Source organism: Medicago truncatula, chromosome 5 (genome assembly GCF_003473485.1).
Source record: "Medicago truncatula cultivar Jemalong A17 chromosome 5, MtrunA17r5.0-ANR, whole genome shotgun sequence".
NCBI lineage: Eukaryota > Viridiplantae > Streptophyta > Magnoliopsida > Fabales > Fabaceae > Medicago > Medicago truncatula.
The window spans coordinates 14,227,808-14,371,986 of NC_053046.1; the positions used below are offsets into that span (position 1 = coordinate 14,227,808).

The 144,179-nt window shown below is 32.9% G+C and overlaps 14 protein-coding genes and 1 long non-coding RNA gene across 17 annotated transcripts in view; 7 read left to right on the forward strand and 8 right to left on the reverse strand.

Moving 5' to 3' along the window:
• Positions 1–9,932: 9,932 nt before the first annotated feature.
• On the reverse strand, positions 9,933–10,280 carry LOC11411968 (cyclin-dependent protein kinase inhibitor SMR6). Its single transcript, XM_024784752.1, has one exon. It carries the CDS (start codon positions 10,278–10,280, stop codon positions 9,933–9,935), a length of 348 nt encoding a protein of 115 aa, XP_024640520.1.
• A 1,938-nt stretch (positions 10,281–12,218) lies between these two features.
• LOC112421970 (uncharacterized) lies at positions 12,219–13,162 on the forward strand. The gene is made up of 2 exons (XR_003012375.2): positions 12,219–12,367; positions 12,640–13,162. It is a non-coding gene; the product is annotated as an uncharacterized lncRNA (long non-coding RNA).
• On the reverse strand, positions 13,005–21,069 carry LOC11409437 (glutamate--glyoxylate aminotransferase 2). 2 transcript variants are annotated; one of them, XM_003613091.3, is made up of 14 exons: positions 20,708–21,069; positions 19,470–19,616; positions 18,832–18,897; positions 18,541–18,658; positions 17,140–17,221; positions 16,870–16,957; positions 16,623–16,781; positions 16,334–16,507; positions 16,121–16,252; positions 15,272–15,337; positions 15,104–15,168; positions 14,622–14,713; positions 14,351–14,507; positions 13,005–13,352 (listed from the first exon to the last, which is right to left on the reverse strand). In XM_003613091.3, exons 2-14 carry the CDS (start codon positions 19,584–19,586, stop codon positions 13,223–13,225), a joined length of 1,446 nt encoding a protein of 481 aa, XP_003613139.1. In that variant the 5' UTR covers positions 19,587–19,616; positions 20,708–21,069; the 3' UTR covers positions 13,005–13,222. The 2 variants fall into 2 exon arrangements, with proteins under 2 accessions (XP_003613139.1, XP_039690130.1); XM_039834196.1 differs by lacking the exon at positions 16,121–16,252.
• A 14,023-nt stretch (positions 21,070–35,092) lies between these two features.
• Positions 35,093–37,175, forward strand: LOC11406318 (probable indole-3-pyruvate monooxygenase YUCCA10). The gene is made up of 4 exons (XM_003613095.1): positions 35,093–35,704; positions 36,375–36,608; positions 36,694–36,819; positions 36,999–37,175. Exons 1-4 carry the CDS (start codon positions 35,093–35,095, stop codon positions 37,173–37,175), a joined length of 1,149 nt encoding a protein of 382 aa, XP_003613143.1.
• An 8,652-nt stretch (positions 37,176–45,827) lies between these two features.
• LOC11407878 (ribose-phosphate pyrophosphokinase 4) lies at positions 45,828–50,327 on the forward strand. The gene is made up of 7 exons (XM_003613099.4): positions 45,828–46,311; positions 47,315–47,630; positions 47,977–48,072; positions 49,092–49,160; positions 49,309–49,437; positions 49,572–49,671; positions 50,030–50,327. Exons 1-7 carry the CDS (start codon positions 45,950–45,952, stop codon positions 50,161–50,163), a joined length of 1,206 nt encoding a protein of 401 aa, XP_003613147.1. The 5' UTR covers positions 45,828–45,949; the 3' UTR covers positions 50,164–50,327.
• A 1,361-nt stretch (positions 50,328–51,688) lies between these two features.
• LOC112422037 (uncharacterized) lies at positions 51,689–52,361 on the forward strand. Its single transcript, XM_024784753.1, has 3 exons — positions 51,689–51,749; positions 51,794–51,969; positions 52,059–52,361. The coding sequence occupies exons 1-3, from the start codon at positions 51,689–51,691 to the stop codon at positions 52,359–52,361; spliced, it is 540 nt and encodes a 179-aa protein (XP_024640521.1).
• A 772-nt stretch (positions 52,362–53,133) lies between these two features.
• LOC11408628 (ABC transporter C family member 3) lies at positions 53,134–62,110 on the forward strand. The gene is made up of 13 exons (XM_024783849.2): positions 53,134–54,812; positions 54,844–55,537; positions 56,097–56,183; positions 56,266–56,816; positions 57,647–57,734; positions 57,833–57,997; positions 58,128–58,422; positions 59,667–59,884; positions 60,103–60,408; positions 60,526–60,589; positions 60,784–61,023; positions 61,113–61,406; positions 61,703–62,110. The coding sequence occupies exons 1-12, from the start codon at positions 53,167–53,169 to the stop codon at positions 61,217–61,219; spliced, it is 4,461 nt and encodes a 1,486-aa protein (XP_024639617.1). The 5' UTR covers positions 53,134–53,166; the 3' UTR covers positions 61,220–61,406; positions 61,703–62,110.
• Positions 62,111–63,845: 1,735 nt separating this feature from the next.
• Positions 63,846–65,229, reverse strand: LOC120580625 (polygalacturonase-1 non-catalytic subunit beta). Its single transcript, XM_039834647.1, has 3 exons — positions 64,999–65,229; positions 64,771–64,858; positions 63,846–64,534 (listed from the first exon to the last, which is right to left on the reverse strand). Exons 1-3 carry the CDS (start codon positions 65,227–65,229, stop codon positions 63,846–63,848), a joined length of 1,008 nt encoding a protein of 335 aa, XP_039690581.1.
• A 4,598-nt stretch (positions 65,230–69,827) lies between these two features.
• Positions 69,828–70,217, reverse strand: LOC11415572 (BURP domain-containing protein 16). Its single transcript, XM_024784754.1, has one exon. The coding sequence runs from the start codon at positions 70,215–70,217 to the stop codon at positions 69,828–69,830; it is 390 nt and encodes a 129-aa protein (XP_024640522.1).
• A 27,134-nt stretch (positions 70,218–97,351) lies between these two features.
• On the reverse strand, positions 97,352–99,448 carry LOC11407880 (peroxidase 28). Its single transcript, XM_003613115.3, has 2 exons — positions 98,903–99,448; positions 97,352–98,248 (listed from the first exon to the last, which is right to left on the reverse strand). Exons 1-2 carry the CDS (start codon positions 99,254–99,256, stop codon positions 97,469–97,471), a joined length of 1,134 nt encoding a protein of 377 aa, XP_003613163.1. The 5' UTR covers positions 99,257–99,448; the 3' UTR covers positions 97,352–97,468.
• Positions 99,449–102,718: 3,270 nt separating this feature from the next.
• On the forward strand, positions 102,719–106,899 carry LOC11407078 (lysM domain receptor-like kinase 3). 2 transcript variants are annotated; one of them, XM_003613117.4, is made up of 10 exons: positions 102,719–103,417; positions 103,711–103,914; positions 104,190–104,329; positions 104,426–104,515; positions 104,815–104,920; positions 105,042–105,193; positions 105,279–105,376; positions 105,458–105,596; positions 105,726–105,824; positions 106,584–106,899. In XM_003613117.4, the coding sequence occupies exons 1-10, from the start codon at positions 102,769–102,771 to the stop codon at positions 106,746–106,748; spliced, it is 1,842 nt and encodes a 613-aa protein (XP_003613165.2). In that variant the 5' UTR covers positions 102,719–102,768; the 3' UTR covers positions 106,749–106,899. The 2 variants fall into 2 exon arrangements, with proteins under 2 accessions (XP_003613165.2, XP_024639233.1); XM_024783465.2 differs by lacking the exon at positions 103,711–103,914 and having other exon boundaries at positions 102,721–103,417.
• Positions 106,900–109,050: 2,151 nt separating this feature from the next.
• Positions 109,051–115,439, forward strand: LOC11410629 (AP-1 complex subunit mu-2). The gene is made up of 11 exons (XM_003613118.4): positions 109,051–109,459; positions 109,564–109,710; positions 109,815–109,877; positions 110,114–110,290; positions 110,382–110,485; positions 112,729–112,836; positions 112,964–113,060; positions 113,180–113,277; positions 113,444–113,585; positions 113,687–113,809; positions 114,937–115,439. The coding sequence occupies exons 1-11, from the start codon at positions 109,331–109,333 to the stop codon at positions 115,033–115,035; spliced, it is 1,287 nt and encodes a 428-aa protein (XP_003613166.1). The 5' UTR covers positions 109,051–109,330; the 3' UTR covers positions 115,036–115,439.
• A 507-nt stretch (positions 115,440–115,946) lies between these two features.
• LOC11410630 (L-tryptophan--pyruvate aminotransferase 1) lies at positions 115,947–119,099 on the reverse strand. Its single transcript, XM_003613119.4, has 6 exons — positions 118,804–119,099; positions 117,595–117,786; positions 117,175–117,481; positions 116,736–117,019; positions 116,350–116,651; positions 115,947–116,233 (listed from the first exon to the last, which is right to left on the reverse strand). Exons 2-6 carry the CDS (start codon positions 117,714–117,716, stop codon positions 116,043–116,045), a joined length of 1,206 nt encoding a protein of 401 aa, XP_003613167.1. The 5' UTR covers positions 117,717–117,786; positions 118,804–119,099; the 3' UTR covers positions 115,947–116,042.
• Positions 119,100–123,845: 4,746 nt separating this feature from the next.
• Positions 123,846–127,152, reverse strand: LOC11415573 (L-tryptophan--pyruvate aminotransferase 1). The gene is made up of 5 exons (XM_003613120.4): positions 127,026–127,152; positions 126,592–126,898; positions 125,067–125,350; positions 124,437–124,741; positions 123,846–124,196 (listed from the first exon to the last, which is right to left on the reverse strand). The coding sequence occupies exons 1-5, from the start codon at positions 127,124–127,126 to the stop codon at positions 124,009–124,011; spliced, it is 1,185 nt and encodes a 394-aa protein (XP_003613168.2). The 5' UTR covers positions 127,127–127,152; the 3' UTR covers positions 123,846–124,008.
• Positions 127,153–143,877: 16,725 nt separating this feature from the next.
• LOC112422039 (uncharacterized) overlaps positions 143,878–144,179 on the reverse strand; it is a 4,191-nt gene continuing 3,889 nt past the window's right edge. The window contains exon 2 of the mRNA XM_024784755.1: positions 143,878–144,179. This exon is cut by the window's right edge and continues 299 nt beyond it. Coding sequence (XP_024640523.1) covers positions 143,878–144,179 — 302 coding nt within the window.

Genomic DNA, 144,179 nt, shown 5'->3' on the forward strand with positions numbered 1-144,179 from the left:
TTCTTGTCCAGAATTCGAACCCCGGAACTTGCTGTCATTGTTAGCTGAAGTTAGCTCACAGAGACATTATATTGTTGGTTTAAATGTATTCTTTGTGCCCCTGTTTTATAAAATTAAATTTTGGTTCCATTATTTCAAAATAGCGGGAAAAAACTTTGTATTTTAAGGGGGATAAAACAATATTATTTAACAGAACCGATAAATTCGAACTCGAAACCATGCAATATTTTTCACAAAAAAGAAAAAAGAAAAATAATACTGATATCACTTTCAACAACTTGATTAGTCTTTTTCAAACAATTGTTTTTATAGAATCTTTCAAACTATTCTTAATTGATTGATGAACCGACGATCTTTCTATACTACAAGTGGTTTATATTTCGATCTTTCAAAAAAAAAAAAGTGGTTTATATTTCGAGTCAAAAAAAAGTCTTCTTTATTATTTAGTTTTTAATAATGTGATCAAGTGGTTTAAGTTTTGGAAGGATATGTTACGAGTCTTCGGTAAAAAAACACTTTGCAAAAAAGAAAGTTGCAAATATTAAAGAAAAGGACATATAAGAGTCACACTCGCAGCTAACCCAATAAAAATAGCTCTAAAGTAACCCAATAAAATATAGATTCATTTTCATGCAACCGACGATTATATAACAGATTAATTAGATTAATTGTAATTAGATTAATATTTATGAAACCGACATCCAGGGCCGTTCTTACGAATTCGGAGGCTCGGTTCTATAAGTGAAAATATACCCGTATTAAAATAAAAACATTTTTTTTTAGGCTAAAATATGGTTTTAGTCCTTGCAAATATGTCTCGTTTTGGTTTTAGTCCTTGTAAAAAAAAATTGTTTTTGGTCCTTGCAAAATTTTTTGTTTTTGAAAATAGTCCCTGGACTATTTTCAAAAACAAAAAATTTTGCAAGGACCTTTTTAAAAAACAAAATATTTTGCAGGGATCAAAAACTACAAAATGGGTTCAGTCATCATGTGTCACGTATGCAAATCATCACAAAAATAGGGTCAGGGACTATTTTCAAAAACAAAAAATTTTGTAAGGACCAAAAACAATTTTTTTTTTTACAGGGACTAAAATCACATTTTAGCCTTTTTTTTTTTAAAGAACAATGTTCTATTTAAATTTTTTAAAAGATAAATACAAGGTGTCGTATATATGTGATACATCCAAAAATGAAAATCACTACCGTATACATGAGGAACCTCAAACCACCCTCCAAAAAAACACCCACCTAAGACCAAAAGCAAGAGGACCCAGTTTTAATAGGCCTAAAACAAAACTACAAAAGAGGAAAAGGAAATCAAATCGGAGAAGAAGAAAACGAAAGTCTGATGGAGTGATGGAACGCGTAGTATCAGATAGAAAGAGAATAAGGAATTTTTGTTTTTAGTGGGGTAGTACTCATTAGTAATACTTAGACTATAATTTTTTTTTTTGAGGTCCCTACTTAAGGGAGACCCAATTCCATTGAGCTCCTTACACACCCGAAAGTTATGTCTTCCACGACCGATGACTAATTTAGCAAGTACATCAAACTGACTTTAAATAATAAATATTGAAATCATCTACACATGGATATTGTCGTTTCGGCTAAACAATCGGCTAAACTTATTAAAATTGTAAATAAAAGCAATAAAATGGAAGAGTTTGCAAATTTGATTTGATTGCACAAAACAATTGAGTTGATTGCAGAAAATTTAAAGTTTTGATTGCAAAGTTTAGTGGATATTATGATTCCTCGTAGGTTACACTAATACATTAGGCCATCCATTTATATATAAGAAAAACAAGACATTATTACTTACATCAAGAAGAACTCCGATTTACCAATACATCTTGTCCTGAAAGCCAAAGGGTTAAGATAAAAAAGGACATTAATATTTCTTCATCCTATAAATTAGAACAATGACTTTGTAAGCACAATAACTAATAAGCATTCTCAGGAAAATCAAAATTGGAGATTCAACAAAGAAAACCTTCATAATTGGCATTCAGAACATGGATATATAATAATGGTGCAATATTTGAACACATTAAACATTGGTATATTGTATGGTAAGTGCTTAATCTTTTCACTTACAAGTCTTGTAGGCTCGCCATATTTTATTAATTGACGTTGTAAATACATAATCAATAATAAGTAGAAAGACTACAAGTTGGAATAATGTATTTAGTGATCCAAACTAAACTTTACCTGTTTACGGTCCTTGCCTCGTTAACCTTCATTGCACTCTTTGATCCGTAAAAAGGATGGTAATGGTTAATAGTTATCCCTCGTTCTTATTTATAAATAAAATACGAAAGAAAGTTGGAATAAGAATGAATGAAGTAGAAATTATACACATACATATAGTATGACTAATATTCAAAACATAGTTATTGTACTTTTGAAATGGAGTTGTCACAATTACACACTACAATACGTTTTTTTTTTTTGGCTGTCTAAGAACCAAACAAGTTGAAATGGTGAGGGAAAATGTTTAAAGCATATAACAATTGTTTATTTTTATAATTTTGTTTATTTAAATTTATTTGTATATGAAAAGTTACACCCATAATATGTGAAATTATATAAGAAGTAAAAAAAAAATATGAAATTTAAAAGTTACAACCTTTGTGTATATGAAAATTTATTTAAATTACATACATGCATATATTATGAGTTATGACTGGTATTTTTTTTTGAAAGAATTATGACTGGTATTTAAAACATATTTTACTCCACTAAACTAAGTTACATTTTTTTATTCAAATAATAGCATATCTTTCCTAATTACACCTCAAATTAGCATATTTGATCAAACACTTCCATGCTAAAGATTTGTTGAAAAAGTGCTAGCTTTAACGAAAAAACTTATTGATATAATAATTATACGGAGCCTATAAAAACATATAGCTATATGTTCCTTTAGAGCTCTTTTTTATTTCTTCGTAAAACTCGTTGAATCCTCATTCTATGTTCCTTTAGAGTTCCACAATGGAACTACTTATTAAGTATTGGATTTTTGAAAGGAAGACATTCTCATTGTGGTTGATCTTAGTTGTTCCATACATGAGTTTTAAGATAATTGTTTTTTTCCTATGTTTTTGCTTATTTCCATCAAATAGGCGAACATGAGTTAATTCACGCATGTTCATTTTTTAACACGAGGTAACTCACGTAAAACATAAACGAGCAAAAACGGATAGGAGAAGAGCAATTCTCGAGTTTTATTTGGGATTGTTGTGTCGTTGTTTTTTTTTTCTTCTCTGTTTTGGTTTGTATCTAGACGTAGGAATGGGCCGAGCAACCTAGATTTATTAAGGCCTAGATTGTGTGATAAAAACAAATGTGAAATCCTTTTCCCACCCTCACATGTCTTGTGCACCCCAAACCTTTTTTTTTGTTGCCAAAATTTACTCTATGGATTTTAAATTTTGGACGGCAAATTCACATTTATCGATGAAATCCAAATCCATTCATATCCTTTTTATTTTATTTTATTTTATAAACTAACATCATAACGACATCAAAGAGAATATAACTTATCTTAACTACACTCTCATCATTTATCAAATGCTCATATATATTATTTAAAAAGGAGGAAAATAGATTTAAAAAACTGGGGGTTATACACCTAACCGAGTAAATTCACACAAAAGTGTAGGTCGACCCAAACGAGTTATACAAAAATTTAAAACAACACACATTGATTTGCGGATCTGCCTCTATTTAAAGAGAGGTCTACAACGCGGTGAATGAATTGGCCATCAACACGGAAGCGGACCCACATACCATCAACTCCCTGGAACAAATGTCAACAAGCTAAACGGCTCTTTCTAACCCACAATCCAAGCCAAACATAGAGAACGACGAGATATCATATTAGTCAAAATCGATCATGAGATACATATATTAAGGGGGCAAACAATTGAAAGACGATGCTCATCATAGTCCGCCGGTGGCACCTTAAACAACCGCGACGAATATCAAAAACACCAACCCACCGGCACGGAGGTGGTAGATCTTAAAACAAATTGTCACCAACCATCCAGAAACTAGATACAACACCGCATCGCGACCCTTGACAAACCTTTAAGTCGACGACATCTAAGAGGACAACCGAAGAAGGTTGGGAAGTAGCCGATGCTTGTACCACCGGTAGAAAGGCGACACACAATGTCCATTCATTTTCTCATAAATGAGATCTATTCATGTCCTTCTTACGGGACATCTTTTATCTTGTATGAAATTTAGTTAATATCTCCTTTCCTAATTGCTGCCATGCATAATTGTCTCCCCCATTGAAAATTTATTGCTAGATAAAATTACAGTTTAGAATTGGTATATATTGACTACAATTACAATATGATTACATCATTAGTTATTGTACATTTGTATATATTTGTCTCCCCCTTTTCTATCTCCTTTCCTAGGTTGTTGCTTCTTCATTCGGTTTTACAATGTGGTGCTTCTTCGAAGCAGTACGTATACGTGCATTAGTTGATACAATGGTATTTACAGTGATGAGTATCAACAAACTAAAACCAATTACAACAAGGTTCAGATAGATTTAATAAGAGCAATTTTATTTGAACATCAATTTAATTGACAACCATATGGACAACCATACTTTTACAAAGAAAATTATGTATTGATATGAAAACCAAAGCAATAGAGAGAGAAAATAAATATACAATATGAATATGAGAGAGAAAGTTGTCACAAAAGTTGTTAGAAAATGGTTGTACAAATATCATTTCCCATTTAATAACTCATAAACATACATATATAAAACTTCATGGTATGTAAGGACTAAGATATAAAAACTTCATGTTCATGGTATGTAAGGACCGAGGAGTCATATGAACTAATTTCAGTTGAAAAGTGCAATTTTTTTTGTATAGAAGAGTTGAGACGCAGTTTATACATCTTGATTTTAAAATTCAGATTTCTAAAAAGGAAAATGATATTTCAAGCGAAAAATATCATCCCGAGCATTTTTCAGCACAGCTGGCATTTATTGATTGCATGGTCAATTAACAACATCATGTGTTTTCCACCACTCCTCCATGTATTCTGCAAATAACAAAATTTAATTGGAGTAATTTTTTTTTCTCTTTTGAATGGCAAAATATATTATATAAATAAAGGGATTAATCCCAAATATTACACCAAAGAGAGAAAATAAAATCACCAAAAATCCCCAAAGAAAAATCACCAACACCCTAAAAATGTCGAGATTATGTTTAATTGGAGTATGTTTAATTCGCGAGACCTTCATTATAAAGGTTTTCTCTTTATATAGCAATACTCTTATAAAAATCATGAAAATGCATTTAACTACGGTTGAATCATAATTAAATGAGTTAAATATGTTTTTTATCCCTATAAATATACCAATTTTTCGTTTTAGTCCCTCTAAAATTTTCCTTCAACTTTTAGTCCCTATAAAATTTTCAATCACTACTTTCGGTCCCTATTTTTATGTTAATTTTAGTATTCTTTTATTGAAATTGTGCAGAAATGTGTAGAATATTGTAAAAATCTTTCCCAAAAAAATTTAGAATTTTTTAACAAAACATAAATTTAATATGAATTTTTAACCATAAAAAATATAAAAATTCATATTAAATTCATGTTTTGTTAAAAAATTCTAAATTTTTTTGGGAGAGATTCTTATAATATTATGAATTTTTCTGCAAAATTTTATTCAAAAATATGTATTCTACATATGAGTTTATTTTAAAGGAGGGAGCAAAAATGAAGATGGAAAATTTTAGAGGGACTAAAAGTTGAAGGAAAATTTTAGAGGGACTAAAACGAAAAGTTGATATATTTATATGGACTAAAATCATATTTAACCCTAATTAAATTAACCGTGGCTAATTTTTTTTTTATAATCGTCTTAATATTATGATTCTGAAGGGAAAAAAAAAAATCCAGATTTTGAAATATTGATATTTAGTAAAGAGTTATTTTTGGATTTTCAGCGGACGCACGAGAGGCAAAGGTGCGGAAGAATTTCACAGAATTTAAAACCTATGTCTGAGTTTCACTTTCTCAAAAGTCAAGTATGATCCATTAGGTTATTTAAAGACAAAAAAGTTGCAACATAGGCTCATTAGTATATTTATTCGTTAATCTATTTAAATGAGATATGTTATTTGAACAACTATTTTTTGGACAACTTATAGGACAACTTAAGATCACAAAGAAATATAGGTATTGACCTGAAAAATAAAACTATATATAGTTGTCACAAAATTACTATATAAATATTATTTTTCTTTTAAATATATGTCAATAATGACTTCAAAACAATAGTTTTTGAATTTACAGGGGACTCACCCTAAACAAACAGAACTTGCAAGGATTAAAACAAAAAAGTTATAATTACAAAATAAATAAATTATATTAACGTCTTTAAATAAATAATATGACATATATGTAAATAAACTAACGAGTTAATAGACTAATGTAATTATGCTTCAATTTTTTTATTTTTTTTAGTTTGTGGAGTATCATTCAATCTCATATTTACAATTTGATACAGTTTTATATGCTATCATATGTCAATTTTGGTTAATGTATAGAGTAGTGATATTTAAACAACCTTTTGAGATAACTTTTGGTACAACTTCTTTTTTCTCACTTTTTATTGGTCAAAAACAATGGAGAGAGAAAAAGGAAGAGAGAAAATAAAAATATAATGTGAGCATGAGAGAGAAAGTTGTCAAGAAGTTGTCACAAAATGGATGTGCAAATATCATTTCTCTAATGTATATATGCAACTTTAACTTCAGTAAAAAGTACACTAAAATTATCTAATTACCATGCATGCATGCATACATTCATACTTCTTTTTGATTTTACTCTATTTCTTATCCGTCCTAGCATGTAATTGCTTACTACTTTTTATAAATTCCACTTTCAACTGTCGGTAGTCTAAGATCAGGGCATTGGCAGTGTGCAGTATACACAGAAAGCAATAACACATGCTATGTAGAGACTGTACAGACAATGGAAGTTATGCTCAGAACGATACCTTTGCCCTAAACAGTGATTTAACTGATTCAGAAGTCAATACTGCGTCACAATGCTTCCAATGTATAATTTGTACCCTTCTTCCAATTCACTTACAGTTAATTGAAAATTGTTAAGTTGGGGAAGTGTCGAATTTGGTATAGGTAGACCGATGCTTAAATTTCGCTTAAACTTTAACGATAACTATTGTCGCCACTTTAAAGTCAAATTCGTAGTCTCTATATTTTTACGGTTGAAACAATGATTTGATCGGTGTTGATTTAAAAAAAAAAAAAAAAAAAACATATGTTTGTATTCTAAGACACTAATATTTACTCTTGTTTATTTTTTGATTGTTCCAACAAGAGATGAATTCTAAGACACTAATATTTACTTTTCTTTATTTTTTGGTTGATTCAACACATTACAATTTAAGCTCAAAAATAGTTTAACCCAAAGACTAGCCCATCAAGTGGTAGAACCGCATAACTTAAATACTATATTGATCATTTTTATTCAATGTGGGATGAGAGCCGCGTCCGTGACAAATTTCACATCGACACTGATTTAGTAGTAGTCATTTCCTCTTGGACAGCTTCACCCATCTTTCATCAACATTTGATGGTGAGCTATGATCCAATATAAAGATAACCCTCGTTATGCCCATGACACATGTATGTAACACACCGAACATTTTTATATATTCAATATAAAAATCCTAACACATGATTGATTAGTCATCATCTTAGTCCTATGGAGAACAACATCATGAGAATTTCAAACATTTTATATCTGAGTACCCTCACTAGTAATTAGCAGGAATATTGCTTATCTTAGCATACATTTCCCAATCAATAATTTAATATATCGTGTGTGTTTACTACCAAACAACTTTGCTAATCTCCATGTGGTCTCTAATAATGAAACTCAAATTAAGGATCAATAAAAAAAAATTAATCTAATCCACTAATCACTGCAAGCCAAAGCAAACACTACAGTATCATCCTCTTTTCTTTATAGTACAAAATCATTATTCTTTTAGACGTGTTAGAATGTCATTCCTCAATCACTGGCTCCAATCCCTAGAATCATACATTGTTTATATGATTCCCAAACACCAGATGAATTCCCCCTGACCAGTGACCACTATACTATTGATAACATTTGTTTTGCCTTTTCTTGCTACATTCTCAATCAAATGAAATATATTTGTAGTTTTGTTATGTCTAGTAGTACTATAAAGTATATTAATATATTTATTTAATTATGATATTGATGATAGTACCTTCACAAGATAAGATAACGACGACTTCAATTTAGTAAGCTAGCTAATGTTAAAATGTGTCAATTCAATTATTGAGCTTCAAAGTTAGAAGAAGTGCAAAAATTAGAGCCATTCAACTAACATAGGATTCTAAACTTCATCACATGGGTTGTCTCTTTACCACATGACTCTTTGAGCAACTACGTCACAAAAGAATTTAGAGGGAACCTTCTCGCTCTAAGCATGAGTATTAGGCAAGTGGAGGGGTCACTTATATTAAATATATACATATTTATTCATGTTCTTTTTTAATACTCTTCCGATTCTATTTATAAGAAAAAATTTGATCAACAAAAATTAATGTATTTGATTCAAAATTTAGTCTAGATATATCAAATTTTGTTAACTCAATTTTCTCTTATATATAAATAGGATCGGATAAAATAATATCTTAAGCATCAGAATTCCTTTTTCTTTAAATTTGTGTACTCTTCTCTACTAGTGAAAATAACTTGCATACAACAATTAAGAAAATTAGAATTTCCTAAAAACTTACATATATTTTTTGTTTGTGTATATTACTCCATTATATTAGTAAGAAAAAAATTGTGTAGACTCTTAGACTAGATAGGTTATTGGTGGTGCACTAAATGCTGATGAAAAAGGCTATTTAATTTAGATGTGGGGTACCATGTAGGAAGACCCTGAACTCTAAAAATAGAAGATGACAATAGACTTTGAATTGTGTTAATTGGGTCTGTGGAAACATGACTGTCCAATTGGTCTTTGGTCTCAACCAATCAAAGATAAGAAGCATATCCATGCAAGCATCTACCTACCCCATTTGCAAACAAAATAGTTTCTCCGCTACTTTTTCATTTTTGAAATTCATTCACAATGCTTAGTTGCTTTGATTTATTTTTTTATTTGAATCGTTAAATAATTTTTGATAAGATTTTATTTACTTCTCGATCAAACTTTAAATTATTAGAACCTCTTCGTATTGAAAACGAGAATGTGAAGACCAAAAAAATTGCTTTGATATTTTTGCCTAGGATTTCAGATTCCTGCCTCTATGATCATGGATAGGGACACACATGCATAGATTATAGGCACAGCAAGCTACTATAGTACTATTTCATTTTCGTACATTTGAATAAATCAACAATAAGGAGTACAAGATTCAATTACCATATCAAATGAAGCAGATAATAAACATGCACTAGACAACTTCAGCAGAAAGAATCTCTTCATGTTTAGAGACACAAAATCAAAAGAAATACAACCCAAAACTAAAAGAAGATCAAACATGCATAGTAAAGATGTCATGTTTATTTCTTTATACAAAAACAACATAATCTCTTGACTACCCGATTAAGCTCTAGCTAGATTAACAAAGGAAACAACTAAAACATAGAAAACACTAAAAAAAATAAGAAAAAGTTACATAACATAACCAAATATTCTAGCTAGCTAGCACTATTTTTTTGGACGAGTTGTGTCTGAATCTTAGCGGATCGTGACAACAAGACCACTCTGCACTTACGATACTTCGTGACTAGCTAATTAACACTAAGAAATACAAAAGAAAAATTTAACTAACTAAAGTTGAGATACATAGTTATATTTTTCCATCTCTATGATCAATTAGCTATAGCCCTTTCAACATGGCGTATGAACACAGTTTCTAACTCAGGTGGAGTGAAAAACTCTCTTGCTTTTCCGCGATAATTCCATTTCAAAGAAGCTTTTCGTTTCCTCGGAGCCGGTGGACATATCAAAGTTGTTGGAATCCTTGATCCTTCCCCTCTTGGTGTTGTTGAACACTCTTCCTCCATGCCACTTTCCTCTTGTTTACTTTTCTCCAAAGGGATTGTATGTATTGGCTTCAAATTCAATGGTGTTCTTAAATTGATCACCCATTTTCTATTTTTCTCTGAATTTTCTACTAACCCTCCTTCCACTTGTGAATTGTCAGATAATAACCCCATATTTAACCACAAAAAAAAAGTGTTATGTATGAGGGAATAAAGATTATGGTTTTGCTTTTTTCTTGAGGAATAAAATGAAACTAGTGGGAAAGTGAAAAGTACTGAGGAGAAGAAAGAATAAAGAGAGGAATTGGAAAAGTTTTTTGCACTTAGAAAGAATTTAAGGAAAAAAGAAGTTTGGTTTAGGTTAAGTGGAAAAGAGCTTGTTTGAGAAGTTTGTAGAAAAGTGAGGGGACAGAAGGAAAGTAGGTTGAAAGAGTTTGAGGACTTTTAAATATATAGGGAATTTTGATGAGCGTGTAAAAATGATTGTAGTGTTTTTTTAGATATAGAAATGGAAATTACTTTCAAGAATAATTGCACATGCAGTTGCTACAATTGTAATGAAAAGTGTGATGATAACAAAATGATCTATAAACCAAACTAGTATATATGTCCATGCTGTAATTTAATGACTTGTGTTGTATAAATTAGTATAAACCAAACTAAAATATAAGAATAGATTCATGACTTGCTTGCTTGCTTGCTCCATAAGAAACTTGGGGTTTTGTTTACTTTCTAGAAAGATTTTCTGTTTTTAGTTTCTAAAATTTGTAGTCATTTTAAATTGTTAACAAAGACTCAATTAGCAAACACTTATGATAGAGAGAATATGAAAAGCAAGCTAGTGTTTTGACATTTTAATTTTATTTTTTTTGAAAATGCTAGATCTCTTTCCAAAAATTGTAAAAGAAAATGGTGAGATAAATATTTGATCTATACTATTTTATGTTTATTAGTTGAATTGAAAATAAAAATAGAAAATTTGAAAAGTATTGTGTCGTAACTATTGAATGGTCATGTAATAAAAAAAAACAAGAGAAATGTTAATGAGTGATTTAAGGGCATTCTTTAAAAAATTTACATATAAAAAGTTTTTATAAAAATTTATGCATTCAATGAATCGAAAATTGAATTATTGAACATTTAGAGTATTGGTAGAAGTGTAGAACAATTGGAGAGAGAGAAAGCTGAAGAAGGTTAGGTTGTGACGTAAGGGTGGTGGAGAGTATTGAATAGAGTAGTGAGAGACAAAAGAAGCAGCAGATGAACGAAGAAAGAGTGCAATGTTGGTGCCGTGACAGTAGCTGACCATAGACCAGGACATAAGACCACCAAATCTAGACTACATGTCTCATTTCAAATAGTATTGTCCCATAACTATGTTTCATAGGGTAAAAAATCCTCAGACATTAATTTCATATCTTCAGGTACAAAAATTTGAAACTACATTTAGTGTGTGTGAGTTCTAATATTAGACTATTAGAAAAACCACTTGACATTTTTTTCACTAAATTTTATCTAAAATATTTAGGTGCACCACTACACCATTTTAAAACAATTCCATGGTAAAAATATACTATTCTACCTTAGGCATTCCCAATATTTTCTTTCTTTTGCAAAAGGATAAACAAACTAATAAATTTTATGTAAATACTGTAAAAACAGAAAGGATAAGAATATATATATGCATATGGTGTAAAAACAAACATCAACATCTGTAGGGTTTCAAAAAAAGTAACTTTTTTTGTACATACTTTAAAATGTTCTATATTCCATATTCCATTTTAATAACTTTACCATATTGGGTTCCCTAGCTTTACAACTTGGAAAAGGTCTTTTTATCCCAAACTTTATCTGGTTTTAAATGTGAATAATAAATAACCTCACAAAATTGAAATAAGAAAAATGAAAGTATCATAGAAATTTTAAAAGAAACAAAAAGTAAATTACAATGTACCTTTGCAACTTCTGGAAGCAATTATGGGTCATTTGTTTATTGCTTGAAGTTATCAGTGGCCAAATATAGTGCAGAGAAGCAAAAGGACAAAACTTACCTACATTACTATATTTGTTGTGTTCTCTCCTAAAAAATATTATATGTGATCACATAAAGCTTTGAAGAAATTATGAGTTTTAAACTAATTTGTATTATGTGTTTCACTAGCCATATGTTTTTTTAAATAGTGGTTACAACATCTATGACACTAGCTAAACCATGTATATAGAAAGAAAAGGATGAAAACAATTAAGATGATTATTTACAGGTATTATTTTGTTTAGTTCTCTATGATATCACTTTTATCTTTTTAGCTACATGTTTCATCCCGTTCAAATTTTAATTGGTTAGAAATTAAAAAAAAAAGTATGTGAAAACAGGAAATGTATTTTGATTTTTGACATTAGAAAAGTTGTTTGACACCATATTTTATACTGTCTTCGAATTAGACTGACACTCATTTTTTTGGGAAAAGATATTGGAACACATATTTTTACTTCAACACCGTATAAAATACGGCCGGTTACAATTTTTTTACAGAGATTGAGTTGATTGCTGGGGACTGCGGGAGATGTACGGTTTCGTCGGGGGAGATGTCAGAAACTCTGTTCTCACAGCACAACTCTTTTTTTGGTGTATTTTTGTACGGTGTCCATACACAATATTGGTTTCTAATGTCAAAATATCAATGCTCATGTGAAAAATAGTCCTAAAAAGATATTCTATTTAAAAAAAAAAAACTTCATCATCTCTCAAATAATAAGGTTGAAGCTTTTCATAGGACTTATAAAACCCAGGAGGAGAACGACAACATCAAAGCTTTATCCCACTATGTGGGGTCGGCTACATGAATCAAATTACACAATAATGTTTGGTCATAAACCATATTTGTAAAACACATGACATAGAGATAAATTTATTTTTGGACAGGAAAAGAAGAGATGATTATTATATTCAAGATGATTGTTTGCCATCATGGCACAACATATAATAATACAGGCGCAATAGAGATTAAATATACATAGAAGATTGTCAGTGATATATAGAGAAGGAAAAAAAAAAACTAAGGTTTAAGGAGGGTATGTTTTTCGATGGGATCGATTGAACTTTTAGGACGGTTTCATTACAACCTTGAATAACCTCTGTGGTCATCATATTGTTCCATGAAATCATCATTGAACTTTTTGAAACTATCCATAATAGCAGGCATTTCTTCCTCAGCTGGTAATATAGTTGTCCTCAAATGGAACACCCTATACAAAGTTTAGCACAAAGAAGCGTAAGAAACTCGAAAAAGAAAACCAATAGAACGTACGGTCTGATTGGTCTGAGAAGACGTTTTCTGTTTACATTTCTTATTTGCTTTTAATTGCAAAGCTATACATTGCTTTCACTGTTTTCAGTATAAATCTTTTAAAAAGAGAACAAAGTGAAAACAATGAGTAGTTTTACAGTTAAAAATGTAGGAAAAGCAGAAAACTTTCAGTACAAATCTTTTAGAACAGAGAACAAAGTGAAAATAATGAGCAGTTTTACAATTAAAAGCAAAGATCGTTTTCCGAAAGGTTTACTTGTGAGATATATTAAGGCTCCATTTGGTCTGACATATTTTTTGCTTACCTTCTCCTTAAAAGAAGTTAGGCCAAACAGTATTTTTTTTTAAAAGATCTTGGTTGGTTTCAGAAGACGTTTTCGGTATGCATTTCTTGCTACCTTTACCTTTAATTGCAAAGTTGTTCATAGTTTTCAGTACAAGTCTTTTAAAACAGAAGCAAGGTGAAAGTAATGAGCAGTTTTGCAATTAAAAGGAAAAATAGGAAATAAAAGGAAAAATAGTTTTCCGAAAGGTTTACTTGTGAAGTATTAGGTCATATTTGGATAAACAACTTGAGTAAGTGCTTATAGCATAACCAATTATGATATAAGTGCTAATGTATAAGCCTATTTCTATAGCAAAAGATAAATAAAGTCAGATTATTTTTATATAAGTTATAAGTTATTTTCATATGCTAGCTTATGGAACTCTCCTGGAGAGCTTATGAAAATAAGCTGAAATCAGCTTATGGACATGTCATAAGCTGTTTTGTAAGTTTTTCCAAACAATCTCAAGAGTGCTTATGACAGTAGATAAGCTCAAATAAGTCAATCCAAACAGACCCTTAGAATGGTGGAAAAATAATTCTGATTTAGCCTAAAAATGGCATAGAAAAAGGGATAAAAGAAGAAAACAAAGTAATGATTGTGTACGTACCCTTCTTTCTGTCCAAATCCTGAACCAGGGACAGTGGATATGCCAGTGGCTTCCAAAAGCTTGAGACAGTAGTAAACATCTGCAGCTTTTCCAGCCTGTTTAGCAGTCTCTAAAGCTTTTGGTGGCAATTTTATTTGAGGGAATGAATACATGGCACCTGAACAAAACTCAGTGGATCAATAATGGTTTACCAGGCACAAAACAATCCAATAATGATGTTTTAACATGAGAATACATGGAATGTGTTTCGAACACTGTCATTTATTTATACCTTCTGTGAAATTACAAACCACATTCCTGCAGCTGTTGAATCCATCAGTCATGATCCTTGCTCTTCTTCTTAGCGATTCAAGTACTCCTTTGCTGCATATTATTATAGAGAATTGTCAATTTACTACTACTTAAAGAGCCGTCTTTTTATGACTTCAGATCAGACATTTGGAAAGGTGTATGAGAGAAATGTTGTTTTCTAACTGTGTAGCACCAACACTTCAAATCAAATGGGTGTCTGGTGTCTGACATGTGTCAATATCCGAGACTGAGACAATACTCACACATGTGGTTACATTCAATCACTTTTATTTTCTTAAAAAATTACAAGTTAAACATGTGTCAGTCTTAGTATTGTGCCCGGCGTCCGTGTCAGTGTTTCATAGATTTCTAAGGTTTGAATACAACCCTACAGACGATGGAAGTTAACAGATCGGATATTTTGATTTTGACATTTAGCAAATTAGTCTTTAGGATGATTACCTCTCCCTAACAAATCGGTCATAAGAAATATCTCCAGGTTTGGGTGGATTGATCATTAGTCCCATCTGTAGAACACAGGTAACGGGAAAGGGTAAGGAAAAGGAGAGAGGGAAAAGAGAATAAGTCGCAATAAACTATCTAACAGAAAAACACTTAGTGTCAACTCACAAATATTTGTGCTGGAACATTTGGACTAAGTGATATTGATGCAACTTTATAGATCTCATCAACTGTCTGCAAAATAAAATGAGGATAAAAGGAAAACATCAGCAGGGTAGCTACAGCAAAAATTGAAGGTCAGGCAATGTGCTTAAACACATTTTAGTTCGTTAAATTAATCAGTTCGTTAAAATTACATGCAGCGCCATGTACTGTTTCATGACTCTCAGCTCAGTGGAAAGAGTTTGACTTTATAACCTCAAGGGATGGAGTTCAATTTCCGACGGTTGTAAAATGGTCATTGGTGTCACTTTAATTAATATTTAATAATAATTTCTGTTTCCCAATATAAAAAAAGGGGGGCATTGCATGAAATTGTGTCTTCCTATTGATTATATCTTGGATTATTTCGTTTATGTTCAACAGTTTATCTACCACTTCGTGCCGTGACTTGAGCTTCTCAGTGATATAAGAAAAACTCAACAGGAATCAGCCACAATAAAGCTTGTTAAACATAAAACCATTCACATGTTTTCAACATTTCACGCAACAGCATAAACACGTGAGATGGTATTACCATATAGTCTAGAGTTTGATCATTGCTTGCTCTCATTTTTCTAAAATCATATTAAATTTCAGTACTAGGGTGTACTTGTGCATTGTCCACGCTTCAAGCTCTGTAGGGATTTTGCATGAGAGAACATGTTATATATAAAATCGTTCATGTGCTTTCACACCACAGCTTACGCTTTATGAATTAGTTCATGAAAAATTTATACTTTCCAAATGTTACAAGAAATACCAGCTTGATACTCAGAGCAAGAAAATTTCAGTAACACGAATTATGAAGAGACAAACCTCTGGAGGAATGTTGGTCATTTCAAAATATCCACCACGTTGTCCACATTCACCAAAATACCCTTTTGACACTGAGTGAAAAGAAACAAGCTGGACTTCCTTGCTTAAAGGTGGCCCTATATCCATCAAAACCTTTTTGTGCAAAGAAAATTACAGTATTATCTCAAGTTAATAACTGAGTCAGAACGTCAGAAAAGAAAAAGCAAACTATACCTTTTTGGCACTAATGAAGGGTCGCTCATCCTGATATATATTTGTCTGATAAACCTCATCTCCAAGCAAGACTAAATTTTCTTCATAACAAAATTGCAAAACCTCTCTTAAATTCTCTTCACTAAGGCATTGACCAGTAGGGTTTCCAGGATTTATGATCACCATTGCTTTAACCTGGTCAAAATTTAATTTATAAAAAATAATGTCACTTTCTTCAAAGGCATTAGTTTTTGTAAGTTCTATGTAGAAATAGAGTGGAATATAACATATGTAAAGAAAAAACGCATACATGTAATCCTTTATAGCGAGCCTCTCTAACTGATCTTCGAAGTTCATTAGTATCAAGACCCCAATTTGCTGTCTCTTCAAGGTAGTATGGAACAAGAGTACCACCAAGAAGAGCAATTGTTGCAGAGTAAAGTGGGTATTGTGGGACTGGAACCATAATCTGGCAATAAAAAGTGTTGGAAAATTATTTGAAAGAGCAATGTGATGACTACAGAAAATTAAGTGCCGGAAGAAACAGACTATATTACCCCATCTACTTCGCCTCTGATGATAGTATTTAATATCTGCATCACAGCCTTGCTCGCACCATCAGTAAGATAGATGAACTCTGGATCACTACAAATAGAGGAAGAAGTGATTAATCACCTTTCCTAACAAATTGGAAACTAAACTTGTGACCGTTTATAAGATGTTTTTGCAAGTGACCGTTTATAAGATGTTTTTGCAAGTGACCGTTTATAAGATGTTTTTGCAAGGCAGAGTAGAAAAAATTGTGAGTATGGAGCATAAATGAATACCTTGGATAACCATCACGCCTCTGTATAAACTCTGCCACTTCTTTCCTCACTGCAGGAGTGCCTCGAGAATCACTATAAGCACCTACAAATATAGCAATTGTTGCTGCACATTAATAGAGATTCTCATATCATAGAAAAGTCTTAAATCTGTTATAACGAGAAGAATTGGAAAAATGCTACAGGGTGCAATGGTAATAGTAAATGTAAAATTCAGATGGTAATGGCAAAAAATATTTGCAAGCTAGAACAATCTTGCTAGGAACTAAAAACGTTCCGAGTTCTTGGTGTAAAGTAATTAATATGGTTTTTTAGACTTAGAGGCAAAAGAAATCCTAGATCTGTAAGGTCCTTGAGAGGCAATGGAAGAGATTTTCTTCTGCTTGTGCTGTTGCTCTATCAGAAATTAAGTATTCAATTCCATGTAGATTTCTATGTGATAGATTGCAAGTGGACTACAACTAATTATATACATGAAAACATGCTCGACTAAACTGTTACATATAAAAATCATTCATGATTCTATTACTAATTGAACCAGCTTTTGGAATAGTTGGATTATAACATAAAACCCTCTATGACCAAAAGGTCAACCTTTTCGCCGCCATTCTAATAAAAATGTGACTTTGAACACAATATGGAATTGACCTATGTATTTTCTCATGCTCCAAAGCCAAAGGGCCCTTATGAACCACTCGCGATCCTTCAGCTAACAACTTAGGAACCGTTTACTTTCTAACAGTATGTTCAATTTTTACTTTGTATGTGTTTGGCTAGTAAGACATTTGGTTATGGATGTTCCTTTTTAATTGTAATAGAGAGAAAATGTAAGACAATTAGAGAGTATGCATTCTTGATAAAATTGCAAACAATGTTATGACATTTTTTATAATTTTAACAAAATACTCAATCTATTTTTAAAATGTATGGTCAAAAACTTCCATAATGTCTTCTCTAATGTTTATTTTATCTGGGAAAATGGAAACATAAAACACGAGAAGAAAACAAGTCCTTATGATTTTGGTATAGTTGGTTCTCGTGACATAAACTGTTCCCAAATATCTTTTGTTAGTATGGTACAACCATCTTCATGAAACAAGTTCTTTTGGGTTAACTTACAATAGATTAAAAATTCTTAGGAAAGAAAAACAAAAGATAATTAAATGGAAAACTCAGCAGATATAAAAGGCACCTCAAAATATATGGTCATAGTCTGCATTTGCATCGATAATCTAAAATTCAAACTAAAAGTAACAACCTTGACCGGTGTACTCAATTAATGAAAATTGTCCAAATTTTTCAGAAACTTTTTTAGCAAGTGAATATACACAGAACTTGTATTCAGTACACATAATTTCTAACTTTACCACATTATATAACAGAATTGACATATGATATGAATACCTAAACCACCCGATGTGAATGAGAGATACTGCTTAGCTCTTGCAATTGCATCAGCAGGGAATAGCAGTCCGACATTAGGATCATCAAGTAGGAATGGAGCCTGGCACAAAGCAACAACCTGTCCAGGAAAAAAATCTATAGGTTAGCTTTATGGACCACATAGAATAATCAACAAATAAAATACTTTGAACTCTAACAATTTAATTAGATGTGGAGTATGTTTAGCATATCATATTACGAAAATTACAAGGGGCAATTAGTAAAAGTAGAAATATGGTAGTTGTGCCGAACCTGGCGAGGGAAGGTCAGTGGTTTCTGTCCCAAAGCATGTGGGTTTCCAACATTAGTGAATATAATCTGCCAATATTTGAAAACAAGTTATTTTAACAGAAAATGGACATGAATATAAGTATAACTCTTTTGAGCAACTTAACTATGAGAAGAGGTAAACTAATAGCATACACAATAAGACCTATAGTTACATAAACATATATTCAGCCTTTTAAGCAATCAAATCTTGGGATATACAACTCGACAAGAATATAAATATAAACTCGTTAAATTTCAAGCAGCTGGAAATTATGGCAAAAACTGATATGTGCATTGATGAAGATTTTTCCATGTAAAAATTAGCTATACAACTTACCCAAAGTGTAACATACTACTATTACCATGATGGCAATGCTAAAGTCTATAACTTGTTCAACAGGGTCACACTTGTGGATCAAACAAAAAATGCATGAGAATCTATGAATAGTTGGCAATAACAGTCTTCCAAGTTACATTATAGATTGTATAGCAAATATAATACACATTCAGTGAAAGGATTTCAATGATCAGGTCAGATTTAATACTTCAACCAACCTATAAGTGCAAGTCAAGCAGATATAACTTTCTCTATATAATCCAGAAAAGAAATTTGACTATACCTTTTTGCCCTCCTTCTGAAGCTCAGTAGCTCGAAGGTATAATTCACCTCTGACAGCATACTGAGCCTTCTTCACGTTTTCATTAATCGACTCATAGTCTAAGGGCTTTGGTGGCATCGTGAAGCAAAAGATTTCTTGCAGATGTCACTAAAAGAAAACAAAACAAATTACTAACAAATTAAATGCCAACCAAAATAATTCAGAGGAAAAAGACTAAATGAAAACCGTCTAGTAAGATCTAACACTGCAATAAAGCATCATAAAATCACCTTACACCACTACATGTTAAATATTTTACATTAACTTAGGAATACCACTGCAATCTTACTGCTTTTTCAATAACAGAATTCAAGCTAACTATTGAAGTTAAGACTGACACATGCTTTAAATTACGCCTGTTGCGGAGACCTCTAAAACCATTATATTGCGGTTGCAGACCGCAGTTTAAAACTATGGACTAACATGCTAGACACAAAGGAGCCATAGTCTCACAATCATACGCAATTGGATCCTCTTCTACTCCTTATGCCTCTCCAGAAAAATCCCAAATGCAAGATTAAGCCAACGGCTAAGATTTGGCAAGAGAGGATAGAGAGCTAACTTTATCATAGATCATCATATACCATAGACTCTTGGTACTTTAAGCAACACAGCATATTCCACATGATGGTACAAATGCAACAACAAAAAAATTAAACTTTTTTGACAAGAGATGGCAAAATTAAAGAAGACCAGTATAAATGCAAAAGTATGTGACCACACGAATATGTGCTCCCCCAACTCAAAACCTATGCACAGCCGACACAGATTGAAGCTTTGTTTGTTGTTCGACAGTTATCAGACATCGACATGACACTGACACACGTGATTATATTCAATTATTTCCATTTTCTCAACTTACTTAGTGTCGATGTCGTGTCTATGTATGAATTTCATAGCTCAATACTAATGAAAATGACAACACAAAAGTATAGAAAAATCAAACTTTTGCAAAGAAACTGAAAAGGCCAGTGAACAAACGATACACAAACACAGTACATCATAAAACTGAGAAAACCACAATCAAATCATGACATAGATTCCAAATTCATGAAGAAAACACATCATAGAAAACCAAAATTTAATTTGCAAAGCAAAATAACACAAACCCAATTGAAACAAAAGTCAAAAGATTCAATTTTTAGCTTTAAATTTCATCATGTTATGTGGATCAATCACAGTTAAGAAAAGTTAGTTACCTGCAGAATAGTTCAGTGTGTTGTTATTACAACCTTAGATTGATAGAAGAAGCACCGAGTAAGAAACAATAAGTGTAGTTTCACAATGTTAAGTTATACAAGTGTGACAACATAAGTGTGAGTGTTATTTTTGTCTGTAGCAAAAAGTATAATTTATTTATGTGGCAGTGGCAGTTGATGAATACAATAGCAGAATCATAGCCACTGAAAAAAAGGGTTCAAAAGGATTATTGAATTTTTGCAAGGGATAATGCTTGTGATTGATTTTGTGGCCTAGCTTTAGGCTTAAAGGGTATTGTCAATAGATAACAAGGCATTGGTGTTGAGTCTTTCTTTCATTGTGTTTTGACACATTGGAGATGTGTCATTTTCTTTTGGTGGAGTGGTTCATGTTTGTTTGTTTTGTTGTATGTTTTAGATATGGTATTAGGAGAATTTTCTTTGAGTCTTCTCTTCTTTGTTCTTGCTTTATTTTTGTAAAAAGTAGAACTTTATGTGTCACATTATTTCCTTGTAAAATTAATGTAATAATCATTAACAATTGAATTTAAATGATTAATAAGTTTTGTTAAAAAAAAAAATTGTTTGAAAGAATCTGAGTTTAATTTCCGAGTTTAATAATTATTGACATTTGTTTTTGGTTGTGTGTTTTAGATATGTCACATTCCTTCCTTGTAAAATATGTGTTAATGGAAAACAAATTTAAAAGATAATGTCAAAAAATTGTTTAGTTTTGAATGTAGGTGTTATGAGTCTTATGTAATAAAATATGACTCTCTCACTTAATTTAATGGATTAGTATTTTGGATTAGATTCTTCTCGTGTGTTTAAGTCATATTAAATACTCCCCCGGGTCTTATTTACAAGAGACAATTAATTTTTTAGATAAATTAAATAATTTATGTATTTGGTTTAAATTCTTGAATAGATACATAAATTATTCAATGTATCTAAAAAGTTAAATTTCTCTTGTAAAAAGAACCGGAGGAAATAGTACTCTTATTGAATTTTGGCTACGAAAAAGAACTATATATATGTTGGATTAAGAAACATCATTGTATATTATCATGTGAATTATGTATCAACTCTTAGAAGGGTGATAATGTTATAAGTATCACATTGACTAGATAATAAAGGTCAATATGGTACATTTAAGGTATGAGACTCGTTCATCTAACCTAGTACACTAGTTTTTAGTCTTTTAGGTTATGCTCTTATAATGAACGTTAGTCTTATTTTAATTGTCACTTTAACATTTTTTTTTCTGTCTCAAAATGATTATCGTTTTAGAATGCTAATACAAAATTTACTATTTTTCCATTGATATACCACATTTATTAAATTTCCCTCTACCTAATTACACTGCTAACTACAATTAATAAAAATATTTTAGTAAATAAAATTAATTTTAACATAGAAATTAACTCAACTAATCATTTATTTAAGTACTTGGAACACCTTTATTAAAAAAAAAAAAAAAAAAAAAAACTTCGAACAACCTTACAAAAACAATTAAGACGTCGCAATTATGAATATAGATTTTCTGGAACCTACTCATAAAATGAAGAAAAGAATTCAACTTAACATCAACAATTGACTATCTCGATGGATAAATGATTATTGCATAATTTTTTTTAGAAAAAAATAAAAATCACCCCGAAGTTTTTGATAATTGATTTTCTTGAACCTACTCATAAAATAAAATAAAATAAAATAAAAAACATTTTAATGTAATCAATTGATTATCTCAATAGATCGATACCTCACAAAACAACACTATCTCAATATACATTTAAGGCATACGACTCGTCCATCTAACTTAGTATACTAGACTTTTGGATTATGTTCTTATAATGAACGTTAGTTTCATTTTAATTGTCACTTTAACATTTTGGGATAACATTAGTTTATGATAGCTAATCATTAAGCTAGGCTAGGTTGGTTGATAGTTAAGGTATCTTCTTCACTATTATCATGTAATAATAGGATTTTTAACAAGGTAAAGGAGGTTGTCGAAATGGTGGAGGAAATTAAGGTAGTCTTGTGGTATTGGAGTTTGAATAGGTTAAAAATCTTGTCCTGTTTATTTTAAGAATGGTGTTGGAACCTTAGAGAATACTTGCGTCGGTGGTTTTGGAGGGTGTTGATGCTGAGGGTTTTGGATACAATGTTTGTCTTTGTTTGCTATATATGTCTATGCTTTGGCCTCTGTTTTAGTGGGTTGTTAGCTTTTTTAGGTGGCTTTTTTTGCTCTCCCTGTTTGTGTTTGGCGGCTATTAATTAGTTGTACAAAAAATCTTAACCATGGTACTATTCTTCAAGCTCGTAGCTTCATGTTGATTGATTATGCAATGATGTTCGCTTTGATGGGTTGAATTCTTTTAGACCGATTAATTCAGCTTAACAAAGTTCAGTATTAATAATAGATTTAATTACATTTTTGGTCCTACCATTTTGATCAACTCACGAAAATGGTCCTATCTTTTTTAAATCGAACAAAATCGTCTGCAGTTTTAATCCTATCTCTCTATTTCCAACTCTAGAAACCTACAGAAATGACAGTTTTAGTCCAACCACTTATGTTCAACCATGAAATAAACAAAGAATAAAACATGTGGGTACAAAGAATCTACTTTATACAACACACTAACTAATTTCCGAGACATGTTAGATACCATTATGGTACACAAGTGTTATCTCTTACCTGAAACATGTCTTAGAAATTATGGTTTTTCTTGGTTTGTGTGCTGAACAAAGTAGATTCCTTCTACCACATGATTTATTCCTTGTTTATTTCATGGTTGAGCATAAATGGTTTGACTAAAACTGTCATTTCTCTACGTTTTTGGAGTTGGAAATAAGGAGATAGGACTAAAACTACAAAAAAAAATATATAGTTTATGGACGATTTTGTTCGATTTAAAAGATGTATGACCAATTTCGTGAGTTGGTCAAAATGCAAGTACCAAAAATGTAATTAAATCTTAATAATATAATATTAGTGTTGAATTCATTTCATTAATTAATGATATTAGTGTTGAATTTAATCAGTGTGCACCGTGTGTAAGTAACATATTGTCACTCAATTATAATTGTCAAATAATTATATAAGATAGTATTATTTCTTTTTTGAAAAAATTTGTTAGTATTATTTGTGTCTATAGTAACATGTATTAAGTAAGAAAAAAAGTTTTTTTCGATACCTATTTAAAATTCCTGTGTACTTTGCGATACCTATTTAAAATTCGTGTGTACTTTAATTGATTGGCACTTGACATTTACTTGAATTTTAGGCAGTTAAAATAATTTAATGTAACATTTTTTTTATAAGGTCAAGAGAAAGGTTAGACATCGGGGGAAGTCTTGAAGCATTCCAATTAGGTTGGCACGCATCATAAATCTCATTCCTCTACCGCCTTTTCAATATGTAATATTATTAAAAAAAGAAAAAAAATATTTACAAGAGGTGGGACTAGACCAAAACCCTCGAAAGTAATAGAGGAAAAACTACAATATAAAGGATCAGAAATGTCTAAGAAAAATGGAAGTTAGGAAAACCATGTTTGTCCCTAGTAAAATCCGCTACCAAAGAAGGCAAAATGGTATACCAAGTAGTGTCTGCTAACGCATACCCTAAAGTAGCTAGAATGACATTTTAGCACCCTTGCAAACAATCTGCAACACCAAACATTGCGAGGAGGCATACTCTCTTTTATTACACCAAAAGTTAGTAACATTAATATTTCTCCAGAACAATTCCCCAAAAATTCCAAAAAATAATACTCCCTTTGTCCTAAATTGTATATCATTTTAGGAAAAAATTTGTCTCAAATTATATGTCGCTTTACAATATCAATGAAACACTAATGTTATTTTTCCTATTATATCCTTAACTATTTATTACTCTTTCTTCTTTCATTTATATTTCCCATATTATTTATTAAGGACAATTTTGTAAAACAACTCATAATATTTATGTCCCACACAACATTAATTATATTTCTTAATACGTGTGAAATGCCCAAAACGTCATACAATTTGGGATAGAGGGAGTATTCATTTAGAAATGAATATTTCTCCAAAACCAACTGGGTATAGAATCATGTGCCGCCCATGGCTCCGCAGTAAAAACCAATAATGACGTATGCAACCGACACATATCACTAAAGCGACACGAGAATCATTATTACCAATCCCCCAAATATTTCAAAAATAATATTCATTGAGATGGCGGAGGGGGACCTCGTGAGCGGGTTTGATAGTCAGCCTTATGCATTTTCTTTTTCTGAGACTTTGATATTACCTGCTTAAAAGGTGCATCATTCACAGCGGCCTTAGCCATCCAAGTTTGCATAAAATCCATTTCCTTTTGAAGCACCGGATTCACCGTGGTTGAATTATGGTTGAATTCATGTCTAAATGAAGTAATTATGATACAAATCTTGCAAAACTTTGAAATTTAAGTGAGTTGGCCTATGAGACGTTGATGTATACACTACTGCACTCATATGTGATTTGTGTATACACTTAGTTGAGGTTTCCAAATGTGTTTGCCTTGTTTTGTTGGATAACTTGGAAAATGGTAAAGTGATACGAACTTGTCATAACTTTGTGATTTTGATGATTTTGTCGTAGTCGGCCGGTGAAACGCACATGTATATTCAATTACACTCATATGTGATATAAGTGTATCCATAGTCGAGGCCCTAGAGTTTATTTACTTGGTTTTGGTTCAATTGTCTCAATTATTTTAAAGTTGTAATATGAGATACGAACTTTGTCGAAAATAATCTTTAAGACCAAATATTTGGCAAATCTTGTGTGGATAGTTTGATGTGATTAAATGAAGATATGTGGGTAATTGTTAAGTGTTGAATATGATGTTTATCATAATGTGTTGTATTTTCTCCATTAATTGAATTGTGAGAAATGGTATGGAGTTGTTGAACAATATGATATAGTTGATGTTGAATAATGCATATATGTTAATTGATGAGGATATTGTTGGTGAATACATATATGTTGATTGATTGTGATATTGTTGGTGAACGCGTATACGTTGATTGTTGTGATAATGGTGGTGAATACATATATGTTAATTGATTGTGATATTTTGGTGATAACTCTTAATTGAATAATGACATGTTGATTGTGTTGACATAAATACTTGATAATGCAATTGTTGTTGAAGTTGATCAATGTAAAAGGAGATGTACTTTTACATTGTTGTTCGTGAATGAGTATATGTCAGTGAATGCATATATGATATTGGTCTGGTGAATTGTTTGTGCGAACATATGCATTGTATTTGAGACATATGTTTATGCATACATGACTGATGGTGATGAATTTTATATATCTGAAATGTAGTGAATTGTTTGTGTGAACATATACATTGTTGTTGAGTCATATGTTCATGCATTCATGACTGATGGTGACGGATTTTATATATCCAAATTGTAAGAGGAGGTGTATTCTTACATATGATGTTCAGTTGGCATCATGGGGTGATGGCCTAGACGTTGTTGGTGACGGTACCACATGCATCTAGAAGAGTCTGGAACATTGCATGCATTTGAATAGTTGATGATTCGTGTCATAATTGAATATGTGACTTGTTTAATTGTGCATTGGTGAAATTTGGTGAATGTTGTGATTATGTGGATTGGTGTATATGTACATTGGTGGATTTTGTTGATGGTTGTGAATGATTAAACTATGCTCTAATTGCATGTCTCACTTGCTTGTGCTTATACACTTGGTGAATCTAATTGATGATAATTATTTTGGTAATAACAATGAGGTGAGAATTGTATATGTATATACATATGATGTGGTGATTCCTTTGATGATGATCGCTTGCTTATAACTTTGAAATGATGAATTACATTTGGTTGAGTTAAGTATGTGATAAGTGCTCAAAAGTAACATATTTCATGTGTTAACTTAGGCAAATTAGTGACTTGTTTTGCAAGTTATCTAAGGAAAAGCTACCATTTGAGTGCAATTTTACCATTTATGCTTTACATGCCTGATTCTACCCAATTTATGCAGGAAATGACAAGCAAGGACCAAAAGAAGGAAGCTCCTGAACCAAGGTTCGTTCGCTTAAGCGAACTCCTGTTCGCTTAAGCGAACCAATTACAGAGAGCAACCGTTCTGTTCGCTTACAAGCACGCTTCCAGTTCGCTCATGAAGAAAGGTCAGTTCCCTTAAGCGACCTATGGTTCGCTTAAGCGACCAAGTTCCAGTGAGCTCCAGGAAAGTTCGCTCACATGTTCACTTGTGCTTCGCTTAAGCGAAGTTCATCCAACTTCAGAAGATAGGGACCACGTGGCAGCACCTCAATGGTCAACTGGAGATTTCTTGGATGTTCGCTTAAGCGAACTGGCACGCAGTCAGCCCATATAAATAGTTTTCTCTTCTCTTCCCAAATATATTATTACATTTTTATTCATATTTTTCTGGTTTTAGAGAGACTAGGGCTTTTCTAGAGAGAGAAACTCAAAGCAAGGTAGTTAGGAGTAGATTCAAGCCAAGATTTGTTGAGACATCATGGATCTTGTCATGGAATCTTCACCCTTTCTTCATCCTTTGCAAAGCTATCATAGACATATGTAGCTACATCTACTCTTGTAGTTTTGAGGTATTCAAACAAGCTATTATGTAATCTTTTAATATATGGTTCTAACTTATTTATTCAATATTGTTGTTATTCTTGTTTTTATTGTTTTATTGAGATTCAAAATGATATGGACACATACTTTTGAATCTAGAAATAGAATAACAATCTATCTTAAGTTATCACTCTAGACATGGATGTTAATATTTGATAATCACTTTTAATCTAGAACTTAATGCTTTTGGGTAATTTAATCGGTTGGGAAATCGTCGATTAAACTACCCAAACGACTTTGTGATCGTTTAAATGTTTGGGAAATCGATGTTTAAACGATCCCTTAGAAATAAAGATATCATTTGAACACGAATGATATTGTCGAGTGATTGTGATAATATAGTTTAAAAAGCTAGAATCCATTAATCGATCGAGAGATTGCAGCTGTTACGCTTGGTTGATGTCTCTGACCGCAAGCGGAATAGCTCTATCTTTTCTCGTTTTACTTTTATGTCGATTAGGAAAATAGTTTACACAGACAAACAATTTATACCCAAACACTTAACGTGACAAACATTGTGAAAATGCTTATGAAATACGCAACTCCCTGTGGACACGATCCTATTATACTTACGTGTAAATAGTTTTATGAGAGGTAAAAATTCTTCATCAGTATGCTAAATGAATAATAAGGTGAGTAATCCTTTCTTGATTGTTGTTGATGGATGATGAGCTTATGTCAATGATTTGAATAGTGATTGAATATGTTGTTATGCTATGTTAGTAATTTGATAACTTGAAATGTATATGATGGGTCTCAATAATCATGTGATGCTAGTATTCTAGGAGGGATGATTATGTATATGTGTTATGCATGAATCCTTTAATGTCTATGTTTGTTTATGTTGATTATGATTAATGTGAAGCTTACCCCAAATGGATCTGTGATGGACCGCCTACTTGTTTGTATGAATGGGTAGACAGCGTGCAAGATTAGTTTGCTTTCGGTGAGTTGTTTGGTGATTGCGTGGATAGCGGGAGCTATCTCCGTTATCGTTTCTTGGAGTCTTAGATGTAGGCTTTGATCTAGGATGTCTGTCTTTATGATTATTCTAGATTGGTTTTGCTGGATTTATTTATTATTGAGATTTTACCCATATGTCGGGACTTGAAGAATTTATATGATGATGTATTTTGATCTCATGACATGTATACTTTGGAGATGTATGATTTATATCTGCTGTGACTGTTGAGAATATTTATATATGTCTATTGGTTGGATTTTGTTGAAGACGTAGCGTCTATTTCTTGAATATTTATATTATTCGTGTGTTTTATCTCTTTAATAGAAATAGGGCGTTACATTCATCACCGTGAGTTACTGCACCATTGTCAATTAGCGTAGCCACCGATGATTGATGTTGTTGCTCCTCTGTGTTCTTGGTTTGGTGTTGCGGTTGGGGGAGGCAGTGTGTGTCTCCACTATTGAAGGTGCCAGATCACCATGTTTTGGTGCGCCAAAAGCTAGAGATGAGCCGATACCGGAGGGGTTGTCTTAATAGGTACCCAATTAAGCTTTTTTTGCCATAACTTGCTTCTTTCCCTGTACTATCTCTTCCTTATTAGCAATAGTTTCCTTACGGCGATACAGCCGCCTACAAGCGGTAACATCATGTCCGATATTATGGCAATGAGTGCAAAAGTCCGAAAGCCATTCATAGGCTACCTCCACGGTAAAAGTGTAATCTTCCCTTTCTACAACAATTTCATGAAAGAGTTTGCGTGAAAAATCCATGTCCACAAGAATGCGGGCATAATGACCAAATATACGCTTGGAAGTCACATTGTCAATGAGAAGCGGCGTGCCAACTTCACTAGCGATTTCTCAGAGTGTTCGCTCCATCTAATAATCCTGAGGTAGTTCAAGCAACCTAATCCACACCTGACCATGGGTGTTGCGCTGAGTGTGCAAATTAAAATCGTTGGCCCATTCAAACAGATGTAGTACACCCGATTTTAGATTCGCAGTCCATCCTGCCCAAACAGTACGAAGATCTGTTTCCAAGGCAAAGTAGAATTCATAGTAGCCCTTTCCTAACGACAACATGCTCCGTGTTCATGTCGTAGTTTTTGGAGTTTCAATTGAATGTCTTTAGTTGCATAAGGCTTGTCACCCTTATTCAAAACCAGTCGTCCGCGCAAATTACGCTTGCACACCACCATTCCTTTTTCATATATGTCATATGAAATTTTAATACTAACAGTCTCCCCTCTAATTAAAGGCTGAGGCAAGTTGTCATTAGGAGAGACCTTATGTGATGCCGTCAATGCTTGGGCAAAAGAAACCACTGTCTTTGCAACCGGTTCAGGAGAAATTGGCACCCTCATGGCTGAAGGAGGGGCCGTGTGAGAAGATATATCAGCCTGCCAATCAAACACAATTATTTTTTGGGTTAATTAAGTTTTTAATCCCTATAAATATTCACAGTTTTGTTTTTAGTCCCTACAAAATAAAATCACATTTTTTAGTCCCTGTGACATTTTCCTTAAGCATTTTAAGGACCAAAATTGTTGATGGAAATTTTTGACTGGGACTAAAAGTGCTGATGGAAAATTTTATAGGGACTAAAAATGCTGATGAAAAATTTTATAGGGACTAAAAATCATGATTTTATTTTAAAGGGACTAAAAACAAAACTGTGAATATTTATAGGGACTAAAAACTTAATTAACCCTTATTTTTTAACAATAATTGATATCATTTTTTTAGTAGATTATTGTAATTAGTGGTTATAAATATCATTTGACTTTTGGCTTAAATGCTCTTTTGGTCCCTTAAGTATTTATTTGGTATCGCTTTGGTCCCTTAACTAAAAAAAATTGTTTGAGTACTTTATCTTTATCTCCGTTACCTGTTTTGGCCCCTTCCGTTAAAAAAAATCAAAAAAACGTTAGGGTTTGCACTATTCCTCTTCTTCCTTCTCCTTTCATCCTCTTCTTCATGATCTTCATCATCAACAACACACCAACCCAGAAAAAAAATCTTTTTCAATCTTTACCAATTTAGAACCCAAAATCCACCATTTCTTCAATCTTATTCTTCATAGTTTCCTAAAACCATTTCCATTTTTCTCTCTCACCAAAACCTTGAATCTAGAAACACGACAGTGAATAGTAGATCCTCCCAGAAACGGCGACGATGACTGTTGATGATGAGTTATTGAACTCGAAAATGAATCAATGTCCTGCAAGATGAATTTGGGCATGGTTAAATAAAAGAGGGGTTATGGATTTGGGTTGAAGATGAATCAATGTCTTGCAAGATGAATGAGTGGATATTTATTTTTTTTTAGTTTTTTTCGATTATTTCCTTTTTTTTCTGGATTTAATTGATGAATATGATGAAGGTTTTGATGAAGATGATAAAAAAAAAAGCTTAAATGCTATTTTGGTCCCTTAAGTATTTATTTGGTATCATTTTGGTCCCTAATGTTTCCAGAGTCAATGTCAAAACGACACGTGTACTACACTTAACGTTTTTTTATCAAACCTAACAGAAACCTAACGGAAGGACCAAAAAATGTAACGAAAATTAAATTAAAGTACCCAAACAATCTTTTTTTTAGTTAAGGGACCAAAACGATACCAAATAAAATATTTAAGGGACCAAAAGAGTATTTAAGCCTTGATTTTTTGTGTGTAACCGTTTGAGCTTGATAAAAAATTTTAGCGTGAATCCTGTAATTTCTTTTTTTTTTTTTTTTTTTGACAAACGAATCTTGTGATTTTTAGAGGAGGAGACTTCTAGTAATTCGGTCTGATGGTAAATAAAGCTTTATCATTAGTTGTATTATTCAAGAATTGAATTCAGATTCCCATAAATAATTATTCCTATGATAAAACTTATTAATCGCTTCAAATGAATCATTTGATTAGGTTGATTAAACTTTTATTGATTTGATATTATTTCCAATCTTAACAGACTTTAAAAATGAATCAAGAGCCTTAACTCATTTTAACTACCAATGAATAATTTGAATTCATATCCTTTCACTCCTTTTGTATGTGAAATCAACTTAATTTGCTTGGAAGAAACAATGAAACGGCTCACAATACATTAAGTACGAAGATCACAATTTAATTTGATTAGGAGGAGACGGTATACAAACATACACAACCCAGCAAACAACCACACACAGCAACTGTAAATATTATTCAGATTAAAGAGGATAGTTATTGTAAGAAGTAATTTGATCACTATACAAAAAAAATACAAAAATTAATAATAAGCATGATTATTTTAAAAGAAGAGAATTATGTGTGATATCCTTTTTTTTTTTTTTTTTTGGTTTAAATGCTCTTTTGGTTTCTTAACTATTTAATTGGTATCGCTTTGGTCCCTTAACTAAAAAAAAATTGTTTGATGATTTTAAGTTTTTTTTTAGTCTCGTTTTGGTCCTTCCATTAGGTTTAATAAAAAACGTTAAGTGTGGACACGTGTCACCTTGTCATTGGCTCTGAGATTTTTTTTTTATAAATATATATATTTAATTTTTTTGTAAAAAATTCTCAGAACCAATGACAAGGTGACACGTATTAACTTTGGGACACGTGTCATTTTTTCATTGGCTTTGAGATTTTTTTTAAAAAATAATATATTTTTTTTGTAAAAAAAAAACTCAGAGCCAATGACAAGGTGATACTTGTCCAGGAGTTAACTTTTTTTTAAAACCCTAACGTAAACCTAACAGAAGGGACCAAAACGAGACTAAAAAAAAAACTTAAAATCCTCAAACAATTTTTTTTTAGTTAAGGAACCAAAGCGATACCAATTAAATAGTTAAGGGACCTCTTTTTTTCTTCTAAAAGTTATACCAAAATTAATAATAAAAGAAGACAATCATGTACGATATGCATTTTGAAATTAATTTAAAATAGTATTTCTGTAACAGTATTATTTTAAAGACAATATATATTTAAGATATGATCAATTCAATTTGCTTAAGGATAATAAAAAGATAAATTATATGTTAATTATTGCATTGAAAATTGTTTAATTAATCCATAAATAAGTCAACAAAATTTCTTTTTATGGTAATTTTATTTTTTTGTAAGCTTAACTATTGCCCCGGGTTAAGATCTTCTCCATTTATGTGTTTCTCCATTTCTTTAATTTGGAAAGATAAAGACACATAAAATCTTGAAAAAAGTAAAATATAATTAATGATGGTGGGACCCACTTAGTGGTAGGACCCACCATCTATTTTTTGTGTCTGTCTCTCTCCAACTTACAAAACTCCATTTATTTTACCAAATAGAGAGGATCTTCACCCCATTGCCCCATAGGCACAGGTTAGCATGACCCATATCCTTAAAAAATATATAGTTACCTAATTTGCACAAAAAGAAACGGCTTCAAATATCATATCATATTATAAAACAATCTGCAATTTTCCTGAAGGAAAAAAGTCAATCTGCTAATAATTAATAATCGTTTCAATGAAAGCAAAATTGCATCTAATTAATCGATTTCAATGAACTAAATTTCACCTAACATTTGGATTTGATAATTAACTGCGTCTTTTTTTCTTTTTCAATATGTTTTGTGAAGATGAAGTTCCATATTTATCATATTTACCAGAAAACAAATTATTGGTGTCCAACGAGATATGGTACTTGTGAAATGGTGTGGTAACAGAAGAGTTTTGCAAATTTCATTAAACAATAGAAGAAGAACAATTTCAATTAAATCTACTAATATAATTTAGGAAACCATGATTATTTAGTAGAAAAAGGAAACAATAAATATTGTGAGAATAGTTTAGGAAGATAAGGTCACATGATTAACGATTAAAAATCGTTTTTTTAAAAAATGTAACAAAAAAAAAAGATTAACGATTAAAATCAATTCTAATCCACTGAATTAAAAGGGTGACGATGTGGAGTAACTCTTTAAAGTTACTCTTCGAGTCAATATATCTCTACCATATATCTATTTTGATAAATTCATTCATATGTATTTTTTCCCACACACAATGACACAAATGCTGATAAAGAAACTATGTATAAACTTATTCCTTTTATATATATATATATATATATATATATATATACTATTTTTAACATGAATGATACACTTTATCTAAAAGAAACATTAATGGTACACATTTTTCATATAGCGGTTTAATTTTTTAAAACTAGAATCATATGTAGTAATTCTATAAATGAAAAATCAAACCAAAATATCAGAGAAAAAAAGTTTGTGTTTCATTCATGCATCGATACATGCACGGACAGATCTGTGTGAGGCTGAGTGTGGCTATTGCCACACCAGCCCAACCCATACTATTTTTTTATACAAAGAATAATTATATAATATATATGTTCTATTTTGAAACATGACATGACATAACTCTTAACTTTTGCATTTTTTTATAATTTTTTTTTATGATAATATAAACAACATACATAAATAAATTTACTTGTACAAATATACTCAGTGAGAATCAAACTTGTGAACTCCAAACATATTAACTTGATTACCTTCCACTAAGCTATAATGCCTGCTATATTATTTTTTTGCAACTTTGATATATATGTGCGCGCGCGCGTTAGCGCATGCATAGTTTTAAAACCCGGCTTCGGATCGGTCGGACGAACCGATTCGGCCGTGAACCGGTAGGTATGCCGGTTCGAGCCATATATCGGATCGGACGTGTAATTAAACCGGTGAAAACCGGTAAGAATCGGTAAAAACCGGTGACTCGGCCGGTTTTTTAAACTAATCCGGTCCAATATTTTTTTTTTGTTTTCTGCCATGGTTTTTGAAACAAATCCGGTCTAATACGTTTTTTTTTACAGCCATAATTAGACATTTATTTGATTCATTATTTACGAATTAATACCCAATTAATGGTGGAGTAAATGCGCATTGTTCTTGGAATTACTGATTTGACTTTTGATTTTTGTGGGAAAAAAAATCAGAATTTCAAAAACTTGAAGGCTATAGGATTCGAATTTTTTTTTAATATACATACCATTTTTTTTAAAATCTACATAATATAGTAATTTTTTTTAACAAGACATATTATACTAATATTAATAGATATTCGAAACAAAATCTATTTTCTGTCAACAAAATATAGCTACACCCTTTAGAAAAATATATCTATACAGATATTAATATAAAATTTTTCAAAATAAAAAATATTAATATACATATTACATGTCGGTTTTTAAGTTTTTAAGTGGTCGAGTCATTGGTTCAACCCTATTTAATAAGATTAAATACCTATAAAAATTTAATCTTAAGACCGGGTCATATAACCGAGTTATCCGGTTTAATCCGATTCAGTCATGCGGTTCAACTAATGACTCAGTGGTTCGACCATTAACTCACTGATCCAATGCCCCTACCGAGTCGATGACCGAGCCGAGTTTTAAAACTATGAGCGCACGTGCGTGCGCTCTAAGATATATATAAATATATTATTAAGATTTTGCGGCTACGTTGTGTATTATTTATAAATGAGTGACAATTTATTATGATTAATATATATGTTGTTATTTTTGTAATATATTTCGCCCAAATTTTAGTCTTACTTCCTTAAAAAAAAAAAAAAAAACTAGCCCTACTAATAATTCAAACACATATCCGCCCTCGATACATGTTCTTATGCTTCTATACATTATTATAAATTCTACAATTGCAGTGAGACAAAAACAAACATATTGGAGATACTTGGATCCTAGATTGCTACAACAACAATATGCAAGAATTCACAGTTGTAATTGTAGGTGCTGGTCCTTCTGGCCTTGCAATTTCTGCTTGCCTAACACAAAACTCCATCTCTCATATCATACTCGAAAAAGATGATTGTTGTGCTTCTCTTTGGAGGAAAAATGCATATGATCGTTTAAACCTTCACTTGGCTAGTGAGTTTTGCTCTTTACCCCTCATGCCTCACCCACCCTCAGGCCCAACCTACCTATCGAAATACCAATTCCTTCAATACATAGACAAATATGTCGCCCATTTCAACATAAAATCTCACTATTGTCGCACAGTTGAGTCTGCTAAGTATGACGAGATTAGAAGCGAATGGAGGGTTGAAACAAAGAACACAATAGAAGGGATATTGGAAGTTTATGAGGCGAAGTTTCTTGTGATCGCCACCGGCGAAAATAGTGAAGGTTATATTCCTAATGTGCCTGGACTGAATAACTTTGAAGGAGAGGTGGTACACTCCAAAAATTACAAATCTGGTTCAAAATATAAAACAAAAGAGGTTTTGGTAGTTGGATGTGGTAACTCAGGAATGGAGATTGCTTATGACCTCCATAACTCGGGTGCTAACCCATCTATTGTGGTTCGAAGTCCGGTAAAGAATATTTCTAACTCACTATTTTTATGCAACAATATCATTTAGAATGAAAGAATTTAAATTTGTATCCCTAAAGATACATTTAAATTTCCATACATAGACAATTGAATTGTTTTTTGAGAGAACATAGACAATTGATTTATTTGTTTATTTATTTAATAATTTAATGACAAAATTAATTTTATGAAATTCTCGATAAGAATTTTTTTTAATCTAGCAATGTCTGTATAATTTCTTGATTCAATGTGTTCGATAATTCATTAATAGAATTTCAGCTATTTTTTCAATATATTTTTTTTGTTGAGATTGTTTTAGACTTATCTAGTTAAACATCTATGACTTTCGACATATCAATATTATATAATATTTTGGTGTGTTAACTATCTTTAAGGGTTCTCTCTCAAAAAAAAAAAACTATCTTTAAGGGTTTAGGGTGCTTCTAACATGGATTTAAAAAATGGTAAGTTTTAAAAACGAGGACGAATGTATTATTTTACTAAAATAATATAAGAGTTCACTTTTAGAATAATTTTTTTCATCCATATTAAAATCATTCAAATGAAAAAGTGTTGTAATAAGTGTCTATGTATTCTTTAGAAAGAGATCTCTTATTCGATTTTCGACAATATATGTTTTGTGGTATTAATTGTTTAATTTTTTTTTTTAGTTTCATGTCTTCAATAGAGAAATAATTCACCAAGGGATGCGAATGGTGAAATATTTTTCGGTTGGTGTTGTGGATACTATCATTACTCTATGGGCAAAACTAAAATATGGTGATTTGTCTAAGTATGGGATTTATCGTCCTAAATTGGGACCTTTCAATCTTAAGAATGTGACAGGAAAGTCTGCAGTTATTGATGTTGGAACCGTTGAAAAGATTAAGGAGGGGTCTATAAAGGTACTTGATTAGTTACTACTTCATGATATTTATTATTTGTGAAATTTTTTATTAAAATTAAATTATAATCTGTTCAAAATTACAGGTTGTTTCTTCATATATTACGAGAATTGAGAAAAAGAAAGTTGTATTTGAAAACAACATGGAAAAAGAGTTTGATGCGATCGTTTTTGCAACTGGCTACAAAAGCATAGCTAATGGGTGGCTTAAGGTATATGTAATAAATCATAATCATAATTAATAAGATAAAGGAAGGAAAAATTGATCATCTTCTCCCTTACAATATACAATTTACATTTCATACTTTTAAACTTTCATTTTATACTTTATTTTTCATACCCCTTCTAATTCTCTAAGTCAATATATTATTATTTGATGTATTTTTCAAAGGATTACAAATATGCTCTTAATGAGAAAGGGATGCCAAAAAATGCTTACCCGAGTCATTGGAAGGGGGATCATGGATTGTACTGTGCAGGACTGGCAAGGAGAGGCTTGTCGGGAGTCAAAATAGATGCAGAGTCAATTGCAGAGGACATCAACCAAACTTTTAATTTTCATAATTAATTAATATTATCTATTGAAGAAGCCTTTTCCCTTTAACTAGTAAATAATAAGTAATGACTTATATGTTTCTATGCATATAATTCTCTTCAGAAGATTGTCAACAAAAAAAATTCTGATCAATAAAGACATTGTGTTGTGTTGGCCATTTGTTATATGTATTTGTTATATATAATAATCGTTGTCGCATATATGTAGGATTTCACGATTTTGACTGTTACGAATGTCGTGTTATAGATTACGGTTATGCATTAATCAAAACATTCCATAACTACTAAATAATGTATCAACAATGCTATATGTAGCAAAATATTGTTCTGGAAATTTCATGAGTGTTGTTTTGTGAGTTAAAAAGCAAATTGCAGATTAGGTTTTGTAACTAAGTCATATCACCCCACTAATGATGATAAATAGCCAATCACATGTAATCGTGAATGTTTCGCAAGTCTTTTGTTAGCTGGATAATCAACATTTCTAATAATGTATAGTAACTTATATCAGATGTAGGATTGAAGTTCTAAACTAAAGAAAGAATCGATGGAGATAACATTAAATAATTTATGCGTAAATTTGTATTAAAAATGTGATTTTCATCCATCTCAATTGAAAAATAAATTGATTTTATGTCTATTGTCATGAATGGTGCTATGTTGACGTCTTAATGGTGTTTTGTCATAATGGAGTTTCATCGTTTTTTTTTTTTTTTTTCACTTTGTAAAAACGGGTTCCTTTTTCTGGAAAATGGACCGTTTCTTAAAACATTGCTTGTAACATTATCTTCCAATTAATTAAATCTGAACCATGGATTGTAAATAATAGAGAGAAACTTCAAAACATAAAAGGGAGATATAGGTGAAGATTTTAACGAGAAGATAATTCAAATAAAATTCAACACAAGATTTTATTTAGGGTGATAAGTTCACCAATACAAATAGCAATTTTTTTAGAAATATCAGTGTCTTGAAAAAACGTGTTCCAACTTGGGAACCACTCTTGTCACGACCTCGACATACCACCCGCAAATAAATGGTCAATTTGAAACCCTTAACAAATGTTTAGCGCTCCCTCCGTCTCGCACTAGATGATTATTTAAAAATGTGTAATTTTGACCTAATTTATCTTGACTATATTTTTCTACTAATATATAAAAATAAATAATATCATATAAGATGCCGTTAGATTTGTCTCGATGAGTATTTTCAAAATATCAAATTTTCATAATTTTTTATAATATATTATTTAAGATATTTAAGCTCAAAATTATCCATCGACATGCGTAATAAAGTGAATTGTGTCAAGTATTATGGGACAGAGCGAGTAGTATATTTGAGGTGCTTTACATTCAACAATCCCAATAATTTCTCTTATAGTTTATCTAAATACTCCTTAATAATTACTCTTATAGTTTTTTTAGGTCTTCCTCTGTCTCTTTTGATTTAACTCTCGACACCATAACAACATCTGGAACCTTATGGATTACATACAAATTAAATTAAATCTATCTAAATATAAATTGGTAAGAATGAAATGAAGTAGCTCAATCAATTAGATTAAACTTGTTATTATGAACATATTAACGGTGTACACATTCATAGTTTTTGGTAGTAGACTTTTTGGTATTTAACCTTTTTATCATCCATCATGAACCGTGATCAGATGAGTTGATTTGAGTCTTCAAATGCTACTAAGTTTGTAAAGCCAAAATTACAGTTTTGGTATAAGAGATGAAGATGGTGAAGATGAAGAAAAGAGGAAGGAAGAAGATAAAGAAAGGAGAAAATAATAAGTTGTTGATGATTCACCATATAATACAATAGACTTTTGTGATACAACGATCCTTGTTTTGAAAAATAGATCAAATGGTTAAAATAAAAAATAAAAATAAAAATAAGATTTATGGTGAACCATCTACAATGTTGGTTTGCCGGAACCAATTTGACCAAATTATAAAACCAAAATGAAAACAAAAAGGAGATCAAATGATCAAGGCTTAATACATTATTTGGTCCTTAACTTATTTTCAGTTTTCAATTTGGTCCTCTAACTATTAAATGTTCTAAATTGGTCGTTTATCTTCTTTCCATCATTCAATTTGATCCTATTTTATTCATTTTAACTCAAAAAAAAAGAGACCATTGGATGAATGAGGTCTATCACATCTAATTGTGTATCACCAACACCTGATTTATTTTACTTTCTTCATCTTCTTTCCTCATCTTCATCTTCATACTCATACAACCTTCATCAATCTTTACCATCTTCAACTTTTTTTTTCTTCTTCCAAAAATTCATCATTTTAACTTCAACAAAAACCACATAATCAAACTCTTAAAACTATAATCAACACCACAACAATCATCCAAAATCAGATCAACAACACCCATTCACTCCAAAAAGAAACTGTGATCCACCAAAATCCTTCCTCTTTGACCATCAAACAAAGAAAAGAAAATTTCTCACAAATGACTCGTACACCTACATTGAACAACAACAACGACACTACTCTTCTGTCTCTCTTCCATTTTGCTTCTAACACAGATCTTCCTCCAATTCTTCATCTTGGTAGTATGTTTCTTTTTCTATGTCTTTTTCTGTTTTTTTGGTTTTTTTTTAATTCATGTTCTATAAGCTAGGAATTGATTATAAAGTTGCAATCTTTTATGTATATAAATTAAAAGGTCATCGTTAGTTTATAATAATCCAATAAAAAATACCATAAAGTTATCATTTTTATTATTTTTGAATACTCTTTAGATCATATGGGTTATTGATTAATTAATTGAGTTTTGAAATTATTTTACGGATTTTGATTAGATTTGGTGAAGAAGAAAAAGTTGGGTAGTGTGTGATTATGAATTGAAGTGCAATTGGGTTAAGAAATGAAGGTGAGCCATGCTTCAATTCACCCAGTTGAAGAAGTTCCAACTACTGATGGCGATGGTGGTGTTGATGTTGCTGAACGAAATAGTGAGGATGAAGGATATTCAAGGCATGCCCGATACTGCTGGTGGCCTTTCTCTGCGTATTTTTCAATTTATTTTCGCTGCTGATGCGCTGTCTGCTATGGCTTTCACTAGTTATTTTCCTAACATCAAACACCTTCCCTCTATGTCTTTTGGTGAAAGGGAATGATTTTGGTGATAAAAAGTTTCTTTTTGGAGTTAATGAGTTTTGGACTTTGATGATCTGATTTTGAATGATGTTGATGGTGTTAATTATAAATTTAAATGTTTGATTTTGTGAATTTTGTTGAAGTTGAAATGATGAATTTTTAAAAGTAAAAAAAGAGTTGAAGATGATGAAGATTGATGAAGGTTGTATGAATATGAAGATGAGGGAAGAAGATGAAGAAAAGTAAAATAATTCAGGTGTTGGTGATACACAGTTAGATATGATAGATCTCATTTATCCAACGGTCTCCTTTTTTTGGGGGTTAAAATTAATAAAATAGGACCAAATTGAATGATGGAAAGAAGATAAATGACCGATTTGGAGCGTTTAATAGTTAGGGGACCAAATTAAAAACTGAAAATAAGTTAAAGGACCAAATAATATATTAAACCAATGATCAGTTAAGCAAAATAACAAAGACAAAATTTACTAATTGATCGGTTTCAATCTTCTAAATTGTAAAATGAGACCAAACACAAACTTTTAACTTTATGACTACTTGCTTATTTAAAGTTTCAAAGCAGCCAATCGTCGATTAAGAGAGGATCCATTTTTTGGATGCCATCACCAATGGACAAGCAACTCTGAAAAATTAACACACAAGTAAATTAATAGATAAAAACAAAAATAGCACTTGAAAATTTACTTTACCATATTGGAAGGAGTTCGATTTTATTGTTAAGGTCAATGATCAAGACTAAAGAAATATTTAAACATACAGAATTGTAATTACAAAGAAACAATACCATGTGAAGGAAAGAGATTTGTGAAATCTTGCTACTCTGATTTCAACGAATGTTTGAAACATTTCATGTTCATGGCATGAAATCTTACGATGCAAAGCTTTTCTTCTGCTTCTCATCCGAAACAAGAAGTCTTCTGTATCTAAAACGTACGACATCCAACAAGATGCAACATGTGTAAGGTAGAAAAATATAAGAAGAGTTTCAGAAACACAATCCAGTGCAGGTATATCAGCAATATTTGCAAAAGCACAACATTAGGCTTGTTTATGAAGAATGACATGTGTAACGCTCACTTTCGTTTAATTGTTTAATTAATTGAGTTTAGGCGATTATATTATATTTATATAATATATGCATGATTTTGGTATGTTTTGATGATTTAAGTTGATTTGGATAATTTGATGTGTTTTGATAAGATTATGAGACTTATTTTATTGTTAAATAAAATAAGATTTGATAAGAAAATAGAAATATGAAAAATATTTAGTTGAGGGTTGTTTTGATATTTTAGATAGTTTTGGGGGAGAAGGTGAGATAAGATAAGTAATTAGGAAGAGATATAAATAGGGAAGACCTAATTGTTAGAAAAACTATTGTACGTGAAAACTTTTGGAAAAAGGGAGAAAAGCTTAGAAGGGAGAAGATCAAAAAGAGAGCTGCGATTTCTTCATAACCAGGTAAGGGTGAGACTAATAACTCAGTAATGGTAATTGATGATGATTCTGATGATTTGTTAGCAAGAATTAGGATTGAATTGGAGAAAACGAAAACTAGGTCAAATCCCTAAAATTGATGATCAAACGGTAGGAATTGATTAAATTGGTGTAGAAAGTGTTCCTAGACCTTAGATAATGTTTAGGACGAACTTTGGAATCAGTATTAGGCTTAGAACCATGATAATCGTCGAATTTTTGTGGAAATAGCAGGTCTGGCCGTAGCGAAATTCATCGCTCGCCACAGCGAGCTATGAGTTTTGCCTCGCGAGTGATGAACATTCATCGCTCGCCTCGCGAACCCTTTTCCCTCGCCTCGCGAGTTGTGCAATGCAGCTCGCCACAGCGAGCAACCTTACTCGCCATAGCAAGCTAAGGCAGAAAGCATGTAAGATTTTGCATTTTCGACTTTTGAGTTGGACCTTGAGTGCCATTGAGTGCCTGAACATACCTAGTAATGATTAGGAATGAATGTAGGACATGATTGAACCTAGAACAACATTGGTTTGGAATTTGACTGGTACTCGCCATGGCGAGTAGGAACTCTCGCCTCGCGAGCACTTCCAGATTGGAGTGTCTTGAGTGTTTGTGCGATCTGTGTCGCACGTTTTGATCAAGAGTGAATCCCTATTTGGTAATGAGACCTAATGACGATGTTTAATGCAATATGTAAGCCGTTTAAGATATGTCGATATTAATTGAGCATGATTAATGTACTATGCATTATGTGAGTTATGAATTAAATATTATGGTGCCATTGAATTGTAATTGATATAATGATATCATCCTGTTGTTGTGTGACTTGACTATGTTGCTGCTGTTATTTAACTAAGTGCATAATGTCTATATATGATGAATAAGATGACGTTTAGCTCCAAACTATTGGATGCATATTGATATGATGATTACGGTGGTTTGTTGATAAGAGTCCATGCATTAGCATTCATTGAGCTTAGTCCTCACCACGATTATTAGGAGCTTTGTCCTCCGCACGATTTATTATGAGTTTTGTCCTCCGCACGTTTAAAGTATATTAATACTTATGATGACGATTGGTACCACATGCATATAAGGAGTCTAAGAGCATTGTCGCATTGTCGTGTCTAAGATGCTATGTTGTTGATGATGATTGAATATGTGAATACGTGATAATTGTTTATCAAACATGCAAAGTTGTTTAAGATTGATTATGATGTTAATGTTAATTTATGATTCGAATTACATTGATTAACATTATTTTGTTATGAAATCTCACCCCTTCCGCTTGAAAATGTTGCCTTTCGTATGGGTAACTTGCAGGTGATCGTGCTTAGTGTGCAGTTTGCTGTTGTGAGTGGCCTTGCCTCACTGTGTCGTCTAGGTCGCTCTGATACGTAACGGGATGAGGTTATATGTTATGCATGCTTCATTCTCTTACGTGACTGCTATGTTATTTTTATCTAATATTATGGATTATGATTTGAAATATTTTGATGGGGCCTGCGTGCCAAAACGTTTTATGGATTTATGATATAATTTCCGCTGCAAATGTTTAAGTTATTTGGTTAAATTATCATTTAACTGTTTGGATTATGTTATATGTGATATCCCGTTGTTTATGATGCTTACTCTAATAAATGTTTTAAGAAATTTTCATATTGGGAAAACGGGGTGTTACAACATGCATAGAGAAAATATGTATAGTAGTAAATCTGATGACATATAATACCTTAGAACAACTGCTAGCTATCTTACACTACCTTCCATAACCTGGCTTGAAAAGTCGTCACTACATGCATATCCACCTTTATTCCTACAAATTGTACTATGTAACGGTGGTAAGTGCTAACATTTCTTCTGACTAATCAAATACCTTTTCAAGAAAAACAATGACTTCTTTTTGTCAGGAACAATAAAGAGAAAATCATTGTGCAGATAGACTAAAAATTCCAGATCCATTGACACATCAGTCAGTTATTGGAGAGACATAAAGTTGGACCATTCCTGAGAATCAGTGTATTCTCGTAGGTTCCAGTTCTTCTTCTTCAGATATGCAAAGTCAAAATATTTTGCTTTGCTTGCTGGTCTTTGAGATTGCTTGGCTTCCATCTCAGCTCTCCTCAAAGATGCAATCATTTTGACATCTTTCCCTTTTCCATGCTTCTTGGGAGGAGTAGCTTCTTTCTCTTCTTCTTCCGATGAAGATGAGTTCTTCTCAGAGGATTCAGATGTTGGAGGAGTTTCAATCACTTGAGTCTTTCCTTTACTCTTCTTCTTAGACTCAGCCTTTGAAGCCTTCATGAACTCAGAGAGAGTTTCATCTCCATCATCCTTTTCTACGGAGTCTGTGAGGTCAACATGAGAAACCGTTTTGGTTTTGGAGGATGAGGATCCAGACATAATCCTTAAGGATTTTCTTGTTGCCTTAGGTTTGATAGCCTCCTTTTTAATCTTAAGTTTGGATGGTTTGGTGGTTTTAGAGGGTTCAGTGATTGGGATGATTTCATATGGAAGAATGGTGTGGACAGGTGTTTCGTTCAGAGGTGATGAGCTTGAATCATCAGCAGCGGTTTGAGGTGATGGTTGAGAATAAACAATAAGAGTTGATTCATCTTCAGATAATGGAGATGTCGTTTTGGTTCTAGCCATTGAAGAATTTAGACAAAAAAAAAAGAGCTGTTGTGATTTTTTGGAGAGAGAAAGGAAAAAATGAGATTTGAAGTGTGAGGAGTTAGTAAAAAGTGATGATTAGATTTATAGAAATGGACGTGAGAGAGTGGAGAAATGGAGTGAGTTGTTGGTGACAGTTTTATGGGGAAGGAGAAAATGAAAACGGGAAAGAAGGAAAGAGAAAAAGCTAGCCGTTAAAGAGGGAAGGTGAAAAGTTGGTTTTGACAATTTTAAACTGTCTGACAGTTATTACCAAAGTGAAAACTGCTTTTGTGTTAGAGTTAAATGCTTAGAGATATGGAAGGATCTCTTTAATGAATAAAACAATCATTTTATAATGAGATTCTTGTTTGGATCTTTGAATCCTAAATCAGATTTTTTAGCACTTTTGCTTTATGATCCAAAAATATTTTGAAATGTTTCTGTAGACTTTATCATATGAGATCATTTTTTAGTTCCTCAACTTCCTTTTTCAAAAGAATGTTTTCCTTTTGTACATCAGAAGGTTTGAAATAAATGTTCTTTTGCTTTTTGTTTAACTCTATTTGTTGTTCAGACATTTTAAAATGAGAGTCCTGCAAAGTCTATATGGTTTTTCTAGATTCATCATATTTGTTTTGAAGTTCTTCCTTTTCTATTTTTAGTTCAGAAAGTTCCTTGATTAATGACTGACATCTATTAGTTAAGAAGTTTGAATCATATAAAAGACTATCAAGTTTACTTTCAAGATCTTTATATAAAGGATGAGTTTTATAGGGTTAATTAAGTTTTTGGTCCTTATAAATATCTGCAGTTTTGTTTTTAGTCCCTATAAAAATAAAAATAAATCATATTTTTTAGTCCCTATAAAATTTTCCGTTAGTGTTTTTAGTCCCTATAAAAATTTTCGTTAGCATTTTTAGTCCCTAATAAAAATTTACATCAACATTTTTGGTCCCTAAAATACTTAAGGAAAATGTCACTGGGACTAAAAGTGTGATTTTATTTTGTAAGGACTAAAAACAAAACTATGAATATTTATAGGAATTAAAAACTTAATTAACTCATTTATATATCCATTTGATGATAATTTTGATTACAAATTTAATTTTCTCTCATTCTATCCGTCACAATCAATGAAGAGTGAAAAAAGGAAACGAGGATAACAATCATCTAAATATGAGAGAAAATTATAAAATAAAAAAAAAAAATTGTCACAATGATTTTTTTTTTGACAAATTTAAAAATGTACAACACAAGGATTTATCTAAGAGGTCACCTATTTTAGTATAATTCTCGCCCAAACACGCTTAACTGCGGAGAGTTCTAATGGGATATGGTGGATTAATGTCGAAATAATTTCACCTTCATTAATTGTCACAATGATATAATTTCTCTTTCCTAAAACAACACAAAAAATAACCATAGCGATAGCAAGGTAGTTATTGAGTTTGCCACCAAATCTGAAACAAACCAGAAAACGCGATCTTTGTGTCTCAACTGGCACCGACCGCCGATAATGGCGGTCATGCCACTCCCTCCGCCATTTCCGGCCACCTCAACCAAACTCCTCAAACTACCTACCCTCTCTCATTCTTCCCTTTTCCGTTCCAATTTCATCACAAAGTGTGAAATCAGAAGCTTCGAGAATCATCGTAATTGGACAATTGAACATTTCTCAAACATGAACAACAACAACAACAACAACAACAACAACAATTCTTCTTTTTCTTCTTCATTGGTTTCCGCTTCTTCTGCTTCTCAACATGCCATGAAGAATTCTAAGAAAGTTGTTCTCTTTTACTCTGCTGAAACCAAATCTCTTGCCTACAACATTGCCTCTGAATCTGATGCCATTGAACTTCGTTCCATCTCTTGGGGGTTCGTTCATTTTCTTCACATTCTTTGATTTTTTTTTTCCTTTCAATTTTTCAATCATTGTGTTATTTATTGTTATTTATTTCTCTATCAATTTTAAGTGCCCCTTTTCGTTACTTTGAATACCCATTTAGTTAATTTGTTCTCTCGTGATTGAATTGATATAGTTTTGGTTTAAAGTTTGGAACTTGGAAGTTATAGTACCCATGTTAGGCCATATTTGGGTAGACAATTTAATTAAACTCTTATAGTACATTATAGGACAGTTAGGCCCTGTTTGGAAGTACTTACATCTTACACATCTTACAAGTGTTTCCACTTATCATATAAGTGCTTATGTATAATAAAAGATAAAATAATGGGTAAATAGTCATTTTGGCCTCTCAATGTGTGAGGGTGAGGCGCAATTTATAGCCTCGAGTATCAAAATTGCAAAGACATCATCAGGTGTCTCTTTAAGTAGTCATTTTGGTCCTCAAATGTGTCTTTTTTTTTTTTTATCAAATTTGTTTTTCGTTAGTCAATTTTTTAGTCCTTAAAATTAAAATCAAAAGAAATACTTAGAGATGTATTTGCAATTTTGATGGATTCAAAGACTAACATTAATGAACCAAAATGACTGTTAATCCATAAAATAATCGGAAAGTGTTTTCGTATAAGCTATACGTTGTTTTCATAAATTATAATGGAGAGCTTATAACTTATGGACATGTCATAAGCTGTTTCCATAAGCTTTCTCAAAAACATAAGTGGCTATGCCAGTAGATAAATATACTCAAATAAGTCAATCCAGACATACCCTTATTCTGTTACGAGTGGAATAGATATTTGGAGTTGTTGATTTTTCATTTTAAGATTTCACATTATGGGTAACCTTGAAGCTTGAGATTTTATTGAAATGTTGTTGCTACGGTGCATTGTTTCTGAATTTTTGCCTAGCTTGTTGGTGTTTTTGCATTTTTTTATTATGGTTTACTGAAATGCTCTATGCAATTGAAAACTTCAGAAAGTTTCCTGATGGCTTCCCCAACATTTTCATTCCAAACGCTCAAGGCATTCGTGGACAACATGTGGCTTTTCTGGCCTCATTCAGTTCTCCAGCAGTGATTTTTGAGCAGATTCCTGTCATTTATGCCCTGCCAAAACTGTTTGTTGCGTCATTTACTCTTGTGCTTCCGTTTTTCCCAACCGGAACTTCTGAGAGAATGGAGGATGAAGGGGATATCGCCACTGCTTTTACTTTGGCCAGGCTGTTGTCAAACATACCAATTTCAAGAGGAGGACCAACAAGTTTGGTTACATTCGACATTCATGCCTTGCAGGTGTACTATTGGTAGAGTTGCTTTCTACAATTGTTTCTAGGTGTGTGTTTGGGTGAATGCATGTTATTTGTGATTTTGAATGAAATGTTTTTCGTAAAATTGATTTAGAACTTAGTGTAATTTTTTTTATCCTAACGCAAAAACTACGTTTTATAATTGGCAGTCAAACCGAGATTTGGAGTCAACATCAACTTTATACAACAAAACGAAACATCCATATTTTGTTCTTAAATTCAACGCTGATTGTTTCTCCATAAAACCAAACACACACCTTGTTGGTCCATATGTCATTCTTTATTTCATGAAATTCCTACCCATAATTCTTTGATTATTTGTTTTAAATCAGGAGAGGTTCTACTTTGGTGATAACATTTTACCATGTTTTGAGAGTGGCATACCATTGCTTAAAAGAAGACTCCAAGATCTGCCTGATTCTGATAATGTGAGCCGTTCACTTTTACATAGTTCATATCTTCGTGGCTGTGTTTTTTTATCTTCTTTTTAATATATTGTTCTGGTTTTTCCTTGTCTGCTTGTTGTCATGTAAATTACTTCGATCTTACTAATTCACTCCAATTAACTTAACAAATATACTGTTGTTTTAAATCTTGCATCCAGTATTTTCCGTATTAGTCAGCAATCCACTCTCGTGATTCATCTTCTATAGTTTCAACTTTTAATTTAAACTGTGAATGAAAAAGTCTTATATTTTATAGATATTGGTTGAAAAAGTGAATTAAAAATTCAGTGTTGTGAATCTCTACAGAAGGGATTCTTAATCAGAGATTCACAGAAATACTTATATAATGTTTATGCAGAAACTGTTGCAAAGCAAATACATAACATGAACTCAATGACAGTGACTCGGTTATGTTGATTCTCCAATAATTAGAGAGTTTGGCCTCTCCCAATAACCAATGGGAATTGATAGTTATAGCGACAAATAGTATAGCATGAATTTCACGACTGTATAGCTGCTAAATACATTTCCTATATTACACCCATCAACTCGCATGATTTCCGGACAAGAAGGCCTTTGATTGGCTAAAACTTTTTCGTGGTCCTCTCGGGATAAAAGTTTTCTAGATAAATAGCATCACTCATAACCAATTGTCCCTTGTCTCCCCTTATTTATTCCTGAACATAAACATACCATAACTGACAATTAAAATAACACATAACTGTCTATTGCTATAAGCATAACTTCCTACTGCTATAGTCAGTTTTTGTCCTCTTATATTGCTATCCAACATAGCGCTATAATACAGTGGAAGTTGAACAAATCACCATTGTTCCACAATACATTATTTAGTTCAAGTCAAATAGTGGCGCTATAACACCGGTGTGTAGAGGAATTTGAACAAATTGCAATTTCTCGCGATTCATGATTGATAACATTGATGAGAATGATCGCTTTCACACTTTCTCATATTCAATGAAAATCTGGCTTTCTTGTTTCAGATATCAATTGCTTTTCCTGATGATGGTGCTTGGAAACGATTTCATAAGCAACTGCAGCATTTTCCTACGGTATTGTATTTTGCTCTTCTAACAATGTTTCTCAAATTTAGTAAAAGTAATTAATATTACACAGGTACTAGTCTAGAATCTACTAGTGTGACAATGTACTAACTTGTAAGCAGTTCCATCTATTAACACTTACACAATGCATATGCAGGTAGTTTGTGCAAAAGTTCGGGAAGGAGATAAAAGAATAGTTCGAATTAAGGAGGGAGAACCTAAAGGTCGCCATATTGTGATTGTTGATGATTTGGTCCAGTCAGGTGGAACCCTGATAGAATGCCAGGTATGAAACATTGGTGTATATCGATTTGTATTGAGACAGGAATTGGAAATATTGTGCTGTTTTATTTGTTATAGCAAAGGTGCTTCCTATTTTTTTCTAGGTAACTCGTAATTCTTTTTCTTTAATTTTTTCAGAAAGTCTTGGCAGCTCATGGAGCATCAAAGATTAGTGCTTACGTGACCCATGGCATTTTTCCAAATAAGTCATGGGAACGATTTGGGCATGATAATGGGGGTATTACTCGCTCTTATTTGCTCATTAATATATTTTTATTGCCTCTAAAGGAAAATAAGTTCATCTAAATTATTAATAAATTTATAACACACTAATTCATCAATTTAGTAATTAGTACTAAATAAATACACATGTTAACCTGTGAGTGGAATAGGAATTTAGATTGATTACTATTTGGTTTACAGCAAGTTCAGATATTGGGAGCAGATGGTCTCATTCTAATATAAAACCAGCTTGTGTTACTGAATCTTACCTACCAATCTAGCATTGCTTTCACTCACTTTTGACTTTAATCGGATAGCTTACAGTTTACGCTATCCCTTCTTACATTCAATAATTTCTGACTTTCCATGCACAGGGAATCCAGAGACTGCGTTCTCATACTTCTGGATAACAGACTCATGCCCCTTAACAGTGAAGGAGGTGATGCATAAGCCACCATTTGAGGTTCTCAGCCTAGCAAGCTCCATATCTGCCAGTCTTCAAATCTGATAAGAATGTAATATTATAATTTCATCTTATCCTCAATATAAAATAAACACAAGAAGAGGCCTGGTTATCTATAATCTATCTATAACATATATAAAGGCAAAACGCCTTTTTGGTGTAACCTAATTTCTATTTAATGTTAATTTCCCATTTTACCCTTCTATCCATTCAAATTGTTGGAGACGTTGAAAAATAACTCCTTCCCTGAACATAGTTTTGGACAGTTTTCTTTTCTCTCTTAACTAAGCACAGCAAATAAGGAAGTTAAGAAATTTTCCTAGTAGAACTGCAGACTTATAAACAAGATGAAAATAGTCGGAACATAAAAAGAAAGATACATAACAAGAGAGAGGTGCAACAAATAAAGAACATCCACATTGATCAATTGTTCCCTTTTTGCACATTTGATGACAAACAACTTTGAGACAAAGCAAGTGAGGAAGAACTATATATCTCCTTTTTTCAATCAAGTTTTTATGATCACTTTCAATTTCACTATTTTCTTTAAGGTGGAGGTTAGCGTGCGCTAGCTTGAGACATCGCGCACGGTACATTTGTGATTTTTCCTCAAGCTCACACTACCCCTGCTTATACCAAATCCCATTCACCTCTTTTCCGTCAAAACCTCTTATCACTGACCATTAAAAGAGGGACCAAAAGTAGTGATTGAAAATTTTATAGGGACTAAAAGTTGAAGGAAAATTTTAGATGGACTAAAACGAAAAATTGACATATTTATAGGGACCCAAAACATATTTAACCCTTAAATCTATCTATATATTGACCTTCCGGATTTTGTTTCTTTCAATACACGATGAAGTTTAATAAAAATTTTAGTGAATAGTAAAAGACAATGGCCCTCTTGTTAACAAGTGAACAACATTGTTGGCTCATCTGTTGTTAACAAGCATCATTAGTGAAGGACAAAGAGTAACTAGAATTTTGTAAAAGAGAACTGACTGAAATGAGATTAAAGTGAAACTCATGAATGAAAAGTACATTTTTTTAGAGTTAAATTTGGTGTCAAAGGGAATGAACCTATTGCAGAAATTGATATTTGACAACTATTTGGCAATGTGACAAACTTATTTGACAATTTAGTAATCAAAACATTCCAAAACTTTCCATTCAACTCATGGATTGTGGAAATGATAAGCTTGAAATGACACCAAACTTACATTGAAACAGATACTAATTTAATAACACAAGAACCATGATAACCACAAAGCATCTAACTATTAAGTGTTGGAAAATGCTAATAAAAAGTTGTTATCTACCAAAAATAAGGTCTTCAAATCAAAACCATCAACATGAAAATGATATATAAAAGCTCACAAATAATTTTACTAATGCAGCTACGTACACTTTCCAGTTGGCACTTCTGATTTTAAATCTTGTTTCCTTTCATGTTCTTTGTTAAAGCATAATAAACTACATTCAAATATGAAAAGTCATAAATCACAATAAACTAGTATCTCATTTGTATACTGTTGTTCTTTTACAAAGTGATTTAATTTATGTTACAAACATGAAGAATCCTCATTCCATTTGTTCTTCAACTGTGAATACTCCATCAGAATCTGGTCTTGGTTAGCATCTTGTCTTAATTTATCTCTTAACTTCTCTTGTTTAGAAGATGTGTGGAAACTTTGTGATTTATCTTGGTCACCACAATGCAAAGTGGTGGTGCTATCAGCTTTGGTTGATCTTTTTTATGTCATATGGAATGCTAGAAACCAAGCTAGATTTAATAGCAAAACCATCAACTGGAAATCTTCCATTTCCATGATTATTTCGAGCACAGCCCTAGCATGAAACACAACAAAGAAAACATCTTCTAATTCAATCAGAGACTTTACCCTGATCAAGAATTTTAATGTTTCTGTTCACCACCCTAGAGCACCGATTATCAAAGAGGTGATGTGGCACCCTCCTCTCCATTCCTGATCAAATGTAACATAGATGGTGCTGCCAAGGGAAACCCTGGTTTATCAGCTGCTGGAGGTGTCTTTAGAGACCGTGAGGGTCAGTTTATTCTATGTTTCTCTGAGCCACTTGGTATTTCCACTTCTTATATTTCTGAAATGCATGGTGCATTCAGAGCAATTGAAATAGCTTTTCAAAGAGGTTGGAGGAACCTATGGATAGAAACAGATTCTCCTTTGGTGGTTCTTGCTTTTCAAAGAGATGGAAAAACATGAAGCTCATTCTACGTCAAATGAATTGCATTGTGACTCACACACACACACACACACACACACACACACATATATATATATATATGGATTTGCTAGAAGACACCCGCTAGTTTTCATGTGGGAGTGTTTTAGCAAGCTACACCTTAAGGTGTATTTAACTACTTTTTAGTTATAACTTGCTAAAACACACCTTTTAAAAAATAAGTGGGTGTATCCTAGCAAATGCCTATAGGAGTTGCTAACATACACCCACTTATTTTTTAGAAGGTGTGTTTTAGCAACATTCACCTTAAGGTGTAGTTAACAACTTTTTAGTTATATCTTTGCTAAAACACACCATAATAAAAACTAGTGGGTGTATCCTAGCAAACCTATATATATATATATATATATATATATATATATATATATATAAAGAATAAAAGAGGGGCCAAAATAAATGTCTTAAGATTATGATGCCATTTACACCTAAATATATATTACTATAGAATCATATCATATCATATAATGAAGGAATGGTACAGCTGCTATCATATCATCATATAGAAAGGGAAGGGAAGACAGGCGTGTGAACGGAGTATATATATATGGCAATGGTTTACAAAGATGGAGAGAAAATCAAAAATAAAAAATTTGTTACATTTAGAAGATAGAGACTACAATAAATAATTATGAGACTATTACTCCAATATCATACATATCTCCACAACATTAATTTTCAATTACATAAGTTACTTCTCTTCATCAAACAACCGAACATTCACAAACGAAAAAAATCCAATTTTTTATTTTGTCTTCCATTCCACCCATGAACCTTGATACTGTTTTTCTTCCAAAACCAATTTTTCTTCATGGGTTATCTAGCATACTTCATATACTATTGCTTGTGGCGGTTTTAATCTCATGGGTTTGGAAAAAAATCACAACTTGTGTTGTCAATGAGTTTAAGGAGACACCTAATAGCACAAAATTATGTTCCATTGGTTTCTCTTTTTTCAATTTTGTTCTGTTTCTGTTCAATTATTTTTACTGGTATACAAGTGATTGGTCAGAAGAAAAAGCTGTTACCCTTTTTGATTTAGCTCTCAAAACAGTTACTTGGTTCGTTCTTTTTGTTTGTTTCCAGAAAGGGTTCTTGTTTTTCTTCAGTTTAGGTCAAAGAAAAAGAAAGTTTTCATTCTTCTTTAGAGCTTGGTGTGTTTTCTATCTTTTTGTTTCATGTTATTGTTTTGTGGTTGACATTGTTGTTCTTTATCAAAATCACATTGAGTTAACGGTTCACTGCATGATTTCTGATGTTGTATCATTTTGTGTTGGTTTGTTCTTTTGTTATGTGGGGTATTGTGTGAAACTTGAGAGTGAAGAAAGTGATAGAACTATTCATGAGCCTCTTTTGAATGGTGATACACATGTTGGTAATGGTAATGGTTTAGAGTTACAAGCGACTAAAGGGAGTGACACTGTTGCTCCTTTTTCAAATGCTGGATTTTGGAGTCTTCTCACCTTCACTTGGGTGAGTCCACTTATAGCATTTGGCAATAAGAAGACGTTAGACCTTGAGGATGTTCCTCAGCTAGATAGTAGAGATAGTGTGGTTGGAGCTTTTCCTATTTTCAGAGACAAACTTGAAGCTGATTGTGGTGCAATCAATAGAGTAACCACACTTAAATTGGTTAAGTCTTTGATAATCTCAGGGAAAAAAGAGATTTTTATCACTGCTTCTCTTGCATTGGTAAACACTTTTTCTACTTATGTTGGCCCTTATCTTATTGATTCTTTTGTTCAATACCTTGATGGAAAAAGGCTATATGAGAATCAAGGCTATGTGTTGGTTTCTTCCTTTTTCTTTGCAAAGCTTGTAGAAAGCTTAACAAACAGGCAGCAGTTCTTTAGGTTGCAGCAACTCGGACTTCGAATCCAAGCACTGCTTGTGACATTGATATATAACAAAGCCTTAACACTTTCATCTCAATCAAGGCAGTGTCACACTTCTGGAGAAATAATCAATTTCATGACCGTTGATGCTGAAACAGTTGGTAGTTTCAGTTGGTATATGCATGATTTGTGGATAGTAGCTTTGCAAGTTACATTGGCATTGTTGATTTTGTATAAAAACCTTGGACTTGCTTCAGTTGCTGCTTTTGTTACAACCATCATTGTTATGTTGGCAACTCTTCCAACGGGATCATTCCAAGAGAAGTTACATAATAAGTTGATGGAGTCAAAGGATACTAGAATGAAGACCACATCTGAAATTTTAAGAAACATGAGGATCCTCAAACTACAAGGATGGGAAATGAAGTTTCTGTCTAAAATAACTGAGCTCAGAGACGCCGAACAGGGGTGGTTGAAAAAGTATCTTTATACTTCCGCTGTGACTACGTTTGTCCTTTGGGGTACACCAATTCTTGTATCTGTGGTTACTTTTGGTACTTGTACGCTCATAGGGATCCCACTTGAGTCAGGAAATTTTCAAAAAAAAAAAACTTGAGTCAGGAAAGGTTCTGTCGGCACTTGCAACATTCAGGATGCTTCAAAGGCCTATTTATAGTCTTCCAGATGTAATTTCAATGATAGCACAAACTAAAGTTTCTCTTGATAGGATCGGGTCGTTCCTTCGTCTTGATGACTTGCAGTCTGATGTTGTCAAAAAGCTTCCTCCGGGTAGTTCTGATACTGCAATTGAAGTGGTTAATGGGAATTTTTCTTGTGATTTATCTTCACCCAATCCAACTTTGCAGAACGTAAACCTCAAAGTTTTTCATGGCATGAAGGTTGCTGTTTGTGGTACTGTTGGATCAGGCAAGTCTACTTTACTTTCATGTGTATTGGGAGAAGTACCAAAGATATCAGGCATCCTTAAAGTTTGTGGAACAAAGGCCTATGTTGCTCAATCACCATGGATTCAAAGTGGCACGATAGAGGATAATATATTGTTTGGTGAACACATGGTTAAGGAAAGGTATGAGATGGTACTTGAAGCATGTTCCCTGAAGAAGGATCTGGAAATATTGTCATTTGGTGATCAGACAGTTATAGGCGAGCGTGGAATAAATTTGAGTGGTGGACAGAAACAGAGAATACAAATTGCTCGCGCTCTTTACCAAGATGCTGATATATATCTATTTGATGATCCTTTTAGTGCCGTGGATGCTCATACAGGATCTCACCTTTTTAAGGTAACTCATTTTATGTGTTTTGTTTGTGATTATGTGCAATATAATCCGGCTATTCTATTTTCTGTGCACGCTAAAAAATAGTTATCAGGTTCTTACATACACACGATTCGCTTCTTGAATTGATACTTAATTGAACTCAATCGATACAAATCCCTAATGTGTATCTGTTTGGACATGAATTTCATTTTGAATTACGATTGACTGTGATGAATCATGATTCATTTAATGAATCACTACCTAAACTTAGTGTAACAAACCGATCCACTTATTTTGATGTTCGTATATGATATGATATCTGCTTATAATGTTGTTATGTCATTTGTTCTTTTACTTAAAAACGACATGTTTTTTTATGGGCAACATATCTTTAGATTTATAAAAAGATTCTATTCACGATTAAGAAAAAATGTCTTCTGATTCAGGATTTGAATCTCGATTTGATGACCATGCACAGCTAATTCTTGGTTTAAGTCTTTTGAAATGTAGTTACTTCCAACAGGATGACACTTATGTAATTATTTTATAGTCAGTGAAATTGTTTGTTTAAATTGTGTGGCAGGAATGCTTGCTGAGTGTTCTAAGTTCAAAAACAGTTGTTTATGTTACTCATCAAGTGGAGTTCTTACCTACTGCTGACCTTATATTGGTGAGTATTTATTGTTATTCTATTGTCCTTAATTTAAACAGATGGATTTTCTCTTGACCTCTTTTTTCGGCTTTTGTTATAGGTCATAAAAGATGGAAAAATTACTCAAAGCGGAAAGTATGCCAGCCTTCTTGACATTGGAACCGATTTTATGGAAGTTGTTGGTGCACACAGAGAAGCTTTGTCTGCACTTGAATCATTGGATGGAGGAAAAACATCTAATGAGATAAGTACATTCGAACAAGAAGTAAGTATCTCTGGCACTCATGAAGAGGCAACCAAAGATGTGCAAAATGGTAAAGCAGATGATAATAGCGAACCGAAAAACCAACTTGTTCAAGAAGAAGAAAGGGAGAAAGGTAAAGTTGGGTTTTCGGTGTATTGGAAGTATATCACAACTGCATATGGAGGATCTGTCGTACCATTCATATTATTGGCCTATATTCTTTTTCAAGCTCTTCAAATTGGAAGCAACTACTGGATGGCGTGGGCAACTCCCATCTCAGCAGATGTGGAGCCACCTGTTGAAGGGACGACTCTTATTGAAGTCTATGTTGGTTTGGCCTTTGCAAGTTCTATATGCATTCTTGTTAGATCTATGTTACTTGTTACAGTTGGTTGTAAGACAGCTACTATACTGTTGTTTTTGAAATTAGAACTGCCAGAAGAAAATACCGGGTTGAGTCACGACCAGGTCGCTCTCTTTAAGACGTTTCGCGGCACTACCCAAGTTGTGCAGGGTAGACTAACAACCACGCCGTCTCCAGGATAAAACAGCCCAGATCACTGTTACGATTATACACTGCACAGTATACAACCGCTCGTAGATATACACCTCAAATATAGTTTAATCGTTTGATTAAACTATTCAATACGGTACGAAGCCGTTCTGTATGAAACCGAAAGGGACAGAAGAAGAGGAAGAAAAGAATGACTCGTTAACACAAGTCGAAGGGAGAAGAGAGGAATCGCACAGGAAGTTTCAACTGTTTAATTCGATGTGTTAAATGAGGGGAGCGAGCTCTCCTTTTATAGGAGGAGTTCCAAAAACGAGAGTCTTGGGGACAAAGCCTACGCGTTTCTGTTCCTTATTGGATGTATCTGGACGCACGTACACACGTTTTGGATTGGGTTGAATCGCAACGCGTTTAATTAATAATTAATTTATCATTTTCAAGTGACAAAAAAATTTATTTCATTTTCCACCACGACCCAGGCCCGGTTCGGACAGACGGCGGCGTCGTCGTCGCGCGATATATATATGTTTTTGTAAGCGTTCACCCGTTCACAAAAGTGGGTACCCCAAGGGCACACCCTTGGAGGTCACTCTTCCCTTATATAAACACTTTCTAGTTGGGGTGACTAACCAATGTGGGACATTTTTAAGTCACACAACCACACTAGTTCTTAGTAGTGCTTATTCTCATCCAAACTTCTCACTAGATTGAACTAGTGTTCCAACATATACTCTTCAAAAAAATGCACTTGTGTATCTTTCGCGCCCCCATGTCATTTTTCGATTCTACTCCAAGTGGACGGATCCTTAATAGAGTATGTCATAACACTGTTCTTTCTGTTAATTATAACTTTGGAATACTTTGTTGCTTGTTTTTTTTTTTATCGCTTTCTTCCTCTTTGTTGTCTTGCAGGCTTCTACTGACCAAAGAGCAGTGGATACAGACATTCCTGATAAAATTGGCACATTTGCCTTTTCTATGATCCAGCTTCTGGGAATTATAGCAGTTATGTCTCAGGTTGCATGGCAAGTTTTCATCGTATTTTTACCCATGATAGCAGTCAGCATTTGGTATCAGGTATTATTTGGACCATCAAGGCATTAACATCACAGATTATATACCATTTCCTTTATTTTGTTGCAAATATGACTCCATTCTATAATATTATATGGTGATGCTTAACAACTTTGAAACTTATTATCTGCAGCGATATTATTTACCATCAGCCCGTGAACTGTCACGTTTAGGTGGAGTATGCAAAGCCCCAATCATTCAACACTTTGCGGAAACAATTTCCGGCACTTTAACCATTAGAAGCTTTGATAAACAGTCAAGATTTCATGAAACAAATATGAAACTGATTGATGGGTATTCTCGGCCAAAGTTCAACATTGCTGCTGCTATGGAATGGTTATGTTTCCGTTTAGATATGTTGTCTTTGATCACATTTGCCTTTTCTTTGATATTCTTGATATCGATTCCACCTGGAATCATAAATCCAGGTACGTAATTCAAGTCTGGTGATTAAATAAACAGAAAATAAAGATAGTTTTGGAAAATATATATGGAGAGATGAGACTAGGTCTTTCGAGTCATCAATGTTCCCCTAATTGGTATACTGCACCTATTTTTATGAATGATTTTCTAGTTCCATGATAGTTAACAAAATAGTCCTAATCAATCCCTTGAGTTAGGACCTTGAGTTAGGACCCTCTACTCAAACTACAGACCCTAATTCCTTAGGTGGTCTAATAATCTTTGAAGGTTTAAGCACGTTAACCTAATATCACTAGCAAACGATTATCCATTCCTAGACTAACCATGTTTATTAGAACAATTCAATTAGGTCTAAGTCGAAAGCTATGGTCAGTAGTCATTCGTTCTCACTAAATCATGTTTATATTTGATCAGAATATAACAAGCATTAAGAACAATTGAATTGAATAAAAACTAGATTGTCATTCGCAATAAATAAAGTTTCTCACAGCAACATGTTTCAATTAGGGTTACAAAGAATCATCTCAGACCCTAATCAAGAGAATTAGCTAGGCATGATAAAAGGAATAAACAACATAGTAAAGAAAATAAACCGATAGAAATCCGTTGTTGCCGGCGTTGCTCTCAGTTTCTTCTCAATTGGTGCGGTTGTTGTTTTCCATATGCAAGCCTTATTCTTTTTCTCCTTTGCGTGAATGCCCTTCCCAAAACGTGATGTCACCAGCGTGCCTTCAAAACTGTTGTGCAGCCTCCTTATATAGCCTTATGTAACCTATTTTCCAAAATCCAATCAACATGTTACGGTCTTCTTTTCTTTTTGCTCAAGCCACACATTTCCTCTTTTTTTAGTACAATGACCTATGATAACATCAAGCCCACTTGTTTCTTCTTTTTGCACCTTCCATGTTGTGACATTCTTTTATTTCCTTTCCTTGTGCCACGTCCTTACAATCGTGTCACGAAATAGCCATCGTGACACGTTTTAACAATGTCGAATGAACCTCATCCTGTGCTTCAAATCGTGACACGAATTTGCTTTCCTCAAAATCTTCTATTTTTCTTGATTTCTTTGTTGTTTAAACTTGCTTGTGAACTCAAAATATCATGAAAATGACACTAAAAATAGTGAATGACTGACTGTCATCATCTGGTATTATATATCAATCAAAATTTCCTCTGCTTGTGTAATTCTTGATATGGAGTTGGGCATAATTATTTCTCCTTTGTGTCATTTTTCTGATTTTTGAAGGCATTGCTGGTCTAGCTGTTACCTATGGTCTAAATTTAAACATAATACAAGCTTGGATGATATTGACACTTTGCAACTTGGAGAACAAAATTATATCGGTAGAAAGGATGCTTCAGTATACAACCATTCCAAGTGAGCCTCCCCTTGTTTTAGAAGAAGAAAATAGGCCAATCCCTTCTTGGCCCGCATATGGCGAGGTTGATATACGGAACTTGCAGGTAGCTGAAATTTTTTCTCCCTATTGCGGGACTTTTAAATATGTTTTTGATTCTGATTTCTTTCATTTTGCGGTCAATTGACTTTTAAAATTCATGCTCTATATAGAAATTGGCTAATGAATTAAGCTTTGGATACAACATACTCCATAACATAATTTTTGTATAAGATTTTTGTGCTCCATTTCAACATTTGTAGTGATTTGTTGTCTGTGATGAAGGTTCGGTACGCTCCACATCTTCCGCTTGTGTTGCATGGCCTGACATGCACATTTCGTGGAGGATTGAAAACCGGCATTGTTGGTAGAACAGGTAGCGGCAAATCAACTCTTGTACAAGCACTTTTTCGACTCGTTGAACCTTCTGCTGGGGAACTTATCATTGACAACATCAACATCTATACAATCGGACTGCATGATCTGAGGTCTAGACTAAGCATTATCCCGCAAGACCCAACAATGTTTGAGGGGACAGTGAGAAGTAATCTGGACCCCCTTGAAGAGTACACTGATGAACAAATATGGGAGGTGTGTTTGTGTTTTTTTATTTGTTGAACAAAATGCAATGACAATGACCCTTGGTTTTGAACAAAATTTTAGACATGTGATTGTTCTTCAAATACTGATTTACATTCTTTAAAATAGGCCTTGGATAAGTGTCAACTGGGAGATGAAGTTAGAAAGAATGAAGGAAAGCTTGACTCTTCAGGTTTGTCTTCTAATTTTATTGAACATAAATACTCCTTGCAGACTTAAATATAAGCAAAAGGGTACATCTATACGTCCAAAGGGAGTATATAGTAAATTTAGACCAACTGATATATAGTATTGCTATATTTAAGTTCAGATGAATTATATAGTATTTCTACTTACTTTTCTAATGTGGAAGTTGATGATTTATAGTTAGTGAGAATGGTGAGAATTGGAGCATGGGTCAGAGGCAGTTGGTTTGCCTTGGTAGGGTTCTACTTAAGAAGAGCAAGATTTTGGTCCTTGATGAAGCAACTGCATCAGTTGATACAGCTACAGATAATTTGATTCAGCAAACTCTTAGGAAGCATTTCACTGACTCCACGGTCATTACCATTGCGCATCGAATAACTTCTGTTCTTGACAGTGACATGGTTCTACTTCTTAGTCAAGGTCAGTAACAAAACTTTTATTTGTCATTGAACTTTCAGTATCTTTAGTTCCTTGTTTCGTTTTCTGAATTTTTTTGTCTATTGCTGTAGGACTTGTTGAGGAGTATGACTCCCCAACCACATTGCTAGAGGATAAGTCATCATCTTTTGCTAAGCTTGTTGCAGAGTATACCTCGAGGTCCAACTCCAACTTTTGAGAAATCTGTTGATCACTAATTGGTCTATTGTCCAAATTAAAAGTTTTTCGCTAAAGAAAAAATGACTATTAGAAAGAATGCATTTTCAGTAATAGTAGAAGTTTTTGAGAGGCATGGCGCCACAACCTTGGATACACAGGTCTTTGAATTGAGAGACTCAAAGTTGGTTTATGATATTGCTGATAAGGTATTATTGCTTATTCACTTCTTTACTAGTTGAGTTGATTTTAAGAATATTTGGGAGAATCTTTTTTTTACAGCATTCAAATAAGTGAATTTTTTTAACATTTTTTCTCTATAAGTGAAACAAATTGTTCATGAATCTAGATTTCTGCTTTTTAAGTCAGACCACCATTAAGGATTGGTTCGCACCAAATCCATAGATAGAGTTAAATTTCACCTCATGCTATCTGGTAATCAACTTGTTTAAGAGGGTGAGGAGCTCTGTTCTTGGAGGTATGACTTGACAGTTCTATTTTCTAGATTTGCAGCTATGGATGGTCTGACATCTTTAAAAAGGTACCAAATAGCTAAGTCTACAGAAGTGACAATCCATCTAAAGGAAGATACCCTGAATTTTATCAATGTGGCTTCGAAGGCTGTTTCCGACCACCTTGAACTTGCTCAAGAAAAACAAACACTGAATTTGTGTTACTTGTCGCAAGACCTCTCTATCGTGCTACATCTTACATATTACATGCAATTTTGGAGAGCTTTTTTTCAATCTATTTGTATGTTATTTTGTCCGTTGATAGCAAACATTTTCGACAGAAATGGTTTAATGTTGTTTGATGTAGTTTTATGTCATTTTGTTTTATTTAATTTTTACGAATTTTAATGAAGTTACTAACCGTGGATTTGGACAAGCATGTACGTTCTTGGAACACTCAAAAGAAGAGATCAAGCTAAACATTTGAACCATGATTTTTACTTTTAGCACTAATTAAGAATTAGCAAAAGTGAAATAAACACATTCTTTACATGCTATTTTGATGCATAAATGGCAAGACTCTCTTGTAAAGATTGTGAAGTGAATTGAATGAAGACAGTAGTCAAGAAACATTCAAATGCTTATAATTCTAGCAGCAGATTTATGTGTATGATTTGTTCCCTCCTGGATTTATTTACAAATATTTTCCCTTTGAATTCAATAAAACAAGGCAAAAGTTTTTTTAACAAGCAAACGGAGTGTCACTCTATGTAGAAGTCATGAACCAACAATTTTTTTTTTTTTCATGGCTACAACACTCATGCAGAGGAGATAGACATCATAACGCTTGTTTGATGCAGCAACTATTTGACCAACTTCTACTAATTAGAGTTTTGGTCAATTTACAACTCAACAAACTTCGGATGCGAGAAATAAAATCAACCTATATAACCAAACATGACATTACTTGCTCTTTGCCAGGGGCAATATGCAACAAGTACGACACTAATGCACAAACATAAATGGCGCAAACCTCATAATTGTTGTAGTCAAGGTGAGTAAGAAAACTCAACCCATTAGAGGTTCATGATTCCCACAAATAGCATTGACAATTGAATCACCAGTCACAATTAAGCTCTAGCAAGAGGTAGTGAGTAAACGATGCTGCAAAAAACCACTGCAATCAGAGATAAATAACTAATATATTTTCCTAAGCAAGGGTTAACAATTGTGTAAAATCACAGCCCATTAGCTAAGACTCGAGAGTATGTTCAAATTGATGGTATAGTGTGGAACCAGTGAAATGAAATGAGATAATATCCCTTTTACAAATCTAAAAAACCTATTCCATTTCATTCTACTACATTCCGCCCTATGTAAGCAATTCAAATGTATCCTAAAATACATGAATTTCCAAAACACGATGGATAAAATAAGTGACATAAAAACAAACTAATTGAAAGGTATGCATACAAGGTTACTTGATATGCAAGTCTTGTATAAGGCTATATATAGCCAAAGTCATTGAACAATAATAATAGTGAGTATTTTACCAACTCAACACTAATAACAAATTCAGTATCATAAACAAACAACAGCTATGTAGAAGAGGCATATAACCTAAAATATGTAGTTTTTGAAATTTGTTTTCCAGGGCTAACAATTGTGGAATGTCACATTATAACTGAAATCGGCCGATTATTGGTATAGTGTGAAACGCAGTGAAATGAAAAGACACAACGTTCATTTTTAGAGATCTAACCAACCAATTAACTAACAACATTTCATTTCACTCTATTACACCTTTAATTATAAAAAAGAAGTATATCATAAATAAAAGACATATGATTTTATCAACAATCAAATTCATAAACAAAGAAGTGAACTTTAATTCAACTTGATTCACTAAGTAATTGAACAAAAACAAAAACAAATTAAACCATAATATTTCTAAATAATATATTGAACCAAATCAAAAACAAGAAGTGAAATGATGAGAGAGTATTTATTTAGCTAATTAATTCAAGCTGCAAAGTAGTATTTAATTAATATTCATTCATTGATACATCAATCACAGGAGTACATATTCAAACTGCAAAGTAGTACATGATAATATAATAATACCAGAACTGATTAAACTAAAAGAAAACAGGAGTTTTTTTATTTATTACTATAGTAACTCCCATCAGCATCTCCTCAGTTGGCATCATCGGTCCAAGACATGTCATTCTGGAATATCCAGTGACAAACTTCAATTTCACCTGGAGCTGAGCCAAGTTCAAGAAAAGCCGGATGGCTACGGCTCGATGAAGAAGTGTCAATGTGACACACAACAACAACTTGATTTATCTTGATTCTTTGGAGGGTAAGTATTTCAACATTATAGACCCTCACCATGGGAATGTAATGACAAAAGTATAGCATAACAGGGAACACTTCCTGGTGACATGTGACAGATTCTGTCACATTCCCCCCTTGAATTCTACTTACCCTACCCACCATGACATTCTTACCCGACCCTTTCACATTTAGGGTCTTACGAAGCACAACTTTGGGACCCAGCATAGAAGATGCAAAAATCTCCATTTCGTCCATAGACCTCACACACTTTATTGTCTCGCCTCTGGCGGGGGCCCTCTCACAATTTTCAAGCGTCTCTTTCATCCTCTTTTCTGTTGCACCGTTATCAGAAATCCTGAAAAATTGTTTCAACAAATTCATGTTTTTAGTTGTTAATGATGGTAACTTAGCAATTATAGTTGGAGATAAAAATTGTCTCTTATGGATTTTATCCCTGATATCGGTCATTTGCATAACCACTCCTTCATTCAACATTTTCTCCCGAAAAAATAAAGATTTTGCCCATTTTGCCCATTTTCTCCCATCTGCAAAGTAGTATTTAATTAATATCCATTCATTGATACGTCAATCACAGGAGTACATATTCAAACTGCAAAGTAGTACATAATAATATAATAATATCAGAAATGATTAAACTAAAAGAAAACAGGAGTTTTTATTTATTTATTACTATAGTAACTCCCATCAGCATCTCCTCAGTTGGCATCAGCGGTCCAAGACATGTCATTCTAGAATATCCAGTGACAAACTTCAATTTCACCTGGAGCCGAGCCAAGTTCAAGAAAAGCCGGATGGCTACGGCTCCATGAAGAAGTGTCAATGTGACACACACCAACAGCTTGATTTATCTTGATTTTTTGGAGGGTAAGTATTTCAACATTATAGACCCTCACCATGGGAATGTAATGACAAAAGTATAGCATAACAGGGAACACTTCCTGGTGACATGTGACAGATTCTGTCACATTCCCCCTTGAATTCTACTTACCCTACCCACCATGACATTCTTACCCGACCCTTTCACATTTAGGGTCTTACGAAGCACAACTTTGGGACCCAGCATAGAAGATGCAAAAATCTCCATTTCATCCATAGACCTCACACACTTTATTATCTCGCCTCTGGCGGGGGCCCTCTCACAATTTTCAAGCGTCTCTTTCATCCTCTTTTCTGTTGCACCGTTATCAGAAATCCTGAAAAATTGTTTCAACAAATTCATGTTTTTAGTTGTTAATGATGGTAACTTAGCAATTATAGTTGGAGATAAAAATTGTCTCTTATGGATTTTATCCCTGATATCGGTCATTTGCATAACCACTCATTCATTCAACATTTTCTCCCGAAAAAATAAAGATTTTGCCCATTTTCTCCCATCTGCAAAGTAGTATTTAATTAATATCCATTCATTGATACGTCAATCACAGGAGTACATATTCAAACTGCAAAGTAGTACATAATAATATAATAATACCAGAACTGATTAAACTAAAAGAAAACAGGAGTTTTTATTTATTTATTACTATAGTAACTCCCATCAGCATCTCCTCAGTTGGCATCAGCGGTCCAAGATATGTCATTCTGGAATATCCAGTGACAAACTTCAATTTCACCTGGAGCCGAGCCAAGTTCAAGAAAAGCCGGATGGCTACGGCTCCATGAAGAAGTGTCAATGTGACACACATCAACAGCTTGATTTATCTTGATTCTTTGGAGGGTAAGTATTTCAACATTATAGACCCTCACCATGGGAATGTAATGACAAAAGTATAGCATAACAGGGAACACTTCCTGGTGACATGTGACAGATTCTGTCACATTCCCCCCTTGAATTCTACTTACCCTACCCACCATGACATTCTTACCCGACCCTTTCACATTTAGGGTCTTACGAAGCACAACTTTGGGACCCAGCATAGAAGATGCAAAAATCTCCATTTCGTCCATAGACCTCACACACTTTATTGTCTCGCCTCTGGCGGGGGCCCTCTCACAATTTTCAAGCGTCTCTTTCATCCTCTTTTCTGTTGCACCGTTATCAGAAATCCTGAAAAATTGTTTCAACAAATTCATGTTTTTAGTTGTTAATGATGGTAACTTAGCAATTATAGTTGGAGATAAAAATTGTCTCTTATGGATTTTATCCCTGATATCGGTCATTTGCATAACCACTCCTTCATTCAACATTTTCTCCCGAAAAAATAAAGATTTTGCCCATTTTGCCCATTTTCTCCCATCTGCAAAGTAGTATTTAATTAATATCCATTCATTGATACGTCAATCACAGGAGTACATATTCAAACTGCAAAGTAGTACATAATAATATAATAATATCAGAAATGATTAAACTAAAAGAAAACAGGAGTTTTTATTTATTTATTACTATAGTAACTCCCATCAGCATCTCCTCAGTTGGCATCAGCGGTCCAAGACATGTCATTCTAGAATATCCAGTGACAAACTTCAATTTCACCTGGAGCCGAGCCAAGTTCAAGAAAAGCCGGATGGCTACGGCTCCATGAAGAAGTGTCAATGTGACACACACCAACAGCTTGATTTATCTTGATTTTTTGGAGGGTAAGTATTTCAACATTATAGACCCTCACCATGGGAATGTAATGACAAAAGTATAGCATAACAGGGAACACTTCCTGGTGACATGTGACAGATTCTGTCACATTCCCCCCTTGAATTCTACTTACCCTACCCACCATGACATTCTTACCCGACCCTTTCACATTTAGGGTCTTACGAAGCACAACTTTGGGACCCAGCATAGAAGATGCAAAAATCTCCATTTCATCCATAGACCTCACACACTTTATTATCTCGCCTCTGGCGGGGGCCCTCTCACAATTTTCAAGCGTCTCTTTCATCCTCTTTTCTGTTGCACCGTTATCAGAAATCCTGAAAAATTGTTTCAACAAATTCATGTTTTTAGTTGTTAATGATGGTAACTTAGCAATTATAGTTGGAGATAAAAATTGTCTCTTATGGATTTTATCCCTGATATCGGTCATTTGCATAACCACTCATTCATTCAACATTTTCTCCCGAAAAAATAAAGATTTTGCCCATTTTCTCCCATCTGCAAAGTAGTATTTAATTAATATCCATTCATTGATACGTCAATCACAGGAGTACATATTCAAACTGCAAAGTAGTACATAATAATATAATAATACCAGAACTGATTAAACTAAAAGAAAACAGGAGTTTTTATTTATTTATTACTATAGTAACTCCCATCAGCATCTCCTCAGTTGGCATCAGCGGTCCAAGATATGTCATTCTGGAATATCCAGTGACAAACTTCAATTTCACCTGGAGCCGAGCCAAGTTCAAGAAAAGCCGGATGGCTACGGCTCCATGAAGAAGTGTCAATGTGACACACATCAACAGCTTGATTTATCTTGATTCTTTGGAGGGTAAGTATTTCAACATTATAGACCCTCACCATGGGAATGTAATGACAAAAGTATAGCATAACAGGGAACACTTCCTGGTGACATGTGACAGATTCTGTCACATTCCCCCCTTGAATTCTACTTACCCTACCCACCATGACATTCTTACCCGACCCTTTCACATTTAGGGTCTTACGAAGCACAACTTTGGGACCCAGCATAGAAGATGCAAAAATCTCCATTTCGTCCATAGACCTCACACACTTTATTGTCTCGCCTCTGGCGGGGGCCCTCTCACAATTTTCAAGCGTCTCTTTCATCCTCTTTTCTGTTGCACCGTTATCAGAAATCCTGAAAAATTGTTTCAACAAATTCATGTTTTTAGTTGTTAATGATGGTAACTTAGCAATTATAGTTGGAGATAAAAATTGTCTCTTATGGATTTTATCCCTGATATCGGTCATTTGCATAACCACTCCTTCATTCAACATTTTCTCCCGAAAAAATAAAGATTTTGCCCATTTTGCCCATTTTCTCCCATCTGCAAAGTAGTATTTAATTAATATCCATTCATTGATACGTCAATCACAGGAGTACATATTCAAACTGCAAAGTAGTACATAATAATATAATAATATCAGAAATGATTAAACTAAAAGAAAACAGGAGTTTTTATTTATTTATTACTATAGTAACTCCCATCAGCATCTCCTCAGTTGGCATCAGCGGTCCAAGACATGTCATTCTAGAATATCCAGTGACAAACTTCAATTTCACCTGGAGCCGAGCCAAGTTCAAGAAAAGCCGGATGGCTACGGCTCCATGAAGAAGTGTCAATGTGACACACACCAACAACTTGATTTATCTTGATTTTTTGGAGGGTAAGTATTTCAACATTATAGACCCTCACCATGGGAATGTAATGACAAAAGTATAGCATAACAGGGAACACTTCCTGGTGACATGTGACAGATTCTGTCACATTCCCCCCTTGAATTCTACTTACCCTACCCACCATGACATTCTTACCCGACCCTTTCACATTTAGGGTCTTACGAAGCACAACTTTGGGACCCAGCATAGAAGATGCAAAAATCTCCATTTCATCCATAGACCTCACACACTTTATTGTCTCGCCTCTGGCGGGGGCCCTCTCACAATTTTCAAGCGTCTCTTTCATCCTCTTTTCTGTTGCACCGTTATCAGAAATCCTGAAAAATTGTTTCAACAAATTCATGTTTTTAGTTGTTAATGATGGTAACTTAGCAATTATAGTTGGAGATAAAAATTGTCTCTTATGGATTTTATCCCTGATATCGGTCATTTGCATAACCACTCATTCATTCAACATTTTCTCCCGAAAAAATAAAGATTTTGCCCATTTTCTCCCATCTGCAAAGTAGTATTTAATTAATATCCATTCATTGATACGTCAATCACAGGAGTACATATTCAAACTGCAAAGTAGTACATAATAATATAATAATACCAGAACTGATTAAACTAAAAGAAAACAGGAGTTTTTATTTATTTATTACTATAGTAACTCCCATCAGCATCTCCTCAGTTGGCATCAGCGGTCCAAGATATGTCATTCTGGAATATCCAGTGACAAACTTCAATTTCACCTGGAGCCGAGCCAAGTTCAAGAAAAGCCGGATGGCTACGGCTCCATGAAGAAGTGTCAATGTGACACACATCAACAGCTTGATTTATCTTGATTCTTTGGAGGGTAAGTATTTCAACATTATAGACCCTCACCATGGGAATGTAATGACAAAAGTATAGCATAACAGGGAACACTTCCTGGTGACATGTGACAGATTCTGTCACATTCCCCCTTGAATTCTACTTACCCTACCCACCATGACATTCTTACCCGACCCTTTCACATTTAGGGTCTTACGAAGCACAACTTTGGGACCCAGCATAGAAGATGCAAAAATCTCCATTTCGTCCATAGACCTCACACACTTTATTGTCTCGCCTCTGGCGGGGGCCCTCTCACAATTTTCAAGCGTCTCTTTCATCCTCTTTTCTGTTGCACCGTTATCAGAAATCCTGAAAAATTGTTTCAACAAATTCATGTTTTTAGTTGTTAATGATGGTAACTTAGCAATTATAGTTGGAGATAAAAATTGTCTCTTATGGATTTTATCCTTGATATCGGTCATTTGCATAACCACTCATTCATTCAACATTTTCTCCCGAAAAAATAAAGATTTTGCCCATTTTCTCCCATCTGCAAAGTAGTATTTAATTAATATCCATTCATTGATACGTCAATCACAGGAGTACATATTCAAACTGCAAAGTAGTACATAATAATATAATAATACCAGAACTGATTAAACTAAAAGAAAACAGGAGTTTTTATTTATTTATTACTATAGTAACTCCCATCAGCATCTCCTCAGTTGGCATCAGCGGTCCAAGATATGTCATTCTGGAATATCCAGTGACAAACTTCAATTTCACCTGGAGCCGAGCCAAGTTCAAGAAAAGCCGGATGGCTACGGCTCCATGAAGAAGTGTCAATGTGACACACATCAACAGCTTGATTTATCTTGATTCTTTGAAGGGTAAGTATTTCAACATTATAGACCCTCACCATGGGAATGTAATGACAAAAGTATAGCATAACAGGGAACACTTCCTGGTGACATGTGACAGATTCTGTCACATTCCCCCCTTGAATTCTACTTACCCTACCCACCATGACATTCTTACCCGACCCTTTCACATTTAGGGTCTTACGAAGAACAACTTTTGGACCCAGCATAGAAGATGCAAAAATCTCCATTTCGTCCATAGACCTCACACACTATATTGTCTCGCCTCTGGCGGGGGCCCTCTCACAATTTTCAAGCGTCTCTTTCATCCTCTTTTCTGTTGCACCGTTATCAGAAATCCTGAAAAATTGTTTCAACAAATTCATGTTTTTAGTTGTTAATGATGGTAACTTAGCAATTATAGTTGGAAATAAAAATTGTCTCTTATGGATTTTATCCCTGATATCGGTCATTTGCATAACCACTCCTTCATTCAACATTTTCTCCCGAAAAAATAAAGATTTTGCCCATTTTGCCCATTTTCTCCCATCTGCAAAGTAGTATTTAATTAATATCCATTCTTTAATACGTCAATCACAGGAGTACATATTCAAACTGCAAAGTAGTACATAATAATATAATAATACCAGAACATAATAATACCGAACCGGATTTTAAAACTATGAAAATAACTATAGGACATGCATGATAGTTGTAGGTGAAGGCTTTTATTTATTACTAGCCACATGCATGTATATATATTACTATGACTATGACTATGACCATGACTATGTGTGTGAGACTTATCACGTGTCACATTTAAATTATTTCAGAATACTTGATTGATTGAGTACACACATGTTATTCCAAAATCAAGTTGCACATGTGTATTTGACATTATTATTAGAAGTTGAATAAAGTTAAATAAAGTTTCATTGTACTGTAATGTATTCATGTGAAGACTTTGCTTGAATTGGGTCAAATAAACAAAAAAAAAAAAAGGTAAGGGAGAGAAGCTTAATTTGCTACTTTTCATCATCCTTACTAGAAAGGTAAATATTATATATGTTAAAATGAAAAATGACCTAATATTTCCTAACCACAAAAATGTTCTTCACTTTAAACATGAGAGAAGTAATTCAATAATGATAAAATGAAAAATCTCTCATTTATATAATGTTTTTTTTTTGTCAAAACAGTTGGTACACAATAATAATAATTAATTATTATATCTTGTTCAAAAAAATAATTAATTATTATAATAATAAATGAAATTTTATAATGTTAGTGTGTGTGCACATACACGCAATTGGTGGATAATAATAACACTAATAATATTAATGATAAAAAAGAAATGTCTTTCAGTTTTTGATAAAAAAAAAAGCCAAATTTAAATAGCTAGCTAGGTTTTACTTTTTTTTTGTATTAGAAGCCAAGTAATTGTGCAACTTGGTGGACAATTGGTGGATAATAAGAACAGTAATAGTATCTACTACTACTATACTATATTAGTTACAAACCCGTGCTTCGCACGGGTTGAATAACGTATTTTTTTTTTTAAATTTAGCTCCGAAGGAGAAATTTTATAAAATTGATTATTTTTATCACATGTCACATGGAGAAATTTAGCTCTGGGGGGATGTGATTGAATCAGTCACATGTCACCAAGAAATGTTTCCTTTTATGCTACTCTATTTTTGTCATTATATTTCAATGGCGAGGTTCTATTAAGTGGAGATACTTGACCTCCAAAAGATCATGATCAATCAAGCAGTTGATGTGTCTCATCTTAACACTTCTTTATGGAGTCGTAACCATCTTGCTTTTGTTGAACTCGGCTCGACTCCCGCTGAAATCGAAGTGTGCCACTAGATATACGAGAATGACATGTCATGGAGCGCCGATGTCAACTGGTCATATAAGAAATTTTACCATTAAACCATACATATATGTGTGTGTGCGTTCGAGCATGCTTGTGTGCGTGCGTGTATTACTTAATATTTTATATAGAGATTAGTTTGGAGAACATTGGAAAACAAAGTTCATACGAACAAAAATTTGTTAATAAAAAAAGTTCATACGAACACAAGTTTTTTGTTAATACAATGATTAAAAGAAAATAAAATGACGTGTCATGTTTTAATTTGTTGTTTGTAAGAATGATAGTTAGGTTTGTTCCTACACAAGAATTTCTCAAATAACAGAACAGTGTGATAGACAGTGTTGATCTCTTTATTGTGATGAGATACGGTTAAGGTTTCATAGTAGAAAATAGAAATAACTCTTAGAAAATATATTGTGAGATACGGTTAAGGTTTATTGTGATGAGATACGGTTAAGGTTTATTGTGATAGACAGTGTTAGAAAATATATTGTGGTTCTAACTCTTTATTGTGTTGATCTCTTTATTTGCTAATCCATTTGATGGCTTGTAATAGACCAAGCGCTTCACCTTTCATCTGTACTTCCTTCTTTTCTATTTAAAAGTGATACCAAATGCTTCTCTTCAACCACTTCACACATGCCAAAACACAATCGTGTATAAAAGTGAAACTCTCGGCAGTAATCAGGATATCGTTGCATTCACGCGTAATGAGTTTTCCGGAGTCAATAAGCAAGATTTATCTAGTGAGCGGTTAGTAAATGCTAATGTCTCGCCAGCATCTGGCCGAATGGAGCTAAGTATGGAAGAATAAAGATACATAATGCATCAGGTAAGGAACCTGCTTCAAGAATAATGACAATTCTTGATGCTTACCCTACAATTTATCTAAAAAAATACCTTGTAATTATTTTCTCCTTTCATTTTCATATTTTACTTCTTATGATAAGTGATTGGAACTGAGATATCTCTTTTTCCTTTGCTGCCACTCTATCTTGAAATGGTAATGCATGCGTCACTGGAGGGCTTGAATTACCTTCATCAGAGGAAATGGTAATGTATGATTATGATGATTTCTTGTTCTTCTCAATTCATTGCTTTGTTGTATACTTACTAAATGTTTATGGGACTAAGTGATATCATTTATTAAGCCTACTTCTTATTCTAAATAAAATAGCATAAATGCATAAAGCCATAAACTCCCCTTTCTATAACTAATTGGTACCATTAATTTTTTCTGACACTGAAAGTATGTACTCTTATTAGCTTCACGCTGTTGCGAGTGGTGGGATGGATAATAAGCTTCTTCAACTATATGCATTTGACAAATCAAGAAAGCTTGGAAAGTTTGTTGATATAGTTTATCACGAAAATTCTCGTGTTCTTCATGATGAGAACATATACTGTATTGAATATGCAAGTTTTCTTTTCTTTTTTCATTTTTTCATTCTAAGTTTTACCTTTTGTCTATTTAAATTCGTGAATGAAGTTTTAAGGAGTGTTATATGTTTTGTAACATGGTTTATTTTATTGCAGTCACCAAAACCAAAGACACTTTCTATTCAATTCATTGATTTTGGAAATGAAAAGCATGAAGTGACTACTGTGTCGATGATGGATCCAATTTTTAAGCCTATCTTCACAGTGATTTTTTTCTATGTATGAAATTCTTTTCATAAACAAGCCTAATGTTGTGATTTTGCACATATTGCTGATTCCTGCACTGATTAGAGTATGATTTCTTATTATGCACTGGTTGTGTTTCTAAAATTCTGTTCTTATATTTTTTTTTCTGTCGCATGTTACTTCTTGTTAGGTGTCATTCATTTTAGATATGGAAGACTTCTTGTTTGGGATGAGAAGCAGAAGAAAAGCATTGCATCTAAAGATTTCAAGGTGATAATGCAAAATGGCTTAGAAGACCTAAACCTTCACCTTCAATGGCTTTCCAACTTCTTACCAAGGGTCCACTTGATAGGTAATCCCCCAATTATTAGTAGCCAATTAGTGGGAATGTAATTTTATAAGATACATGATTTCGGTTTAATGGTAGAAGTAATAGTGATAAACTTAAATCCCACATCGCTGAAAGTCAAGACGTGAGGCCAAAACCTCTAATATAAAAATCGAACTCCTTCCTCCCGTAAAGCATACGTTCAAGTGTTGTTTCTCTTTTAATGAGTTAATCTTCTTGCGTGTTAAATCTTCACAGCATTGTGGTCGTGGATGATGGCATCCAGAAAAATCGATCACCTTAATCTACGATTGGTGCTTGTGAAACTTATAAACTAAGCAAGTAGTAACAAAGTTAAAAAGTTTAGAAGATTGTATTTGATATATTAGTTATTTAAGAGAGAGTTTATATTGAAGATTATATTGAAAAGATTCTCATTCGAGGGGATTAAAAGATTATATTGAAGAAGGGTTTTGGTGGTTCGAGAGAGTTATCACTTTCTAAAAAAACTCATGAAGCTATTTAGCCTAACAAAATTAGGGACTAGTTTGATGATTTCTACATTCCAACAAATAATAGATAAATTTGATGGCTAACTTATTACTAGTTCTTTACGAAGGGAATTTGGACTTGACAATCGTCGAAATTCATTGCAGGATTTCTAAACTCTGGCGTAAAATGTATTGAGGTTACTAAAAAATTATAAAAGTGTACAAATGAGCCAACAATGTGACTTATATATAGTAACTAACAAGTCATTGTCCTAACCAAATCAAGCAAAATAAATTGATATGGTTTAAGGTGGTGATTCTGGAAGATCAGGTATATCAAGAAATGGGGCCATCATTGGAAGCACTTAAGTTAGCATATACCAAGAATAGTCAAATCCATAGTTCAAAAGCGAAAGAGAAGAGGGTGTGTTATCTCCAAATAGATAATTTTGCAGGGGGAAGAAATTTGTGGTAAAGCCAGAGAAGAAAATTATATGGAAATGATGAAGGGGGTAGAAAGTCCTCATAGGTCATCCGAGGACAATGAAAAAGGTTCTAAAAATGTTTATGTTTCTGGAATCGAATCTAATGATGGTGAGTAGTGTTCTCGAGAAGAGCACGCGATGGAGAACATGATAATAAGGCTGAAGGTGAAGTTGAAGGAATAGCTGATGCCCATGTTGAAGAAGATGGAATGTCATTGCCATTTTCTGAGCGATTTCTTCCAAGTGTGAAGCCATCGGCTAGGCATTATCATTTTTATTTATTTATAGAAAGGTCTCCTTTTATGTGCTGATTAGACTTCAGCAGGTACAAAAATATATAGTTTCAATTTGTACAAGCAGCACAGTTAAGTTATATGTATGTCATTCTTCATAAACAAGCCTAATGTAGTGATTTTGTACATATTGTTGACAACTGCATTGGATTTGAGTATGATATCCTATTCTGTAGAATTGTGTATCTGAATTTCTATTCTAATATTTTTTTCTTGACACCTGTTACATCTTGTTAGGTATCGTTTTAGATAAGGAAAAACTTCTTGTTTTGGATGAGAAGCAAAAGAAAAACTATGCATCTGAAGAGTTCGTGGCGCCATGAACAATGAAAGTCTTAAAACATTCGTTCAGCTAGAGTAGCAAGGTTCCGCAAATTGTTTTCCTGCACATGAAAGTGTACATTCTGAGTTGGGTAAGTATTTGAGAGTGTTTATATTGCTTAATGTTTTTACTGTGATTGACACCAAAATTGCATTCAAACAGATGCAGAACACATGCTTTCACCCGAGGTCAATTGTTGCAAGTGATTTCCTCTTACTACCACATCTGTATTAAATAAAAATGCAATTAAAAGTTTTTGACCCTTGGTTTATTCAATAGAATGTGGATTTTAAATGAATATTTTTCAAGTTTCATTGGCCGAGGGACCAGATGCAAACGACATTGTAAACTAATAAATGTTATAGGCGGGCAAGCATGGTGCTGCGAGTAGAAAGAAATTATAGTATACTGTAATTTGATGGCTGATGGTGATTCAGAATAATGTGAATGTAAATAGGTTTAAGTTTAATTTTTTTTTTGGGTCGTGGTTTAATTTCTTATTTAACTAGAGGACATTTTATTCCATTCATCCATAATTTTATTTTCTAGTTTATTACTTTACATCCACATTTAGCTTAGATGATATTGAGGCTATTTTCTTTGTGAGGACATTTTAGCTTAGAATAATGTGAATAATATTTTCTTTGTGAGGACATTTTATCCACATTCATCCATAATGTGTAGGACTAAGTGATCACCACATTTGTGAAGTTCTTTGTAATCGTCATTTTATTGCAATAAGCTGTTGACTTCTCAAATAAAAGCATTGACAACATCAGTTCATTTTAGCAGTTTTATGGGACTATCAAGTGATCCCCTCACTTGTAAAGTTCATTGTTTATCCGCATCACAACCAGTAATGTATTAATATTGGTTTAGACCAGTCATCACTACAAGAAGTGTACTGCGCCGCTACTGCTAAATGTTTGTGTCATTATCATGGTTTAAAGTGTTGATTCTGCAAGATCAGGTATTTGTATTTCCATAAATGGGCCATCGCTGGAAGCACTTAAGTTAGCATATACCAAGAAGAATCAAATCGATAGTTCAAAAGCAAAAGAGAAGAGGGAGAGTCATCTCCAAATCCATAATTTTGCAGTTTATAGAGATGCTGGTTTACGCAAAGCGCCTGATGAAAAGGATGGTGGTATGTGTCAGCAATATCAAAACAGAAAAGAAAATTATACGGATGCTAGCTGATGATGAAGGGGAAGAAAGTCCTCGGAGGACAGTAAAAATGCTTTTGAAAATGTTGATGTTTTTGGAAGCGAATATACAGATGGTGAGGAGTGTTCTCGAGAAAAGCATAGGGATGGAGAACGTGATAGTAAGGCTGAAAGTGAAGGTGAAGCTAAATGATGGCTAATGCCCCTGTTGAAGGAGATGGAATGTCATTGCCATTTTCTGAATGATTTTTGCTAAGCTTGAAACCATCGGCAAAACATGTTCCCCCAGATTTTGGAAGTGAAGCTGAAGGTATATTTCGACAATTCATTGTAATTACAATTCTGTATGTTTAACTATTTTCTTAGTCTTGATGTTGATGTTCTTCATTTACGATATCAATTGTGTATTAACATATATCAAGGAACAAAAGTATGTGGATCATTGAAGAGATAATAGTGTTGGACTTAAGTCCCACATCGGTCAAAATAAAGATATGAAGCCAAACCCTCTAATATAAAAATCAAACTCCTATGGTTTGGATCGCATAATTTTCGAAGCCTACTTGCCTCTAGATTAAATTTTAAAGCTTGTTCTATGTCTGAATGAAGGCATCAAAGGATCCACATGTGTCTTAATATTTAGATGGATCCACATGTGCCTTAATTTAGATTTAGGCGGCTTTGAACTTAAACTAGGCAAGTATCCAAAAGGGAAAAGTTTGTTAGCATTTTATGATATAGAAAGATCGAACTGATCAATTAAGAAAATATATATATATATATATATATATATACAGGGTTGTTAGGAAAGATAAGTTGTCCGATACATAAGTGGATGTATGTTAGCAATTCTTATAGATATTTGTTATAAGCATTTGTTATAAGGTGTGTTTTAGCAGGTTATAGTTAAAAAAAGTTGTTAAATACACTTTATGGTGTAGCTTGTTAAAATACTCCCATGTAAAAAGTAAGGCAATGCTAACCGGTGCTCTGGGAGCATCGGATAAGGAACAATAAATAAGCAATAAATAAATGGATCTCACTTGATTTATCTTAATTAAAATGTAAAATATTTCAACTAATTAAATTTAATAAATGCTATATTCAATATCTCTCTGCCATCATCAATACCATAATCAATCTTTTTTTTTTTAATCTTTAAAAAATAAAATATTCAATCTTTTTTTTTACGCTACGTTCAATTTATTAGGTATCATTAAAAAAAATTGTTTTTTTTTACATCTTGTCTTTATGTTTTTTTTTTTTTTTTTTTATATTATCGTTTTTATTTGTAGATGATAAATAACATAATTGATGATGTTAGTGTTACAAAAACAAATAATAAATACAATTATATCTTATTTTAATTAGTTGACTTATATCTCACTTTAATTTAGGTAAACCAATTGAGATTCATTTATTTATTGTCTATTTATTATTTCTTATTCAGTGCCCCGGGGCACTGGTTAGCAGCACCCTAAAAAGGGCAAAAGTTATGGTGCATAAGTTATTTCCTTATGCACCGTGCATAAATACATCACAACCATCAGATTTCTTTTATTTTGAATAAAAATGGTTTTGGCTCACTTTGGGGGTGTAGGAAGCAATTATGTTGGGATTTATGCACGGTGCATAAGGATTTCCTTATGCACCATAACCACTCCCCCTAAAAAGTATATCATACGAGAATGACTATCTTATATGAGAATGGTGATAATAATTATCAATCATTAGATAAAAAATAGATGGTTGAGATTAAAAGCTCCAATTATTAATAATCATGTCTTCCTGTAGTCTATCACATATCCTTGGAAAATCAATAGAATTCCAAACGAATCCCACTTTATGCAACGGTGCTTGCGCTCCCCCCTCATCATCTGTACTTGTGGACTTGCAACTCTCCAACAATTGTTTTTGCTTGTAAATCCAAAATCTCAGACATGAATTTTTTTTTGGTAACATGATAAAAAAAAAAAAAAATCTCCTTTCATCTTCGTTCCTTTTTAATTTTTCAAGAACCGTTTTTTGCAATTGAAATTAGGGATTTTGAATTAACAAAATCAACAAAGAAGAATTGGAAAGAGACAGAAAGGGTTCGATTTTGAATTAGAAACTCAGTTAAGAATCAGCAATGGAACGACCCAATTTCAGGTCGGAAATGGTGGACGCTTGGGGGGCGAGCGACGGCAACCCCTTTCCAAAAAAAAAGATAGGAGGCAGAACTGGCGGTGGACGGTGATAAGAAGAAGAAGAAGAAGAAGAAGACACGTAGAGATAAGCTTGGTATTGGAACGCGAAGAACAAAGAAGCGTAGGTGGGTTCATGAATTTTTATAGAATAGGGTGAAACTCATGTTAAGTTTTTAATCTGGTCCATTCATTTTTTATCCAAAGGTTGATAAGTGTTCTCACCATTCTCACATAAATAACTCATTCTCATTAGATATGCCCTCTATATATATATAATCAAAACTATATAGAGAAAACATTAGAGAAAATAATTTTTTTCATTGATATTTTTGATAAGTTACACATATTGCTAATATCTGCACTATGTCATAGAGTACGATGTCTTATTCGGTAGAATTATGTTTCTAAATTTCTATTCTTATATTTTTTTTCTTGACACATGTTGCTTCTTGTTAGGTGTACCTCTTAGATAAGCAAGACATCTTGTTTCAGATGATGATAAGCAGAAGAAAGCTTTGAATCTGAAGATTTCATTCAATGACCAAGAAAAGTTTTCAAACATTCGTTCAATAAGAGTACCAAGGTTCCGCACATATATTCCGTTCACATGACAGCATGGGCGGATCTAGACATTTGATATTGGTGCGGCAAAACTTTCAAAGAAACCTTAAATGCTATAGATAAATGGTTTGGGTGGCTGCGTTTTACCTTGTTGTTACTAGTTCAATTCCCAGCAACACCCTTTTTTAATACAAGTAATTTAAAAAAAAACATCAAAATAGCAACTCGCCAGGAATCAAACTCAGCACATTCAATTCGTCCATCAGCACATACCATTGAGCCAAGAAAGAAGTTCATAATATGTTGGGGACTTATATTATATATATAATAATTTAAGTCAAGTATATGAAAAAAAAAAAAGGGGAATAATCTGGTGTGGCAACTGCCATTGCCACACCATGTTTCACTGTGGATCCGCCCCTGCATGACAGTGTACGTACATTCTGAGTTGGGTAAGTATTCGAGATTGATTATAATGTTAAATGCTCTTACTATGTGCTTGACGCCAAACTTGCATTGAAACAAATGCAGAACATATACTTTGACTTGAGGAACAAGTTTGTGGATCATTGAAGAGATAATAGTGTTAGACTTATGCCCCACATCGCTCAAAATAAAGACATGAAGCTAAAACCCTCTAATATAAAAATCAAACTCCTCTCCTTTGTAATGCATTGCTTTCAAAGCCTTTTAGTTATTTATTTGCTTGACTGTTAAAATTTTCAAGGTCAGTAAAATCTCGATGATGCATCCGTAAACCGACGTGCCTAAATTTAGATTTAGTGCCTTTGAAACTTTAACTAAGCAAGTATTGATGAAGTGAAAAGTTTGTTCACATAATTTAGAAAGATCAAACTTATTTATTAGGATAGTTTGTCTTTTGCTTTTTTCTTATTATATGAGTGGAAACAATTATTAGAATAAATTAAGGAATGATCGATTTTTATATTTTAATAACTATCATTTTATAGAAAAAAAAAACTTTATTTAATATTTTATAGATTTTCATTTTTTTTTTGTAAGAGTCATAATAATTTTTTTTACATTTTATCACTAAAAAATAATAAATATTCACGATTATGAATAATGAAAATTAAGAGAAATTAAATTTTTAATTATTATAATTGTAAATGATAGAAAATAAATCTCTTTAAATTATCACTTTTAGAAAATTTATTAAACTATTTGTATTTGAGTGGAATACCTTTTAAGAAAAAAAGGTATTTATGCAAGCTGAAAGTGAAGACTTAAGGGATAAAAACCAACCCATGCAAAAAACAAAGGGAGTTCAACAGAATTATTGATCTAATAAGTGGATGTACACGCACGCAGACATGCAACACTTTTCATTTGTATCTACACAACAGAACTGCATCAGTATACTCACAACAGAACTTTATGAATTTTATGAATAACAAACTGTTTTATGGGACTATCAAGTGTTCCCCTCACTTTTAAAGTTCTTTGTAATCGTGTTTCACCGGCATCACAATGAGTAATGTACTAATATTTGTTTAGACCAGTCATCACTACAAGTAATGTAATGTTAAATGTTTGTTTCATTATTATGGTTTAAGGAGGTGATTCTTCAATATCAGGTGATTCTATAAATGGGGCCATCACTGGAAGCATTGAAGTTAGCATATACCAAGAATAATCAAATCGATAGTTCAAAAGCGAAAGAGAAGAGGGTGTGTTATCTCCATATAGATAATTTTGCAGGGGAAGAAGTTTGTGGTGAAGGAGGAGAAGAAAATTATATGGATCTTAATGATGAAGGGGAAGAAAGTCCTCATAGGTCATCGGAGGACAATGAAAATGGTTCTGAAAATGTTGTTGTTTCAGGAAGTGAATCTACTAATGGTGAGGAGTGTTCTCGAGAAGAGCGCGACGATGGAGAATATGATAATAAGGCTCAAGGTGAAGGTGAGGCTGAAGGAATGGCTGATGCCGGTGTTGAAGGAGATGAAATGTAATTGTCATATTTTTTTTGTTTTTTGTTTTATGGAAAGGTCTCCTTTTATGTGCTGGTTAGACTTCAGCAGGTACAAAAATATATTGTTTCAATTTGTACAGGCAGCACAGTTAAGTTATATGTATGTCATTCTTCATAAACAAGCTTAATGTTGTGATTTTGTACATATTGTTGATAGCTGCACTGGGTTTGAGTATGATGTCCTATTATGTAGAATTTTTCTTGATAAGGAAGAATTCTTGTTTTGGAAGAGAAGCAGAAGCAAAACTATGCATTTGAAGGGTTCATGGCGCCATGAACAAGAAAAGTTTTCAAACATTTGTTCAATCAGAGTAGCAAGGTTCTGCAAATTGAGTAAGTATTCGAGTGTTTATATTGCTTAATGTTTTTACTGTGTGATTGACACCAAAATTGCATTTAAACAGATGCAGAACACATACTTCCACTAGAGGTCAATTCTTGTAACTGATTTCCTCTTACTACCACATCTAGATTAAATTAAAATGCAACTAAAAAAAGTTTTTGACCCTGTTTGTTCAATAGAATGTGGATTTTTATTGAACAATAAGCCTAATTAATGATTATTGTTTTGTTGTCCCTTTCAGGAGTATTTTTTAAGTTCCATTGGCCGAGGGACCGGATGCATTGCAAACGACATTGTAATCTAATAAAGTTCACGGAAGGGGAAGCATGGTGCTGCGAGTAGAAAGAGATTATAGTATACTGTAAATTGATGGCTGATGATGATTCACAATAATGTGAATGTAAATAGGGTTAATTTCTTATTTAACTAGAAGACATTTTATTCCATTCATCCATAATTTTATTATCTAGTTTATTACTTTACATCCACATTAGGCTTCCATGATATTGAGCCTATTTTTTTAGAACATATGGTGACTGCACTTGACCTGCTATTTCAAATACCAAGTGCATAATGTGAATCCTGCAATCCGCAAAGTGAGCATTAAAAGCAACAGAGGTGCTCCAATTCATAGAAGAAAAAAATTATGCAGATCACTTGATGCAAGGACAAGTCTCAGTTTGTGAGTAGTATCTCTGGGTTTAAATCAAATAGATATGCAAATGCTGCCAAAATATCATGAAACTAATTAGGCTCCACTGTTTAACTCAAATATTTTCTGCATAATCATGCAGAAATAATGCTTAAAGTTGTCCCCTCTTTATACATATGTTCTCACAATAAGATTACTTTTGAAAACAATCAGACTCTTTTATTGAATTATAATACAGTTTATACTTGGACATAAATATTTTTTTTAGTCTTGACATGTATTTTCATGTATCAAGAAATAAAGTATGTGGCTTGAACATACTAGTATAAACAAGTATAATAGACTGAAGTCCCACATCGGTCAAAGCCAAGATGTGAAGCCAATAGAGAGAGTATAAAATAAATAGAAGAAGAAACGATTAAAGAGGGAAGAATCAAGAGAGAGGTTAAGATGTGAAGTCAAGATGGTGGGAATTTAACAATTCTAAGCCCCAAAATGATTCAATTCTAAGGCTTTAAAAATGAACCGATAGAGAGAGGATAAAATAAATAGAAGAAACGATTAAAGAGATGAATAAGAGAAATCAAACAAAACATGAAACTAAAACATAAGTTAATCAATACGCGTACCATGTTCATGTTCCTGATTTTTCATCTTAGCAAGGAATGTTCTTTGTCGTTCTATCTTCTTTTTATTAACAAACTTGTACTGAACTTTTATTTGTATTAACAAACTTGTGTTCTTGTGTTCGTATGAACTTTTTTTATTAACAAACTTGTGTTCGTATGAACTTTGTTTTCCAATGTTCTCCAAACTAATCTCTACATAAAATATTAAGTAATACACGCACGCACGCAAGCATGCTCGCGCGCACATATACATATATGTATGGTTTAATGGTAAAATTTCTTATATGACCAGTTGGCATCGGCGGTCCATGACAGGTCATTCTTATATATCCAGTGGCACACTTCGATTTCACCGGGAGTCGAGCCAAGTTCAACAAAAGCAGGATGGTTACGACTCCATGAAGAAGTGTTAAGATGGCACACATCAACTACTTGATTGATCATGATCTTTTGGAGGTCAAGTATTTCCACTTCACAGAACCTCGCCATTGGAATATAATGACAAAAATAAAGTAGCATAAAAGGAAACATTTCTTGGTGACACTTGTACTGAACTTTTATTTGTATTAACAAACTTGTGTTCGTATGAACTTTTTTTATTAACAAACTTGTGTTCGTATGAACTTTGCTTTCCTATGTTCTCCAAACTAATCTCTATATAAAATATTAAGTAATACACGCACGCACGCAAGCATGCTCGCGCGCACATATACATATATGTATGGTTTAATGGCAAAATTTCTTATATGACCAGTTGGCATTGGCGGTCCATGACATGTCATTCTCGTATATCCAGTGGCACACTTCGATTTCACCGGGAGTCGAGCCAAGTTCAACAAAGCGGGATGGTTATGACACCATGAAGAAGTGTTAAGATGGCACACATCAACTGCTTGATTGATCATGATCTTTTGGAGGTCAAGTATTTCCACTTCATAGAACCTCCCCATTGGAATATAATGACAAAAATAGAGTAGCATAAAAGGAAACATTTCTTGGTGAAGTATACCAATGGCGAAGGCGGTCCTAATGGGGAACATAAGTACGAATTCGGACCGGGCGCTCAAGAGAAGTATATTGATGGCGAAAGCAGTCCTAATGGGGAACATAAGTACGAATTCGGACAGGGCGCTCAAGAGAAGTATACCCATTGGGACTGCAAGGTCTGAATTCGTACTATGTTCCCCATAAGGACTGTCTTTGCCATCGGTATACTTGTCTTGAGTGCCCGGTCCGAATTCGTACTTATGCTCCCCATTAGGACTGCCTTCGCCATCGGTATAGTTCTCTTGAGCACCCGGTCCGAATTCGTACTTATGTTCTCCATTAGGACTGCCTTCGTCATCAGTATATTTCTCTTGAGCACTAGGTCCAAATTCGTACTTATGTTCCCCATTTGGACTGTCTTCGCCATCTGTATACTTTTCTTGACCACCCGGTCCGAATTCGTACCTATGTTCTCCATTAGGACTGCCTTCACCATCGGTATACTTCTCTTGAGCACCGGTTGGACCTTCATCTTTTCCTCACAATCAAAGCAGTATTTATGTTGCCCGGTCCATTAGTATACTTCTCTTGAGCACCATGGAACTTCTCAAGAGGTGGTTGTGTTGGTTCAGCACCCGGTTCTTGTGCAAAACAAGAGGTGGCTAGAACACCTTAGATGAGAAAAACTAGTACTGCTGCATAGGAAGCGATTTTTGTTGTGGAGATAGGTTTTGGAGTTTGGAAAGGGAAGAGATGTTTGTACTTTGTAGGAGAGAAAATATGAGAAGTTGAGAGAGTAGTGGACAATGAATGGAAAAGGAGGAGAATATATAAAAAGAGGGGTAAGATTGAGGAAGTGGGGGACTTGAAACAAAGAAGTGGTTGGGTAGCTATGAATGCATGGGGTTAAGATTCCTCCTCCAAATTTGTGAGTATTAAAAATTTAAAATTCTAGCTATTTTAGTTTATCCCCATAAAAAAATTAAGGGTTAATAGTGATTTTGGCCCCTGTAATATAGTGAACTTTTGGTTTTAGCCCTTGTAATTTTTTTTTTTGGATTCCACCCTTGAAAAATGAAGATTCTTCAGGATTGGCCCCACACCCCAATGTGTCAGCAGAATCTCCTACGTGGCAGTGACGTGTTATTTTTTTTTTCATATCACGCGTGTAAATGAACGCCACGTGGCATTTTTTATTTTTTTAAATAAAACAAAATTTAAAAATTAATAAAAAAAACTGAAAAAAATGGAAAAATTAATAATGATTAAAAAAATCTGGAAAAATTATAAATATAATTTTAAAAAACGTGAAATTTAAAAACGTCACGTCATTTAAAATTTAAGAAAAAATATAATTTTTAAAAACTTGAAATTTAAAAACAAAAAAAAATCTTAAAAAATTAAAACAAAATCTGGAATACCTTTAATTATTAAGAGAAATTAAATTTTTAATTATTATAATTGTAAATGATAGAAAATAAATCTCTTTAAATTATCACTTTTAGAAAATTTATGAAATTTCATTTAACTATTTGTATTTGAGTGGAATACCTTTTAAAAAAAAAGGTAACGGCGATCCATGACATGTCATTCTTGTATATCCAGTGGCACACTTCGATTTCACCGGGAGTCGAGCCAAGTTCAAGAAAAGCAGGATGGTTACGACTCCATGAAGAAGTGTTAAGATGACACACATCAACTGCTTGATCATGATCTTTTGGAGGTCAAGTATTTCCACTTCATAGAACCTCGCCATTGGAATATATTGACAAAAATAGAGTAGCATAAAAGGAAACATTTCTTGGTGACATGTGACTTATTCATTCTTCCATTGGGACTACCCTCATCGTCAAGGTGGTACTTCTCAAACTCTACTGCATTTGAATGAATAACCTTGTCCGAATCTCCTGAGCCTAAATCAATTTATAGATAAAATGATTTGTGTTTGGATAAATTTATATAAATCTATGTTTTAGAATCAATTTTATAATCAAAAGCTACAAATATTAACTTCAAGCACAATTGTATTAACAATTCTAAGCCCCAAAATGATTTCATTCTAAGGCTTTAAAAATGAACCAATAGAGAGAGGATAAAATAAATAGAAGAAGAATCGATTAAAGAGATGAATCAAGAGAAATCAAACAAAACATCAAACTAAAACATAAGTTAATCAATATGCGTACCATGTTCCTGTTCCTGATTTTTCATCTTAGCAAGGAATGTTCTTTGTCGTTCTATCTTCTTTTTATTAACAAACTTGTACTGAACATTTATTTGTATTGACAAAATTGTGTTCTTGTGTTCGTATGAACTTTTTTTATTAACAAACTTGTGTTCGTATGAACTTTGTTTTCCAATGTTCTCCAAACTAATCTCTATATAAAATATTAAGTAATACACGCACGCACGCAAGCATGCTCGCGCGCACATATACATATATGTATGGTTTAACGGTAAAATTTCTTATATGACTAGTTGGCATCGGCGGTCCATGACATGTCATTCTTGTATATCCAGTGGCGCACTTCGATTTCACCGGGAGTCGAGCCAAGTTCAAGAAAAGTAGGATGGTTACGACTCCATGAAGAAGTGTTAAGATGGCACACATCAACTGCTTGATTGATCATGATCTTTTGGAGGTCAAGTACTTCCACTTCATAGAACCTCGCCATTGGAATATAATGACAAAAATAGAGTAGCATAAAAGGAAACATTTCTTGGTGACATGTGACTGATTCATTCTTCCATTGTACTGAACAAGAGAAATCAAACTAAAACATAAGTTAATCAATACGGGTACCATGTTCATGTTCCTGATTTTTCATTTTAGCAAAGAATGTTCTTTGTCGTTCTATCTTCTTTTTATTAACAAACTTGTACTGAACATTTATTTGTATTAACAAAATTGTGTTCTTGTGTTCGTATGAACTTTTTTTATTAGCAAACTTGTGTTCGTATGAACTTTGTTTTCCAATGTTCTCCAAACTAATCTGTGTATAAAATATTAAGTAATACACGCACGCACGCAAGCATGCTCACGCGCGCACACGCATATATGTATGGTTTAACGGTAAAATTTCTTATACGACCAGTTGGCATTAGCGGTCCATGACATATCATTCTTGTATATCCAGTGGCACACTTCGATTTCACCGGGAGTCGAGCCAAGTTCAAGAAAAGCAGGATGGTTACGACTCCATGAAGAAATGTTAAGATGGCACACATCAACTGCTTGATTGATCATGATCTTTTGGAGGTCAAGTATTTCCACTTCATAGAACCTTACCATTGGAATATAATGACAAAAATAGAGTAGCATAAAAGGAAACATTTCTTGGTGACATATGACTGATTCATTCTTCCATTGGGACTACCCTCATCGTCAAGGTGGTACTTCTCAAACTCTACTGCATTTGAATGAATAAGCTTGTCCGAATCTCCTGAGCCTAAATCAATTGATAGATAAAATGATTTGTGTTTGGATAAATTCATATAAATCTATGTTTTAGAATCAATTTTATAATCAAAAGCTACAAATATTAACTTCAAGCACAATTGTATTAACAATTCTAAGCCCCAAAATGATTTCATTCTAAGGCTTTAAAAATGAACCAATAGAGAGAGGATAAAATAAATAGAAGAAGAAACGATTAAAGAGATTAATCAAGAGAAATCAAACAAAACATCAAACTAAAACATAAGTTAATCAATACGCGTACCATGTTCCTGTTCCTGATTTTTCATCTTAGCAAGGAATGTTCTTTGTCGTTCTATCTTCTTTTTATTAACAAACTTGTACTGAACATTTATTTGTATTAACAAAATTGTGTTCTTGTGTTCGTATGAACTTTTTTTATTAACAAACTTGTGTTCGTATGAACTTTGTTTTCCAATGTTCTCCAAACTAATCTCTATATAAAATATTAAGTAATACATGCACGCACGCAAGCATGCTCGCGGGCACATATACATATATGTATGGTTTAATGGAAAAATTTCTTATATGACTAGTGTTGACCAAGTGACTTCAAACACACAAGAGGGGGGTGAATTGTGTTCTTTAGAAAACGATTTAAGATAAGCACTTAAAAAAAGATTTTAACCAAATAAAATAAAGTTCTTATAAAAGGTTTAAATAAATATGAAAATAGATATGGTGAGATAAAATAAATGACAAATAAAGTAAAAGAGATAAAGGATGAGAGAAAACGACACAAGAAGTTTATCCTAATTCGGCCTAAAACACCAAGGCCTACGTCTAGTCCCCAAGGAAAAGTCCCTTGAGATTTTCACTAACCTAGCTTTTAAACGGGATAAGCTAGTAACCTTTACAAGATAGCGAGCACTCTCCAAACAAAACAATCCTTTGTAGAAGAGCCTCTAAACCCAAGAGATATCACCTCTCTTGAAACCTTGGGATCGCACCCAATACAAAATAGTTACAATAATAAAGTAATACACCAAATGTGTAGATATAACAAATTGAAGTACAAGAACTACAAGATAAACTATGTAGTATAAAATAGCTCTCAAGATAATAAATTAACAAGTGTAAAAATAATGAGAGTGATGAAAAATATTTTTGACAATGTTTAGTGCAAATATAGTTGTTTTAAGAGCTAGCACAACACACCTATTTATATGACCAAATAAAATGAGGTGCGTATGAAATAAAATAAAATGGCCGTAGTAATTCACTTGAATGCAATGACTATGCCATTTGAATAATGTTCTTGAAAGCTAGCCGTTGTGTCAAAATAGGAAACACCATTAGATGCAAATTTAAGACATGAAGTATTGTGCCAACGGATACAAAAGAAAATATCATGAATGCAGAATATAGCATTGAAATAATTAGGCCAATTTGAGAATCACATAATCAATTATGTAATGAAAATATTTGTATGCAAAAGTCAAAGCCATGATAATTTGATTTACGTAATAATTAAAATCAAGCTCAAATATATTTTCAATGTCAAAACCAATTATACAATTTGTAAAATAAATTATGACTTTTTATGTAAAAATAATTTTATGTAAAATCACATATAAATGAAAACCATTGTGAGTGTGTGATTTATTTTAATGAGAACTTTTTCTACTACTTACAAATCAGTCCTAAAACAAATAAAATTAAAATCCAAGACTTGAAAGCTTGAATCTTCTTTTCCGCTTTTTGTATCTTTGTTCTTCTAGGATTTCTTTTGTCAATCATCAAAACTAAAGTATTCCTGTCAAGGCATATATTCACATCTAGTTGGCATTGGCGGTCCATGACATGTCATTCTCGTATATCCAGTGGCACACTTCGATTTCACCGGGAGTCGAGCCAAGTTCAAGAAAAGTAGGATGGTTACGACTCCATGAAGAAGTGTTAAGATGGTACACATCAACTGCTTGATTGATCATGATCTTTTGGAGGTCAAGTACTTCCACTTCATAGAACCTCGCCATTGGAATATAATGACAAAAATAGAGTAGCATAAAAGGAAACATTTCTTGGTGACATGTGACTGATTCATTCTTCCATTGTATTGAACAAGAGAAATCAAACTAAAACATAAGTTAATCAATACGGGTACCATGTTCATGTTCCTGATTTTTCATTTTAGCAAAGAATGTTCTTTGTCGTTCTATCTTCTTTTTATTAACAAACTTGTACTGAACATTTATTTGTATTAACAAAATTGTGTTCTTGTGTTCGTATGAACTTTTTTTATTAACAAACTTGTGTTCGTATGAACTTTGTTTTCCAATGTTCTCCAAACTAATCTGTGTATAAAATATTAAGTAATACACGCACGCACGCAAGCATGCTCGCGCGCGCACACGCATATATGTATGGTTTAACGGTAAAATTTCTTATACGACCAGTTGGCATTGGCGATCCATGACATGTCATTCTTGTATATCCAGTGGCACACCTCGATTTCACCGGGAGTCGAGCCAAATTCAAGAAAAGCAGGATGGTTACGACTCCATGAAGAAATGTTAAGATGGCACACATCAACTGCTTGATTGATCATGATATTTTGGAGGTCAAGTATTTCCACTTCATAGAACCTCACCATTGGAATATAATGACAAAAATAGAGTAGCATAAAAGGAAACATTTCTTGGTGACATATGACTGATTCATTCTTCCATTGGGACTACCCTCATCGTCAAGGTGGTACTTCTCAAACTCTACTGCATTTGAATGAATAACCTTGTCCGAATCTCCTGAGCCTAAATCAATTTATAGATAAAATGATTTGTGTTTGGATAAATTCATATAAATCTATGTTTTAGAATCAATTTTATAATCAAAAGCTACAAATATTAACTTCAAGCACAATTGTATTAACAATTCTAAGCCCCAAAATGATTTCATTCTAAGGCTTTAAAAATGAACCAATAGAGAGAGGATAAAATAAATAGAAGAAGAAACGATTAAAGAGATTAATCAAGAGGAATCAAACAAAACATCAAACTAAAACATAAGTTAATCAATACGCGTACCATGTTCCTGTTCCTGATTTTTCATCTTAGCAAGGAATGTTCTTTGTCGTTCTATCTTCTTTTTATTAACAAACTTGTACTGAACATTTATTTGTATTAACAAAATTGTGTTCTTGTGTTCGTATGAACTTTTTTTATTAACAAACTTGTGTTCGTATGAACTTTGTTTTCCAATGTTCTCCAAACTAATCTCTATATAAAATATTAAGTAATACATGCACGCACGCAAACATGCTCGCGGGCACATATACATATATGTATGGTTTAATGGTAAAATTTCTTATATGACTAGTTGGCATTGGCAGTCCATGACATGTCATTCTCGTATATCCAGTGGCACACTTCGATTTCACGAGGAGTCGAGCCAAGTTCAACAAAAGCAGGATGGTTACGACTCCATGAAGAAGTGGTAAGATGGCACACATCAACTGCTTGATTGATCATGATCTTTTGGAGGTCAAGTATTTCCACTTCATAGAACCTCGCCATTGGAATATAATGACAAAAATAGAGTAGCATAAAAGGAAACATTTCTTGGTGAAGTATACCGATGGCGAAGGCGGTCCTAATGGGGAACATAAGTACGAATTCGGACCGGGCGCTCAAGAGAAGTATATCGATGGCGAAAGCAGTCCTAATGGGGAACATAAGTACGAATTCAGATAGGGCGCTCAAGAGAAGTATACCCATTGGGACTGCCAGGTCCGAATTCGTACTATGTTCGCCATAAGGACTGCCTTTGCCATCGGTATACTTGTCTTGAGTGCCCGGTCCGAATTCGTACTTATGCTCCCCATTAGGACTGCCTTCGCCATCGGTATAGTTCTCTTGAGCACCCGGTCCGAATTCGTACTTATGTTCTCCATTAGGACTGCCTTCGTCATCAGTATATTTCTCTTGAGAACTAGGTCCAAATTCGTACTTATGTTCCCCATTTGGACTGTCTTCGCCATCTGCATACTTTTCTTGACCACCCGGTCCGAATTCGTACTTATGTTCCCCATTAGGACTGCCTTCACCATCGGTATACTTCTCTTGAGCATCGGGTGGACCTTCATCTTTTCCTCACAATCAAAGCAGTATTTATGTTGCCCTGGGACCCCGATAATTATGTTGCCCATTAAGGCTTCCCGGTCCATCAGTATACTTCTCTTGAGCACCATGGTACTTCTCAAGAGGTGGCTGTGTTGGTTCAGCACCTGGTTCTTGTGCAAAACAAGAGGTGGCTAGAACACCTAAGATGAGAAAAACTAGTACTGCTGCATAGGAAGCCATTTTTGTGGTGGAGAGGTTTTGGAGTTTGGAAAAGGAAGAGATGTTTGTACTTTGTAGGAGAGAAAATATGAGAAGTTGAGAGTAGTGGACAATGAACTGTAAAGGAAGAGAATATATAGAAAGAGGGGTAAGGTTTAAGAAGTGGGGGACTTGAAACAAAGAAGTGGTTGGGCAGCTATGAATGCATGGGGTTAAGATAATAATGGGGTTAAGATTCCTCCTCCAAATTTGTGAGTATTAAAAATTTGAAATTCTAGCTATTTTAGTTTATCCCCATAAAAAATTATTTTATGTTTGATATCTACAAAATTAATTCAAATGATGAAGTAATTGTGCTAATTTTTTTAAAGGAGTAACTGTGGTAATTGTTAACTTGAATTTTTATGTGCTGAGCAGAAAGAAAAAAAATGATAACAAGTTTTGGAAAATTCATATAAACTTTATTTTTGAGCCAAAATGATTTTTTTTTTTTTTTTTTATAACTAGACAATATGAATTTTATTAAAGAATGTTGTTCTAGGGTTCTTTCTCTCGGTGTCATTTTTACTCATGATATAATTCTTTGGTTCCTCTAAAATAAAATACAAATCTTTGATGTGAACCGCATACCTTTTACCCGTAAATACAACTAAGTGATACAACAAAAGATTTAACACAGTTTCATTCTCAAACTAAATTCCAATATAACAATTACAACCAAGTTGAAAGAGATTTTTCATTAAATTGGGTATTCCCATGTATTAAAGGAAAGGTCATTTAGTAACTTATTAATTGTCTACCTGTGTTCTCATTTAGTAAATGGAAAAGTCATTCAACCTTTCTCACAGTGTTACCATTTTGAGAGGTTCACATTGTAAAATAACAATAGGTGAAGACTTGTATTATTTAGCATATTAAATGCTTGCAAATTAATAGTAATTAACTACAAATAGTAAGTTTAGATCTCTTAACCTATGGCATATTTGTTAAGGGAGCTTCTACGGTGCAGTCAGGAAACTGATTTTTTTGAAAAATTTAATTTTAATTTTAATGTTCGATTCATTTTTAAATTGTTGATTGCTGAATAATGATCAATAGTAATTCATTTAGTAATGTTTGCAACATCTTGGACTTACAAGTACTATTTTATCGTTGACATCTTTAACATGCAAACATAGTTGATGATATTATGCGATAGTCTTAAGAGTAGTTACACTTAAAACAAGGTAGAATAAAATTAGATTAAGTGCAGTCTTGTTAATCTGATGAATTGATGATACTATGAGACTGAACTTTTGATGCCACCGTATTAAGAGTGGGGTGCTACTCACTACATTTTTGATGTTATAGTGTTGACTTCACCAGAAAAATCATTCTCATGACTTCACCATAGAATTTTCCATTTGTTAAATGAGAAGTCCCTTATTTGCAAAAGGACAAAAAGATTGGCTTATTATCAATACATGGATGCTACCTGCCTTGCTATCTTCTTAATCTTATAATTGACTCAACTGTTCATATTTAACTTTTGAGTAATTTTTTATGTATACCCCAAAAGGCATACACCCATTTGATTTGTCACTCTGTAGAAATTAATTTAATAAATAAAAATAATTTTCTTTATATGTTAAAACATGTTTATCTTTTAATTTATTAATTTTATTTTTTGAAAATAAATTTTTAAATTTTATTTTGTATTGTTAATAAAATTAGTGGTGGTAGTGGTCGTGGGAGACAGTGAACCACAATATTAGTCTGTCGGAGCTCCGTCGTGATTGATGAAAAGAGGATAAAGAGAATGATAAGGAGGTTGAGTTGTTTGTTCATGTTTATATTCATTTCTTGTTGAAAACGAGTAAGGATGATGAAAAGGAGACTTTCGAATGTTGGTGGATTTGTTGTGTTTGTTCATATTATATAAATAGGGTGTGAGAACTGAGAATGAGAATGTGTCTATGTAATTGTAGATTGGGCCTTAGACAATGTTGTTCATTGATAAACCCTAAAATATATTTTTATTTCAATTTGACAAATTGAAAATAAATTCTGCTCTTCACTCTGCACAAAACACTTGCGCTCTGCAGCCATGCCTAAAATACTCCTGCGCTAGTTAGCCAACGCAAGTGTAAAAAAATGTGACTTAGTTTTTATACATGCGTGACTTAAGTCACGCTGCGTGAGTTAACTCACGCAAGTTTTGTTTTTTCATTCTCAAAACAATTCTATTATCAAGTGAGGAGAAGGCATGTGTTATGTTAAGACACTGATTTTGTTCCTTTTACTACTACTAAAATTATGTAGATAGAGACAATTGGTTGAACAAAAATAATGAAATTGGTGAGGTAGTTGAGTGAGTTATTTAGTATGTTGTAAAATTGAATTCATAATGGAAAAAAAAAAAAAAAAAAAAAAAAAAAAAAGAGAACTTATGTATGTGTAAAAAAGCATAGCATAGTGAAGTGGTGGGTGACAAGTTGGTGAGTGTTACTGTTGAGGAGTCTTGAAAAGGCTTAGAATGAATTTGAATGTTATGAAGTTTTCACTGTTTGACTTAGTTCTGTTTCATTTTAACTCAGTTAACTCACGTACAAACAAAACTAAGTCACGCATGTGAAAATGAAAAAACAAAACTTGCGTGAGTTAACTCACGCACGTGTTAATTTCAGCATGAGTTAACTCACGCAGCGTGACTTAAGTCACACATGTGTAAAAACTAAGTCACGAATTTTTTACACTCGCGTTAGTTAACTAGCGCAGGGGTATTTTCGGCAACACTGCAAGGCGCAAGTGTTTTGTGTTGGGTGAAGAGCGGAATTCATTGAAAATTGATTGAAATTTTATGGTGATTCCTTGAAGAGTCTAAATGATGTGTCGTTATAATGAGGTGTGAAAGAGATGGTAGTCAATGAATCCTCTAGTCCATAAACCTTTTAAACTGTCTGACTTGGCTCACTTTGCTCGCCTAGCGAATCAACTACAATCAGGAATCTTCGGACTTTTTCAATGCATAATCAAAGACCTACAAGTGAAGACTAATAATAGGTTATCTGACATAAGAAGTATAATCGTTATGTATTTAGGGGTGTTTCCATAGATAACTTGCAAAACAAGTTAATAAGTGACATATAATTTAAAAGGAATTTTTGCACCTCTAACTTATAATTTTGTTTGTCCTCGACCAAAGGTCCTAAAAAAAATTACATTCAAGGTAAAACCAATAAAAATCTTGATTTAAAAACTAGATTGTACGAACTTAATCAAACGGCCCTCTAACTTATAATTTTGTTTGTCCTCGATCAAAGGTCCTAAAAAAAATTACATTCAAGCTAAAACCAACAAAAATCTTGATTTAAAAACTAGATTGTACGATCTTAATCAGACGGTTTAGATCTAATCGACTGCATGCAGTCTTCTATGCTCAATCCAAACATGATCCATATTTTATTTTAATATATAAAGATTTTATTTACAATTCTATGATACGAGATAGAACTATATGTTTCGTTTACATTCGGTTTAACAATTGATATAGAGACAGACAAAATTAGAAAACTTGAAATTTGTAATTAGTATTTCATGATTGCTTTTAAAATTTAGGGTAAATACCTCTTTTCGTCCCTGTAATATTAGCGAATTCCGGTTTTAGTCCCTGTATAAAAAAAGATTTATATTTTGTCTATGTAATTTCAGATTCTTCCACTTTTGGTCCCTCCTTTCATCACGTCAGCAGAATTTGCATAAATTACGTCCCTGTAATTTCAGATTCCTCCCACTTTTGGTCCCTCATTTTACGTGTCATGTATGTAGATTCTGCTTACGTGGTGGAATGAGGGACCAAACGTGGAAGAATCTGAAATTACAAGGACAAAATCTAAATTTTTTTTTTACAGGGACTAAAACCGAAATTCGTTAATATTATAGAGATGAAAAGAGGTATTTACCCTAAAATTTATTAGACGTTAATTTAGGCGTGTAAATAAATTTTTCAAAATCTACATTTGATTTTTCCTCAATAAAAAGTTATATAACTTGACATTTACTTATATTTTTAAAAGCTTATTATTCATTTGAAGTTATTATAAAGTACGTACCAAATGGTTTTAAATTTTTCTATAATAATTTGTCGATTTGATCTAATCAATAAGAAGTTTTTCATATAAATAAGACCAAAGGGTACTAATTTACTGTGATTTATGGCTTTTCATATTTGAATGTAATTTCTTATATATGCTCAACAAAGAACATGAAAGGAAAGAAGATTTAAAATCATAAGTGACAACTGCCAAGTGTAGCTGCATTAGGTAAAATATTTGTGAGCTTTTATATGTCATGTTCATGCTCATGGTTTTGAATTTGAAGTTACTTTTAGTAATCATGTTGGTCCATCATTTTCTCTATATTTTGGCATTTGAGTTAAAAAGCATAATTAATTTCATAATATTTTGGCATTTGCATATCTTGTTCTCATTTGAACACCTTATTTTGGGTAGATAATAACTTTTTCTTAGAACTAAACACACTATTTGGATGCTTTGTAGTTCTTATGTCATCAAATTAGTATATATTTGATTTAAACCGAGAGATAGCAACACACTCGTTTTTAGTATCTATCATATCTACTTGACTTTTCCATTTCTCTTCGGTGAAAAAGTATTATGTCGTATCTACTTCATTATCACCAAGTTTTAAAATACCAGGATCAATAATGTACTCTTCAAAATCAACATTTGATTTCAAATCAAGGAAACTTCTATAATGTTTGGTTTCAAATTTCAATTTAGCATACATTTCCATAATAGATGGTTTGGACTTTGAATTCTCTGATAGTCTCAAAAACATTTGGTTTTGACTCGATATAATTATCAATTAAAGACTCTAACAAAACATAGAAAAAAGCTAAATTATAAAATAATAAAATGGAAAAAAATTAATGCAAGACACATGTAATTGGAAAAAAAATGAACTAGACCGGATCGAGAGTTAACTCCCAAACCCATACACATGATTGAGGATTAATTTTCGATAGCAGCGTTGTTAGATTTTAAAAAAATAGAAAAAAGCACCAATGTAAACGGATTAAACATATACATACTTGTTTTTTTCACGTAAAATGAGTGTAGAAACTTTTTAACAATCCTTGTTTGATGATTTGAGACTCAATTTTTTCAGAAAAAAAAAAAAAAAAAAAATTGAATCTTTGGAAGGAAAATTGGAATAGGTAAGTATGTGTATGTAAGAAGTGTGGAACAAGTGACTTGGTGCAATATATATATATATGGTAAAAACGAGCGGGAGTTATTTTCTGATCGTTTATGATAGGAAGCTAACTCAGATCGAGGAGTGCATGAGCTAAATGGTGATTCAATGTAAAAGAGGGCAGATCGGAGTTAACTTTCGATCACAAGCGAACGGGAATTAACCATGATGGAGGTATTTTGGGTAATTCGAGATGCTTGTCTGTACAGTAACCGGTCCAAAAAATTTGATCAATGGGGGAAATATCATATGGTGTAAAATGTTCATAGAAAAATATATCAATGCATTCTTGATAAAATAATTTTCACCCCTTTTTCCATCAAATAGTGTTGATACAAAATTAAAACAGTTTAAGACGATTTTAGGAAATTTGTTCTATGTTACTTGCTGTAAATACTTGGAAAAAATTCGAACGCAAAACTAAACAAGAAGCAATTGATCATTTATTATTACACTGTGATAACAAAAAAATATAAACAAAATGTGTTAAACACCATTACAATTTTCACATATATATTAATGAAGAATAATTAATTAATTAATTAGTTGACCTGCAAGTCTTCCTCACCTCACCATCATTCCCAGTAATAACATTGTAAGAACCCATCTTAACCATAGCTTCAGCAAACTTCTTTTGAAACAAACCATTATCCTTAGCAAGTTCTTCAACAATAGGAATTGTCCTAGGATCATTAAACAAATGAGCATCTGTAACCAAAAGCGTCTTCTTCTTCGTCACCATATTCTTAAAAAACAAGTTGTCAAGCAACGCTGGTGTCTCATCGAAATTCACTACAGGGTTTCTAAAAAGAGGTGTCCCAGGGTTCGCACATATTTGTTGAAGCTCATTAACAATTGGAAATGGAAGCAAAGGATCAGGTTTCCTCGTGTCTGCGTAATTGTAAATCCTTTCCATAAAAACATCGCAATGAGCCACACCAATTGAATGCGCACCAAGTAAAATAACCATTTCTTCAATTGTGAAACCTTTTTTTGTGAAGAGGTCAACCATTTTTTCCATCGGCCAATTAGGCATTGGAAGGTTGTCGTCTTCCGCGATAGATGCTAGGGAATAGAGCGCATCTCTACGGCCTCCAAGGGGAGCTGTACGAGGTAATCCGGAAAGGAACATTCCTTCGTTAACTGAAAATGCTATTGTGTCTGTGCATGAAACTATTCCCGGACATTGTTCTTCTAGTTTTGCTTTAATGTCGTCAATGAAGTCAGTTCCTTTGAGAAGTTGACCATTTAACATCGAACTTTTTTCTACTTTGTCTCCTGTTGGTGTGTAGTCTAGCAAGACTGAGGAATCACAACCCTGTTTATTTATTTTTTTCCCATTATGGCCAAGTTAATTATAGAACACATATCATAGTTAAGTAAATTTTTTAAATAATAAAGTATTTTTTTTTCATCATGTGGATTCAGGCACATGAATTATTTGGTACTATAATTTATATTTCTTTGAATTCTAAAGCGAATGCTTTAGAATATTCCATTCTTGTAGCAACCACCGCTTTGGATCCTGCACTTCTGCAATTTCTGGCCCCATATTCTGGGTGTGCCATGGGGGAATATTTCCACGATAATGGAATGCACACATTAATAATCTATGATGATCTTAGTAAACAGGCCGTAGTGGCATATCGACAAATGTCATTATTGTTATGATACACTTATATAATTCAGACAGTGAGATTTACATTAGACTAATCATGTTATGCCTTTGATAAATAAGATATAAAATATGCAATCAAAATGTGAATTGTTTGATTCACTATATGATCAGAGACTATGTGATTGTTCATATTTGAACATAATTCAAATCCATACCTTTTGGTATAGTCTCGCTCTTACTTTGAATTATTATGTGTTAGTGATGTCAAATTTAATAATCAATTTAAGAGATCGAAGAAGACAAAATTCGCATGTTAAAAAAAGACAATGATTGTTGAAATTTAGAAATGCTTACAACAACGAAGCAGTCGTGAAATTGAAGACGAATAATGTTAGCAATTGCGTTTGGATTTGTCTTCGTAATTTCAACAAGAGCATCAGCCACGATTTTCTCTGCAGTTGGACAACTTTCGCTATAGAACCCTTGCTTAAGATGACCTTTATCAAACCCAGTCTTTGGGTTTTGCTTTTCATCATCTACCAGTTTTTGTTCTTGATCATCAACAGTAAGTCCAGATCCAAATCCATAGTCCAAATCAAAATCAATTTTTTTTGGTTTTTTTGATTTTTTTGATTTTTTTGAATTTGTAGGAACAACGACCAAGCTAAACAAGAAAAGGGTCACAAGTATGATCCTTGACACTTTCATTTTAATAAAAAAAAATTGAATGTTTCAAATGAAATGGGGTGTTCAAGTTTCCACCGAGTTGGAACAAAGGTGCTACAACCTTTTATAACAAAATGTTTGCACTTATACCATTGAATAGTATGTTTGATTGAGGTAGCCATATATAGCAAGCTCTAAAATAAGTTAAATTGGGTTTGAATGATGCAAACTAGTTTTGACTTTTGAGGGTGCATATATGCAATGTTACACATGTTGTCTATTTATAGTGAGTCTTTATTTTTATTGGTTGCTTTCGAATCCGTTGAGGTAGCCATATTTAACGAATGAGTCTTAACCCATGTTTTTTATAAACTTTTTTTTCTCCTATTTAAGCTATATTTGAATAAAACATATTGTTTAAAAAAAAAATGCAGAGTTTCTCGATCATTTTCATTTTGTTGTGTATTCAGATCATTTGCCTGTCTCTTAACTATAAACTTGAGAGGAGTCGTTTATTAATATTGTCTCAATCACATTCATATCCTCGACGACACACTTATTGTTCACGAGAATCTGTTTGGTGTCTCTGAACCACATTATAATGAGAGAAATCCAGCTCTGAGACCATTTATAACGTCCTAAATGCTTATAAGGTTGATTATGTATATTTTGTTTGGTGTCTCCACAAATAAATATGTGGCTTTTAATATATTTTGTTCTCTCTCTCACATGTTTTGTTAGAAATTTTTTAGAATGTCACCTATTCCATCCGTTTTAAAATATAAGCAAATTTTATTTTTTAGATTCATTCAATTAATGATGTATGTGGTCCATATTATAAATCACATACATCATTAATTAAATGAACGTAAAAAGTAAAATTTGCTTATATTTTGAAACGGATGAAGTATATAATTAGTGTAAGTGAAACATTGGAGCATTTATGTATTGTGAGCCCACAAAAAGAATACACATTTTGTTCAACCTTTATGTGTCACTCTACTGGAAGCTTTACAGGACATTACAACATATATGAGATTTAGTAACACTTTAAATTTGTAACTAAATCAGAAACAAATGTTACTATTTAGATCATGTAATATTTGAAAAATGTTAGGTAAAGATCGTGTTACTAAATGATTTTGGTAACACTTGAGAGCATTACTTGTAACACTTAAAAAATGTTACTTATTAAGTAGCTAATTTGTAGCCAATCTGCAGCTAATCGTTTAGATGCAATTGTAGCAAATTTTGTTGCATAAATGTTACTGAATAGTGAAGACTATGTAGATCAATCAGTAAAACATTTATATATTAGATTTCAAAAAGCTAAACTTGGTTGAAAATGAAAAGAACAAATACATTATACATCTCTTAAAAAAAAAATACATTGTATATCATTGGAAATATAAAATGAGTACCTACCACCCTAATTTAAACAAATCAAACAAGTTTAATTCAAATGACACACATCGTTTGTCAACTGCAATGAATCTCTGACCATCCCTCTAGAAGAGCTCATCTCCCCTGAACTTGCAGCAACCATAAGTGCAAGCTATGCACATAAGTGCAAAAAACTTGAATGCTTTGCGGTAATGCTCGTCATTCACCATTCTTTGCAAGTGAATTGTCATAGCTACAAACACTCCATAGTCAAGAACTCAATTCCCATCAACATCCGTCTAAGCAATTGACAACAAAAAAAAATTCTCAAATCACAAAGTTTATTATTGCATCCACTCATACACTAGACACAGGGCATGAATAGCAAATCAAGTGATGAAGGAGGTGAAGAATGGAATGATGAACATGAATGATGAAGGGATAGAACGGAAATGGCGAGAGAAAACGAATGAAGTGCATGTAACATTTTTTATCGAGAGAGCAAAAATAATAAACTCGGCTAAAAAGGCATGGAGGCATATATTAAAAGGAGGTGCATGTAACACTTTTTAAAAAAATGTCACATAAAAGATGTTGCAAAACTTCATATGTGTAGTAGTGGGAGTTGTTCCTTGGCCATACCTCCAACACTACTGACACTCTTTATTCTCATCAGTCTTAGTGTAATACTAGAGATTGGGCAGTTCAATTGATTTGAATTAAGTGATAAAAAGTTGGAGATTATGGATTCAAACTCAAAGAAGGATAAAAACTAATAACAACTAATTAGTATCATTTATCATTAAAATAAATTCTAGTGTCACAGGCTTCCATAAGACCATCTTCCGCACGTTAGAACCTACTCCCTCCGGTCCTATTAAAATAAATTCTACCCCTTGTTTAATATTTGTATTTTAAATATTAGTGGGTGTATTTAATGCTTCACAATTTTTTATGAAGGTAAATTTGTAAGAATATTAAAAAAAAAATACACTAATTAATGAGTATATTTGTTTTAATGTTTTTTGTTTTTTCTACTTATAATAAAAATCAGAAGGAGTATTAGCATAAGGGATTAGACTCCCACAACATGACTAACTAAGATTTAAATCTCGACTAAAAGATGTACCCGTATTTAATTTAATGGTCAAACACTCCTTGAACAAAAATAAAATATTCATATAAGAAATGGAGACGACATCTGGCCTTCCCTGAATAGATGCATATCACACATCACTTTAAGCTTCTCTAGCCAATCAGAAGATTAGATCAATAGCATAAAACTCTCAACTAAATAAGAAAAGAAATGCATAAAATGACCTTTAGCTTTGTGATATTGACCAATGTAAACCTTCCGACTTTGAATAAAGAACGTTGAAACTTTTGTTCATCAGCAACAATTGGTTTCTTATACATTATATGCAGCAGTTGAGAAAACAGAACAGTACGATATTCTACCAAAAGAGAAAAATCATATAACTTAATCATTATACTTTAGGGTGTCCGACACGCAAACATCTTTATTGTGTCTACATGTCAGTGTCCTTTTTGAATTCATTACGATTATTTTTATTTTCTTAAATTTTTATCATGTCTACATGTCAGTGTATCTGTTGAATTCATTGTTTTGTCGGCGTGTTTGTGCGACGTGTCTAGCTACAATGAAGTGAGTGGCACTAAACAAGTCAATTAATTGATATTGACAAATGGGAAAAGAATTGCTACAGTATGGTTGACCAGTGATGAAATTAGTTTATAGCTTTTGTTTTCAGCTGTGTTTCATTTGGCCATTATTGCCGTCGAAGATCACAAAAAAGATACCCCATCCTTAATGACAAGTAATATAAGCACAAAAGAAAATAATTATTTTAATAATCATGCTAAGTTCTAACATCATAATCAAATAGAGTTTCAATTAAGTAGCAAAGATACTAAAAATATTGGTCTAAACACATTGATGTCACATTCTAGATCTTAATTGCAAATATATTTTTTTAAAAAACTTTGCTAAGTTTGTAACTATTTGAAAGTCTAAAAGAAAAAGGGTCACTAGTTATTATAAAAATAATAATCTATGCGACTTTGTGATTTTTCTGTTTCTTGAAAAAAGCTACATCCATATATGATGACAAATTCTCTTATTTCTTCCCTAAGGAATTAGAAATTCTCTTATGGCTTCTCTAATTCAACTTCTTTCAATTTTTCTACCTCTTCTAGCATCTTCATTACCAACTATATTTTCTATTGAAGTTTCAATGAAAAAAGCTTACATGGAGCCTTATAAATGTTCTACAAAGATGAGAACATGCAATGCATCACTCTACCATATAAACTACAATCACAACATAGAACAAATAGCTAATTTTTATTCTATTGATCCTTCACAAATCAAACCAATAATTCGTAGCACAAAACAAGATTACCTAGTAAAAGTGCCTTGTTCTTGCAAAAACATCAAAGATCTTAGTGGATATTTTTATGAAACAACCTACAAAGTGAGTCCTAATGAAACTTCTGTGGATATTATGAATCTTATTTATAGTGGTCAAGCTTGGCAAGTTAACGAAGATTTGGTTGCAAATGAGAATGTAACAATACATATTCCTTGTGGATGTTCAGAATTTGAGTCACAAATTGTTGTTACATATACTGTTCAGCAAAGTGATACACCAACATCAATTTCTCTTTTGCTAAATGCTACTATTGATGGCATGGTGAGAATTAACCAAATTTTGGGTCCTAACCCAACATTCATAGATATTGGTTGGGTGTTATATGTTCCTAAGGAATTAAAAGGGTCACCACTTTACCATGGAAAAGGTAAGTTCTCTTCCTCAAATTTTTCAATTTTTAGTCTTAAGTAGATCTGATGAATACGAGCTGGTCTTGCATGGTTACAAGACTAAATGCGTAGTGTTTAGACACACGCAAAAATTAACAAACATCAAGAAAAAGTAAAATCATTTTTCTTATTACATACTCCATTTAACTTTTTTTAATGATATTGATTCAATCTAAAAAATGAGTTATAATTACTAAAATATTCATAAAACATTTTTGGACTGTCCATTCTCATAAAACATTTTTTTGCTTTGATTTTCTCTTATTTGCAGAAAAGAAACACAAGTGGGTGATAATTATTGGTATCTTAGTGAGTGTGACATTGCTTTCCGTAATTACCTTGATCATTTTCATTCTAAGGAGAAATAAAGCCTATGAAACCAGCAAATATGATCCAAAAACTGTCTCTAAAAGATCATTTGGCAATAGAACTATTTCCTTAAGGAATCATGAGTTTCATAAAGAATATATGGAAGGTAACTTATATAGAAATTTAAGGTCTGTTTGGTTTAAGAAAATGTTTTTATTTTTATTTCTTATTTTCATTTCATTTCCTAAACAAATTTCAACTTTTTTTTTTTCACTATTTCGTGTACAAATATTTGAAAACTAAAATTAAAATAAAACAATGTGACGTATTTGTAATTAAAAGTGAAAACAAATACATTTTTTTAAAACCAAACAAACCTTTATATTTAAAAAGTACAAAGTTTTTCATTAGTAGGCTTATTCATGGTAAATATTGGCACAGATGCAACACAATTTGATTCAGAAAGACCAGTAATTTATGATTTTGAGGAGATTGAACATGCTACAAATAACTTTGATGAAACTAGAAGGATTGGAGTTGGTGGATATGGTACTGTCTATTTTGGAATGCTGGAGGAGAAGGTAAGGAAAATTCTGCATTGATTCTTTAATGCTCATTAATAATTCAATCATATTTTTTCATATGCTAACTAAAAATTGGACAATAACATCTTTTAGGAGGTTGCTGTGAAGAAAATGAAGTCTAACAAATCCAAAGAGTTCTATGCAGAACTCAAAGCCTTATGCAAAATCCATCATATCAATATTGTATGTTATAATTATCTTTGACATATTGGATTTCCTGCATTTAGCAATATCATGCATTAACGCAGCAGTCAATACATTGGTGGTTGTTGGATCAAAGATCAGACGGTCCGAATTTCAAACTCATTTTTAGATTTTTAAGGAAAAATCAAAATCTACATTAAAATTTAGGGCGTATAATCTTGATTCAATAGTCACCGATAAGCTGACTGCGTGAATGTGTGTGATATTGTTGACATCACACAATCCAATTCATCTAATATTTCATTATTTTATATATGTAATTAATCACATTGTTTCAGGTGGAGTTGTTAGGATATGCTAGTGGAGATGATCACCTTTATTTGGTGTATGAGTATGTTCCTAATGGATCTCTAAGTGAGCACCTTCATGATCCTCTATTGAAAGGTATATTAACACATGTTCTAAAATGTCATTATGAACAATTAATTAGTAACAAATTTATCACACCTTGTTTTTAGATTTAATTTATATAAAGAATTCTAAAAACTTGGTATTGGAGGAATAGGTCACCAGCCTCTTTCTTGGTGTGCAAGAACTCAAATTGCACTTGATTCAGCAAAAGGTATTGAATACATACATGATTACACGAAAGCGCGATATGTGCACCGTGATATAAAGACTAGTAATATTCTTCTTGATGAGAAGCTACGAGCCAAGGTACATTTTCATTGGTTTCTATCCGTGTCAGTGTTTCATAAGTTCAAAACAAATCATTTACTTGCATATGATATATGATAATTAGGTAGCCGATTTCGGACTTGCAAAGCTAGTCGAAAGAACCAATGATGAAGAATTTTTAGCAACAAGACTTGTTGGAACACCAGGCTACCTTCCACCAGAGTAGGTCCTATCATGCTTAAATAGAGAAAATTACTCTTCAAGTTAATTTTTCTTCTAATATTTTTTTTTCTTCATTTTTAGATCTGTGAAGGAGCTACAAGTGACAATAAAAACTGATGTATTTGCATTTGGAGTGGTTATATCTGAGTTGATAACAGGGAAACGTGCATTATTTCGTGACAACAAAGAAGCTAATAATATGAAATCACTTATTGCAGTTGTGAGTTTAACTTCTTATAGAGAGTAATTAAATTCAAGGTTAAAAGAAATATACAAATGATACCCAATTTTGAGATGTACTTTATACAAAATGACAAAGAAAATTGATCTTTGTTTCAATCATATTCAGGTTAACAAAATATTTCAAGATGAGGACCCAGTAGCTGCTTTGGAAGCTGTTGTAGATGGAAATCTTCTACGTAATTATCCTATAGAAGGTGTCTACAAGGTTAGATTCAATTTAAATCTTCATTCATACTCTTATAGAAGTTTCAATACCTGTTTGGATAAACATAATAATCAAACGTTGATAGCATAGATGCTTATCATATAAATGTTTGTGGATTAAATTATTCAATTGTTTTCATAAACGTTGATATCATATTAAAATTTTATATTAGATCTAAATCATCCTTACAAAAGGCTTTGTAATGATGAGTTATATTCGATATAAAAAATTAATAAAATGTTTTCTTTCATATAAAAGCGCAAGTAAATTGTTTCCATAAATTATCTTGGAGAGGTTATGAAAATAAACTTAAAATAGTTTGTGGCCATGTCATAAACTATTTTCATAAATTCTTTCAAACAGTCTCAGAAGTATTTAGGCTAGTAATAAGTTCAAAATCAAATACGATTTTTCTAAAAAATCTTAAATCTTAACTGACATTCAAAAATTGAAACTTGTAAGTTAAAATCATATAATTTTGTGTTTGAGTTAAGGGATAAAGAGTTAGAAATCGTTTAAATTTAAACGTATGTGTAAATATTAATCTAACAACCGACTGTTAATATTTGTCATTCAATATATATAGCATGTGTTTGAGTAAACTAATGATCTATGAAGCACAGATACGGACACGACAAGGACACTGACACACCGATACAGCTAATAATTTAAAAATCACATAATTCAGTGTAATTATAAGTTTCGATGTCGGACACGATTAAATATTTTTTGTAATATTTTGTTTCATTAATCTTACAGATGGCAGAATTATCACATTGGTGTTTGAGTGAAGAACCAGTGGACAGGCCTGAAATGAAAGAGATCGTTGTGGCAGTGTCAAAGATTGTAATGTCCTCAATAGAATGGGAAGCATCACTAGGTGGGGACAGTCAGGTTTTCAGCGGTGTATTTGATGGAAGATAAAGACTTTTTGTATTTGCTAATCTAAAAATGCATATGCATGCATCCTTGTCTTTGTCGTTTTATATATTAATATTTATTAGTATTTGTTGGAGTGTATATAGAGATTTTGGTAGAAGATTATAGAGTGAAACCATGATAAAATTGATAATGACCTCTTGTACCGAAAAATTGTTGATGCTAACAACATTATATATTGAAAAAAATGGAAATATTTTACTAATTTTTAATTAAACATTGATATGTTGTTTCTTGCTTACGGTTGGCAGAATAAGAAGCCACTTGGTGGTCAGATTCCCAATTAGTGGTGAAGCCAAAATAAGTCACTTTACACCGTAGATTTTTTGTATATCAATTAAATCCTTATATATAGATAAACCATTATTTACACTTGAATAAAAGGCAAGCGGACAACTGCACCGCTAGATCTTTTTGGATGGCAAAACCAATCCTTGTGAACACAATTTATGGACCTAAGAGACATGACATTGTTATGAATTACCTTAACTCTATGTAGAAGGTCAACAGCCTCTGATGCTAGGAGAAAGTGTCAAAAGCAAATGGTATAAAAGCATGTTGATTGTCAGAACACGCTTTCTCATGTTCGGTCACTTTGCTTGACGCATTTTTTAGGGTTGCCTGTCCTACGGTTAAAGGTCCGACACCTAATCCCACAAGTGGTGAAACCCCAATCAAGTCTTCACAAGCATATTTTCCACCTAAACCATCCGTACACCATAAATTAAAAATATAATGGTTTGAAAACTGATTAAAACATAGGGAAATATTTAGGACATTTTTTTTTACACTCCATAACACATTTTGTATTTTTTTAAAAAATCAATATGGACTATACCATTCTATATAGGACATATTTTTAAAATGTGAGGGATCTATGTTGAATTTATCCAATAAAAAAATAAATATTAAAAAAATGTTGAAAAAAGAATGTTCTTAACATTCATTAAAATATCAAAGATGCTATATACAATGAAAAAAATGACGATGAAGGCGTAGCAAAATGTATATGGATGGATCAATGAAGGCTAGCGAAATTTATGAAAAGTTACTTAAAAAAAAAAAATGGAAGTCCATAAATAATGAACCGGCTGGAATACATGTCGTTAATGATTCACGAGAATCCAATTCACACAATGATTCACGAGAATCCAATTCACACAAATAACAATGTCCTTAAACGAGAATGTTAACCACATGGAAAAGAACTTAATGTAAATATAACACTATTGTCTAAAATTCGTGCATTTAATAAATAAAATATATATTTCAATGCAAATTGTTAGTTTTGAAATTGTTGATCTTCTTTTTTTAAGTCCACTAAAATTGACACAAAAAAGATTGTTGAAGAAGCTAAATTTGTTCATCTAAATTGACACCGGAGAGAATTATACCTTTGATCTTGAAAGCACACTCCAAGGTTTCAACCCAACACCACTAGACTAACTCAAATGAGTTAAATTGTTAGCATTCTTAAAGTACAAGTTAGCAAGACTCTTCTTTAAAATGTTTGGCTGGACAATTTTCGTTGGCGAATTCTTTTTCATCCTACTCTCTTTTCGCCTGTCATATTATATTCTGACATATTCAGATTATATAATCTAAACACTTTTTTTATATGTTTTTAGATTATATAATCTGAATTCGTTCAATGTATAATGTAAAATCAGAAAACTTCGCTCATTTGTAACATTTAGGGTTTTGTGAAAAACTTCTCTCTCATTACCCAAAATCTGAAACTCCCACATTGTGTGATTCTTAAAGATTTTTTGCTTCAAAACGTCACATTTCAAATATTTTCAAACACCAACCACAAGGAAATTACATTCCTTTTGATTTACTGCTATTTGATTCATATTTTTTCTTCTTCTGGAATTGAACCCTTTCATATTATTTCATAGTATTTTAGATCATTTCATCCAGTTTACTCATCCTTAAGGAGGTTTGTGTGGTCGACGCTCCAGTTTACAACTTATGTTGGCTATTTTGTGTTTGGATCATTTGAAATGAACGTAATAGTCGATTATTAAAAAAATATAGAAAATTCCATATCTAAGATAAAGTTAAGTATTATTCTTATTGGTGGCTTAAGGCATATAAGACCAATTTTGTTTAAGGCTCCAATACGTGGTAGTCGAATTGTCTGATGTGTTTGGGTATTGGCTGACCTCTTTGTCCATCTTGTGTTGACACTTTGTAATTATCATTTTTTATTGTTCATTTAAAAATAACATACTTAAAGTGACTTGAAACTATTAACTTGCATTTCCTTTGGTAAAATAAGAAAGAAAGAAAAAAAAGCTTTTTTTTTTTACAAGAAACAAGATAAAAAAAGATGAAATTCATTTTCTTACATGAAAAAATTGAATTTCATAATAATAATTATAAAGCTTTTTAAATCTGAAAACACTTCAATAACTAGTTTCCTCGCGGTGGCAACGACGTCGTTGCAGCCCCAATTCTTCGTCGTCATTGAAGCCCCAATTCTCCGTCGTAATTTTCATTCACCACCACCGTAACACTGCTCCAAATCCGATCTAATCCACCGATCAACCACCGCATCATCAATGTCAGGGGCAGCTTCTGCTCTGTTCCTCCTCGACATCAAAGGCCGCATCCTCGTCTGGCGTGACTACCGCGGCGACGTCTCCGCCATCGAAGCCGAACGTTTCTTCACCAAACTCATCGATAAACAGGTTCATTCCACTTCCATTTTTCAGATCCAATTTCAAATTCACACTCCACACCGTGATTTTATGTATAATTTGAGCTTCAATTTTCGTTTTTTTTTTTTTGTTAGGCTGATGAACAATCTCAAGATCCGGTTGTTTACGATAATGGTGTTACGTATATGTTTATTCAACATAGCAATGTTTATCTTGTGATCGCTGCGAGACAGAATTGTAATGCAGCTAGTCTTCTCTTCTTCTTGCATCGATTAGTTGATGTAAGCGTTTCTCTGATTCGAACGATCCTTTTGTTTGAATTGAGAATTGAATTAGTTTTTGTAATAATAAATGATTAGTGAAATTCGTGTGTTTTTTCTTGCAGGTGTTTAAGCATTATTTTGAAGAATTAGAAGAGGAATCCCTTAGAGATAACTTTGTTGTTGTGGTAAGAATCTTGTAGTGTCTCTGAACTAAGTATTTTGTACAATGAAACATTGACACGGACACCAGACACGACACCGACGTCAGTCGGTAAATAACATAATTGAATGTAATCATATCTATCAGTGTCGATGTCTGGGGCACTGGACATGCCTTTGGTACAAAGATTTTATATGAATGAATTTGTTGAATTGTGTTTTGCTTTGATTTTTGGATTTGGATTTGTTGTGTTGTTTGTAGTATGAGCTACTTGATGAAATTATGGACTTTGGTTACCCTCAGTATACCGAGGCAAAGATTCTTAGTGAATTTATTAAGACCGATGCTTATAGAATGGAAGTTACTCAGAGACCTCCAATGGCTGTGACTAATGCTGTGTCTTGGCGAAGCGAAGGGATAAGTTACAAGAAAAATGAGGTGATTATTAGAGAAATGAAGAATCGTAGGTTTGTGACTTGTAATTTGGTGGTTTGAGGTACTGAATGTACTTTTTTGTAATTCTGTTCAGGTTTTCTTGGATGTGGTGGAGAGTGTTAATATACTTGTCAATAGCAATGGACAGTTAATTAGATCTGACGTTGTTGGGGCGCTGAAGATGAGAACATTTTTGAGGTTTGCTTCTTGCTTTGCTTGAGATCTACTGCATTTGTAGGTATTGTGTTGAGATCATCTAGCTTTTGGTATTGATTGCAACATCTAAACTCTAAGTTTTCCATACCGTTTTATGGTTTCTGTGATATGTTATAGAATAAGGGTAATTGGAGTAGTTCGGAGTTGTTAGAGAAGTTTGTTAGTTGGTTTAGTTAGAGTCGTGTATAAATAGAAGAATATATGGATAGAGGAATTCGTTATAAATTTTTAGTAAATAGAGTAGAGACTCTATTGAAGGGTAAACCTTTGGAAGAGAGTTTTCTCTCCTATTTCCTAATTAAAGGGTACTTTCTATTCAAATCTAATTTCTGCGTTCCTAACAATCTGTTTATGACTTTTCGGTGTTTCTACTCATATGTGGACTGGACAGTCTGGAGGGTCTATTTGTATCTGTGGTTATTGACAAGAACTGAAACGAAATACATTAGAGATCAAGGAACCAAGCCTAAACTGATTTTTATATTGAATAGTCTTTATACTATTTTATTTTAGGCTTAAATACACTTTTGATCCCCTCATTTTAACTTGATCGAAATTTGGATCCCCCTATTTTAGTCTCCCTGTTTTACATTTTTTGGGTTTTTTTAATCCCCCATCAATATTGGTGATTTGTCACTATCATTAATATGTGGAGATGACGTGGCAGTGTGTATTGGCTAATTTAGTTTCCATGTCATTACTAGCATTTCCATGTCATTTATTAAGTGAAATAAATACATAATAAAATAACTAATTAAGTTAAAAAAAGAATAAAAATAGTAAAATTGAAATGAGACTTTACCCCAATTTAAGTGCAATCCCTAAATCCAATTCATGCGTGTATATGCAACTTCTGTGATACTACAATCTTGTTTGTGTACTTCATAAACTCCATCAAGCAATTACTTCACTTTGACCTTCTCTCTTTTCTTCTTTGCTTGAGTCTATTTTTTTTCCACTCTTACTAGTCATGGAAGGAAAAACCAATAAGAACAAGGTGGAAAAAGTTGAATTAGGCTGCAATTTCATTGGAAAAATGTTCAAATTCGAGACCAACAAGCTCTGAAATTCATCGTATTCACTACCCATCAAAACAATTAACAATCCACAACAAAAAGATCCCAAAGGGTCACCAAATCATGAGTCAAAAGTTCCAACAGAGCCTCAAGCAAGAAAAAGCACTACTTTTTCTCACATCTTCAAATTATGAAAGAGAAATTCAATTTCGACATTACTGGTGGAAGAATGAACAAATACGAAATATGTGATATGTTTGAAGAATGAAAACTAAATCGAAATCGAAAATGATAACGAATGGATCTAATTCGAATTGCCGTGTGAATGAGACTAATCTGAAGTATGAACGAATTTCGAATCCGAAAACGAGATGGTTACTATATTTCGAATTGCCGTGTAAATCACAAGCAAATTCGAAAACGAGATGTGTAAACGAATTTCGAATTGCTGAATGAGGAAGAGTGGTTCTGAATCGAAAATGAGAATGGAGAAGTAGATGTAGATTGAAGAAATTAGGGATTTTAGAAGGGTTCATGACTTCATGTTACCAAATTTTCTTATTATACTAATTCAATTTTTGTTTTTTTAATTATTAATCAATTAGTTTTTATATTTTGTATATAATTAATTATTTATGTTAATGACATGGAAACTGAATTAGCCAACACACACTACCACATCACTGCCACATCATCAATGACAGTGACAAATCACAAAAATTGGTTGGGATTAAAAAAACCCAAAAAGTGTCAAATAGGGGGACTAAAATAGCTGTTTTGAAAATAGGGGGATCAAAATTCCGATTAAGTTAAAATAGGGGGATCAAAAGTGCAGTTAAACCTTTATTTTTTTTTTTAATTTTTTTTTTGGTATTGTATCTAGCTGAAATTTGAGGAATGCAAATGAAATTAGTAATTTGGACTTGGAGTATGTTATTTTCAGTATGTACTGATTCTCCATGCTGAAGGATTGGTTTAATCATCTGGTACACTTGAGGTGTTCTTTAGGAATTAGGAGGTTGGTCATACTGAATAATGGACATACATATCTGCCAATTTTCTACCCAGTAGATATTTTGCAGATAGATTCAACCACTGGATACATTACAGCTGAGAGCATTAATTGTGAAGCATCTATATACTAACCAACATTCATGCTGGAGTATTTATCTGAAAACTGACATGTATTTTTGGCTTATTCTAATGCAGTGGTATGCCCGAGTGTAAACTTGGTTTAAATGATAGAGTGTTATTAGAGGCACAAGGCAGAACAACCAAGGGAAAAGCGATAGACTTGGAAGACATTAAATTTCATCAGTATGTATGATCGACTTTCTTGTCTTTACAAATTGACCACTTAAGAGTTAAATATTTGATATACTTTTTTCACGCATTTTTCTCTTCTTGATGCTAGTTCTAAAATTATGTCTGGCATTTTATGAAGGTGTGTCCGGTTGGCTCGATTTGAAAATGATCGAACTATTTCTTTCATACCTCCTGATGGATCGTTCGATTTGATGACATACAGGCTCAGTACACAGGTTCGTCTTCTGTAGATATGTAATAAGTTTCTGTTTTGAGAGGTGGTGTACATGCACAACACACTCACTGAAAGAGAGAGCATTTTGAAGTCCTTGTTGATTATACTGTATCTTTTCAGGTTAAGCCTTTAATTTGGGTGGAAGCAAATGTTGAAAAGCACTCAAAGAGTCGGATTGAAATTATGGTAAAAGCTAGGAGTCAGTTTAAGGAACGTAGGTACTACGACTTCTTTTCTCATATATGTTATTTTTCTTCTCTATTTTTTTCTTGGCAGAAGATTGGGGAATCACTTCCCTTTAATTCACACAGTGAGGTTTTTGTCCCAGAATTTAGACTGCCCCAGATATCCTTGTTTCACCAACTAACAGGATTTATTTTATAGCACTGCCACCAATGTCGAGATTGAGTTGCCCGTTCCTGTTGATGCAACCAATCCTAATGTTCGAACGTCAATGGGATCTGCATCATATGCACCTGAAAAAGATGCATTGATCTGGAAAATTAGATCCTTCCCCGGAGGCAAGGTATCTTCGAAGTGCAATTGAATCCTTAATAACATCCATCTTGATTCCTAAATTTGATTGTGATTTATCAGATTGGGTTCTCATTTCTTTGATACTTTCAGGAGTATATGTTAAGAGCAGAGTTTCGCCTTCCCAGTATAACAGATGAGGAAGCAGCTCCTGAAAGAAAAGCTCCTATACGCGTGAAATTTGAGATACCGTATTTTACTGTTTCTGGAATACAGGTATGTTACAAAACATGGTTTTCTTCTATTCTAAATATTGTTAGGCTATTTTTTTTTTCTGCATTGGGCATAATATTTCCTGCTTTCGATGCCTCTGATAAATAGTTGGGCGAATTTTTATTGCAAATATATCTTTCACTCCTTCCTGCTCTCTCACTCACCATTTGCCTATTGTGTATAGCGTTAGAAATTTCGTCTCTGTTAAAATTTTGATTATTTCAATGGATTGAAGGTGTAGTGAACTAAACAAATCTATTTTACTTCAATTTGTTTTCACAGTTCCGTTGATATTCATAAATTTTCAAGAAATGTTTATAAATGTTTTCAGAATAGAATTGAATCAATTGATAGTGGAAAAAGAACTGGACATCAGAAAAAGGATCTGGAATTTAAAGAGTAAACCATCAATTTGGCCCCTGAACTATCACTATCTCTGCAAATTAGTCCCTAAACTATTAAAACATACGAAAAGGTCCCAAGATATTCCCCATCTATCCCTTTAGTCCTTAGGTTAGTTTAGTAATTAGTCCTTGTACTCTATAAAACCTTCAATTTTTCGTTTCTTCCCCCACTTCCTCTTCTCCTGGTTTTTTGTAATGAAGTTTATGAATTCCAATTTATGTGATTATGTTGGTTTCGTATGATTTTTGGTCTATAATAAATTATGGTTTATGTGATGATTTCTGATTAGTGGATTCACTGGTGTATTATGAAACTTTAGGGACATACTGATGTATTTTCATGCTTTGGGGACTTGGGGACTTAATAACAAAAATGTGTAAATTATATAAGTTTGAAATAGGAGACAGTTGGGTTGCCAACATGGCAGTTAAAACCATTCAAATGCTCAAATTGATGGAGAGACTAAATAGATGGATTGGGGAATGTTTTAAGGACCGTTTAGTATGTTTTAATAGTTTAGGCACTAAATTGGGGAGAGTGATATTTGAAGGACAAAACTGACGGTATATTTGAAATTTATGCACAATTATGCATAATTTTGGATCAATAACACGTCAATAACCGTATGATATATCTCTGAAATTAAATAGCATTGCTCATAAAGTAGAAGCTTTGATTGATTTGATAGAGATGGTAATCACCATGTAATTGTCTTGGTCTTTTAGGTAAGATATTTGAAGATTATTGAGAAGAGTGGGTATCAGGCTCTTCCATGGGTGAGATACATAACAATGGCGGGAGAGTATGAGCTAAGGCTTATTTAAGGTCTTGTATTTGTTTTTAGTGACTGCGTCATCTTCAACGATCAGCGAATTCAAACAGGTGGATGGGGTTTGGGACTCTTTAGAGAAGTTGGAATTTATTTGACCAAATATCTTTCTCTTCATGATAATCATTTTGGTAACAGATTGTAAGTTGCTCACTGTCTATAAAGTTCACACCAAAATTCAGGAATTCGCAAGCGAGATTGTACCTTGTGTAGTCCTTTTCTCCAATATGTTTTTGTTGAGAAAATGTTTGTTTTTAATCCTCTTTTTGGCTTTTTATTCACTATCTGATTTCATCTTTTTCCATTGTCTTCACATAGTAATTTGATTTGATTAATGTAAGAGAATCTTTAGATTTTGTATTCAGATGCTTTCTACCTTTAGTCATTTACATTGTACAATATCAAGTGTTTCAGTGTAGTTAATTCCATTTAATATATCCAGACATTCATGCTGCAACATATGTTTGGGATGACAAAGTCTTGAACAAAATAATACAGTTCAAAAATTTCTTTAAAAATAAAAAAACCCAAAATAATACAGTAAATATTTGTAAACATTATTTATTGGATTACAAATAGAGTAATTAATTGTATGTCATTCATAATTAATTTCCATAAAAATTAACCCAATGATGTCTTAATCTCAATCACTGTTATGATTATAAATGTATATATATGTAGTTGTGTTTAAGGTGCTGTGCTCAAAACAAGGCTACTATAACGTTGTTTTAAAGAAGCTTTTAAGAAACTCCAAAATTAAAAATTACATTGAACTCAAGCTGTTTACGCAGATAATAGAGGACCGGTGAAATTTTTTAAACAAATATACTTTACGAACAATTTACATATTTAAAATTTTAAATTAATTTTTTTGAATAATTAAAATTTTAAATGAATATAATTCATAACTTCAATTTTATTAAATTATTTAGCAATAAACAGTGCCAAAACACAAGTTTTTTAAGGCACTGTAGCAACTCTCCTGTTTCGCATCATCTGATCTTATTCTATTTTAGCATTTGATAGCCTCTTCAACAATTCATTGAACTCATCTTCCATGACAAGCATGCTAACCCTAACATACTTTGAATCAGCAGCACCAAATCGCTCCCCTTCTCTTGCACAAATATTCATTTTTCTTAGAAAATTATAAGCATTTTCTATGCCCTCCTCGCATTTCAACCAAGCAAAGCCTGTAGGAATAAACAAGAAAAAATGTATATTAAAACCACACTCTAAGTTACATAAAGCCAATTAAAGAGATGAAAGGGTCGAATTTTTTTTCAAGAAATGGGAAAAAAAAAAGTACTAGGGTATGTTTCAGATATCTCATTGGTGAAGTTACAGTACGCCCTTGGATACTTGGTTACAGTGAAGACCTTGCTTTGTTCAACAGCTCCTCTAAAATTCTCCCATCTTTCTCTCATGAGACGTTTGCTATATTCAAAGAAGAGTTCAGATTCAATTGACTTGAAATTTTGGTAACCATCACAAATCACTCCAATGATCTTAGCTGCTCTTGTTTGGGATTCTTTTGATACGCCCATTGAGCTTGATTGCACAAATGTCACCATCTTCTTAGCAACTTCAATGTCCTTCACAATAGCCCAGCTTAACAAAAACAAAAAATCAAAAATTAAAAGAGAAAATTTGTCACTCTTAATCTAACGGTGTACAATTAATTTACGAACTCACCCTATACGGGAACCAGCATGACCAGTGCATTTGGAGAATGTGAAGAGCATTACATCATGGTCAGCCTCATAAGTAATAGGAGTGTATTGTGGCCAATAATAGGCCAAGTCATGAATCAATTTCCCTTTAGCTGCAGAGTTCACCACTGGTACACGAAGGGTTCCATCAGGGTTGTTTGGGGAAGTCACCACCTCTATGTAAGATTCATTTTTATCATACACAGCAGCATCACCACCCCATTGAAACATCCTTGAATGCAATATATTAATTGCATTTTTGTATTCCTACAAAATAAAATTAAACGCATTGTTAGTTAACCTTCCTTGCATGGTCGGCCCAGTAAATTTTATTTGTAGGTGAGACCTAAAACATATTTTAATATACGAGACATTTTTAGTCTGTATACGAGACCATTTTGTTTATAAGAAAGAAAGATCACCGAGTAATAAGGAGTAGGAGAAATAACATTGATAGGGTGATCAGGGACATCTAAAGGAGACAAAGCGAACAAAGCAGCTTGGAAGAGTTGAGAAGAGCCATTTCCAACAACTATGTATTTATCTTTGGTCACAGCATTTCCAACTAAATGATGAAGTCTCTCTATCTCATCCCTCAATTCTGGCAACATGAACCAACACATGTTACTCGAGTCACTGTAGTAACTCATCAATTCCCATCCTTTAATCACAACCGTACATTCATCACTCATCTGCTTCCAGTATGATTCAAATGCCAATGGATCACCCCTGTTAATTGCAAAAGCATATATAAATCATCATATATCATATAAAATCTAAAAACCAGACTAAGTGAATTCAAATATATAAAATAACGAAGATACAAAAAAATAGATGATTACTTCTGAGCATCGATGATGGAATTGGGTGAGAGAGTGGAGAGGGATATTGTTGTGCCATTGGAACAAGGGAAGCAATTATTGTTGATAGGATCAGAAGCTGAAGAAGATTTAGCTACCACCATGCTTAATTGTACTCAAGGTTGTAAATAACGGTCGCGGTCGCGTTAAAGTTGTCGCGATTTCGGACGGACGCTGCAATACAAATGACGATCTTCGCGGTGTGAATTAATCAAAATGTTTCATAAAATGTATTAAAATTATTTATATTATCATATAATGTATAAATAACTTAGATTAATACTTTTTTCCATAATTATAACATGTTTAAAGTAAATATAATAATAAAAATAGACTACATTCAGGAAAGATAGAATGTTTGACAGATTGAAAAGAAATTAAACAAAGTTCATATCAATTAACTACATTTAGTTCACATCATAAGAAACTACTAATACATTTGAAAAAGTCTAATAAAAACTTATTGATTACACCACTAGTCACCATATCTTTAAAAATACTCTAATCTAACTCCTCTATCATTTTATTTTTCTTTTAATCACCAACAACATATACAATCAAAGTTCAAAATTTTAACATCAAAATCTCAATTTTTCCTCTAAAATTTCATCTAATATTTGTTACCTAATACTCAAATTAAGTGGTTGAATTAAGAGTGTCAATTTAAAATTAGCTTGAACTTAAATAAGAAATGAATGAACACTTTTTTTTTAGTTTAATAAATAAATATATGAATAAATAAATAAACCATCTAAAAGTAATTATTAATTATTATTGGGAACTTCTACTGTACACTCACAAAATGAGGTGTATCGGTACTCCTGTTTCTTAATTTTATAAATGAACGATCATTTTATATGTAGTAAATAGCTATTTGTCAATATTTATATTTTATAGAACAACATTTCATAAGAAAAAACATCATTTAATTGTTTATAAGAATCATAATAACTTTTTTTACATATTATCGTAAAAAATAATGAATGTTCTCAATTATGAGTGATAAAAATTTTAAAAAATAAACAATTATTTCGTTGACACTTTTGATGAATAAGATTTAATTATTATAATGATAAAAAAATATATATATTTATTATTATTGAATGAAGAGTGAAGCTGCGCATACGTGTGTGTACGTAACCAAGTGATAACAAACCTTATTCACTAAAAAAAGAAAACAGAATCGCAAACCTGAACAAAGAGAATGAACAAAGAAACGGCAAGCAGAACGAACAAGAAACAAGAAACGGCAACACCAGAATCGCAAATCGGAAGCAGGAAGGAACAAAGAATCAAACAACACTAGAAGAGTAACAACACAGGAGAAGCATGTTTGTTTGTCTGTTAGTTTACCACCACCAAAGAAGAGAAGTAAGTAATTGATTTGTGTAAAAAAGATAAGATTGAGATTTGATATGCCTGTAAGCATTCAAGGAGAGATAAGGACTAATGCATAAATTCTGCCTCTTTTTTGAAACGTATTGCTAACTTCATTGTAACACAATTTATATAACTCATATATGTCTCCACACTAATTAAAGTGTTCTATTCTAAGCATATTGTTTAAGATATTTGAATTAAAAATTAGTGTTAATAGTGTTTTTCATCCCTGTAATATATGTCATTTCCGGTTTGATTTGCACCTTCGTAAAAAAAAAAATTCCGGAAAACACCCTAATAGACCATTTTCAGAATTTTTTTCAAGAAATTTTGGTTTTTGAATGGCCTATTAAGGGTGTTTTCTGAATTTTTTTTTCTACGAGAGTGCAAATCAAACTGAAAATGACATACTACCTCCGTCCCTAATTATAAGACCCTTTTGAAGAAAAAAAATTGTCCTTTACATTAATTATTTTTTTACATGCATGTCATTATTTATAATACATCTTTTTCTTCAATCAGCAATAAATAACATGTTGAAAACATAAACCAATTCTCTCTCTTAAAAGATAAAATTGTAAAAACAATAGTAATTACAAACATATTTAATACAAATATCCACTATCTTAATTCCCGTTATTTTTTTAAAAGGGTCCTATAATTAGGGACGGAGGTAGTATATTACATGGGTGAAAAATACTATTAATACTAAAAAATTATATGATGAAAAGTACGTCATTCAATTTCCTATGATGAATGGACAATTTTCCAAAGCAAAACTTATGATTTTGATTATTAAACATTGTTTTTAAAACAGTCATGATCATTTCTCTTTTTAAATTGATGTCTTTGTTTTTTCTTTTCAAAGACGGATTCTTCACATGAAACTGTTGTTTTCTAGACCGTGACTAAGTTTTTCTCTCATTTAAATTTTAAAATGAGTATTTATAGAGAAATGAATGATAAACATACAATAAATTGCGTGGCTAATCCTTTTTATACGGCAAAATCAATCATTTTAAAATCTATATCTATATAGTTAAGCGACACAACTTGCTACACATAATTCTTTGAACTCTTTGCAGAAAATTTATAACCTTTGTTGCTAGGAAGTCAAAGGTGTCAAAAACAAATGATATAAAAACATGTTGATTAGAACACGTTTTTTCATGTTTGGCCACTTTACTTAAAGTTGTTTATCCCACATTAAAAGCCTCGGTCCTCAATTCTACAACAAGTGGGGAAACTCAGTCAAGTCCATACATGCATGTTCCCCTCTTAACTTAACAACCCGTACGCCATAATATCTGCTGACTTAAATGTTGATATTTCCTCATGCAAATCGGTCAAGAAGTTCAAAGACTTCTCTTTATTCATAGATACTCTAACCCGTATCTGTGTGGGACCCGCATATAGATGAGATGTTTATTTGAGACCTTTAAGCTCATTAAGTACTAAAAAAAAAATCTCACAATGGTGGTACCTAATAGATTTTAAGTCTTACAACGTAAGACGTTACCTATCAAGTCTTACAGTATAAGACGTTACCATTGTGGATAGTTTCATATTTGCAACGAAAGTTGAAAATGATCTTAAATGACATTTCACTCTTAGATTTAATTAAATTTACTTATGCTTGATTTTAATTGTTTTCATTATTAGGTAAGCATTATCTAAGTGTCCTTTCTTTCTACACAAAAGTTTACGGTACTTCCTCTAAAAAAAATTACGGTACTTAATTTTATTAAGACTATAGTTATGAAATTTTACCAATGCACATTCATTCTGAAGCTTGTGTTCTAGATTCACAAAAGTCTCATATAAAATATATTGGGACATTTAGAAATGTGGCTACGAGGCTTATACAAACTAACACTTAATATTGTCTTTCCCCCAAAGAGTGTTTCAAAAGATAGGATAGAAAAAAGGTTTTCTCTTTTATTCGCAAAATACTCTAATGTGGCCGAAATTTGCCTCTTCCTTTTCATAAAACTTGCAACTCACAGTTTCGGTAGAGTGTAAGAAACTTTGAAGCTTAAAAATGCTGACATAATATTTGTTAACAATGGAGAATGACAAAACAAAGGACGGTGAAAGATGTTAGAAATTGAATGATATGATTAATAAAGTAAAGTTATGAAAATAAGGGTAACAGAAAAAATATAGTACTTCTAGACTGCTAACTTATAAATATGGATTGGCCAGCCTTATTTGTTTGTTTTCCGAAAATGATATTTAATATATTGAATTTTTCTTATTCTATACGTGTTTGTCATATACAGGAGCCTTATTTGGTTGCCTTCTTATGAGACTTTTAGATCATACATTTATGGATGTTTATAAAAATAATTTTACATTTAAGTTATAGGTAAGAAAAGTCATTAAGGATTTGCAATAAGTTTAGTTAGTATTTCAAGCCAAAACCGCTATATCCAAAGTGGTTTCTGTGTATTTTTTAAGTTTTTCCTAAAGATGTGTATGTTATTGGTATATTGTGTTTCATGAGATTTATACGAATTGCATATGAAGCTAATTTTTTATTTTGAGGTGATATGAAGCTAAATTTTGTTAAGTTTCATTTTTTTTTTTTTAAATAAATTTCTCAAGTGGGTATATAAAAATAGAAGATGACTGAAATCATCTAGTGATATTTCTAGCATATACTGTATGTTGCAAGACCAGACCAACCATGTTTTACAGAAACAATGGTCACATAGGGGTTTCTTACTTTTTTCAAGACTATATGATTTCAGCTTTTTGCACAAATAAATCTTTCTTTAGCATAGCATGAAGTTCAATCGAGTAAATATTAAGCTTAAATGCAGTTTTAGCCTTCAACTTTTATAAATGTGTAATTTTAGCCCCATAGTTTATTTTGTGCAATTTTAATCCCCCAAGTTTATCTTTTTCATGATTTCCCTTTTCTGATTTTAAAGCCCCCTACTTATACGTGGTTGGATTTATTTATCCCTTTTCTGATTTTAAAGTCCCCTTATTTATATGTGGTTGGATTTATTTAAAGTCTATGATAGTAACCTACCCCTCCACACCTAATCATCTCTCTCCCTTTCATCTCCTCCATTCCCATCTCCTTCTCGTTCTTTCTGACCAACCAACGAGCCAACAATTTTTTTTTTCATTATTAATTTTACTAAACACTTATGTCTATTCCTACCACCTTCAATCTATACAGTAATAATACAGTTTTTTGCAATTCATCATTTAAACCTAACCTAAAACAACGCTGCTTCGTCTGATATAAAATCTCATACCCTAAAAATTGTGTGTGCTCGCTCTCTTTTGTTATTTGGTGGAGAAACGAGTCATGGTTGTGGAATGTGGTCGAAAGCACTATGCTTATGCTAATTTTGATTGGTGGAAATAGTGGTATGGATGATGTGGCTAATTTAAAGATTTAGCCATAAAATGAAATTAATCTTTGAAAGAGAAGAACTATAGCACCATCTAGGCCTCTTTAATTGAATCCTATGAAAGCAATGGGGACCTTTTGTATACAAAATAGTAAGCTTAGTTAAGGAAAACTGACATGTGTATTGACTAGTTTTTTTTTAAGAAATGTTTATTGACTAGTTAAATGTATTTATTAATCTATGTGTAAAAAATATTAATCAACATTCATTTATAGATGAAGGGAGTACAATGATATGTGGTTTTGGGTAAATAAATAGAGTAGTCCCTTTAATCAAATGCAAGACATTCTTCTCACATTAATTTTCTTTAAAAACTCAAGATCCACTCGAAAAATCCCGACAATGTCAACTTTATTTGTGAAAGTTTGACTCTAGAAAAATAGATTAGGTTATGTCAATTTGTATGATAGAATTTTCTCCGTGTTTGCATTTTTAGATATGCCATGAAACTAGTTGATCGAGGAAAGAGAGAAAGATAAGTGATATGGTGCGGTAAACTTATGATAGAACATGTGAATTTGTCAAATTGAATCGTCATTAAACTATAAATCATCTATTTAGGTGGTCCACCGAGAAAGAAACTAGCTCATAGCCAAATAGAGCTTTTGCACATTTTTGTTAATGGAATGAAACCCAATTGACCCAACATAGTTGTGTAACCCTATCTTCCACACTCACCCATTTCCACTAAACACAACATACCACAATATCAACATCTCTTAGGTCTTGTGAATTCTACATAGAAGAATCATCGTTTATGCTCGTGCATTTGTTGTTTTCTCTCCATATCATTGCTACTATCAATCATAGAATTACCCTTCCTATTCGATTTTATGAATTTCCATTGACATAAACTATATTACCACATGATCATCTCCAAGTCAAAAGACACATATACAAGCCAGGTAAACTCAACGTGTCATGATCACTTCATTGCTATATTAGCAATCCCGTTAAACTAGTACGGCCAAAATTCCAAAAGAATAAATAGTCCTGTGAATTAACAATAATTATGAACTAGAAGTACATTTAATTCGTCTAGAAAAAATAAAAATAAAAACCAATTTGTATAAGTGGTAAGGAATTTGAACCACTTAACTAAAAGTGGTCAGGGGTTCGATCTCGGTTCTTACGTATGAAAAAAAAATTGTTGCGAGGGAAGATACGATCTTGTGTGTCGAATAGGTTTTTCAATAAAGATTAATCATTGTAAAATGGTGGTAGAAACTTTGTACCAATAACATGATAACTGAAAGAAGAAAAAAAAATCAAAATGTATATAAATCATAGTAGACTATAAAAACCCATTGTAGTGAATAAAATTAAATTATTCATAGATATATGACATTTAGTACTGCATTTCTATAAAGATTAACCGTATAATTAAGATAATATATATATCTTATCTTAATCCTCTAAAAATTAAAAAGTTCAATCTTAATAGAAAATCATCTATCTTAATAGTACATTCATTCATCCTCTATCACACATCATCTATCTTAATAGCACAAATGATGTGTGTATATTTATTTTGAAACTTGAATTAGCTAGCCCTACATATAGCATTGTTTGAAGGTGTCTAACGTCACTCTCTTTTAGCATTTGACAACCTAGTGCACATTTCAGCAAACTCATCATCTGTGCCAATCATGCTAAGCCTAGTATACTTTGCATCATCACCAAATCGTTCCCCTCCTCTTGTACGAATCTTCAGTTTTTCCAAATAACTCTCACCATTTTCTATGCCTTCCACGCACTTCAACCAAGCAAAAGCTGTATACATAATAAAATAAATTTAGTGTCACACAAATAATAATAAAAAAATAACTAGTGGAAGTCTTAGAAACCCTAACATTGGATCGGAGACTGATCTCTGATACCAGCAGAACACCGACACATATGATACATTCAATTAATTCATTTATCATATTGCTAATTAGGTGATGTTGTGTCTATGTCAAATACTATGATTTTTGTATATGTGTCCGTGCTTCGTAGATGGAAATACATTACCAGGATATTGATCAGAAAACTCCTTGTTGAAGTGACAATAGGAAGTTGGATACTTGGGCAAGGTAAAAACCTTGCTTTTCTCAATAGCTCCCTTAAATTTCTCCCACCTTTCTATCATGAGTTTTTTGGTATAATTAAAAAAGAGGTGATCAGATCCAACGGACTTGAAATTTTCGTAACCATCACAAATCACTTCAATGATCTTAGCAGCTCGAATTTGGGATTCTTTTGACACCCCAATGGAACTTAGGTGCATGAATCTCATCATCTTCTTAGCAACTTCAATGTCCTTCACAAATGCCCACCTTCATAGCAAATAAAAGACTAAGCATATATGCAAAGAAATTACATACAAATGTGATGAGTTTATTTTTATTTTATTTTTCTAAGAAATGTGATGAGTTTCTAAGTATTTGTTCGACAAATATGTAGCAAAAACGGATAAATTAGCTAATATGTATAGTTTTAAATCGTGGTCCACAATCATAGAACCCCTATATAATCAAATCAAATAGCAACTAATCATAACTAATTTGAAACTATATTAAATAATATTGAACAAACTCGAACAAATCTCCAACTATATCTAACAGTTTCTGCAAGATTGCAACTGCGATCTTAGAGACTCACCCGATACGGGAACCACCATGACCGGTGCATTTGGATAACGTGAAGAGCGTAACATCTTGATTAATCTGGTGAGTAATTGGAGTGTATTGTGGCCAGTAATAGGCCAAATCATAAATTAGTTTCCCTTCAACTTCCGAGTTCACCACTGGTGTTCGAAGAGTCCCATCAGGGTTGTTTGGGGAGGTCACTACCTCTATGTAAGGTTTGTTTTCATCATACAAAGCAGCATCACCACCCCATTGAAATAGCCTTGATTGCATATGATCAATCACATCTTGGTATTCCTACAAAATAAACATAATTTTAAACATATTTAATTTATTTGCACTTGCATGTCACTCAATCATAATCGTAAATTGTGAAAAACGATTGATTTATTTCTAACTATTTAGAAAGTCATTTATTTAATTGATTGTGACTTTTCTAAGGTTGTAAGACTTTTTACACCAACAATATAATAATTATGCTAACAAACTCTATTTTATTCGTTTCAAATTTATATGGATTCTAGTAAATTTATACAATCCACATATTTTGATGGGACCCACATAAATTTTAATTAATCAAACAGTATGTTGAAAAGTGTACGTTAAAAATTGTGATGTTAACACTCTTAACATATACAAACAACTCATTAAAATAATTTTTTACTATAACTAAATTACAATGTTGTGAGTTGTATTTTTTATTTTTTTTGTTGACAAATACATTTGTTATGAGGTTGAGCATGCATGGATAAGTACATTGTAGTGGGCACCAAATAGACAAACCCCATGTTACTCATCTGCATGTAAAATCTACAACTCCATGCATTTACGTGAATGTGTTTGTTGTATGTCTCCAAATAGGTGTAGTGTTTGCAAAAAACATGCACATGTCTGTCACTTTCGTGGCATTCTAAAATGAGCAAAAACTAATACTACTAGAATGTTGGTAGTATCAAGGACCAGGATTGTGTTACTAGGATTGATGTTTTGTCTAACAGACCAGATCAGTGACCACAAACATACGACAACACATGTTGACTAGTGGACATTATTTTCATAAATTCAAATGAGACAAATAAATGAGTCAAAAAATCCTTTAAAAAAATAAGTCAAAAAAGTTTAATGTTGTTAGGTTGACATTCCAAAACGACTTTACGCATAACCAATCAAAACATTCAGAATTACATTGGTAAAAAATTACAATAACCATAACTAATTACACATTCAAAAGAATACTTTATTAGTCCACTTAAAAAATTAAATGAAAAATAACAGATTACGTACATAAATGTCTATCAGTTACGTACTTAATGTGTTATACTAATACATTATTCTTTTAAATGTGTAATTATTATTATTATTAGTGGTAATTAATTCGTTTGTAAAAGAATTTGGTAGTGTCACATAACACCGCCTTGCGAAAATTTCAAAACTAAATACAAAGATCGCAATCACAATTTAAAACAATCCTTCTTTTTTTCTGAGCTTATCTCAGAAAAGTTTAGTGAGTTATATAATTGAAATAATTGAAAGATTACCGAGTAATAAGGAGCAGCAGCAACAACATTGATAGGTTGATCAGAGGGATCTGAAGGAGAGAGTGCATACAAAAGAGCATTGAAAAGTTGAGTAGAGCCATTTCCTAACACTATGAACTTATCTTTTGTGACAACATTACCAACCACATTGTGAATCCTCAAAATAGCTTCCCTCATTTGTGGCAACATATACCAACATAAGTTGTTACCATCACCAAAGTAACTCATAAATTCTTCTCCTTTGATCTCCACACTACTTTTATCACTCACCTTCTCCCAATATGACCTAAATGCCACCGGGTCACCCCTGTTAAAAAATAATAATATTAAGAGTTTAATTAATATATATGTAAAGAGTTTTTGAGTGAAAATGACTTGATATAAAAAGTTTAGGAGAATAAAATGACTTGATATAAAAAAGAAAGATAATTTACTTTTCAACATTGACAAAGGAATTGGGTGAGAAAGTGGAGAGGGATTTTTTTGTGCCATTGGGTGAGAAAGGAGAAGAAACATTAGTAGTAGCAACCACCATATTTTGTGTCTCACTATCACTCTTGATTGGTGTTTGGTTTATTTTTATTTATTTTGCCGTTGTGTCTGCATACATATATATAGGGAGAGAGTGCTTTCTAATGTGAAGGAGATGTGTAAATCATGACTGTTGGATCAAACCATAAAAGTCAAAATTTGAATATAAAATCAAGTTACTTTTTTGAGTGAATATAAAAATGAATTTGTATGTTTTTCTAGGGGAAGTGAATGAATTCTCATTCAACAATAATATCTACTTTTGTTTTTCTCCTTCATTTTTATCCCTATTAGAATGTTAAACTATTTTTGTTCTTATCAAATCTGACAAGGATTTTTTTCCAGTTATGAAAAAAAAATCGAGAAACACCCACATTTGACCATTGGATGAGAGGGATAAACATGCTGACATCTAAATACATTGGATATATAGGATTATTTAACAAACAAACAAAAATACACGGATTAGTAAAAAATACATTAGTGGATAGGATCAACCCCCCTCTAATCCATTTATGGCATCACAAATAACAGAAATATATTTTTCTTAATTTGAAATAATTTTTTTTACTTTATTATGTTAAATTAATTGAATTGTGCTCAATTAGAATTATTTCAGCATATTCTTTTATATTAAAAAGTATATATGTCAATATTTTGTTTTTCCCTCTAAAATTTCAAAATCGAAAACTTTTTTTAACTAGTCAAGCACATTCATTGTATGGTTTTTTTTTTTGGATCAGTCATTCTATGTTTTGTTTTTGGAGAATCATTCATTGTATAATTTTACACATACATTTTTAAATTGTTGATTTTTATTTATGGATATGCTTCTTAAGTTAAAATATTATTCCTTCAAAAAAAAATCAAATATTATTGCTACATCTAAAATATTAAATATGCGAATTTTTTTATCTTTTAAAATATGGAGATTAAAAACCTTTTTAACTAGACAAGCACATTCATGGTATGGTTTCATACATTTTTTAACGAATTATTTTTATGTATTATTTAATTAATTATGTATATTTTTCATTTTAAAATATTACACTGTTATATATAGAAAATTATTATATATGTCAATATTTATTTTCCCCTAAAAAAATATTTTAAAATTTCAAAAAAAAAAAATTCAACTAGTCAACACATTCATGATATGGTTTTAAACATTTTTTAGACATATCAATGATTTTTATCTACTCTCAGTATCTATGTCTAGACCACGTCTATGTTGTGCTAGTTTGTATGTCTAGAAAGAAAAAAAAATTAATTATGGTCGGAAAAGAAAATATTTTATATTTTTTGGCCATACTTTTTTCTTTACTTTTTTTGTGTGTTGAACATCATTTATTTATCTTTGAATTCGATAAATAACATCTTTGGATGGTTGATAGGAAGAAAACAATTGTTTAACAAAAAAAAAAAAAAAAAAAACACGTTTGTTTAGGTGGTTGTGTCCCAATGTGATTTTTGTTTCTTAATTCAATAAATATGTCTTACAACGGTTGTTAAGAAACACTAATGTCACAAAGAATATGCGATTGTAACCCTAAACTCACATTGTTAAGATACAGTAATGTCACAAAAAATATATGATTGTAACACTAATCTTACGTAGAAATTAAAAAAAAAACTAACACTAATGCTGCAATTTTTTTTTTTAGAGAATGCTACAGTGTTTGCTAGTAAATTTAAAAAATAATAATAATAATAATAATAATAATAATTAAAGAAGAAGTTATACTTGTGGCAGGAGCCTTAAAGAAGGGAATAAATCAAACCTACGGAGGTGGTATTGAAAGAGAATACAAAAGATATAATACAAGAACTAAAATGAATGTCATTGAATTGAATTCGAATGAGTGACCTTTATTTGTTTTTATTTTTTATTTTTAATATGGAATATACTATGGTATTTAATTATAATTTTGATTATTTGTCAATTCATTTTGAAGAGATATCGGTTTGAATATACTCTCTTCATATATTATGTTGAGGAATTAAACTCTTTGTTTATAATTATCAAGTTTTGTTTAATATGATTGGAAAATAAAAATCTATTCATTTACTTAAATCATTTTATTTGTTTCTTTAGGGATAGGAAAATCAATGTTACAAAATCTTTTTTCATCAACTAAGATCACGTTCAATCCTGAAATTATAGAAACAAATGAACTAAAGAAAATGTATTATTATTTTGGTAGAGAGAATTATTTAGTCACACTTTAGTTATGTCTTTTTTATGCTCTATATTTTGGTCACGCTTTAACTTCAAAAGGTTCCATATAATTAGGATTGTTGGTTTCAATTATGAACTTTGAGAAGGATGAATGGTTCTTTTTGAAAAAATGGAAAATAATGATATGGAAATCAGAATTTCGGTAAAGTAAAAGGACATTAATTTAGAATGTTTTAATTTGTGACGCTTGATCTCCAATAAAATAAAATTGAGAGAAGATATTAAAGAAGATAATTTGTTTTCGAAAAAAATACTATCTCCAATATTTTTTTGGGACTCTTTCAAATCTTAAATATAAATAAATAATTATTATTTTTAATCTCAAATCAAATATAACTACTTTCTATCCATTTAATGTTGTTTATCCTATGTGGTATTGTAGAAATAATCAGATTCAATAATTCAAAACTTTTGTAACAAAAAAAAAAAAAAAACCCTAAGACTTGCCAGAAATGCAATTATTGCTATGATCACAACTCAAGCTTCTATAGGCTGATAATTTGCCCCCCCCCCCCTGAAGGTGAGAAAAACACAAGAAGGGGGGGGTTGAATTGTGTTTTCTTTTTCTGTCTAGAAAATTCTTCTTCTGATAAAACTTCAGAAGCAGTTTGAGAGTGCTTCTGATGAAATGATCAGAATCAGATATGCAGCGGAAAGAACAGAGCAGAGAAAAGAAAGACAAAGACACAAGCAGTTATCCTGGTTCCTTCCACAACACGGAAGTAGTCCAGTCCCCCTTGCACTTTCAAGGAGATTTCACTATAATCACAAGATTACAACTGCTCAATACTTTCAAAGTATGAGACTTCACAAAACAATGCTCAAGCACACACGCAAGAGTCTTCCAATGCTCAAGCACTAAGCAAGAGACTTCTAATGCTCAAGCACGCAGGCAAGAGACTTCTAATCAAACAAAAATACAGAGAATTGAGTTTGAATTGAACACTTGATATACAATCAGTGGTGTTCACAATACAATACAGAAAAGACTCTAGACTTTGAATTTCTAAGATGTATCAAATCAGTGCAGAAATTCAGTGTGCTTTGTAGAATCAAATTGACAGAGTTTTGGCGCTTTTAAACTTGTGTATCTCTATCTTATCTTCAAGTCTTCACTCCTTTATATAGAGGCGTGAAAGAGACGTTGAGATAATCAGCACGTCTAAAGAGTCGTTTGAAATCCTTTAATTATCCACCAGTGATCCTTTGCCTGATTTGGGTGTAGTCCTTTGAAGGATAAACTTCAAATTCATTCCCATCTTGAGTTGTACAAATTCTGCAGGCATGGCTGTTGTTTTGTCTTGTAGCGTAGACAGAAAACAGAGTAGTGGAGGTAGTGGTTGTACACTTGTACTTTGTCAACTCTATTAAAGAGAGACAAGTGCTCAGTGCTTTCCATATGTCCGTTGATACCTCCCTTTCAATTCATCGTTCTTCTTTGATAAGACTGAATTGAGAATCAGCAACTTTGAATCTTCAGTTTGATTACAGGATCAAATGTAGCTTCTGGTGAAGATATTGCTTCTGATGAAAACTTTTGCTTCTGATGAAAATGTTGCTTCTGATGACTTTCTGCTTCTGATGACGTCATCTCTTCAGGAGCAGTTTAGCTTCAGGAGCAGTTTAGCTTCAGGAGCAGTTTTCTTCAGATGCTCAGAATTTCTTTTTCTTTCCATTGTTCTTCCAAGACCTATTGAAATAACTTGAGTAGCCTTTGGTCCTGTACACTTGAACAATTATTAGTAATAACCAATTGACAATTTTTAATACCTTGTTATCATCAAAACTTAATAGGGTTCACTGTGAAACACATTTTGTTCCAACAATCTCCCCCTTTTTGATGATGACAAACAATAGTATTTAAAATGTTCAATTGTTGTTGATCTAATTAATAAGTTGACTACTGGGACAGAGGTTTGTAAGCTCCCCCTGAGTCTAATAGATCTTTAAGGTGAGGTTTGTAAGCTCCCCCTAAGTTCTATTCTTATTAATTAAATTTCAATAAAATACTTATAAAATCAAATCAGAAGTATTTAAAGGAAATTTAGAATTGGTTATAGTAGGGCTCAGTGCCTTAAAAATACTATACATTTACTCCCCCTTTTGTCATCAACAAGAAGAATAGAAACAAAAGAAAGAGTATCAGAGCAAAACAAAACAAAAGAATAAACATATAATCTTTCAGAGCAAGCAGTGAAAACAGTAAATATCATCAGAGTTAAAGCTTGTAAAACATATTGAAGGTGAAAAAGCACAAGATCCAGAAACAATGATAATATATATATAGAAAGAAGGATACAAAGACACAGCTACTGAGAACAAAAGTAAAAAACAAGCTAGAGTTGGGTGTGCAACTAAGGTTGGGCTTGCTTATACAACTGTTCTAAGAGATACTTGATCTGATCATCCTTCTTCTGAAGTAGCTCATCCTTTTCCCTCATTCTTCGTTTAAATCCAGCCTGAATTCTAGCAGCCCTAGTGATGTACTCTTCTTCTGGATAGAAAGGAGTGATGTCCAGCAGAGGCACAAAATTCAGCTCTTTCTCCTTAGCTGCTTCATGCATATCATCCAAAAGCTTCTTCAGCATAGCAGAGTGAGATGACACACATTTAGTTCTAAGCTGATCCAGCAGCTCATCAAAGCTTTTCTGTAGATCCATCCACTGATCATAATAGTGAATAGGAGGTGCAGGAACTGTTCTGCGAAGGATCAGTGCCTGAATCTCATCACTAAGTCTGATCAGTTGTTCCTCTATATACTCAGACTCTAGGATATGGTCAGGGATGGGTGAAGGTTCTGTTTGAGTTGTATTTGATGTAGAAGGTTGGTCAGGGGTTAAGTCTATTATAGTGGGTGAGTCTGTTTGTTGTTGTTGTTCTGTTGTTTGGTCAGAGGTTGTTTGGTCAGGAGCAACTTGTTCAGAGGCAGTTTGCTCCTGAACAGTTTGCTCAGGGATGGTTTGGGTTTCTGTTTGGGTTTCCAAGACAGTCTTTTCAGGAACTGTCTTAGAGGCCTTAGTGGGTGTTGGTTGCATTTCACCACCTAGATGTTTTTCTAAGTTGTGAAGGGTTGAGGATTCTTGGTGTTGGGGGGTTTCTGAAGTAGTTGCATCTGAAGCTACTTCAGAGGCTTTTTGTGTGGTTGAGTTATGTGGTGAGTTTGTTGTAGGTTCTGGGTTTGGTTGAGGTTGTTGTACACTAACAGGTTCAGGATTATCTGGATAGAGAGGATGAGTAGGAGGCAAATTGAATTTCTCACAAAGTTTAATTCTATTCTTAGAAAATTCTATTTGAGTTTGCTCCCAGTCAAGTGTTCCTAAATCTGTTAGTTTGGTAGGTTTGGTTTTTAGAAGCTTGTCTATGTGTTGGCTAAGGGGTTGGTCATCTGATTCTGTTGATGATGAAGAGGGTGAAGAGGGTAGAGATGGAATCTGAGTATTAGTTGGAGCATTAGATGGATTACCTGAAGACTGAGCTTCTGGATGAACTGCTTCTGGAGCTTCTGAAGCTGGTTCTGATGAAGTTGCTCCTGAAGCTTGCTTATTCTTCAAGGCTTGAGAAAGCAGAGTTGCTCCATACTGAACTGTTTCTTGCTCTAACTCAGAAGCTAAAGCAGCAATGTCAGGAGTAGGCACATACCCTGCAGCCTTGAGACGCTCATCCCTTTCTTTCTCAAACACTTCCTTCAACCTTTTCTTTTCTGCTATCTTGGATGCAGAAACCTCTCTAGCGTACTGCCTCATTTCTTCAGTCATTTCAAAACTGGGCATGACTATGGGCTCAGAAGTTGCAGTCCTTTTTGCTTTCTTAGGGCTTGAGTCTTCATCCCAGTTCTCTTCCAGTTCTTCCAACATTTGTTCCCTTCTTCCTTCAGCTGTCTTCAGATTTCTTGTTAAATTAGACCTCTTCCTTTTGATGGTCTGAAGAGCAGCTTCTCTTTTCCTTTTGGGACTTGGAGGCTTTTCAGAAGCAGCTTGTTCAGAAGCAGGCTGTTCTGCTGTTTCTTGAGTACTCCTTGTCCTTTTTCTGATAAGAGGGACATCATCCAAATCCTCCACTTCCTCAAGAATGGTGGACATAGCAGATTTTTCCTTCTTTGCTTTCTTATGCTTCTGAGCACCCACCTCAGTAGCATCTTCAGCAAGGTATTCTTCCTTGGTGATCTGCTTCTTCTTAGATTTTCTGCTTTTGGCCACAGGCAGATCACCACCATACATTTCTTCTGGGATATCTTTCAGGCTGATTTTCTTGTTGTAGCTCTTGTAGTAGTCTAAGATGTAGGCCCTCTGCACATCCAGGGGATCTTTCTTGCAGATAGGGATGTGATGAGTGACTAGATCAGATATGACATCAGATTCATGCATATCTGTATCTAGTTTCTTGCAAGTTGAAATCAACCTCATCTTGACTAGAGTTGCCCCATTGATTATTTTTCCTGTGACTGCTCCCAGCTTCTGATTATCATAAATACCCACGTCTTTCAGGGCACTTAGGAGTCCTCCTTCTTGAAAGATTATGGAGAGCAGCCTTCCATAGGGAACAAACTTCCTGTTCTCCATCTGACTCTTCTTGAGTTCCTTGATCATGTATTTAAACATATACTTGGGAACGTTCATTGTTGTTTCCTGAGAGATGGTGTGATGCAGAAAGACTTTGTGACCAAGTGAAGGTTGATCATTTCCTCCACCTTTGGGAAAAATGTTTTCATTTTGGATCTTCAGCAGCATTTTCTTTTCCATGCTTAAGGTGCTGTAAGGCTTAGCATCCTTTGATCCGTAGATAGTGTTGTTTACTATCTCCTTCCATGGGCTTGTTCTGGGGTTAGGAATCTCTTCTCCATCGTATGTCCCAGAAGCATCCCTTCTCATGGCTTGAGCAATCACATGCTCATTGATTGTTACAGGAATCCCCATGACGTTTGATCTAATCTCAGTCCCAGTGAAGGCGCTTAGACCCATCTCTTCTCTGGTTTTTCCTTCCAAAGTAGGATTAACCAGAATCATCTGAGCTTCTTCCTGTTTAGGAGCAACTTTGTCATACACTGAAGCTCTAACCCAGAATTGTCTTACCAGCACTTCATAAATGGGACCATTGAGAAGACTGAAATAACCCATCAATTTTTGCTTCTTGTAAAATTTTACCAAGTCGCATCCATGGTGAGTTAGAGAAGCGAAATCCACTGGATTTTCCGCTTGAATAATTAATTCCCATTCTTCGATTGACATGGTTCTTCCCTTTATCTCATGCAGGAGCTTCTCCTTGTTGTTTGTTTGATGATGAACCAGTTGCAGAACTTGAAGAAGCCATTGATATGAAGTGGTTTTAGGGTTCTAAAGAGTTTTTGAGAGGATGAGAGAATGCGCTTACGTTCGCAGAGGGTTGAGAAGAAAAATAGAAAGTGTTTGTTGTGAAGTGAGAAGTGTGTGAAATGACTTAGTGTTTTTATTAAAACGTTTGTAATTCAGAAGGGACAAACAAACACAGCATTAATGACAAATTGGGGGCGCGTGTAAGTATGTTAAAAAGCGAATAAAAACATCATTGCCCTTTTTGTTATACTCCAATACAAATAGACCACGTCAGAGACTCTTCAGAAAACTACCTTTTGGGTAATGGGACAGCTGTTACATAAAGTAACTTCCACCGTTCCCACTAACCAAGCTATTCAGAAGCAAAGAATAACACTTCTGAAGTTTTAGTGCTGACGTCATCTTCAGAAGCACATTTTCCTCAGAACCTCAATTAAGAGCTTCTGATGAACCAAAATGCTTCTGAATAAACTTCAGAACCAAACTTCTTATTCAGAGGCAAACAATTTTTCAATCAGACACAAAATGCATGTTCAAATTTTTCTTAATAAAATCAAATCTTTCAACAGACAAAGGTTTTGTAAATATGTCAGCCCATTGATGTTCAGTATCAATGAATTGTATATCTAAAATTCCTTTTTGAACATAGTCTCTGATAAAATGGTGTTTGATTTCAATATGCTTGGCTCTTGAATGTAGAATTGGATTCTTTGATAAACAAATAGCAGCAGTATTATCACAATAAATGGGAATACTGTTAGCATTGATCTGATAGTCTTCCAACTGATGTTTCATCCAAAGTAGTTGTGTGCAACAACTTGCAGCTGAAATGTACTCTGCTTCTGCTGTAGACATAGCAATAGTTGCTTGTCTTTTGCTTGCCCAGGATATCAGATTCTCTCCCAGGAATTGACAATTTCCACTGGTTGATTTTCTTTCAATCCTATCACCAGCATAATCAGCATCACAGAATCCAATCAACTTATAATCTAGGGATTTCCTATACAGGAGTCCAAGATTAGTTGTTCCTTTCAGATACCTGAAGATTCTCTTAACTGCAGTTAAATGAGATTCTCTAGGATCTGATTGAAATCTTGCACACAAGCATACACTGAATAAAATATCAGGTCTAGATGCAGTGAGGTATAACAGAGAACCAATCATACCTCTGTATAGCTTCTGGTCTACTACTGTTCCAGTATCTTCTTTGCTTAAGGTGCAGGTTGGATGCATTGGAGTGTTCATCACTTTACAATCTTCTAGCTTGAACTTCTTCAGAAGCTCCTTTGTATATTTTGTTTGATGAACATATACTCCTTCTTTACTTTGGTTGATTTGAATTCCCAGAAAGAATTTCAATTCTCCCATCATACTCATTTCAAATTCATCCTGCATTAACTTAGAAAATTCTTTGCAAAGAGATGCATTAGTAGAACCAAATATTATATCATCAACATATATTTGCACAATCAAAATATCTTTCTTAAGAGTCCTTCTGAAGAGTGTTGTGTCAACTTGTCCTCTTTCAAAATCATTTTTAATTAAGAAATTACTTAGTCTATCATACCAAGCTCTGGGAGCTTGTTTCAAGCCATATAGTGATTTCTTAAGTTTATAAACATGGTCAGGATGCTTAAGATCCTCAAACCCAGGAGGTTGTTTAACATACACTTCTTCTTCAATGACACCATTAAGAAAAGCACTTTTGACATCCATTTGATATAATATTATGCCATGATTAATTGCGTAGGATAGAAGTAACCTGATTGCTTCCAATCTTGCAACTGGAGCAAATGTTTCAGTGTAATCAATGCCTTCTTGTTGACTGTAGCCTTGAGCAACAAGTCTGGCTTTGTTTCTGGTTACTTCTCCTTGTTCATTCAGCTTGTTTCTGAATACCCATTTTGTTCCAATAATGTTCTTCTGAGAAGGTTTGGGTACCAGATCCCACACATCATTCCTTTGGAATTGATTTAGCTCTTCTTGCATAGCTAATATCCATCCATCATCTGAGAGAGCTTCTTCAACAGTTTTAGGCTCAATTATTGAAAGCAGTCCTATCAATGATTCTTCTTGTCTAAAATGTGATCTTGTTCTTCTAGGACTATCTTTGCTTCCAATGATTAACTCCTCAGGATGTGAAGATTTGTGCTTGAATTTAGGTTGAATAACCTGCTGAGTGTTATCTTGAAAGTCCTCAGAAGCAATTTCATTCTGTACTTTTGAGCTAGGTTCTGCTTCTGAATTAGACTCAGCTTCTGGAGTGATTTCAGCTTCTGGACAAGATTCAACTTCTGTATACTTTTCAGAATCAGAAGGTTGATCAGATTCTGATGCATCTTCAGAATCAGTTGTACCTGCATTACTTTCACTTTGCTCTGAAGTTTTACTTCCAGGCTCTCTATCATCAAATTTTACATGCATAGATTCTTCAACACATTGTGTTTCTGAATTATACACTCTGTATGCCTTTGACCTTTCAGAGTAACCTAAAAAGATTCCTCTTTGAGCCTTGGCATCAAATTTCTTCAGATAGTCTTTAGTGTTTAAGATGTAACAAGTACATCCAAACTGATGAAAGTAAGAGATATTGGGTCTTCTTCCTTTAAAGAGTTCATATGCTGTTTTCTCCAACATAGGTCTGATATAGATCCTATTTTGAATATAACATGAAGTATTGACTGCTTCTGCCCAAAAATGTTTAGCTAAGTTGTTTTCATGGATCATGGTTCTGGCCATTTCTTGTAAAGTTCTGTTCTTTCTCTCTACAACTCCATTTTGTTGTGGAGTTCTAGGAGAGGAAAACTCATGGAGTATCCCATGTTTTTCACAAAAAAGTTCAAATGGCTCATTTTCAAATTCTCCACCATGATCACTTCTGACTTTCAAAATTTTCAATTCTTTTTCAGATTGTATTTGAGTGCAGAAGCTGCTAAACACTTCACATGCATAGTCTTTACTTTTAATGAATTTTACCCAAGTCCATCTGCTGTAATCATCAACAATGACTAATCCGTATTTACTTCCATATAAAGATGCAGTGTTAACTGGACCAAAAAGATCAATATGGAGTAATTCTAAGGGTCTGGAGGTTGATACAATGTCTTTAGATTTGAAAGAACTTTTCACAATTTTCCCTTTCTGACATGCACCACAAAGTGCATCTGAATGATAATCAATGTTAGGCAATCCTTTGACCAGTTGTAACTTGCTAATTTTAGAAATTAATCTCCAATTAGCATGTCCCAACCTTTTATGCCATACCCATTTTTTATCATTCATTGACAGAAGGCAAACTACCTTCTGATCAGCCAGATCAGAGAAATTTATTTTATAGACATTCTCAACTCTCTTTCCCTTGAATGTAATGGATTTGTCATCCTTGTTGACTAGTGTGCAGTTGGTCTTACTGAACGTTACATCATACCCATTGTCACAAAATTGACTAATGCTCAATAGGTTATGCTTCAGACCATCTACTAGCCACACATTATTAATTGAGATGGAGGAATTACCAATAGTACCTGTACCAATGATCTTTCCAGTTTGGTTGCCACCAAACTTCACTTCTCCTCCATCTTTCATTGTAAGGGTAAGGAACAAAGCTTTCTCTCCAGTCATGTGCCTTGAACATCCGCTGTCTAGGTACCATGACCTTTGTTTCTCTCTTGCCCTTAAGCACACCTGCATTTTTGGCCAATTCAGATTTAGGTACCCATATCTTCATGGGTCCTTTTGGGTTAGTTTTGGAGGTTTTACTTTTCCTCCCTTGTACCTTAGGGTGAATGCTGAGTGGCTTCTGATCATTCAATACTTTAGGTTTGACACCTTTTGGTATTGTTTTCTCAGAGGCAGTAGCTGCTTTGTTCTTCTGATCCTTTTGTTTTGGGATTTTAGATTCTGGTTTAATCAGATTCTGATGAACAGTTTCTGATCTTTTCAGAATTGTAATCTTTTGACTCTTAGGAACAGATTTTGTCATTACCTTGATCTTAAGGTTTTCTGGCTTTGATGTGATCTTAGCCTGTGAACCAGAAGCTTCAGGTTTTGACTGAACAGCAGTTTTAGCATTTGTACCTTCAGGCACAAAGGTGGATTTCAATCCATCCTTAATACAATCACAGTAGCTCTTGAGACTGTATTCTTTGGATTTCTCCTCAGAATATCCAATCCCTTTGCCTTTGTTCTTGTATGTGCTGTAGATCATAGAAGCAACTTTGCTTCTGTCTATTCCAGCCATAATAAAATCATCCAAGGCAATCTCATGTTTATTGCCTGAACCTTTATCACATTTTTCTTGTAGCTTCTGACAAAGACTCTTGAGTCTATCTTCATATGTTGCTGATATGAGGTTAAACCCTTTGAGTTCTTCTTCAGAAGCTTTTAGTTCCAATAGAGTTGACTTTTGTTGTTTCATCAAATCAACATATTTTTCTTTTAAATCTGTCAACTCATTGGTTCTGTGTTCAAACAGTGATAAAAGTTCTTTTAGAGAATCAACAAGTTCTTGTCTAGGGATTTTGGAATATACCTCATTTTCATCTTCTGAATCTGATTCAGCTTCTGATACTGCTTCTGATGATACTGTTGCCACTAACCCAACGGCTGCCTTAGCATCATCATCAGCTTCTTCTTTATCAGAACCAGATTCACTATCCAAATCTTCCCAGGTCGCCATCAAGCTCTTTTTGATTTGCTTTCTGAATTTACTGGAGTTGAAGCTTGATTTCTTGGATTTACCTTTAAACTTCTCCTTCTGAAGATCAGGGCAATCAGCAATGAAATGACCAGGCTTCTTACAATTGAAGCATCCCTTCTGATCTTCTTTCTTGAAGTTCTTGTAGCTACCTCTCTTGCTCAAAAATTTCTTCTGCTTCCTTGCCAGATACTCAAGCTTGTTGGACAGCATAGCCATCTTTACAGATTGATCTTCATCAGAATCTCCATCAGGTGATTCTTCTTCAGATTCACTGGCTTTGTAAGCTTTGGAAGATTTTGAGGTCTTTCCTTTAGATGGTAAAGCAATAGATTTACTCTTCTTAGAGGTTTCATGCTCATTTAAACTCATTTCATGCACTTTGAGTGAGCTAACAAGATCTTCAACACTTAAAGTATTTAGATCCTTAGCTTCCTCAATAGCAGTTACTTTGGGTCTCCATCTTGAAGGTAGGCTTCTCAAAATCTTACTAACATGATCAGAAGAAACATAGCTTTTCTTCAGTATTTGCAATCCAGAAACTAAAGTTTGAAATCTTGAGTACATTTCTTCTATACTCTCATCATCCTTCATTCTGAAAAGTTCATACTGATGAACTAGCATCAAAGCTTTAGCCTCTTTTACTTTCTTGCTGCCTTCAAAGTTTGCACATAGAGAAGCAAACATAGCCTTCGCAGTAGATTTGTCACTCATTTTCATGTATTCGGTGCGAGGTATAGAAGCCACAATGATTCCTCTTATCTTGTGGTGTTTCTTATAAAGCTTCTTCTGAGCAGGAGTATGTATTCTTCTGTCTATAGCAGCTCCTTCTTCATCCAAATCCAGATCATCAACTCCATCTTCCAGTATATCCCATAGCTCTTCATCCAATCCCATGATAAAGCTGTACATATTAGTTTTCCACCATGAAAACTCTTCTGGATCTCCATTAAACTTTGGAGCTTTTCCAGAGTCTGTTTTCTTGTCAGCAGTATCATAGTCATGCTTGACACTTGTGTATTTTGGAGTAACTGATTCCTCATCTCCAGACATGTTTTTCTAATAGATCTTGAACTGTAACACGGTTAAGTGCTGTGATAACAGAGCAAGCTCTGATACCAATTGAAGGTGAGAAAAACACAAGAAGGGGGGGTTGAATTGTGTTTTCTTTTTCTGTCTAGAAAATTCTTCTTCTGATAAAACTTCAGAAGCAGTTTGAGAGTGCTTCTGATGAAATGATCAGAATCAGATATGCAGCGGAAAGAACAGAGCAGAGAAAAGAAAGACAAAGACACAAGCAGTTATCCTGGTTCCTTCCACAACACGGAAGTAGTCCAGTCCCCCTTGCACTTCCAAGGAGATTTCACTATAATCACAAGATTACAACTGCTCAATACTTTCAAAGTATGAGACTTCACAAAACAATGCTCAAGCACACACGCAAGAGTCTTCCAATGCTCAAGCACTAAGCAAGAGACTTCTAATGCTCAAGCACGCAGGCAAGAGACTTCTAATCAAACAAAAATACAGAGAATTGAGTTTGAATTGAACACTTGATATACAATCAGTGGTGTTCACAATACAATACAGAAAAGACTCTAGACTTTGAATTTCTAAGATGTATCAAATCAGTGCAGAAATTCAGTGTGCTTTGTAGAATCAAATTGACAGAGTTTTGGCGCTTTTAAACTTGTGTATCTCTATCTTATCTTCAAGTCTTCACTCCTTTATATAGAGGCGTGAAAGAGACGTTGAGATAATCAGCACGTCTAAAGAGTCGTTTGAAATCCTTTGATTATCCACCAGTGATCCTTTGCCTGATTTGGGTGTAGTCCTTTGAAGGATAAACTTCAAATTCATTCCCATCTTGAGTTGTACAAATTCTGCAGGCATGGCTGTTGTTTTGTCTTGTAGCGTAGACAGAAAACAGAGTAGTGGAGGTAGTGGTTGTACACTTGTACTTTGTCAACTCTATTAAAGAGAGACAAGTGCTCAGTGCTTTCCATATGTCCGTTGATACCTCCCTTTCAATTCATCGTTCTTCTTTGATAAGACTGAATTGAGAATCAGCAACTTTGAATCTTCAGTTTGATTACAGGATCAAATGTAGCTTCTGGTGAAGATATTGCTTCTGATGAAAACTTTTGCTTCTGATGAAAATGTTGCTTCTGATGACTTTCTGCTTCTGATGACGTCATCTCTTCAGGAGCAGTTTAGCTTCAGGAGCAGTTTAGCTTCAGGAGCAGTTTTCTTCAGATGCTCAGAATTTCTTTTTCTTTCCATTGTTCTTCCAAGACCTATTGAAATAACTTGAGTAGCCTTTGGTCCTGTACACTTGAACAATTATTAGTAATAACCAATTGACAATTTTTAATACCTTGTTATCATCAAAACTTAATAGGGTTCACTGTGAAACACATTTTGTTCCAACACCCCCCCCTCTCCTTTTTATGCTACTTTTCATTTTAATATATCTATGGTGTGTCCTCCGTAGGCTGATAAAAAAAAATGTTATTTATCCTAAAATATATTTTAATTCATGTAAGTTTATTTTTAATGACTTTTATATTCTCATGAAAGAAAATTTTAATAGATCAAACTTTTGAGAATGTTGTATTATTTATGAAACCCAGAATAATAATTGATACAACTAAATTTTTTAATTTAGGTATTTTTGTTTATAATTGAGATCAGAGAGAGTATTGAAATTAAGTAAATAAAATAATAATTTTATTAAGAGAGGAAAATTAAAACATAGGTATCATATCCATTTTGAATGACTGATAAACCAAATCTAATCCGTCTATGAAGGCTTTAGAGATGACGAAATCAACGACCGATCTAGTTCCATCTCAGACATGTTTAGAGAGAGATTTCTCTTGTTTTAGAGACGGATTTTGCCCGTCTTTATTCCCAATTTTTCTAGTAGTGTTCCCTTAAAAAAATTAACTCTTACTAATTGGTTAATTTTTTAGGAAATATTAATTATTTATAGTGTTTTTATCTTTTAGGCTTAATCGTACTTTTGTTAAATATTTTATCACTTTCACAAAAATAATCATCTCTCTTTATAAAATTTAACATTTTTTATCTCAATAAATGATGATTTATTGTTTCAATTTAAATATGAAGATAAAATATCACATAACGCCGAAAGTATGGATGAAAAGAAATAAAAACAATGATATTTAAAAAATTTGTTAATATGTAAAACTTGTTAAATAATTTTAAATAAAATGTATCCCGTGCTTGGCACGAGGCGTAACACTAGTAAATAAACACTACAAAGGAATGATAAAGAACGTGGCATAACATAGATATCCATTCTTTAAAAAAAATGTAGATATCCATTGTGCGTTAGGATTATTAGAGATTAATTGCTTCGGTTTTAGTAGTTTTAAACCAAGTCTCATAAAATAACTTGTAATGCAAGTCATCTAGTCTAGTGCATTCTACCTTGTTGCTTGCCTATAAATAAGCATCTTTTGTATTTTAGAAGATTGAATGAAATTCATACTTTCACCTTACAATTGGTATCAAGAGCCTTTATTGGGCCTTAGAATCTAGAATTTAAAAGTGCAACTTTTGGCAGGAAAAGTGGTTACAAGTTAGTTACAATCGTCTGTTATTCAACCAACCTTCATCTTGTTCATTTTTTCATCCATTGTTTTTTCTACAACCTTCAATTGATCATCACATATCAATCTCATCATAACTCTAGCTTCAATCATGGCATAATTCCTTAATTACATATAACTCTAGCTGATATTGAACAAGCTGTGAAGATTTCAAACAGTGGCAGAGGATATGGGTGTGGAAAAAGGGCGTTAAGGATCAACACGGCGTGGCAGTGGAAGAAGCAATAAAGATTGAGTAGAATGCTTCAAGTCTCATAAGTTGGGACATTATTAGAATGAATGTCATATATAGGAAGAAAATGCAAACAATGTAAAGTTTGAAGAAGAAGAAGGAGAAGGAAAAGAAGGAGAAGAAGAAGGATGATGAGGATGTTTGAAAACGTCACTCTGGTAAAAAAAAAACACTACAATAAGTTCAGACTTAAAACAAACTTAAATCTCAATTTAGAAACAAACTTTTAAAACCGACTTAAAAAGTACTTTATTATGCAATAGTGGAATAAAGGTTGAGATGTGAGCTTGTCAAGTCCTTGATTTTGTACTTTGTTAATAAAAATAGTATCTGACCTTAAAATAATCTCCTAATACTCATAATAGTTATTTTCATATATGAACTGAAATGATATTAAGTAAGTATATATAATAACTGATATGACAATAAGTAAATATATTGAAGGACTAATATGACAATATCAGTGAACAGGGACGGATCCAGGAATTTCAGAAAGTGGGGTCACGCTCGTTTATCATAAATATTTAAACAAAAATATATAAAACCATAACCATTAAAATGATGAAGTCATTACCATTAAGCAAAATAGTGAAAATTACAAAAAGTATATGACTATATCAAAAAACTAAAGACACGACGAATTACAATTTCCCTCTTCGTGACGTCATATTTTGAAAGCGTTGCAAGATTTTTTCATTTTCAACACTATCAAATATATCACTCTCAATGTATGTTACCAAACAACCATTCAAAAACTCATCTCCCATACGGTTGCGCATTTGATTCTTCACAAATTTCATAGCAGAGAAACTCCTTTCAACAGTTGCAGTAGCCACAGGTAAAAGTAATGCTAACTTCAAAAGTAAATACACCATTGGATAAGCAATATGTCTTCTAGTTTCCACCATCTTTCTTGAAAGATCACTAATCCCATCTAAATTAG

Coding starts and splice junctions, on each gene's coding strand:
- LOC11415573 (XM_003613120.4), bottom strand. CDS start 127,126: ATGGTGGTTGCTACTACTAATGTTTCTTCTCCTTTCTCACCCAATGGC. Junction 126,899..127,025: donor TCCTTTGTCAATGTTGAAAA/GTAAATTATCTT, acceptor ATTTTTTAACAG/GGGTGACCCGGTGGCATTTA. Junction 124,197..124,436: donor GTTTTCTGATCAATATCCTG/GTAATGTATTTC, acceptor TTATGTATACAG/CTTTTGCTTGGTTGAAGTGC.
- LOC11406318 (XM_003613095.1), top strand. CDS start 35,093: ATGCAAGAATTCACAGTTGTAATTGTAGGTGCTGGTCCTTCTGGCCTT. Junction 35,705..36,374: donor CTATTGTGGTTCGAAGTCCG/GTAAAGAATATT, acceptor TTTTTTTTTTAG/TTTCATGTCTTCAATAGAGA. Junction 36,609..36,693: donor TTAAGGAGGGGTCTATAAAG/GTACTTGATTAG, acceptor TCAAAATTACAG/GTTGTTTCTTCATATATTAC.
- LOC11408628 (XM_024783849.2), top strand. CDS start 53,167: ATGAACCTTGATACTGTTTTTCTTCCAAAACCAATTTTTCTTCATGGG. Junction 54,813..54,843: donor TGTACGCTCATAGGGATCCC/ACTTGAGTCAGG, acceptor CAAAAAAAAAAA/ACTTGAGTCAGGAAAGGTTC. Junction 57,998..58,127: donor CAGTCAGCATTTGGTATCAG/GTATTATTTGGA, acceptor TATTATCTGCAG/CGATATTATTTACCATCAGC.
- LOC11415572 (XM_024784754.1), bottom strand. CDS start 70,217: ATGGAGATTTTTGCATCTTCTATGCTGGGTCCAAAAGTTGTTCTTCGT.
- LOC11411968 (XM_024784752.1), bottom strand. CDS start 10,280: ATGGGGTTATTATCTGACAATTCACAAGTGGAAGGAGGGTTAGTAGAA.
- LOC11410630 (XM_003613119.4), bottom strand. CDS start 117,716: ATGGTGGTAGCTAAATCTTCTTCAGCTTCTGATCCTATCAACAATAAT. Junction 117,020..117,174: donor CTCCTACTCCTTATTACTCG/GTGATCTTTCTT, acceptor TTTATTTTGTAG/GAATACAAAAATGCAATTAA. Junction 116,652..116,735: donor CATGCTGGTTCCCGTATAGG/GTGAGTTCGTAA, acceptor GTTTTTGTTAAG/CTGGGCTATTGTGAAGGACA.
- LOC11409437 (XM_003613091.3), bottom strand. CDS start 19,586: ATGCCACCAAAGCCCTTAGACTATGAGTCGATTAATGAAAACGTGAAG. Junction 16,958..17,139: donor AGGCGTGATGGTTATCCAAG/GTATTCATTTAT, acceptor CTCTATTTGTAG/TGATCCAGAGTTCATCTATC. Junction 16,253..16,333: donor CCTTCATTAGTGCCAAAAAG/GTATAGTTTGCT, acceptor TTGCACAAAAAG/GTTTTGATGGATATAGGGCC.
- LOC11407078 (XM_003613117.4), top strand. CDS start 102,769: ATGGCTTCTCTAATTCAACTTCTTTCAATTTTTCTACCTCTTCTAGCA. Junction 104,330..104,425: donor TTGGAATGCTGGAGGAGAAG/GTAAGGAAAATT, acceptor AACATCTTTTAG/GAGGTTGCTGTGAAGAAAAT. Junction 105,194..105,278: donor ATGAGAAGCTACGAGCCAAG/GTACATTTTCAT, acceptor TATGATAATTAG/GTAGCCGATTTCGGACTTGC.
- LOC120580625 (XM_039834647.1), bottom strand. CDS start 65,229: ATGAATTTGTTGAAACAATTTTTCAGGATTTCTGATAACGGTGCAACA. Junction 64,859..64,998: donor AGAATGTCATGGTGGGTAGG/GTAAGTAGAATT, acceptor CAAAAAATCAAG/ATAAATCAAGCTGTTGGTGT. Junction 64,535..64,770: donor TGAACTTGGCTCGGCTCCAG/GTGAAATTGAAG, acceptor ACTACTTTGCAG/ATGGGAGAAAATGGGCAAAA.
- LOC11410629 (XM_003613118.4), top strand. CDS start 109,331: ATGTCAGGGGCAGCTTCTGCTCTGTTCCTCCTCGACATCAAAGGCCGC. Junction 112,837..112,963: donor GAAGACATTAAATTTCATCA/GTATGTATGATC, acceptor CATTTTATGAAG/GTGTGTCCGGTTGGCTCGAT. Junction 113,061..113,179: donor CATACAGGCTCAGTACACAG/GTTCGTCTTCTG, acceptor GTATCTTTTCAG/GTTAAGCCTTTAATTTGGGT.
- LOC11407880 (XM_003613115.3), bottom strand. CDS start 99,256: ATGAAAGTGTCAAGGATCATACTTGTGACCCTTTTCTTGTTTAGCTTG. Junction 98,249..98,902: donor TTCACGACTGCTTCGTTGTT/GTAAGCATTTCT, acceptor ATAAATAAACAG/GGTTGTGATTCCTCAGTCTT.
- LOC11407878 (XM_003613099.4), top strand. CDS start 45,950: ATGGCGGTCATGCCACTCCCTCCGCCATTTCCGGCCACCTCAACCAAA. Junction 46,312..47,314: donor CTTCGTTCCATCTCTTGGGG/GTTCGTTCATTT, acceptor TGAAAACTTCAG/AAAGTTTCCTGATGGCTTCC. Junction 48,073..49,091: donor ATCTGCCTGATTCTGATAAT/GTGAGCCGTTCA, acceptor TTCTTGTTTCAG/ATATCAATTGCTTTTCCTGA.
- LOC112422037 (XM_024784753.1), top strand. CDS start 51,689: ATGAAGAATCCTCATTCCATTTGTTCTTCAACTGTGAATACTCCATCA. Junction 51,750..51,793: donor TCCATCAGAATCTGGTCTTG/GTTAGCATCTTG, acceptor TCTCTTGTTTAG/AAGATGTGTGGAAACTTTGT. Junction 51,970..52,058: donor TTATTTCGAGCACAGCCCTA/GCATGAAACACA, acceptor TCACCACCCTAG/AGCACCGATTATCAAAGAGG.